Source organism: Gastrolobium bilobum, unplaced genomic scaffold, assembly GCF_033153095.1.
Source record: "Gastrolobium bilobum isolate Gb01-03AN ecotype WA unplaced genomic scaffold, APGP_CSIRO_Gbil_v1 utg714, whole genome shotgun sequence".
Taxonomy (NCBI): domain Eukaryota; kingdom Viridiplantae; phylum Streptophyta; class Magnoliopsida; order Fabales; family Fabaceae; genus Gastrolobium; species Gastrolobium bilobum.
The window spans coordinates 1-112,300 of NW_026899261.1; the positions used below are offsets into that span (position 1 = coordinate 1).

A 112,300-nucleotide genomic window follows, 5' to 3' on the forward strand; every position below is an offset into this window, starting at 1 on the left:
ATTGATAATATGGATGTTGAAGTGTTGTTTGATTCAGGAGCTACACACTCCTGTATGTCTGATTTTATGGCCGTTGGGCTAAATTTGCAAATGTATGACATTCGCCCTCCAATGAAAGTGGTTACTGCTACTGGAGAGGAGTGTTATACATCCGTGTTGTGTAAAGATGTTGAGTTCAAATATGAAGGCCGAGATTACGTGCTGGATTTTATTTGTTTACCTATGATCAGCCTTCAAGTTATCTTGGGTATGGACTGGTTGTCAAAGAACTGTGCTATGATAGACTGCTGCGGTAAAAGGATTGTGCTTGATGCTGATGATTCTGCTACTAGTTCTTCCCCATATCTATCTGTGTTGCAGGTTAGAAAGGCTTTGAGGGCCGGGGCATTGGGATATGTCTTTGTGGGGGGTTTAGTAGGCGGAAGTCATGAGGAGATTGGCACTATTTCCGTGGTGAGGGAGTTTGTGGATGTGTTTCCAGATGAAATTCCACAACTTCCGCCTCATAGAGAGATTGAGTTCACGATTGATCTATTGCCTGGTGTGGGGCCTATCTCTCTGGCTCCGTATAGGATGTCACCACCGGAATTAGCCGAGTTAAAGAAGCATATTGAAGAGCTTTCGGCTAAGCAGTTTATCCGGCCAAGTGTGTCCCCGTGGGGAGCACCAGTCATATTTGTTAAGAAGAAGGACGGTAGCATGAGATTGTGCACTGATTACCGTCAGTTGAATAAGGTTACCATTAAGAACAAGTATCCTCTCCCTCGCATAGATGATTTGCTTGATCAGTTGAGGGGTGCTTGTGTCTTCTCAAAGATTGATTTGAGGTCGGGTTATCATCAAATCCGAATTAGGCAGGAAGATATTCCGAAGACTGCCTTCCGATCTAGATATGGACATTATGAGTATCAAGTAATTCCATTTGGACTCACTAATGCTCCTGCGGTGTTTATGGATTACATGAATCGCATATTTAAGCCGTTTCTGGATCAATTCGTGATTGTGTTTATTGATGATATCCTGATATATTCCAAGAGTAAGGAAGAGCATGAAGGTCACTTGAGAACTGTGTTGCAAATTCTCAGAGAGAAACAGTTATATGCAAAGCCTTCTAAATGTGAGTTTTGGCTTTCTCAAGTGCAATTTCTGGGTCACGTTATCTCTGCTGAGGGAGTAGCGGTTGATCCTAGCAAGATAGAGGCAGTTGTTGATTGGGAGAGACCCAAGACAGTAACAGAAATAAGAAGTTTTCTGGGTTTGGCTGGTTATTACCGGAGATTCATTAAAGAATTTTCAGCCATGGTGTTGCCATTGACCCGTTTGACCCGGAAGGATACTCCATTTGTTTGGACACAAGAATGTGAAGAATGCTTTCAGAGCCTTAAGGAGAAACTGACGACCGCTCCGGTGTTAGTACTTCCCGACCCGGAAGGTGAATTTGAGCTATACAGTGATGCTTCCAAGAAGGGATTGGGATGTGTGCTGATGCAGGATAGGCGAGTGGTAGCTTATGCATCGAGGCAATTGAAACCGCATGAAGAAAATTATCCAACCCATGACCTTGAGCTTGCTGCAATTGTTTTTGGGTTGAAACAGTGGAGGCATTTCTTGTATGGAATGCAATTTGCAATATTCAGCGATCACAAGAGTTTGAAATACTTGTTTGATCAAAAGGAGCTGAATATGAGACAACGACGGTGGACCGAGTTCCTAAAAGACTATGATTTTGAATTGAAATATCATCCTGGCAAGGCTAATGTTGTAGCTGATGCACTGAGCCGTAAATCTGTGAGCATATCAAGCATGATGATTAGAGATTATGATGTGATAGAGAGGTTTAGAGATATTCAATTATCTAAAATCTTTCCATGTAAAATTTGTGGCTTTGAAATCACGAGCATTGAGAATGAACTGATGACCAGAATCAAAGAAGCCCAGCTGCAAAATGAAAGTGCTAGACGACTAAAAGGTCAGAGTGGTGTATCCTGCAATGATGAGGGTATACTATTATATCAGGGTCGTGTAGTTGTACCTAGGCAGTTGGCGGAAGAAGTGATGACAGAGGCTCATAAGGGTCATTTTACAGTTCATCCGGGAGCTACAAAGATGTATCAGGACCTAAAAATGAATTTTTGGTGGCCTGGTATGAAGAAAGACATTGCCGAATTTGTCTCTAAGTGTCTCATTTGTCAGAAGGTAAAGATTGAGCATCAAAAGCCTTCTGGTATGTTACAACCTCTGGATGTTCCTGAATGGAAATGGGAGAGTATCTCCATGGATTTCGTAGTGGGATTGCCGCGAACACAGACTAGTTATGATTCTATATGGGTGATTGTGGATAGATTGACAAAATCCGCACACTTTTTGCCAGTTCGGGTAGATTTCTCTGCGGAGAGATTGGCTAGGCTCTATGTGAAGGAGATTGTGAGGCTTCATGGGGTGCCTGAAAGCATTGTTAGCGATCGGGACCCGAAGTTCACTTCTCGCTTCTGGGGAGCATTGCAGGAGGCTCTTGGCACTCAGTTGAGACTGAGCACTGCTTATCACCCACAGACGGATGGTCAGACTGAGAGGACCATTCAGACGTTGGAGGATATGCTGAGGGCTTGCACCCTGGAGCAGGGTACTGCATGGGATCGATATCTCCCACTGGTTGAGTTTTCATATAATAATAGTTTCCATGCTAGTCTGGGTATGGCTCCCTACGAGGCCTTGTATGGTCGCAGGTGTAGGACACCTACTTGTTGGTCAGAGGTTGGAGACACAGAGCGGTTTGGATTGGATTTTGTTCAGGAGACTACTGAGCAGATCAAAATGATTAGGGATCGTCTGAAAAAGGCTCAAGATCGTCAGAAAAGTTACTATGATCTCAAGCACCGGCCTCTAGAGTTTGAGGAGGGAGATCATGTGTTCCTGAAGCTGTCACCGGTTACGGGTGTGGGACGAGCCCTTGGAGTGAGGAAGCTGAGTCCGAGATTTATTGGACCCTACCTGATTCTTCGTAGGGTGGGACCGGTTGCCTACCAGCTTGCCTTACCTCCGCAATTAGCAAATTTACATGATGTGTTTCATGTTTCTCAGCTGAGGAAATATGTAGCTGATCCTTCTCATGTGGTTCAACCTGATAATGTTGAAATCCGGGAGAATTTGAAGACTCCTATTGGACCACTGAAGATACTCGAAAGAGATGAGAAGAAGCTGAGAAATAAATCTATTCCTATGGTGAAAGTCCAATGGGAAGGAAGGACGCCTGAAGAGTCCACTTGGGAGCGGGAAGATGAGCTTCTCCGGCAATATCCTGAGTTTAAGGACAGGTACGTTCTTGATTTTGCGGACAAAATCGCTAAAAGGTGGGGTGACTATAATAGCCCATATTAATTAATTAGGAAATCAAGTGTAATTAATTAATTAAACATGTTTTAGTGAGTGAAATTAAGTATAAGGCTTAATTAAATGAATCTGAGTCACTTTGGAGTTAAAAAGTGTACTCAGTGAAAATTAAGGGGTATAAATGGGTACTGTCAAAAGTACCCAAAATATAAAAATAAAAATAGTAATATTCCTAGAATAATATTCCAGACTTTTGGGTAAAGTTTGGTAATTATTGGAGTTAAATAGATAGACGAACCAATACCCGCTTAGAGCCACTTAACCTATGTTAAGTGACTTAAGTCACCAAGTGACCCCCATTTCCCACCCAATTCCCGTCGCCAGAAAACAGAGAGAAGGAGAAGAAGAAGGAGAAAGGAGGGAGAAGGAAGGGAGGAAGAGAGAAAGAGAGGAAACCTTAACCGATTTGAGTGATTCAAAAGCCTAAATTGCTTAGAATCTTCCCCTCTTTCATAATCCTAGCTTTGTTTTGAGTGGGGAGCATTGTGGAGAGAGATATTACCTCTCAAAAATTCGGCCCTTTGGTGAAAATTGGGGTTTTGAGAGTTTCTACCTCCATTGAAGCTTGAGGAGCCATCAATCCTTGGTTGTGTGACCATTGGTGGTAAGATTCTAACCCTTGAACCTCATGATTCCTTGAAATTTTGCATGAGTTAGGGTTTATGAATAGTAAATTGGGATTTTGGTGAAATGTAGTTGAATTGACTATGTTCTAGGAAGATTTAAGCTTAGAGCATGTTGTGAAAAATGCTAGGAACGTCATTTAATCGGTGGAAATGAGCCTAGATAGTCATTTGGTAATTGTTCATAACATTGGAAAATTCATACTTGGATTGGTTGGTATTCTAGCATGTTGAACAATTAGTGAGATGAATGATTGATTGTGTCCTTGTGATGTCTAGGATTGAGACATTTGGACCAACCGTGAGTGAGCAACCATTGGAGCAAGCTATGGAGCTTGATTAGCTCCATTGGATAGGTGAGTTCATGCTTATGTTTGGTATGAAATGTATAGCTTGGTTGATAGCTATGAGATGTTATTGGATGCAATATGTGTTGATTGCATTACACCATGTGTAGGTGTATGTTTGTAAAAGTTGATTGCTGAAACTGTTGGTGAAGAACAAAGGTTGACTGAAGCATTGAGGTAAGCCTTCGGACCTTGGGTGTAATTCCCTTGACTGTTCTACCAAGCCCTGAAAGGGTAGAGGTTGTGATTGTGTATATAAATGCAATAAAATAGTGTAATGCTTTGTTATACGTATGTGTATGCATTTGGTGTGGCATAGGATGGTGTTTCCCTATGTGGGTATGTTGCATGACGATGCGTAAATCATACATGGTAGTTAGCTGGCCAGTAGGACTATTTGCATCTGAGTTTCCTTAGGACAGCTTGAGAGCTCGAGGGATTTCTCCTGGAGATGTAGTGCACTTTGCATAGATATGTATTTACTGCATTATTATTGTTATTGCTATTACACTGATATGGAACTGTGGGGTGGAGAGATGCTCCAAGGACCCCTGGTTTACTGGATATATTCGTATATCTCACCCCGTGTTGTGGGGACCCCCTTTCAGGTAAGGATGCTGCAGGAGCCTCTGGTGGCAAGTGGCCATATCTGGATTATGCATGAAATATGGCATTTCTTTGAGTTTATGCATGCCTTTTGTAGTTGACATGTATAGGATTTTATTTTGAAAGCCCATGGTCATTTGTATATCTTGATTCATTGGATGAACTTAGCCTATGCTCATGCCTTTGGTTACACCTTTTGTTGATGGGAGCCAAGGGAATGATCATAGTGTTTTGTAAGCTAAGTTCTATGATTTGTAAAGGATATGTAATGTAAATGATGCCTACTTGAAATTCAATATATGCATGCTTGTTATGTATTGAGTTGTTGAATTGGTTGGGCTGAAAATCAATTAGGTACCCTTTTGTTTAAACTGGTAAACGATGAGAAAACAAAGGTCATGCTGCCCAAATTCTAGCTAAATCTCATGAGGAGAGGTTGGATGAGTGCTAGGATTTAGTTTTGGGGCATGGACAATTGGGGTTTGTAATGGGGATGCATTTTCCCCTAGGCTTGGACTTGAGAAATGTGGGGATTGGAATTCCCTGGCAGCGCGCTTAAGCGCCCAGGAGCGCGCCCAAGCGCCCTGCTGCCCCTGCGAGTGCCAATGCATTCTGCCTCCTCGCGCTGGAGCGCCCAAGTGGGGGCTTAAGCGCCCAGGATTGCGCGCTGGAGCGCCCTGGCCCGCGCTTAAGCGCCCTTAGCCACTGTAGGAGGAAATGCTTCTGTCTCTGCGCGCTAAAACGTCCCAGTGGGAGCTTGAGCGCCCAGGATAGCGCGCCTGAGCGCCCTGTTGCGCGCTTAAGCGCCCATCCACACTGGAATGCCTGATGCTTACTGCCTCCGTGCGCTTAAGCGCCCAGATGGAGGCTTTAGCGCCCGATAGCGCGCGCTTGAGCGCCCGGTAGCGCGCTGAAGCGCGCGGGGCCTGTGACCAACACTCTCTTGTGTTGCTTCAAATTGTCCTAACTTGGACTACAGTGCTCCGATTTGAGCACGGTTTGAAGCCACGGGTAGCTAATGAAGAAACCTACAATATAGTAGAAGTATTGAACTAAACAAGAAGTAAATTAATGGTTTAAAAATGGGAAATGAACATGATGTTAAGCTTAATTTATCTGTTTCCGCAAGGTAATATGGTTATGATCACGAAATTGGGTATTATAAGTTCGGTACGTTTTAAAATGAAAAATTTATCCGGATTTTAATTGAACCCATGTGATTGTAACTGTGCTTAATATCATAATGCGATGTTAACAAACCGGTTCTAGAACGGGGTGTTACACTTTTGGCACAGACCCAAAAAAACTATTGTTTCCTAGCACAAGAGTACTCAGACTAGAACAATTTTGAAAGGCTGAAGACAAATCTGCCGAGAGATTATTGTTGCTCAAATCTAGGATGAAAAGTGAAGGCAGTGCTGAGCATATGGAAGTTGGAATTCCACCTGACAAACTGTTGTTGGATAGGTCAATGATTTGTAAACTCTGCATACCCATCCAAAACTTGGGGATTTCTCCTGTCAAATAATTGTTGGATAGATCAATATAACTCAAATTTTGTATCCTATTTATGGAGAGTGGAATGCTCCCACTGAGTTGGTTATTTGAGAGATCCAAGTACAACAATTGTGACATCTCTTCGCCAATATTGCCTGGTATTGTTCCGGACAATAAGTTGTTCCTTAGATAGAGAGCACTTATTCCAGACCAAAGTGGGACTGAGCCCCTCAACTGGTTGAAAGAAAGGTCCACCATAGGTGGATAAGAGGAAGAGAAGTTCATCTCTTTGGTAAGGTGACCACTTATTTTGTTGTAAGAAAGATCAAGCTGCCAAATTTGGGAGGACAAGTTGTAAAGCCAATGAGGTATCTCATCTAAAATTCCAGTATTTTGTAGGATTACCTCTACCAGAGATGTTTGGTTTCTGAGCCAATTAGGAAATGTTGGGCCAAGTTGACAATCACGAATTTCCACGTGATGCAGTCCCTTAAAAGGCACAACCCAGTCATGTGTCACTTTCAAAGCCAATGAGTTATTTTTAGATGATATAGAGAAACTGAGTAGATTTGTGAGGTTTTGGAAATGAATGTTGGTCATTGTACCTTCCCAAAAATTCTGGAGTAGATTTAAAAATTGCATCTGGGTTAGTTGACCAATGCTTTCAGGAATTGAACCCGAGAGTGAGTTATTTGACAAGTCAAGATAATGCAGACTGTTAAATTGCCCTAAAGAATGGGGCAATTTCCCAGTTAGTTGATTCGAACTCAAATATAGCCACTCCAGACTTTGGTTGCTACAGGATAACAAGGCCTCCAACATTTCTGTTATATCCCCAGTGAGATAATAATTACTTGATAGGTCTAGAAGCTGAAGCTTGCTAAGATTCCATCTCACCAGCATAGGAGGAATGAGACCTCTTAGAGAAGAAGAAAGATACAGTTGTGTGAGGGTACTCATATTAAACAGCCAAGAAGGTATAGAGGAATCAAAAGGATTTCCAGAGAGATCAAGCACAGAAAGTGATGTAATATTTTCAAATGGAAAAGAAGGGGGGAGAATACCAAGATTGCAAGCGGACAAATGTAACTCTAGCAGAGATGGAATCATATTTATAGCTCGAAACAACTCATGGGATGAGATGGTAATGTTAACAAAATCCATGTGAAGATATTGAAGTGAAGACAGAGCAGAGAGCCAGCTTACATCTCCCACCCCAATTGATGTGAATGGGTTAGAGATGTCAAGGTAATGCAAATTTGACAAATTGCCAAGTTGACTAGGGACCATACCAGAAAAATTTGCAAAGGAGAGGTCAAGGTAACGCAACATATTGAGAGAACCTATAAATTTTGGAATGGGTGTTCCTTCCAAGTTATTGAAACTTAGGTCCAAGAGAGTAAGATGTGTCAAGTAAGTCAATGAAGGATTTAACTCACCACTTAATGGTGTTGATGGCAATATATCTGTGGTGGAGCAGATATGTGCGAACTGGAGATCAAGCTTTAGAACGTGACCAGTTTGATTGTCACATTCTATACCCTTCCAATTACAGCAATCTTTCCCAACCCATGAAGAAAGGCAATTAGAAGGATCTTTAAGATCTTTTTTGATTTTAAGGAGGGCCACTCTCTCTTCCTTAATGCAAACAGTGCTTGCATTAAGGCTCGTTACTACGTTGGGAGTTGATACAAAAAGAAAGAGGAGAGGAATAACAAAATATCCTAAGAAGATTTTTATGCTTGCCATCATCTCACCAGAGGATACCATATGGTTTCAAATTTACCAGTATGAGCTTTTGATGAATAGATATATATAGAACAAAAGTGGCTAGGAATTTCTTGGTATATCCCTTTCTTTATTTTTGTTTCCAACATAGTCGCATTATCGATCTTTTTATATTGGCAAAAAAAATATTGTGAAACTATCGGTGGACGGGTACTATCCAGTGCAAAGTTCTCTCAGTCAATCTAGGATGCTGCTTCGTCAAAATACTAAGGTACTGTAAGTGATCGTGATACAAGATAATGCAATAAAAATCCTGATAATAATTTTCAGAACCAAAATGTTCATTTCGTAACATTAATTATTTGATGTAGGCCCTTGGTACACCTCAAAGTCTATAGGCATGCCCTTTTCTGAAAGACACATGGCATTTCTATAAAATAAATCAAGTCATAAATTATTTATGTTGAACTAGTATTTATTTTAAAATAAAGAGTCCTTCTTATCTTCCCACCGTTTTAAAATTTTTGTTGCACTGTTTTATTTGTATAAAATTCCGTCAGCATTTGCTCAGTAATGTCTGGGATGTGACATTGGTGCATACCTTGAGCTGAATTCCTTGCAAAGACCGCAACTCATGTTGATGGAATGTGTTGGCAATGAATTGTTTGTTGATTTATATTAGTTAAATAAAAACATTAATATTATATATAGTACAGAGTCTTCTACCGGAGTCGATTTCGTACGCTAAACTGAGTAAATATAATAAACCTTATCACGATGGAATGCGAGTGTAATAACTAATTTTATACACTGTTGAAGTATTCCGCTTTATTTCTTGGTGAAAGAAATGAACAAATTTTATGTACATTGTACTGTATTTTGCTAATTTATCATTTTTCTAAATCTTAAGATATATTTCCACACTATCTTCTATGGAACAAATTGAATTTTTTTTTTTAAATATTGTTATTTTAATAATTATTTATGAAAATACAATTATTTTGAAACTAAATATGAATCTATTGTATTCACTCACGTTCAATTTTGGACGTGACAACTCTGCCCAAAACATGCTCCGGATGAGGCGTGATCATAAAGAAGAGAAATATGCCCAACATAAAACATGAATGACTAGTGACACGCCCCAATATGGGATGACACAAAAACCTCTATTCCCATTAAGGCCATAAACTCAGTCAGCGAAGTTTACATTCTTTTAGCACGTGGTAAAATGTTTACAATATTGGGGTTGATGCCATTAACTCAGTCAACAAAACTGATGTCCTTGCATTACTTAAGAAAAAATATCCGCGAATCTACGGAGTACCGATACTTCAAAAATTCTGACACGTTGTATCCGACATTTCTCGACATTTATCGACACTCCAACACTTCCCGACACTTCAATACTCGTTGCAAAGACTCAAAAAAGGTTCAAAGATTACGTTGCGTTGCATTTTGAGTTCCAACTATTAGATTTGTTATATTACGATTACAATTTTATTGAATTTAATATAAATATTTGAAATATCTTATGTTTCTTTACAAAATTAATGGGTATTATAAGTTTAACTTTATTTTTTTGTTAAATTATTGAATACTAAACATAATATACACTACATAAATAGAAATATTATATAATATCAAAATGTGTTCTAACATGTCAAACTTTAATATTTTTTAAAATCAACGTGTCAGAGTGTCGTGTCCCGTGTCAGTGTCGTAGCAAAACCTTTGCCATTTTATATACCTATATATGAGCATATGAAAAATAGTTCTCTAATGAGAAAAAAGTCACTTTTGTTTATTAAAGAGTGACTTTTACCAATGAAATATATATTTTTTACCTATGAAAATATTTTTTATATATATATGAGAAAAATATTTCTCAAGTTCTTTGAGATATATTTATCTTCGATCAGTCCAAAACTACGTCGTTTTGTTTATTTATTTCCTTATATTAATTGAATTACCTTTGAATAATTATGATTCTCATTTTCTCTCTCTTCCTTTATCACCATCGATTCATCTGTGTACGATTATGATTTAGTGATCGGAGACAAAGTGTTCTTTAGCAACTTGAGAAATAATAAGCCCTATAAATAAATAAATAAATATATATATATATAATAAGATCTGTAACACCCCGTTCTAGAACCGGTTTGTTAACATCGCATTATGATATTAAGCGCAGTTACAATCACATGGGTTCAATTAAAATCCGATTAAATTTTTCATTTTAAAACGTACCGAACTTATAATACCCATTTTCGTGATCATAACCATATTACCTTGCGGAAACAGATAAATTAAGCTTAACATCATGTTCATTTTCCATTTTTAAACCATTAATTTACTTCTTATTTATTTCACAACTTCTACTATATTGTAGGTTTCTACATTAGCTATGCGTGGCTTCAAACCGCGCTCAAATCGGAGCACTGTAGCCCAAGTTAGGACAATTTGAAGCAACACAAGAGAGTGTTGGTCACAGGCCCCGCGCGCTTCAGCGCGCTACCGGGCGCTCAAGCGCGCGCTATCGGGCGCTAAAGCCTCCATCTGGGCGCTTAAGCGCACGGAGGCAGTAAGCATCAGGCATTCCAGTGTGGATGGGCGCTTAAGCGCGCATCAGGGCGCTCAAGCGCGCATCAGGGCGCTCAAGCGCGCTATCCTGGGCGCTTAAGCTCCCATTGGGACGTTTTAGCGCGCAGAGACAGAAGCATCTCCTCCTTCAGTGGCTAAGGGCGCTCAAGCGCGGACCAGGGCGCTCAAGCGCGCAACCCTGGGCGCTTAAGCCCCACCCTGGGCGCTAAAACACGAGGGGACAGTAAACATCCCAACTTTCTGCAGCAAAGGGCGCTTAAGCGCGGGCCAGGGCGCTCCAGCGCGCAATCCTGGGCGCTTAAGCCCCCACTTGGGCGCTCCAGCGCGAGGAGGCAGAATGCATTGGCACTCGCAGGGGCAGCAGGGCGCTTGGGCGCGCTCCTGGGCGCTTTAGCGCGCTGCCAGGGAATTCCAATTCCCACATTTCTCAAGTCCAAGCCTAGGGAAAGATGCATCCCCATTACAAACCCCAATTGTCCATGCCCCAAAACTAAATCCTAGCACTCATCCAACCTCTCCTCATGAGATTTAGCTAGAATTTGGGCAGCATGACCTTTGTTTTCTCATCGTTTACTAGTTTAAACAAAGGGGTACCTAATTGATTTTCAGCCCAACCAATTCAACAACTCAATACATAACAAGCATGCATATATTGAATTTCAAGTAGGCATCATTTACATTACATATCCTTTACAAATCATAGAACTTAGCTTACAAAACACTATGATCATTCCCTTGGCTCCCATTAACAAAAGGTGTAACCAAAGGCATGAGCATAGGCTAAGTTCATCCAATGAATCAAGATATACAAATGACCATGGGCTTTCAAAATAAAATCCTATACATGTCAACTACAAAAGGCATGCATAAACTCAAAAGGAATGCCACATTTCATGCATAATCCAGATATGGCCACTTGTCACCAGAGGCTCCTGCAGCATCCTTACCTGAAAGGGGGTCCCCACAACACGGGGTGAGATATACGAATATATCCAGTAAACCAGGGGTCCTTGGAGCATCTCTCCACCCCACAGTTCCATATCAGTGTAATAGCAATAACAATAATAATGCAGTAAATACATATCTATGCAAAGTGCAATACATCTCCATGAGAAATCCCTCGAGCTCTCAAGCTGTCCTAAGGAAACTCAGATGCAAATAGTCCTACTGGCCAGCTAACTACCAAGTATGATTTACGCATCGTCATGCAACATACCAACATAGGGAAACACCATCCTATGCCACACCAAATGCATACACATACGTATAACAAATCATTACACTATTTTATTGCATTTATATACACTATAATCACCACTACCCTTTCAGGGCTTGGTGGAACAATCAAGGGAATTACACCCAAGGTCCGAAGGCTTACCTCAATGCTTCAGTCGACCTTTGTTCTTCACCAATGTCAACAATACTCTACTCCAAAACCAACACCTACACATGGTGTAATGCAATCAACACATTGCATCCAAGAGTATTTCACAATCAACCATCAATTACTCAATTCAAAACACAACACAAGTACGAGCTTACCAATTCCAATGAGCTATTCAAGCTCCATAGCTTGCTCCAATGGTTGATCACTCACGGTTGGTCCAAATGTCTCAATCCTAGACATGACAAGGATCCAATCAATCATTCCACTCACTAATTGTTCAACATGCTAGAATACTAACCAATCCAAGCATGAATTTTCCAATATTATGAACAATTATCAAATGACTATCTAGGCTCATTTCCACCGATTAAATGTCGTTCCTAGCATTTTTCACAACATGCTCTAAACTCCATTCTTCCTAGAACATAGCTAATTCAACTACATTTCATAAAAATCCCAATTTACTATTCACAAACCCTAACTCATGCAAATTTCAAGGAATCATGAGGCTCAAGGGTGAGAATCTTACCACCAATGGTTGCACAACAATGATGTGAGTGCTCCTCAAGCTCCCATGGAGGTAGAAACTCTCCAAACCCCAATTTTCACCAAAGGGCCGAATTTTTGAGAGTCAATATCTCACCACACAAAGCTCCCCACTTAAAACTAAGCTTGGATTATGAAAGGGGGCGAGATTCTAAGCGATTTAGGCTTTTGAATCACCCAAAACGGTCAAGGTTTGATCTCTCTCTCTTCCTCCCTTCCTTCTCCCTCTTTTCTCCTTCTTCTTCTTCTTCTTTTCTCCTCTTCTGGCGTCGACGAAATGGGGTGGGAAATGGGGCTCTTTTGGCTTTTAGTCACTTAACATTGGTTAAGTGGCTTTAAGCGGGTATTGGTTCGTCTATCTATTCAACTCCAATAATTACCAAACTTTACCCAAAAGTCTGGAATATTATTCTAGGAATATTACTATTTTTATTTTTATATTTTGGGCACTTTCACCAGTACCCATTTATACCCCTCAACTTTCACTGAGTACACTTTTTAACTCCAAAGTGACTCAGATTCATTTAATTAAGCATTATACTTAATTTTACTCACTAAAACATGTTTAATTAATTAATTACACTTGATTTACTAATTAATTAAGATGGGCTATTATAAGATCAACTTATATCGGTATAAGAATAATAAGTCTTATACCTTCATAACAATTAATGTTAATACCTGTGCATCTGACGATTATAATTTATTAGGTATTTATAATTAATTATTGTATATCTCTTAATAAATTTCAACTGTTGCATGTAGTCATGTATGAAGATTATTGGTTATGATTTGGTGTAAGATTTATTATTCTTATACTGATGTATGATCATGTCAATATATATATATATATATATATATATATATATATATATGTGTGTGTATATGGGATAAAGTAATTAATTAATGGGCATAATTCAATAAAATTGATTACTACAAAGAAAATTTAAATTGTGAAAATTTATTTATGGGCTTGATGAGATAAATCCTAATCTGACCTATGCTTCCATGTAACAGAAAATTCAAATATACGTCGTTCTTTAAAAAATATTTTTGGTTGAGTTGATTGATTTTAATTTTGAAAATATAAATTTTGAAAATATTCTAATCGGTTCATCGCTTCGCAACTAATCCGATTTGGGGCGGGTCCAGGATTAAGGCTTTAAACCGCTCCCAAAGGCGATACTGGGAGAATTCGATCACATGCTCTCGCCCCACCTGCTCAGCTCCCATACGTCAACTGAGCTACCACCATTTGGTTTGAAAATATAAATTTAATAAACTCATTTGAATGCATTTAAAAGTTTTGGATCATCAAGTTTTTGTAGCCAAAATGACCTGAAATAATAACTACAAGATTATCAAATTGTATCAGCCCATCTAATCCTCTTAGTCAAAGTAAATTAATTTTGATACTATTTGATTTAGTTCATGTGATTAAGTTAAAAAGGATTACAATTACTCATTTAATTTATTTTTTTCTAAAAACAAATGGATCATTAGATTGTCATGACAAAAATGATCCTAAATGAAATTCAGGAGATTAGCAAGCCGTTATGACTCAGCTAATTTATTTTTTTTACTCAGCTAACCTGTTATTTGATATAAATCATGTTTTGATACTTTACTTTTGAAAATTCAATAAGTGAGAATATAATTGTTTTAATTAAATATTGGTTTTTTTTAAAAAATAAATAAATTTTATTGGATTAGAAAATTTTAGGTCATATACAAGACGCAAAGTTAACAAATCATCACAACTAAATTAACTCCAATTTAGTCTTCATCAAAATTTTATTAACAAAAGCAAAATTGTTTTCTTCCAACATTTTTTTTCTAATGCAAAGTTTGGTGGCTTGCTTTATAATGGTTTTTTTTATCTCCTCTCTCCTCGTATTCTCTCTGTCTCTCTTCTCCCATGACGAGAGCAGATTAAATTTGCTCCTACCATTGCTCTAAAGTGTTGGGATTGATTTTACTAAAAAAAAAAAAAATAGTTTTCTTATTTTATATGAAAATATTTTTTCATATTACACTCACAGTTAACAAGTGAAATCCATCTTGATTTTTTTGTTTTCTCACTTTTTTTGTAGACCCTTCTTATGTATTGTGCGTGCAACATAAAAAATATTTTCATGTAAAATGAAAAAACTAATCCAAAAAAAAATAAATGTTGGGATTCGATTGGCGACCACAGAATCAATGCTGCATCTGAAAGATTCTCTCATAAACTTTGTCGCCCTTATATTATTGATAAAAATTCTAATTAAGCGAAAAAAAACAAAGGTAAAGTAGCGCACTAAGAGAAACACTTTATATATATATATATATATATAGAGGGCAAAGATCATTTTACACCAGTGTAAGTTACACTCTCAATCTTGTGCGTTGATTCCATTTATATCTAAGGGCTCAATTTTTTTAGTAATGTGAGTCATTGGATACAAGTGGATCAATAATCAAGATTGAGTGTAAAACTTCTAACTCTTACACTGGTGTAAGAATATCTTGCCCCATAGATATATATATATATATATAGTGAGAAGTGAGAACTTATTGATACTATTACTAATTTGTAAAAAATTCCCATATATAATATAAATAAGGGTCGAATATTGTTAACAATTAATTAGGATTACTATCAATATTATTACGAATCAATTTTATCATTTGATCAATTATATTGATTCAACGACTATATTTATTTCTATTTTTATATAATTATGATTCCTCATATTTAATGTGAAGCATTAAATATGGAAAATCATAACCATATAAAGATAAAATAAATATAAAATATTAAATATGAGGAATCATAACCATACAAAGATGAGCATAATCAAATTAATGATAAAATTGATTGGTAATAATATTAACCCTAATTAATTTTTACAATATCCTAATCCATATAAATGTATGTTACCAAGCAAAATACTCAAAGAAAAAGCATCAGTTATTCCAAATCCAACAATTTGTTACAGACGTGTGCAATTGGAAAACCCAACCAAGCATATGACTACTTTGTCTACAGATAACACGCATGAATTCAGACAACATACAGAGAGTTCAAACAAAATACACAAGAAATAAATATGATAATTGCCTGTGGTTTGGTTTCAGCGTTTTTCCAGTCCAAACCTGCGTTTTGCACGCCCCATATTAACAGCGATCAAGACCACAAGCTTATCTCCCATGTCAAAAATAAACTTAAAATATGCATGTCTCCAAGACCTCTTTAACATCAAGCTGCCACACACAAACCAGAAGCCCGTAATGTACCCAACAACAATGCTTGCATATAACCACAACCTTTCGGTCTTGTCATCATCATCATCATCATCATCATCTTCATGTTTTCTTTCTTGTTCTCCATTTCCAGGCAATGATGGTGAGCGATTAGTTGGCCAAATATCTCCATGAAGTTCCGGGTTGCCTACATAAATTGATGGATCATTGAAGGTCCCAAACTGATTAGCTTCCGGAATTTGACCAGACAAGTTGTTGTATGACAAATTCAAATGGCTCAAGAAAGTCAAGGAAGTCATGCTTGGAGGGATTGGACCAGAAAGATGGTTGTGTGAAAGGTCAAGGCTTTCTAAATCTGTTAATGATCCAATGTTACTAGGTATGTTCCCAGTAAGCTGGTTCCATGACAAATTCAGGGCACCCAAGTGAAATAGCTCTGTTAGTTTCTCAGGTATCTCTCCAGAAAGATCATTATGAGAAAGATCAATGGAGGATTGCACCGGCATTTGGTTGAAGTATTCAGTTATTCTTCCTTTCAGGACCAACTCTATATGCCTCGTGTAAGATGCAATGCCAAGAAAGGGTATTGAATACATCAAATAGATAAAGTAAGTTTGCGGCAGTTTGAAACCATGCACATCACCCAAACATGTTGGTATTGATCCTGATAGGTTGTTTTCTGCAAGATCCAATATATGGAGAAAAGGTAGACTACACAGCTCTTCAGGAATGCTTCCGGAGAGTGTGTTGCCTCGTAACAGTAACTCTGAAAGTGAAGGAAGGTTTTTGGCTATTTCTTTTGGCACAGACCCAAAAAACCTATTGTTTCCTAGCACAAGAGTTTTCAGACCAGAACAATTTTGAAAGGCTGAAGACAAATCTGCATAGAGATTATTGTTGCTCAAATCCAGGATGACAAGTAAAGGCAGTGAGCATATGGAAGTTGGAATTCCACCTGACAAACTGTTGTTGGATAGGTCAATGATTTGTAAGGTCTGCATATCCATCCAAAACTTGGGGATTTCTCCTGTCAAATAATTGTTGGATAGATCAATATATCTCAAATTTTGTAACCTATTTATGGAGAGTGGAATGCTCCCATTGAGTTGGTTATTTGAGAGATCCAAGTACAACAATTGTGACATCTCTTCGCCAATATTGCCTGGTATTGTTCCGGACAGTGAGTTGTTCCTTAGATAGAGAGCACTTATTCCAGACCAAAGTGGGATTGAGCCCCTCAACTGGTTGAAAGAAAGGTCAACCGTAGGTGAATAAGTGGAAGAGAAGTTCATCTCTTTGGTAAGGTAACCACTTATTTTGTTGTGAGAAAGATCAAGCTCATTAATCTTGGGGGACATGTTGTAAAGCCAATGGGGTATCTCATCTAAAATTCCAGTATTTTCTAGGATTACCTCTCTCAGAAATGTTTGGTTTCCGAGCCAATTAGGAAATGTTGGGCCAACTTGACAATCACGAATTTCCACGTGATACAGTTCCTTAAAAGGCACAACCCAGTCATGTGTCACTTTCAAAGCCAATGAGTTATTTTTAGATGATATAGAGAAACTGAGTAGATTTGTGAGGTTTTGGAAATGAATGTTGGTCATTGTACCTTCCCAAAAATTCTGGAGTAGATTTAAAAATTGCATCTGGGTTAGTTGACCAATACTTTCAGGAATTGAACCCGAGAGTGAGTTATTTGACAAGTCAAGATAATGCAGACTGTTAAATTGCCCTAAAGAATGGGGCAATTTCCCAGTTAGTTGATTCGAACTCAAATATAGCCACTCCAGACTTTGGTTGCTACAGGATAACAAGGCCTCCAACATTTCTGTTATATCCCCAGTGAGATAATAATTACTTGATAGGTCTAGAAGCTGAAGCTTGCTAAGATTCCCTCTCACTAGCATAGGAAGAAGGAGACCTCTTAGAGAAGAATAAGAAAGGTGAAGTTCTGTGAGGGTACTCATATTAAACAGCCAAGAAGGTATAGAGGAATCAAAAGGATTTCCAGAGAGATCAAGCACAGAAAGTGATGTAATATTTTCAAATGGAAAAGATGGAGGGAGAAAACCAAGATTGGAAGTGGACAAATGTAACTCTAACAGAGATGGAATCATATTTATAGCTCGAAACAACTCATGGGATGAGATGGAAATGTTAACAAAATCCATGTGAAGATATTGAAGTGAAGACAGAGAAGAGAGCCAGCTTACATCTCCCACCCAAATTGATGTGAATGGGTCAGAGATGTCAAGGTAATGCAAATTTGACAAATTGCCAAGATGAGTAGGGACCATTCCAGAAAAATTAGCATAGGAGAGGTCAAGGTAACGCAACATATTGAGAGAACCTATAAATTTTGGAATGGGTGTTCCTTCCAAGTTATTGGAACTTAGGTCCAAGAGAGTAAGATGTGTCAAGTGAGTCAATGAAGGATTTAACTCACCGCTTAGCGGAGTCCATGACAATATATCTGTGGTGGAGCAGATATGTGACTGCCGGAGATCAAGCTTTAGAACGTGACCAGTTTCATTGTCACATTCTATACCCTTCCAATTACAGCAATCTTTCCCAACCCATGAAGAAAGGCAATTAGAAGGATCCTTAAAATCTTTTTTGATTTTAAGGAGGGCCACTCTCTCTTCATTAATGCAAAGAGTGCTTACATTAAGGCTCGTTACTACGTTGGGAGTTGATACAAAAAGAAAGAGGAGAGGAATAACAAAATATCCTAAGAAGATTTTTATGCTTGCCATCATCTCACCAGAGGATACCATATGGTTTCAAATTTATCAGTTTGAGCTTTTGATGAATAGAGATATATAGAACAAAAGTGGCTAGGAATTTGTTGGTATATCTCTCTCTCTCTTTCTTTCTTCTTAACATAATCGCAGTAAATTATCATTTTATATCGATAAACAAATATTGTGAAACTATCGGTGGATGTGTACCCATCTTCTGCGAAGTTCACTAAGTCAACAAATTAATTACCAGTATGAGCTTTTGATGATTAGTGTTATTTAGAACAAAGTGGCTAGGAATTTCTTGGTATATCCCTTTCTTTATTTTTTTCCAACATAGTCGTATTATCGATCTTTTTATATTGGCAAAAAAACAATTGTGAAACTATCGGTGGACGGGTACTATCCAGTGCAAAGTTCTCTCAGTCAATCTAGGATGCTGCTTCGCCAAAATACTAAAGTACTGTAAGTGATCGTGATACAAGATAATGCAATAAAAATCCTGATAATAATTTTCAGAACCAAAATGTTCATTTCGTAACATTAATTATTTGAAGTAGGCCCTTGGCACACCTCAAAGTCTATAGGCATGCCCTTTTCTGAAAGACTCATGGCAGTGCTATAAAATAAATCAAGTCATAAACTATTTATGTTGAACTAGTACTTATTTTAAAATAAAGTGTCCTTCTTATCTTCCCACCGTTATAAAAATTTTGTTGCACTGTTTTATTTGTATAAAATTCCGTCAGCATTTGCTCAGTAATGTCTGGGATGTGACATTGGTGCATACCTTGAGCTGAATTCCTTGCAAAGACCGCAACTCATGTTGATGGAATGTGTTGGCAATGAATTGTTTGTTGATTTATATTAGTTAAATAAAAACATTAATATTATATATAGTACAGAGTCTTCTACCGGAGTTGATTTCGTAAGCTAAACTGAGTAAATATAATAAACCTTATCACGATGGAATGCGAGTGTAATAACAAATTTTATACTCTGTTGAAGTATTCCGCTTTATTTCTTGGTGAAAGAAATGAACAAATTTTATGTACATTGTACATGTATTTTGCTAATTTATCATTTTTCTAAATCTTAGGAGATATTTCCACACTATCTTCTATGGAACAAATTGGCCAAAAAATTTAAATATTGCTATTTTAATAATTATTTACGAAAATACAACTATTTTTAAAATTAAATATGAATCTATTGTATTCACTCACACCCAAAACTTACTCTGCATGAGGCGTGATCAAAAAGAAAAGAAATATGTCCAGCGTAAAACATGAGTGACGATGGGCGTGTCACAAAAACCTCTATACCCACTAAGTGTTGGGTTTAAGTATGCTCTTTTCACTTAAGCCCAATAGCTTTAGTGAGAGTGAACCCAAAGACTAATTCTAACCCATGAAGCTTAGGGTTAGTTTTGGATTGTGCAGGTATATAAGCACATTTTTCTCCCTTTGCCTCCTAGGGTTACAGACATCAGAAACACACCTAAGAGGCAGACGTTCATCATGTGAACGGTTGCCCACACGACCACCTGATCCCCTTGAGTCATAGCCTGGAAGATCAACCGTAGAGCGGAACTGCGACCGTTCGTGGTGCATTGCTGCAGATCGTGAGGCTTGAGGAGGAGAACAAAACGTGAGAAATTGTCACGCTCGCTGCTTCATCTCAGGTAATCAAAGCGGTGTTCTTCATTCCTCATCACATCGGTACGATGCGCTTCCGGGTTTCTGATGATATACCTTCACTAAGGCCATAAACTCAGTCAGCGAAGTTTACATTCTTTTAGCACGTGGTAAAACGTTTACAATATTGGGGTTGATGCCATTAACTCCAGTCAACAAAACTGATGTCCTTGTATTACTTAACAAAATGTATCCCGCGAATCTACGAAGCATTGATACTTCAAAAATTTTGACGTGTCGCGTCCGACACTTTTCGACACTCATCGTGTAATGCCCGGTCCCTTCAAGAATCAATGACTATCCCCACATACTAACACGAGACTTTTCAGTGTGCTTTTTCCTCACTCGCACACTTCCCGAGAAAACTTCCCAAGAGGTCACCCATCCCAGAATTGTTTTAAGGCAAGCACGCTTTAATATGGAGTTCTTTCGTTCCGGGCAACCGAAAAGTAGATACATCTTGTCAGTATAGGTAGTACCAATTAATTCTTATAAGTCATCCCAAACTGTGCAGTCTCATACCTGCACAGACTTTGGAATCCTTCTCTTTCGGGTGTTGATCCTATTCATTCGTTCATATAACCCCACTATAGAAGCCTATTAGGAGCCGCTCCTTGTCCATGCCCTTTCGCACCAGTGATCACTCCCTATCATCGTCAGCGCTCGGGATGTTACACATCGACACCCTAACACTTTTCGACACTCCAATACTCGTTGCAAAGACTCAAGAAAGGTTCAAATGTTACATTGCGTTGCATTTTGAGTTCCAACTATTAAATTCGTTATATTACAATAAATATACACTACATAAATTAAAAATATTTTATAATATTAAAACGTGTCCTAACGTTAACATTTTTTAGAATTAACGTGTCAAAGTATCGTATCCCATGTCAGTCGTAGCAAAACCTTTGCCATTTTGGTAGTTACCCCTTTACACTTAAATGCAAAACTACTTGTTGTAATTTTTTTAAAGGATTTGCATTCATCATGTAACATGACACAAATTTTTTTTCTACACACACAACATTTTGTGAGACCCACATTTTTTAAAGCAAAATAAAATAAAAACTAAGACACAAAAACGAATTTATATAACATGAGAGAATCACTTTTTCTATGAAGTAACTCTTATAACACCCCTTTTTTTTTTTTTTTAATCTACAAAAGAAGAGCTGAGTCAGCTGACAATAGCAACTTTCAAACAAAGTCTGTGTTTTTTTACTTTTCAAAAAACAAAGTGTTATACCGGTCTACTTTCCATATTTCCCTGTTAAAAAATAATAAATAAATAATGTGATACATTTTAATTAAACATTCCTACATATGCTAAATCGGTAAGACTTGACTTATTTGTAACATACTGATGTAAAATGGGCCCATGCAGAACATATCTCTCTCCTGTGTTTTGGTAAATAATTATTAAAATAACAATATTTTAAAAAAAAATTTGCCCAAATTCTCGTTGAGAATATGTTGATGAATGGATTAAATTTAAAGCATGAATTAAAATGATTTGAAATCCGGAATGAAACTGACTACTTGATTATTGGGAATCCCATGTCTAGTGTGGATTAAAGTCTAATCAAGCTGAAAAGCATACATGTCACTATTTCAAGTACTTAAATATAACCTATTGACATATATATATAAGGCCACACGGCCATACATTTCAGATATTTTTATCCCCAAAATGTATAACTGCATGCATATAGTTGTGATTTATTCACTCAAGACCACACAAATTAACAGCTACGTACGTTCAAGGAAAAGGTGCCCTCAATTTCATTTCAGTCTCCTCAAAGTCAATAGCAAATCCATTGCCATGATGTTTCCAATAGTCTGCCATAGGGTTAATCATCTCTGGCTCAAGAATCTCCAACCTTGAGCTTGCCAAACTCTCTGAGGAAATATTGTACTTGGCATCCCTCTCATGCAGTAACTCTGGCCTCACCAGCCCAGGGCTCACTGCTTGCGGAGACATCATCAGGGCTGGTGCACCCATTGGAAGCCTATCCCCTGCATTTGCAATTTTAACAATTAACTTCCCACATTACAAATACAATGCATGCGAAGGTTAACCTTACTCAAATTCACCCTTAAAATAAAAATAAAATAAAATAAAATTAAGGCTACTCAAACAGTATCTAAGATCACAGCACAACCACATTGCATGGTTTTCAGATTCTCAATTTGAAGGGACGTTTTTTTAATAATGCCACGGGTTTACCTCTGAATATTGTGCTCTTTTAATAGCATTACTAATAAATTTTATTAAATTGAGTCACACTTAGTTCTAGATGCCTTTGACAGTTGTAACTCGAGATATTGTGCAAATACTAATCATTTTTTCTGTGAAAAATTGAAAACAGAAACAGATTTCTATACCTCTGTCAACCTGCCATGTACACCAGAATTTGCCATAAGTTTTGGCAAGGTTTTCAAGCTCTGGCATCCCAATCATCTCTGGAACTCTGGGATTCACCCAGAGACCTGATTTGATCTGCATATCCGAATTAGTCTTCAACAATCTTCTATGATCAAAATTAATTCAAAAAAAAATGCAAGCAACGAAACCAAGTAAGTTCTGGTGGCCCAAAAACCTCATAAGCATGAGAGTGCCAAAGCTTCTGCTCCTCCGGAGGCAGAGTTTCAAAGATTTTATCAGACACGATGTACTCCACACCTATCACACGCAGAACCAAATTAAAAAAAAAAAAAAAAGATTGAGTTTTTTTTGAAAGTTGGAACACAAAAAGAGAGACAAGAACATGGGAAGTGTATTACCGATGAGATGAGCATTGGAGTCATCGGAATCGTAGACAGCGCACTGGAGGAAATCTTGGTTGAGGCGGGTGCAGTAGTGATGAGTCTCAATCTGGCGAGACATGTCGTGGCTGTACATGGCGAAGGTGCACACGTGCTGCTTCATCTGCTTTATGGGTTTGAGAGACTGCATCATCATCACACTCTTGTCGATCACGTGCTGCCCAGTGCTCATGGGCTTGCCGGGAATTGGCTCCGGTCCCTTTGCTGGCGTGGGGCCCGGTGACTTGTCGGTGGAAGCCATTGTTGCAAAGTCTGAGTCTCCTGTGACTCTGAGTATGGATGGCACTTCGATCTCTTGGGCTTGGCTTATAAGATGAAGGGAAGACAACGTGGGCTGTGGTTTTGGTTCCACGTAGACATGCAGGATGCTTACGTGGCTGAGTTTAGTGGTACTATTGTGCCATTTGGTAAGAGTAGAAGAAGAGTTTTATTTTATTTTTATCTATCCGAGAATAGACGTGGATTTAAAAACAACGTGCCATTTGGTAAGACATTTATCCAGAAGTAGCTGATAAACAACTCGGCCTGTCGAAGTAAATAGATGTGGATTTATCTATATATCTTCATCAAAATTTTATTAACAAAAACAAAATAGCCAAGTTGGAATAATGTGGTGCCTGATTATATATTCACGTGTTTGGGAGTAATATTTGTGTTCTAATGCATAAACTTTAAGCTCTTCTATTTTATGTGGGAATAATAAAGTCGCATGATTCACTATAGAGGTGTAAATGGGTTAAGGGTACACTTACGAATCAAAAATAAAAGATATGGCTTAGATCTATATCAAGTTTTTATTATCTATCAAGAATCACCAAAAAATATATAAAATATTGTTTATTAATTAAAATTATTTAAATAATTATTTATTTAATTTTAATTAAAATAAATAACATGATACATACTAACTAACTTGTAGGTCAGACTTTATAGAAGTAGGCCTAAAACTTATTTTTTAAACAAATTTTTTTAAGATTCCAGCTTGTTCTATTTTATTAAATAAATTAGGTTAGATCAGATTTGATGTAAGTCAACTCACATGTCCCTAAGAGCCCAACTGATCCTTTTTTGTTTTTGTTTTTTGTTTTGGTAACGGGCAACTCACCCTTTTTTTTTTGGTAAAAGGCAACTCACCTATTTATATACCAATATATGAGCATATGAAAAGTAGTTCTCTAATAAGAAAAAAGTCACATTTGTTTATTAAAGAGTGACTTTTTTTTTTGGTAAGCTGGGTAAAACACACTACACCACAAATTAAATAACTGAAATACGACGAGTTCTACAAATAGAAGCTAAATCTGCATCAAACAGCAGACCAATTCCAAGGGGGGAAATTAAAAACACAAAAATCATCAGAATTAACATTCATAAAAAGAAAATTTGCCAGTCAATCCGCACAACAGTTTCCTTCTCTGAAAGTATGAACCAGATGAACTCTCCAAACCTTTTGAATCCATGTCTGTAATCGAGAAATCAGAGGATTCTCGCGGACTGCATCACCATCACTAGTGAGCAGAGCAATAGCTGATTTAGAGTCACTTTCTACAATAACATTTCTCCATCCATCTTCCCAAGCTAGTTGCAAACCCTTTAAAATACCCCAGAATTCTGCAGTAAGAGAGCATCACAACTACCAATTCTATAAGCATATCCTTTTAACCATTGACCAGCATCATTTCTAATAACACCACCACAAGCTGCTAATCTTTGATTACCCTTAATCGCTCCATCCGTATTAATCTTTATCCAATTGCTTCCAAGAGCCTTCCAACAAATCAAAGTATCCGAATGGGACATGTTATTTTGAGCTAAATTAACCTTATGAAAAGCATCTTGTATATCTCTCACCTTGGCTATCATTGACTGAATCTTGTATTGATAATCACGAACCTGATTTGGATTGTCATGACTCCTTTCATTCCTCCACTTCCATGCAAGCCAGCAAGCCGTAACAAACCATGTACACCAAGGGATATTATCCCTGAAAAAATAATCTGTGACATGTTTAGTTCTATCCAATCCCATAAATTGGCAGAAAAGAAAGAAACCTGCATATTTATTGGTACCAAATCAGACCACAAATTCTTCATATCATTACAATCTCTCAATAAGTGAATACAAGTTTCATTATGCTCCCAACAAATTGGGCAAGAAGCTGAACCCATATTAAACTGGCTAAGGAAATTTTTTTTAGAAATTTTATTGTGAAGCACTTTCCAAATAAACAGCCTAATAACCTGAGGTCCCTTCTAATTCCAAATTTTCTTCCAAATAAGGGCCAAATCCTGCTGCTCAACCGCACCAGATAAAGTGGCATAAATACCCTTAACAGAAACTTTGGTATCACCTTTTAAATTTCAAATCAAGTGGTCCATCCCATCATGAGGATTCGGGGGGAGCATACCTCGGATGTTAAGCAGAACATCATTTGGGAGCCACCTTGAAAGCTTGTTTAGATCCCAAACTCCATTACTGTCTATATAATCAGCCACCTTCATGCCCACTTCATTCCAAGGAATCGGACTTAAGGCTTTATCCATCAGCCTACCTGCATTTTTAACCCAATTATCCTTCCAAAAAAGAATATTATTACCATCACCAATTTCCCAAATCAAATGCTTCTCTAATTTATTCCACACCAAACAAATGAATTTCCACAGCCTTGAATTACTAACCCTGCTTTTAAAAATATATGTTCCCATTCTCTGACCTCCATATTTAGCATACAAAACCTGAATCCAGAGTTCACCATATTGGCTAAAAATAGCCCAGACAATTTTTCCAACAAAGGCCTCATTCATTAAATTAATCTTTTTTAATCTCAACTCACCACTCTCTTTTGGCTTTGTAAGGGTTTCCCAACCAACAAAATGCATCCTCTTTTTATCCTCTATATCCCCCCAAATAAATCTTCTCTGAATTTTTTCAAGCTCATGACATACTGCAACAGGAATCTTATCACATTGCATTTGGAAAAAAGGCATTGAAGCCAGTGTAGACTGAGTGAGAGTAGTTATCCCAGCTTGAGAGAGACACTTAGCCTGCCAACTATACATCTTAGATTGAGCTTTTTCCACAATGCTAGCATAAACCTCCTTAGTGACCCTCCTATGCTTCATCCACACACCAAGATGCTTACCTACATTTCTAACCCATTAAAGAGTAACTTTTACCAATGAAATATGTATCTTTTACCTATGAATTTTTTTATATATATATATGAGAAAAATATTTCTCAAGTTATTTGAGATATATTTATCTCCGATCAGTCCAAAACTACGTCGTTTTGTTTATTTATTTTCTTATATTAATTGAATTACCTTTGAATAATTATGATTCTCATTTCTATCTCTTCCTTTATCACCATCGACTCATCTGTGTACAGTTATGATTTAGTGGTTGGAGATAAAGTCATCTTTAGCAACTTGAGAAACAATAAGCCCTATATATATATATATATAATAATAATAATAATAATAATAAGATCAACTTATATCGGTATAAGAATAATAAGTCTTATACCTAATCATAACAGTTAGGGCTCGTTTGGTGGACATGATAGGATAAGAACGGATAGGATAAGAGAGTTAGATAAGGGTAAGATATGATATGGGGCTGATAAGCCTATATCATGTCCTGTGTTTGATGAACACCTGCTTAGCAATCTGATAAGATTATGTTATCCTATCATGTGTTTGAGGCGAACCAGATATCATCAGGATATAATACAAATAGACTAAAATACCCCTTTTAACATAATGTCATATAATTTATCAAAAACTAATTTTTTAAATTTTTAAATTTATTTATATAATTCTAACAATTATAATTTTAAAATAAATATTTTTAATTAACTTTTTCACTCTCTTCAAGCGAGTATTTCCCTTTCTTCTTCCTTCAGTTCTGTTCCTTTCTTAAGTTTCTTTCTTTTGTTTCTTTTTTAAGTTCCATTGGCCAAATTTAATCACAAGAGGTTGTTGAGAATTCGTTCTCTGCCGACCACCACTTGAAGACTTTTCTTCTTCTGCATTTTTTTCTCCCAAATCTAAGCCGTCATAAATCTGGATTTTTTTTTTCACCTGAATCGCTTAATGGTGAAAACGTTTGTTTCCACTAATCTTATGCGTTTACACGTTGATCCCAACCAATTTGAGAGAAAAAACAATCTCAAGTAAGATTCAGATCCTGTTAGGTAGCGTGGGGATATATTGAGTATTCAATATTGGTATCCTATCCTGTTGAATCCTAACTCTGCTCCCCCATAGGATAAGAAATCATGTATTTGATAGGATATAATGAGACAATAGGATAAGCTAATCATATCCTATTGACCTACCAAACAAGAGATAAAAGTAGGATATGATAAGTTATCTTATCTTATCTTCTTTATCAGGTGCTCCAAACAGGTCCTTAATGTTAATATCTATGCATCTGACGATTATAATTTATTAGATATTTATAATTAATTATTGTATATCTCTTAATAAATTTCAAGTGTTGCATGTAGTCATGTACGAAGATTATTGGTTATGATTGGGTGTAAGTCTTATTATTCTTATACTGATGTATGATCTGTCCAAATATATATAAGGGATAAGTAATTAATTAATGAGCATAATACAATAAAATTGATTACTACAAAGAAAATTTAAATTGTGAAAATTTATTTCTGGGCTTGATGGGATAAATCCTACTCTGACCTATCCTTCCATGTAATAGAAAATTCAAATATACATCGTTCTTTAAAAAATACTTATGGTTGAGTTGATTGACTTTAATTTTGAAAATATAAATTTAATAAGCTCATTTGAATGAATTTACAAGTTTTGTATGATCAAGTTTTTGTAGCCAAAGTGACCTGACATAATAACTACAAGATTATCAAATTGTCTCAGCCCATTTTTTTTTCTTTGGAGGTTACAAGGAATAGAACACAACACCCTACACTACACACACTCTAACACACACACCCCACACCACTAGGGTAACCCTAGTGGTGCATTGTCTCAGCCCATCTAATCCTCTTAGTCAAAGTAAATTAATTTTGATACTATTTGATTTAGTTCATGATTAAGTTAAAAAGGATTGCAATTGCTAATTTAATTTATTTTTTCTAAAAACAAATGGATCATTAGATTGTCATGACAAAAATGATCCTAAATGAAATTCAGGGGATTAGCAAACCGTTATGACTCAGCTAACTTTTTTTTTTACTCAGCTAACCTGTTATTTGATATAAATCATGTTTTGATACTTTACTTTTGAAAATTCAGTAATTGAGAATATAATTTTTATAATTAAATATTGGATTTTTAAAAAAAATTGAATTTTGTTGGATTAGAAAATTTTAGGTCATATATAAGACGCAAAGTTAACATATCATCCCAACTAAATTAACTCCAACTTAGTCTTCATCAAAATTTTATTAACAAAAGCAAAATATATAGTTTTCTTCCAACATTTTGATCTAATGCAAAGTTAGGTTGCTTGCTTTATAATGGTTTTTGTGATATTTTTATTGGTTATAATGGTATTTGATGAATACATTGGTTTAGATTATATTGAAAAATGCTAAGATACCAAATAATGGCAGCTAAATTGGCGCATAGGAGGTGAGTAGGTAGGGCCGTGGGGAGAGAGAACATGTGTTCAATCTTTCCCAATATCATCTTTGAGAGGGATTTAAAGCCTTAATCTTGGATCCACCCCGAATAAAATTGTCTCTCGTGAACGATACCTGTGATTTATCTAAAAAAAGAAAAACGCTAAGGATAAATTATATTTCTATTTGATTAAACTTCTTTCACAATATTTGACTTGGATTATATTCAGAATTATTTATAATCTTATGGTTGAATATTTAATAAGCAGTGCAATATTTGTGAACGGTTAGTTTTTTTTTTTTGATAACATTAAGGGGCGAAGCCCCAAACAAAAACAAACAAACAACCAGAAACAAAAAATAACTATCCAGGGTCTATATCCCTACAATAGGAGATTCCCTAAAGATCGTAATCAAATAACTGAGCAAGGTGAAACGACATAATTCTATGACTCCAGAATCCAGTATCTTTGTGAAGAGCAGACTTGGCTAACCAATCTGCACAGGAATTAGCTTCTCTTGGCTAACCAATCTTTGTGAACGGTTAGTTTTTTCTTATGTTATATGATAGAAGATTTTTCTCCTACATACCTATTGAAATTTTCACCCTTTTTTTTTTTTATAAATTTGGTGGGTCCCACAATGTGATGTTTGTGTATGAGAAAAATCTTCTTTCATGTAACATGAGAAAAGATTAACCCATTAGGAAATTGACTTACGAGACTGTAATATGCAGATGATTGGTTTTGAGAAAAGTATATATATAGTATATGGGTATAATTCAACAAAATTGATTACCACAAAGAAAATTTAAATTGTGAAAATTTATATATGGACTTGGTGGGATTGAGTTGATTGATTGATTTTGAAAAATACTTGTGGTTGAGTTGATTGATTTTAATTTTGAAAAATATAAATTTAAGAAACTCATTTGAATGAATTTGGAAGTTTTGGATCTTCAAGTTTTTGCAACTAAAATGACCTGAAATAATAACTAAAAGATTAAAAAATTGTCTCAGCCCAGCTAATCCTCTTTGTCAAAGTAAATTAATTTTGATACTATTTGATTTAGTCCATGATTAAGGAAAAAGAATTATAATTGCTAATTTAATTTAATTTTTTCTTAAAAAAACGGATCATTAGATTGTCATGACCAAAATGTTCCTAAATGAAATTCACAAGATTAGCAAGCCCCTACGACTCAACTAACCTGTTATTTGAAATAAATCTTTTTTTGATACTTTACTTTTGAAAAATTAATTTTATTGGATTTCAAAATTTTAGATCATCAACTGAAATAATCTAGGTATAAAACATGAAGTTAACATATCGTGGCAATATAGGTTGGTCGTTGGCTCACCCCGACCCGCCGTCAACCGGTCAAAAAGGGACGAGGCGGGTTGGCCCGTCTTTGAATATGAGTTGAAAAATGAACTCACTCTATTTTATGGTGTGTTGGCGGGTTAACCCACCTATATGCCAATTTAAATAAATAATTAAAATTTAAAAATATATATTTTATGAATTTATAGTATTATTTAATTTTATTTCACACTCCTCTTATTTTTTTCAATCTCAATCTTAAATGGTTGCTAATATTCAATTAAATATTCTTTAGAAACTCATTTATCTCCATATATATAGATAACATTTGTCATAAATAAAATTTTTATTCTTTATTTTTTCTAGGGAGTACTAAGATAAAATATTTTGGATATCACAAAAGCTTAGTGACAAATAGAATACTATTTAATTGTAAAAATTTAATGTTTAAACCTTAAACATATATTGGTTTGAAAACCTTAATCTTCAAACCTCACGGCGGGTTAAACCCGTTTTGATCCACTTTTAGGCGAGATGAGTTGAAAATCTTAACCCAATCAATCCAATTTTGGCGGTTTAACCCACTGGACTCAACTCATATTGCCACCTCTACTCATAACCAAATTAACTCCAACTTAGTCTTCATCAAATGTTATTAACAAAAGCAAAATAGTTTTCTTCCAAATTTTTGTTCTAATGCAAAGTTAGGTGGCTCGATTTGTATAATGGTTTTTATGATACTTTTATTGGTTATGATGATATTTAATGAATATATTTGTTAAGATGATATTTAATGAATATATTTGTTAAGATGATATTTAATAAATATACTGGTTAAGATGATATTGAAAAACGCTAAGAATAAATGATATTTCTATTTGATTAAACTTCTTTCATAATATTTGACTTTGATTTGATTATATTGAGAAATGCTGTGAAAAGATATTGTGAATTTGAGAATTACTTATAATTTTATGGTTGAATATTTAATAAGCACAATATTTGTGAATCGACTTGTAATGTGTGCAAAAGATTGGTTTTTTGAATATATATATATATATATATATATATATATATATATATATATATATATATATCAAAAAAACATTGTGAATATAATCAACCATAAAATTTTATATATTGTTATGGAATATTTCCATATCCTAACCACATATCCAAAAATTTCTTATAGGATAATTGCTCAATTATCCTAACAATATAAAACAGCAAGGCTGCTAAGGATAGAGTCATTATCCCAATAGAGAAGAAGTTGAATCCTACTACAACTGGGAGATCTACACAAGCCCAAGAGGTAACCCTTATAAACAAGAGGTTAAAGACCCCAGGTACACACACTTCTGACCTATTTACTATTGCTGCCAACACTGTGCACACACCCACGTCTTGGCTATAAGCCAATCTGGATACCTATCTCTAGGGTATCATATATATATTGGGAGAGGTTATAGTTACTACCTCTTATTGTTACTACTTGTTACTACTAAATCATAATCGTTGATTTCCGTCAATCTAATGATTATAATTTATTGGAACATACTTATTAATTAATTATTAATTTTCAATATATTATAACCGTTAGATTGACGAAAATCAACAGTTACGATTTAGTAGTAACAAGTAATAACAAAAACAAGTAGTAAGTATAACATTCCTCATATATATATTATGTTTTTAAAATTGGTTTTGAGAGATGGCTTTATTAGAACATTGAATGTTAACAATAGTAGGCATTAGCCTTAGTAGACAATGACTCGTGTATAGACAAAAATCCTATTATTGATTTATTAAGCCTGACATTGTTATAACTCTAATTTCATGAAGAGGGTCTAGCACTGTGATCATACTATATTTACAAGTGAGGAATTTGAGAATGATATGTTATAGTTATGTCTGAGCATACCCTACTTATTTAACTGCGTATATGATTTTAATATAGTGGGCTACATGATAACTTTGTATTATGCCTACTGTTTAGTGAGAGATGCACATCACAAGCACTTCGTGAAAAGAAGAGCATTTTTTATGCTCCGAGACCGCTATTAATTGTGATTCCTTTGTGAAAATGAGAGGATAAAAAGAAAAGAGAGAAAACAACATAAATAAAAGACAAAAAAATTGGTCTTGTGAGAGGGAACGTCGAGTTTTGGGTGCTCCTGAACCTTAAAAAATATTTACCGTGAAAAGATGTAAGGTATTATTGTTTAAATTTTTTTTGATTGTCAGTTTTTTCTATGTAAAGTGAAATGGAAACAACAATGTAATTAAAGAAGCATGTTTCTCATATCATAATAGATATGGTAAGCAATGCATGCGAAGATGAATGTAAAAATGGAAAAAAGGATGAGCCATGAAAAGAAATAAAAATAAAAATAAAGTACACCTAAAAACATTGGGAAGATAAATTACACATACATTCTGAATTTCTTTGAGACTACAACTTTCAAATTATGAAGAAAAGAAAAACATCTTTTATTTTTTCACACAAACCTAGATTAGAATAAGGGGAGGGATACGTTTCCAAATTTTTGCAAATTAGATGATGTACTCCAGGAACTACATAGTGTAACTTATTGTACTTCCAGAAGTATATAACGTAATTTGTAAAAATTTATAAATATTACTCTCCTCCCTTGAAATAATCCATTTTTTCTTCCCTACATTAATTAATCACCACCAGGGGTTGTAGGGCCCTGAGTCCTGTACTTGTATCTCTTTGCAATGAACAAATAGATACAGAAGTTGATCGAGCTTACAATAGCAAGGAACAAGAAGAACAGGTTTAGATGGTTTCTGTTAATATTGTTCCCTGCTAACCAACCCCCACTTTTAGTGATATGCTTGGTGGCACCATTCACGCTCTTTACCACTATGGTACTTAGAAAATACCCAAGTCCCATAGAGCCCCAAAGGAAGGAGGATGATGTAGATTTAAGCCCTTTTGGTAACTCTGAATAGAAAAACTGAAGCAGCCCCACATAGTTAAACATGTCAGCTATGCCAAACGTGAAGTACTGAAAAGCAAGCCAAAATATGCTTATGGGCAATGGATGAGATACTGGCGAAGCATCAAGCATGTTGTTGTCTCTAGCCACTCCTTTCCTTTTTACCTCTATAATTGAAGCCACAACCATGGACATAGAAGAGAGTACTAGACCAACACCTATGCGCTGCAAGTGGGTAACCCCAGTAGGGATACCAGTGATTTTACGCAGAACAGGCACAGCATAGCGATCATAGAGAGGAACAACAGTGATTAAGAACATAATTGGGATGATTGGGAGGGATGCAGGTGGGATGCTAAAATGCTTGTTGAAGCTTTGGTCCATGGTGTAGCCCTGTTGGATTGAAAAGGTTTGGAGCTGAGCTAGGCAAAGTGTCGATACAATTGAGCAGCAGAATATTGGGAAAATGTTAAGAATGATTTTGGCATTTTCTACTTGGGTAACCCGACAAAGTTTCCATGGGTTTGGAACCTCTTGTTTCTCAGATTGTTCATCAGATTTTATTTGGATGGCTGCTTTGTCCAAGAACCTGTGAAAAGGGAACTTCAGTTTAGAACCAATTAAGTATAAATTCGAATGTCAGCAGAGGTGAAACTTTTACTTAAGAAAGATCAAATTAAGACCTTTTACATTAACCTTGTATCACTTTTACTACTGAGTTATGAGTTATGACCAAGTGATATATATATATATATATATATATATATATTATGTGTGTTTTAGACACGAGTGGAATTGAACCTGAAAGTGTCTCTATGAGGTAGAAACTCTATTTCCATTGCAGTCTTCTTGTCGTGTTCAATCTCGTATAGTTCTACTGCATTTTCAGGGAGAGGAAGATGTCTGTTGCGAATTGCGGCCACGTACACCTGGAAATACATGTGCAAAAATTAAAACAGCTAGATCAATGCAATATTGTCCTAAAAAACCTCAACTATTTCAAACTTCATGACATTCAATTCATTTCAAATTCAAAGTGAATCCCTTCCTATTATTCAAGATTAAAAAATAAGGAATCTATGTACCAAAAAATAAAATAAAATAAGGAATCTACATAAGAGTTGTTCCATTATGAGTTCTATGCTTGCCCCATTTCTTTTGTTTTTCCCCTTTACTAAGTCCACGAGGCCTCCTATATAATTTAATAAAAGTTCTTTTCCCTATAAAATTAACAATAAGACATGTTGTGCCATGCCATATTGATAAAACTTGGATTGGTAATCGTCATTTGTATAAGCACTGGAATTTTATTTGAGTAAAAAACTCTACTACTATGTCAAAGATATAGAGCTTCCTATTGTTTTTTTCGGGATAAACCACAGGTATCCTTCACCGGAAACAATCCTGTTCGAGGCGGGTCTAGATTAAAGCTTTAAATTCCTCCTAAAAATAGTAGTGGGGTTTATCTGCAGAATAAACAACCGGGCTTTCAAAGGTGTAAATACCTGTATGATCTCAACATGAACACTTGCTCCTTGAGGAACATGAATTCTGTATAGTGGTAATCCAACAACTAAGATTATGACACCCAAAAATATAGATATGGCGCTTATCCCTAAGCCATAGTCCCATCCTTTGTGGTTCTCTATCCACACAATGATCGTTAAGCTGATTGCACGACCCATGGAAACAGCTACTAAGAGAATGTTAAAGAAACTGGACATTTTCGTTGCTTCTTTAGGGTCTGTTTCATCAAACTGATCAGCACCATGTGATGGTAGGGCAGCTTTGACTCCTGCACTGCCAAAGGCCAACGAGTATAGGCCAATGTAGAGAAAAGCTTCTTGGCCCCTAGTCGGTGTTTTACAATGAGCAGTTGTACCAAAGACGTTGCAAATGGGTGGCTTAAGGGTAGGATAATGTGCTTGTGCTGTAAGTAATGCAAGTCCCTGCAACAAAATTTTGACAACAACCTCATCAATTTGCATTCAATAAGTTCAAACTAGAAAATAAATTTAAGACAAAAGATCAAGGGATCCGATTTAAGTCCTTATTCGTCCAATCACGTGAGCTCAAGCAAAGGAACCCAAATGAACAATCAATGGGCTGACTCAAGAAATCATACCTTAATCAAATATATGACCCATTAAGCATGACCATATAATCAAAATAGTATCAATTCAAAGTCTACCAATTGCAACCAAAACCCCATCTAACTGAAGCAACAATTTTTTTTTTTTTTTTGTTGCTAAGGAACTGAAACAATAAATTTGATTATGATTTGTTGGACAAAATTGAAAAACAATAAACTTGACTCGTTTTGAGAAGTAAAGTTAATGATATGTTTTGAATTTGAAATTATTGGATAATAGTTTAATTGTAAATAATTATCTCTATTATTTTTTATTTTTTCTTGGTAGATATCAATTAGTGCCTGTAACCATAACGAACTTCATTAGTTTTGGGTTTTAGGCTCTACACCCTTTTCAAGAGTTGACTCTCAAGAATCAAACACACTATCTTTTGAGTAACTAAAATCCTAAAATCTTGTTGGAATGCCACTAGACCAATAATTTTTGAATTTTTTATTTTATTTTTAGAACATATGTTTACTTTTCTTATTTTTAAGATTTAAGATTTTAAATTAATTTAGCGCCTAGGCTTTCATCTTTTCTCATTTTGGCAAGAATCTAGTAATGGATTTGTCACTTTGCTGACAAGTTCTTCAGTCTTATATATTTGTTTCCTTTAACTAGGGTTCGATCGTATTTGGAATCCAATTGATCAATATGTTAGGCTTATTTGGGGGCATAGAAGAATAATGTTTACCAACCTTCCAATCAAATACTTAAATATCACAGTTTAACATTTTTAAACATATGTATGGGATGATACTCTAGAAATATTCAAATGTTAAACTCTTGAATTTCTTAGATTTTTATGATCAAATCAATTTTTTAATTGACATCTAAGTTTTCAACGCAAACTACTCGTTAAAATCAAAAGAAACACATGACATTGTACTTATATCCTTAAGTTAAAATTTAAATAATATGAAAGCTATGAAAGCTTATCTTATTTAAATGACGCAAAGGTCAATCCAACGCTCATTGGCGGTTGCATAACCACTATTAGGTTGACTTATTTTGATGTGGAAGACTTACTTTTATAGCTAAGGGGCATAAATCATAGGGAAATATTACTCTCCTTCCACATGAAATATCATCTCTCATTTCGATTTTCGTGCTCCACTTTTTTCTTTTTCTTTTTGTAATGGTGAGACCCACCTATTTTCTCTCCACAACATAAGATATCTATCTTATGTTGAATGAGACTAATAAAACCCTAAATCATAATGATCCCAAGAACTTTAAAATTGTTTTTGTTCTTTTGCATTTTTGTTTTTTAAATTCCAAGGTGTTTTTTTCTAGGCGGCTATGCGTGGGGGGCGCAACAACTCGCCCCGCCAACTTAGTTATATATTTAAATATATATATTTTTATTTTTATTACTTAAAAAAATTATGAGAAAAGTATTTTTCGAGTCACCGGAGATAAAATTATCGACAATGAGCTCAAAACGACGTCGTTTTGAGTTATAAGATTAAAAAATTATAATGATAAAGGCTAATATAATCCTGTAATATATTATAATTACAAAAATACATTGATTTCTCCTCCAAAACGACGTCGTTTGGGCTCACTTGGAGATAATTATCTCCGTTGACCGAAGAAATCTTTTACCCAATAATTAATGGTATAAAATAAGGCTTAAAAAAATATAAAAAGATTAATGGCTAATATTTTATAAAAATAATAAAATCTGAGGGAAAGATGGAATGCATCTTTTTCCATCCTTAGAAAATTCGAAATGTTTTTTTTTTCTCAAATTTTAACACGATTAATTTTTTGGCAAAAAAATTAAAATATTACACTTTTAATAATTAATTACGAATAAGTAGCAGTTTGGAAACTATATTCGAATTTATTGCAGTTATTCACGTTCAAATTAGGCGTGACTATTCACGCCTAAGTTAGGCGTGACTCACTAGGCATTCACGCCTAATTTAGGCGTGAATCATCTGGTGTTGACACGTGGCAAAAAAGTCAACTTACAAACCATAAAACTTTGAAAAGTCATAACTTTTGACTTGGGTATCCGAATGACGTAATTCTTTTTTTGATTCCTCAAAACTTTTTGAGATCTACGCAATGACATATCATTTGATATATTTTATCTCTCACAAACATAATTCAAATTTGCAATAATTGTATTATATAGTGTATTACCAAAAAAATTTAAAAAATTATTATTAATACGAAAAACAAAATAAAGATTTAATTTGTGATTCAAACTCAAAAATTAATTTGAAAAATCTGTATTAATAAAGAAAATAATTAAATAAATATTCTAAACACTTGCTTTTTTAATAAATAATTACGAATAAGTTGCCGTTTTGAACCTAATTACGAATATATTGCACTCATTTACGCCCAATAATGATATTATAGCATTAAATTTAAAATTCAAAATTCAAATAACCTCCAATAAGTTGATTGCATTTTGTATTTAATAGGAGTTGATTGTGTTTTGTATTTAATAGGAGCTGATTGCGTTGTAATTTATGAGTTGGTTACAGATTGTCGCCAATTCAAATAAATTTGCTAGTGGTTATTTGAATTTTGAATTTAATGTTATAGGAGTTGATTGTGTTTTGTATTTAATAGGAGCTGATTACGTTTTGTATTTAATAGAAAATTTGGTGTCGTCTTATTTATAGATAAGTTAATCCACTTTGGTGCCATCTTTATACTATCATTGTTGTAAATATGAATTGTGTTTGTGAGAGATAAAATATATCAAATGAGATGTCATTGCGTAGATCTCGAAAAGTTACGTGGAATCAAAAAAAGAATTACCTCATTCGGATACCCGAGTTAAAAGTTATGGCCTTATAAAGTTTTACGGTTAAACTATTAATTTTTTGTGCCACGTGTCAACACCAGACGAGTCACGCCTAATTTGGGCGTGAATGACTGCAATAAATTTGAATATAGTTTCCAAACTGCCTATTCGTAATTAATTATTAAAAGTGTAATATTTTAATTTTTTGCCCTTAATTTTTTTTTTACAAAAACAATCATACTCTTTTTTTTTTCTTTTTTTTTTCTTTTTTTGCTATGATCTTTGACTCTTGAGGATTAGTTGTTGACAAAAATAAAATAAAAAAGAACCATACGTGTTTGAATTTTATGTCGCACTAAACAAACTTATTTTACCAAAATTTTCTCTTATAAGCACTCACAAACATAACAAAAATGTCTTTTATTGTTTCACTTATGCAATATGGAAATTTACATCGGATCACAACTATGTTTGGTGTAACTCACAAACAAACATGCAGTTGTGGCAGATTTGAGTTTTAAAGTGTTCATCTTTAATAGCTCTAGTTTAATTTTACCAACTTCAAAATATGATATTATAGGAGGGAATTTTGAGAGGTTACCACAAACATGATGCACCCAGAAATTAAACCGGTTTTGTATCTGCCAATCCATGCGTCGGCAAGTACAGCTGCAAATATGGTGAGTAAATAGGTGGCACCCAAGTAATTGGTGAGCATGTTGGCTGCATCTGCTAGATCATAATGCATTATCCCATTGAAGTATGGCACCGAGTTCACAGCTAATGAGAAAGTTGCTAAGTTCTCAAAACCAATCATCGCTGCACCCAAACCCAAATAAAAGTCACCACATTATTGACTACGTACCAAACAATCTGCAAAGAGAATCTTAACCTAAAAAACATTTTGCACTTATGGTATACTAAACTGAACCCCAAAAGAAATATAAAAAAGAAAAGAGAAGTAAACATTTTTTTTTATACAATTCTTGCTTTTAGGTAGTAAAATGATATAATCTACCTTAACTTTGGTTCATCTTTCTTGTCATAGCTAACAAAGAAAATGTCGATAATCTTACTTGTTCAGAGTTATTATCAAAATTGTAAACAACCAACTCACTTAAAAGCTCAAGCTATTAATGAAGGTCCATAAATAGTTTTAAATATTTTATCTCTTTAATACAATCCCTTGTGAAGTTCTCATAAATAGTTTTATATATTTTATCTCTTTTTTTTTTTTGGTTACAATATATTTTATCTCTTTAATACAACCCTTTGTGAAGTTTTTTGGATTTGAAGTGTTGATATTGCATGCACCAATTTTTTTTTTAAATGGAGACAGTATCCAAGGCTCTTGTTAGAGATACATAAAATTATTAAAGATATTTTCACCAAATAGCTGAAGCTTTTGGATTGAATTGGTTCTCTATATGATATAAGAGCCTCAGTGACCAAGTGGCCACGAGTTCGATCATCACCGTCCCTCGCTTTTTCTTGTAAAATTTCTTAGCACTGGTAAGTGAGTCTGTGTAATGTCCACCGTTCAAACCTAGTGGGTTCTCATGTGAAGAAACATATTAGAAATATATAAAACCATTAAAGAGACCTTCACCTAGCACCTTAAGTTTTTGGGTTAAATTGATTCTCTACAACTCTGATCACATGTAAAAAACCATTTCAAATAAAAGCTTAGGCAGGTAAGTGAAAATCGATCAATAGTTCTGTATTATATCTCTCCAACAATTACCTAGTACTAGCCAAGAAGCTTTCATCCCCCCATATTTGTATTTCAGCGCGCTTCTTCCTTTCCAATCCACTTTATTTCCATCAACCAGCTGAAGCTCTGCTTCCACCTTGTTATCAACAACCTCAGAATTTTCCTGCATGGACAAAAATGAAAATAAAATAAAATAAGCAGCAAAGAAGTCTAAAGAAGTGAGGAAGATACATGGTTGTGTGAAAAACTGAGAAAAATAAAAGGACCATGGCTCTGCAGAGCACTTTTGAGTTGCCAATTCAAATGAGAGAACAGAAGTGGCGAAAATACAATAGCAGCAGGGAACAAAGATGTCTGTATATATATACACTCAATTCAGCTAATACAACGTTGATTAATGATGCTTGATATTATATTTTAGACAGGAACCTTCTTAATTTACAACGTAAAAAAATATCTTCTTCTGCATGAAAACAAAGGAATACTAATTAAATGATTTAATTACGCCATCCTTGTTTATACGTAGCCGAATGCAGCAAGGCGATGTGCCATTTGTTAGGCCGGGTAGCTAGCGGGTAGGAGTAGCAGCCGATAAACAATTAGGGTTTTGAAGTCAACAGATATAGATTTATCCATCTTCATATTTATCCACAAAAACGAAAACGCGATCTTAATTCTTAACCAATATTTTTTGTTCTGATGCGTAGACTTTAAGCTCTTCTGTTTTATGTGTGATTAATGCATGCATGCGAGCAAACTTTTAAAATAGAGTTCACCAGAGGATAAGAAAGTAAGATTTGTTTATTAAAGCGTCACGTTCATCGAGGAACTTTGTATTTTATTTTTTATTTTTTATTTTGTTTATAAATAATACTTGAATGGTGTAGGGATTTTTTTAAGGGAAAATAGTTTGTCCTTTTAAATGACATAAATTATATATTTTTATCCTCTTATAACTATGTATTCTTAGGGGTATAAATGGGCTAGACCGGTCTACAGAGGTCTAGGACCTAACCTATATTAGGTCAGACTTGACTTATTACAAATAGTCAAACAGAACAGACCTAGACTTTTAAAAAAATTATTTAGAAAGCAAGTCATAAGTTTTTTTATATATGCATGTCGGACCTATAAACATACAAGTCGACCTATATCATATTATTTATTTTAAATAAAATTATTATTTTAATCATTTTGAATAATAAAGTACTATTATTTTAGTTATTTTTTTAATTATTGAATGTTTAATAGGTTTAAACAGGCTAAAAGTCATATGCCAAAATTTTTATTTTTTAAATATAGGTCATACTAGACTTGTAATTTGGGCCTATACAAGCTAACAATTCATGTTAGGCCTAAGGTTTTTTACATAAACAGGTCTATTTAAGCCAAAGTCTAACCTAACTTAGACTATTTACACCTCTATATTCCGGGGAGTACATAGTTATATATTAAAGTTATATTTTTTCTTTCTCTTCAGCAATTGCCGGCTGACGTGGAAAGTGAAAAAAAGTACAACATTAATATTATAAGGGAAAAATGTTTCTGCAGTTAATGCAGATAAGTTATTTTTTTTTCCCAAAACGACGTCGTTTTGGTATTGAAATCTTAAAAAATTATGAATATAAAGACTATTATAACCCTGGAATAAATTAAAATTACAAAAATATCATGATTTCCGCCCCAAAACGACGTCGTATTGGCTTACTACAGATAAGTTATCTGCAGTAACTGCAGAAAAAACGAACCCATATTATAATTATGTATTCTCCGCCTCCCCGGAGTACATAATTATAAAAGAGGGTAAAATGATATAACTTAAGTCATTTAAAAGGACAAAACATTTTCCTTTTTTAAAAAAGAAAAAAATTGTGTATTATGGTTAATTGAAAATTGAGTTTTCCATTAAATATTTATTTAGAAATTGAGTGTATTAAACTAAGCTAATTATTGACGATTAAGTAATCTTTTATTTTAATTCAAGATATTTTGTTTAAAATTTTCATGATTGTGAGTTTTTCGATATAAAGTGTGAAATCGGAACAACAATATGTAATTAGTGTCTGATTGGGAGGTTTTGTTTTTTTTAGTTTTTCTTCTTCGTACAAGTTAAACCAAACATGTTTTTATAAAAAATTTTATAATAAAAAGAGCTTTTTAATAATAATAAAAAAAAGTCAAAAGCCAAAAGATTTTAGTAGGAATTTGTTTAAGTTTTATCAGTTTTTTTTTTTTGAAATATGTATTTTTTTTTAAATAAATAGCTTTTAAATAATTTTTAAAGTAAAAATTTTATTTTTATTTTAATAACTCTCTTTTTCAACTAAGTAACTCTTAACTTAAAAAAAAATGTCAAACAATCACTTAATCTCAAAGCACCCAAACATAATATCTTTCTCATATCATAATTGATATGGTGAGCAACGCCTACGAGGATGAATATAAAGATGAAAGAAGGGTGAATTTTAATTTTAAAATCAAAATTAAAATTACACATGAATTCTGAATTTCTTTGAGACAACAACCTCCAAATTATGAAGAAAAGAAATGACCATATCTCCAATTTGCCATACACAAGTCTACGTTAGAGCAATAATACCTTTTTTTCCTTTCCTATATTCACTCCTTTGACTTGCCATTAGGGACTACTCTAGGGCCCTTAGCCCGGTACTTGTACCTCTTTGAAACAAACAAATAGATACAAAAGTTAATCGAGCTCACAATGGAAAGGAACAAATAGAACAGGTTTAGATGGTTTCTGTTAATATTGTTCCCTGCTAACCAACCCCCACTTTTAGTAATATGCTTGGTGGCACCATTCACGCTCTTTACCATTATGGTACTTAGAAAATACCCAAGTCCCATAGAGCTCCAAAGGAAGGAGGTTGATGTAGATTTAAGCCCTTTGGGCAACTCTGAATAGAAAAACTGCAGCAGCCCCACATAGCTAAACATGTCAGCTATGCCAAACATGAAGTACTGAAAAGAAAGCCAAAATATGCTTATGGGCAATGGTTGAGATACTGGTGAAGCATCAAGCATGTTGTTTTCTCTAGCCACTCCTTTCCTTTTTACCTCTATAATTGAAGCCACAGCCATGGATATGGAAGTAAGTATTAGACCAACTCCTATGCGCTGCAAGTGGGTAACCCCAGTAGGGATACCAGTGATTTTTCGCAGAACAGGCACAAAATAGCGATCATAGAGAGGAACAACAATGATTAAGAACATAATTGGGATGATTGGGAGGGATGCAGGTGGGATCTTAAAATGCTTGTTGAAGCTTTGGTCCATGGTGTAGCCCTGTTGGATTGAAAAAGTTTGTAGCTGAGCTAGGCAAAGTGTTGATACAATTGAGCAGCAGAATATTGGGAAAATGTTAAGAATGATTTTGGCATTTTCAACTTGGGTAACCCTGCAAAGTTTCCATGGGTTTTGAACTTCTGGTTTATCAAATTGGTCATCAGATTTTATTCGGATGGCTGCTCTATCCAAGAACCTGCGAAAGAGAGCTTCAGTTTAGAACAAATTACCCTAGAATTTGGGAGATATTTTATAATGTTAGCAGAGGTGAAACTTTTACTTAAGAAACATCAATCTGAGACCTTTTACTTTAACCTTGTATCAGTTTTACTAATGAGTTATGAGTTATAACCAACTGAAATACGATTATGTGTGTGTTTTAGATACGAGTGAAATTGAACCTGAAAATGTCTCTATGAGGTAGAAACTCTGTTTCTACAGCAGCTTCCTTATCCTGTTCAATCTCATAAAGATCTATTGGATTTTCAGGAAGAGGATGATTTCTATTACGGATTGCAGCAACATAGACCTGGAAAATACATGAGAAAAAATTAAAACAAATAGCTTGATCAATGCTTCCTCAAAATCCTCAACTATTTCAAACTTCGTAAGATTCAATTCATTTCAAATTCAGAGTGAAACCCTTCATATTGTTCTTCAAGCTTAAAAAATATAAAACTACATAAAAGTTGTTTCCTTTATGTGTTCAATGCTTGCCCCATTCCTTTTCTTTTCCCCTTTTACCAAGTCCACGAGACCTCATATATAACTTTAAAAAAGTTATTTTCCCTATAAATAGGACATCATATATATGTCATGCCATAATGATAAGAATTGGATTGGTAACAATCACTTTTATAAGCACTAGAATTTAATTTGAGTCAAAATCTCTGCTACTTAGTTAAACATATGGAGTTTCCTAATATTTTTAGGGGAACGATCTGTTTACAGTTTTTTTTTATAAATTTTTGCAAATTATATTATGTAATCTCTGAAGTACATAGTGTAACTTAGTCTACTTTCGAGAGAGTACATAGTGTAATTTGTAAACAAAAAATTTGTAAATATAACCATTCCTATATTTTTATCTGTATAATAAATAACGAGGCTTTCAAAAGTGTAAATACCTGTATGATCTCAACGTAACCATTTGTTCCTTGAGCAACATGAATTCTGTATAGTGGTAATCCTGAGGCTAAGATTATTATACCTAAAAATATAGATACGGTGCCAATCCCAAAACCCCAATCCCATCCTTTGTTGTCTTGTATCCACACAATGAACGTTAAACTCACTGCACGACCCATGGAAACAGCTACTAAGAGACTGTTAAAGAAACTTGACATATTCATTGCTTCTTTAGGGTCTGTTTCATCAAACTGATCAGCACCATGTGATGGCAATGCAGTTTTGACTCCTGCACTACCAAAGGCCAACGAGTATAGGCCAATTAAGAGAAAAGCTTCCGGGCCTCCACTCAGTTTTTCACAATGAACAGTTATATCAAAGATGTTGCAAATGGGTGGCTTAAGGACACGAAAGTGTGCTTGTGCTGTAAGTAATGCAAGTCCCTGCAACACAATTAATTTGACAACAACCTCGTGAATTTGTATTCAATAAGTCACACTAGAAAATAAATTTAAGTTAGATTTCTTTAGAAAAAAATAATTTCTCTCCTATTTGATCTATATAATGATATAACGTCGAGGGATTCAATTCAAGTCCTAGTTAGTTTAGAGCTAGGACAAAGAAACTCAAGGAAACAACCAGTGAACTGATTTTATTTATTTTTTAACTTATATTTATCTTTAAGTATTTTTTTCATTTTAAAAGTTTTAAATTAGTTTAGAATTAACCTATAAAAAGATATTTGAAAATCTTAATATAGAAAAATTGAATATTTTATTATTTTGATGACTATAACTGAGAATGAGGTTTCTCTTAATTATCATTCCTAACTTTCCATTTATATCTTTTTTAGACGTTATCGACATCACTATTTCCATTGAGTTCCTCATTTTGAATTTGGATCAGCCCCGAATTTGCACGAGTTTAAGGCCTATTTTGGGCTTTCGTCGTTTCTAATTTGGGCAGGTCTTATATATATATTCCCTTTCAGTACTATAGGGTTCGTATTTATAATCCAATTGATCCATGTTATGTTTATTTGGGGGCAAACTTGAATGTTTACCAAGCTTCATATCAAATACTTAAATTTCACTGTTTAATATATATTTTTTTTTTTATAACAACTGTTTAATATTTTTAAACATATGTATGAGATGAAGCTCTAGAACATTAACTCTTTTGAGTTTCTTATATTTTTATGAAATCAATTATTTTTATAGACATCTAAGTTTCCAAGGTATACTACTTGTCAAAATCAAAACAAACACATGGCATTGTACTTATATCCTTATGTTAAAATTTAAATAATCTGAAAGCTTATATAATTTAAATGACGTAAGGATCAATCCTTATGTACAACCAACGATCATTGGCGAATATATAATTAAATATTAGGTTTTAGTTGAGGGGCGCAATGATCCCTAGAATTTTAAATGGTTGATGTTCTTTTGTTGTAAATTGCAAGGTGTTTTATTCTGTGCGGCTGTGTAAAACAACTCCATCGTATACAATAAGAAGTCTTAAAGATGTCAGATGCATGGCATCCTTCCTTCCTTAGAAAAATAAAAAAGGTTTGTTCTCAATTTTGAACACGGAATTGTTTTTTTTTTTTTACAAAAAAAAAAAAAAATACTCTTTTTTCTTTTTTGCTATGATCGATCTTTAACTCTTGTCCATTAATTGTTGGAAAAAAAATACCATACCTGTTTGGAATTTATGTTGCACACGAATAAGAGATAAGATGTTGTTATTATCAATTAGTGTTACTATCAATATCATTATCAATTTGTTTCAACATTATATCGATTATGTTTGTTGAGATATATAAAATCATTAATATAGCCTCATCCAACAGTTTAAGCTTTTGAGTTGAATTGGTTCTTTACATGGTATCAGAGCCTCGGTGTACCGGGTTGAATTGGGCTGTGCATTGTCATGTGAGGGAGCGTGTTGAGAAATATAAAACCATTAAACAACTTAAGCTTTTGGGTATATTTATTTTCACCTTTGTATGGTTATGATTCTTCATATTTAATGTGAAAAACATTAAATATGAGAAATTGAGGAATCATAACCATACATGAGTGAAAATAAATATAAAATATTAAATATAGGGAGAAGAAAAAAGGTTTTTAGAAAGTTAAATCAGAGCGTAAAAATAAATATAAAGTATTAAATATAGGGAGAAGAAAGAAGATTTTAAGAAAGTTAAGTCAGAGCCAAGATTTTTAAAAAGTTAAATCAGAGACGTTGGATCAATATAATCGATTTAACGGTGAAACAATATGTTAATGACATTAGTAGTAACAATATCCTATCTCCACAAATAATATGCAAATTTACATCTGATCACAACTATGTTCGGTGTAACTCACAAACACACACCCATGCAGTTGTGGCAGATTTGAGTTTTAAAGTGTAGTGTACTCTTTATTAATAGCACTAGTTTTACCAACTTCAATCTGATATTGGGAGGTAATTTTGGGAGCTTACCACGAACATGATGCACCCAGAAATTAAACCGGTTTTGTATCTGCCAATCCATGCGTCAGCAAGTACAGCAGCAAAAATGGAGAGTATGTAGGTGACACCCAAGTAGTTGGTGAGCATATTGGCTGCATCTGCTAGATCATAATGCATTATCCCATTGAAGTATGGCACCGAGTTCACAGCTAATGAGAAAGTTGCTAAGTTCTCAAAACCAATCATCGCTGCAACCAAACCCAAATAAAAGTCACCACATTATTGACTACCAAACAATCTGCACCGACAATTCTATTTTTCACTTATTATGGGATACTAAACTGATCCCCAAAAGAAAAATAGAAAAGAAGGAAGAAGTAAACATTTTTCTTGCTTTTGAGTAGTACAGGGTCGCTTTTTTTAGTATTTTTAGAAAAAAAGTTATACTCACAAAACTTCCGGAAATTATTTTTTCTAAAATATTAAAATTATTTTTTTTTCTTTTTTTTACGTCAACACAAAACTTCCGAAAAAAAAAAAAAAAGTTTTATGACTACGTACTCTTAGAAGTACATAATTTTTTTTCTACCAACATAAAAATATGATTTTCCACCTTAACTTTGGTTCATCTTTCTTGTCACTACTAACAAAGAAAAGGTCCATAATCTTATTCGTACTAAGTTAGTATTATTACTTAGTATGAGCCAAGAAGCTTTTGTCCCCCCATATTTGAATTTGAGAGCGCTTCTTCCTTTCCAATCCACTTTATTTCCATCAACCAGCTGAAGCTCTGCTTCCACCTTCTCATCAACAACCGCAGAATTTTCCTGCATGGACAAAAATTAAAAAAATAATAATAAATAAGCAGCAAGAAAGTCAAAAGGGGTTAGGAAGATACATGGTTGCGTGAAAAACAAAGAAAAATAAATACCATGGCTCTGCAGATCACTTTTGAGTTGCCAATTCAAATGAAAGAACAGAACCGGCCAAAATACAATAGCAGCAGGGAAGTGGAACACCGATGTCTTTCTATATATACATTTATTTCAACTTAAGACAAGACAAATGATGCATGGATGCGTGATAGACTGTTTTATTTGGACAGAATATATACGAGTTAAGGTGTGCAAATTTCGATTCGGGTTTTATACTAAATCAGAACCGGAAAATTGGTTCAGTGGGCAAACCGAATCATTTTAAAAAGTGGTTCAATTTGCTTTGATATTAGCCGGTTTCTGAGTGCTAGTGAATGGTTTTTGGTTTGTGTCTCTCCAACCTTCCCACAATTGCGAATTTTAGTATTCAAAACCACTACGGGGCAGGTCAATTTCCTAAGATATAGTTGGTCGCCAGGCCCGGCAAAACGGACGAGTTTTACAACCTACCTAACCTTTTTTTTTTTTTTTTTTTTTTTTTAGAAAAGTGTTTATCCTTTTAAGTGACATAACTTATACCCTTTCGCTCTCACGAAGGGGTGGGACTCACATCTTAATTTTTTTTGTCAACTTTTTCTCCTCCTTTATCCATATCTTTCTCTCTCTTAAAATGACACAACTCTATATCGTTTAAAATGACACACACTTTACTCCTTATTTTTTTAATGCAAGACAGGATTGCCCATAGGGTCAACCCGCCCGCTATCAAATAAGGCAGAGCGTGTACAGAACCTTGGAATACACACTAGTTGCCCACACAATCAATGTGGGACTATATATCTCAACACGCTCCCTCACGCAAGAGCCTTTTGAGCTAGAAGCGTGGAATTGCACAGGCCCAATTTTTGGTTTACCTTTTTGTGCTTTTTATTTTAATTCCATTTGAAAGTGGGGGGCCGTGAGAATCGAACTTGTGATCTTATATACCATGTTAAAGAACCACTTCAACCCAAAACCTTAAGGTGTTGGGTGAGGATCGAACTCGTGATCTCATGGTCACTGGAGCTCTGATACCATGCAAAGATCCTCACCCAACACCTTAAGGTTTTGGGTTGAAGTGGTTCTTTAACATGGTATCAGAGCTTGAGTGACTATAAGGTCACAAGTTCGATTCTAACGGCCCCCACTTTCAAGTGGAATTAAAATAAAAAACACAAAAAGGTAAACCAAAAAATTGGGCCTGTACAATATCCACGCTTCAAGCCCAATGTGCTCTCGTGTGAGGGGGCGTGTTGAGATATATAGTCCCACATTGATTGTGTGGACAACTAATGTGTCCTTTATAAGGCCTTGGACACTCTCACCTTTTGAGCTAGCTTTTGAGGTGGTATATCCCAAGGTCATTTAACATGGTATCAGAGCTTCAGTGACCATAAGGTCACGAGTTCGATCCTCGTCGTCTCCACTTGTGAAATTAAATAAAAAAGCACAAAAAATTGGGCCTATCCACACTTCAAACCCAAAAGACTCTTGTGTGAGGGGGTGTGTTAGAGAATATAATATAAATCATTAAAAAGATCATCACCCAACACCTTAAGGTTTTGGGTTGAAGTGGTTCTTTAACAAGGTAGATCAAATTTTTTAACCTACTTTCAAAAAGAGGGCCGAGCTGATTGATTTATTTTTTATAGGATTAATGGCAGAGTGAATTACCTACTTTGCCACTTCCAGAGAAAATGATTTGGATTTTAAATTTGTTCAGAAAAATATCTTGCGGTTCAATTTGGTTGATTTATTTTTTTTTCATACTTTTATGGTTCATTTTGATTTGGACGGCTGGTTGGGTTTCAAAAAAATAATTCAGTTTTTAAATTAATTTGAAAAAAATAATTAAATTCTTGAATAATAAAAATAGGGAAATCATGCTTTCATATTGTATGAGATTAATCTTTCATGTTATACTCACATAAGAAAATGTGTCTTTTCTTTTCTTTTCTTTTAAGAGGGGGGATATTTTTACTATCAAAAAATTTACCACCAACTCACTACTTCTATAATCACAATTGGATCAAAAAGAGAAAATATTGTAAAGTTTTTGAAAAGAAAAAAAATATTGATCTAATGATAATTATGAAAGTAGTGAGTTGGTAGTAAATTTTTTTGATAATAAGAATATATCTCATCTTTTTTTAAATTGATGAACTCACTTTATTTGTCTCTCAACATACTATATAAGAGAAGTAATCTCCACTAAAATAATTAATTCTTATAGTACAATTTTAACCGATTCACAGTTCACTCGAATTCGATTTATTTGATTTTTTCTTTTCACATCCTACGTTGTTGGTTGCTAGCAGACTGTATTCCATGCGACTTATTCAACTTTACACGGGAAGATTTCAAGGATGCAGTCTATCTGTCAAACAATAATCAATGCGGGTATCACTTGGCTATATCCAAAAGTTACATAATATTATCCTTAGTCAAATGTTCCATTAGAATTAAATTAAAACTGCCACAGCCTTAATCTGTATTAAATGTCATGACAGTTTTGTTTAGATGATATCTAAAAATTTGTCGCGGAAACAATATTCAACCTGGGGATATGCCCATGACTAAATGCCTAACCATAATATGGAATACGTATCTTCATTGTTGGCTCCGAACATTTGGCTGGCGTGGGGCCCGGTGACTTGTCGGTGGAAGTTATTGTTGCAAGTCCGTGTCTCCTCTGACTCTAGTGTGGCTCCTCTCTTACCTTATAAATGGAGGGAAGAGAACGTGGGTTGTGGTTTTGGTTCCACGTAGACATGCAGGGATGCTTACTTGGCTGTGTGCAGTGGGGTTATGTTGCCATTTGTTTTTTTTTTTTTTTTAAGTTAACTCAATCTTAATTATTTTTTTGAGGCGAGTTGGCTTTTTTTAATATTCGCACAAACTTCGATCTTTAAAGCAGCTATGAAACTTATTCGGAGTGCGGAATGGGATAGGGATGAAAATATTTAAACTCCTTCCAAAAGTAATATTTGAGAATTAAACCGTAGCCCTTTTCTTTCTACTTACAGAACTTCCTTATTACTACCAACAAAGCTATCACCATTTAATAGTATGTTGCATTTGTTAGGTTGTAGGAGTAGGAGCTGATAAACAATTAGTAATGTTCGAGTCAAAATTTTATTTTTTGATAAATTGATCGGTTGATAAATTATTCCGTTACTGTTACTCCGATTTGAGTAAGGGTGTTCGCGGTCTGGATTGGATCTGTTTTTGAAGTAAAAATCATCTAATTCAATCCCTTCGATTTAATCATGTAATCATCCATTCGGTTTGATTTGTTTTTCAAATCTGATCCAATCCAATTTTATTTGGTTTGGATTGGATCGATTTTCGGTTTTTTGAAAAGCCTAAGATTTGTATGATAACTATTGTGCAAATAACATATCTTTTGGTTTACCAAAAAAAAAACATATCTTTTGTATGTATCGACTTTGTAAAGTTTGTATGATGATTTTTGTGCAATCTAGAAGCATTGTACAACAAAAAATTAAATTATCATCTTTTACTTCCAATAAATTTTTTTTGATATGGTTGCCTGAGATACGAAGTAAGCCAAATTTTCATCCTATAGAGGAGTTGTTGTACAACAAGAACCTATATAACAAAAATATATTATGTATCTTACACACAAAAAAAGCATTACATAGATCAAGCACAACCTACTTTCTCCAACATGATGGGTTAATGGGTCTTGGATTTAGAATTTTGCTATATGATTTTTGGGCTATGATCGGGAAAATGTCCAAATAGGTAGATGGTAAGGTTGGGGACTCGTTGGATCGATTTGGATTGGATCAGTTTTCAGTTAATTCGGTTTTTTTTATTTTCGATTCAATCACCGCAGTTTGGATCGTGATAGAGACCCACTACCCGAAGAAGGAAACACAGACAGCCATAGTAGAAGAGAAGGAGAGACAGAGGAGATAGATGCGCATCAGATGATACAAGTGCCTGTTAGGAGGAGTGGTCGAGTTAAGGTCCCATCCAAATGGACCAACGATTACGTGCTTGAGACACGTGGATGACGAGTGGCAACAGGAGGCTGATTGCATACCACATGTGTCGGTTAAACATTGCTGAGGCTTTATTGTAACTGGGCCAGTACCTTAGCCCATTTAGTATAATTCCGTTTAGTTAATAGGGCCAAGCCATTTGGTCCAATTGTCATTTCTCTTTATCGTATAATAGGAAGTAGAAGTGTGAGAAGGAGGGTATTGAAAATCTGTAACAAACTTGTCTTCTCTCTCAACTTGCTATCTAGAGTAATCAGCAAACTCGAATTGCTGAGTTGTAATCGCAAATTTAATTCAGAATTTCTGTTACTTGTGAATCATTAGCTTGAGGCTAACAATTTGGTGCTTTCATTGAGAGGCAACTTCTGATCATCACTATGGCAGAGGGAACTCGCAGCTCTGTTAAGCAAACAGCCATTGACGAGTGCTTGAACCGATTAGCACATCATGACGATCAGTTCAATTCTCTTGGTAATCTGTTGAAGGAGATAAACGTGAAGTTAGCCTTAGTAGAGGCAAAGCTGGATCAGAACCAGAAAGGGAAAATCAAAGGAGAAAGTGCATCGCACGGAGGTTTGGGAGATCTCTTTGGAGCAAATGCATTCAAGTCAGTCAAGCTTACCATGCCACGATTTTTTGGAGGCAATCCGGAGCCATGGATCCACAAGATCCAGCAATTCTATGGGTTCCATACCCTCATTGACGTTGAGAAATTCACGCTCACTTCATTCCACATGGATGGATCTGCGGAGGAATGGTACCACTGGATGGATCGCAATGGGAGGTTGCGAACATGGGAACACTTCTTGGTAGCTATACGTGCCAGATTTGGACCTTCACGCTACCGTGATCTGAGGGGCGAGCTGGGACGTCTGACTCAGGGAGCAACAATGGCTGAGTATCAAACTCAGTTTGAACAATTGGCTAACCAGGTGATTGGAATCGACGATATCAGCCTTCAAAGCTACTTCGAATCTGGTCTCAGACCGGAAATACGCAAGGAGGTCCGTATGCATTTACCTGCAACGTTAGAACAAACCATTGACTTAGCCAAATTAATAGAAGACAAACTGAATGATAAAAGTACAGTGTGATCGTATTATAACAGAAACAACCTTGGTTCCAATCATGTTAATCAAACCGGAATATTACCCACGCCTCAAAAGGGTGCTGCTCTAGGACCAGTGCAAAAAAAAGAGAGTATACCTATCAAGCGGCTGTCATCAGCATAAATGGCTGACAGGAGGGAGAAGGGATTATGTTTTTACTGTGATGAGAAATACAACCGGAACCATATTTGTAAAGGGAAGATGTTCATTCTAGTGGTGCAGGATGAAGAGGGAGACACAGTAGAGATGGATGCGCATGAATTAGAACTGGAGCATGAGGTTTGCAATGAGAAAATAGGTGGAGATGATACTGTGAAGCCTGAGATCAGCTTGCATGCCATGGCTGGCCAACACTCCACTAGCACATTACGTGTGAAGGGCAGAATCAACAATGTTGCAGTACAAATATTAGTGGATGGAGGTTCGACCCATAACTTTATACAGGAGCGGTTGGTAAATTTTTTGGGCTTGGAAACCAAACCAACCCAGAAATTTCAAGTACTGGTAGGCAATGGAGAAGTTATGAACTGCTTATGGGTATGTGCAAAGATCCTTCTAGAAATACAAGGCCATGAGTTTTATCCTGACTTGTATGTGCTACCAATTCAAGGTGCTGAAGTTGTGTTGGGAGTACAGTGGCTATCGGTGTGGGGAGATGTAACTATCAACTATAAGCAACTAGTGATGAAGTTTGAGAAGGATGGCAGTGAAGTGGTAATTCAGGGAGAATCCAATTTGAGTTTGGAAGCAATTCAACTCAACCAATTACGTCGACTGACATCGTCCCATTCAGTTGCTTTCTTATATCAGCTCCAAACTATAGAGCACATCAGAGACGAATCCCACCCAGACCAACAAGAATTGGATGTACGGGTGCAACATGTCCTGCACGAGTTTTCTGCAATTTTTGAAAAGCCTTCAAGCTTGCCCCCTTTTCGAGAAGAGGACCATCGAATACACCTGGAACCTGCAACCACAGCAGTTAATGTCAGGCCATATCGGTACCCACATTTTCAAAAATCAGAGATAGAGAAAATGGTTAAAGAAATGTTAGAAACAGGGGTGATTCGTCACAGCCTTAGTCCATTTTCATCCCCGGTCCTATTAGTCAAGAAGAAGGACGGGACTTGGAGATTCTGTGTTGATTACAGGGCTCTCAATCAAGTAACTATTGCCAACCGGTTCCCCATTCCAATAGTAGATGAGATGCTCGATAAATTGGCAGGTGCCACCATCTTTTCCAAGATAGACTTACGCTCCGGTTACCACCAGATCCACATGGCTGAAAATGATATTTTCAAAACGGCTTTCCGGACCCATGAAGGCCACTATGAGTTCGTGTTCATGCCCTTCGGTCTCACCAATGCTCCGGCTACATTCCAAGGGATCATGAATTCGGTACTTAAGCCCTTCTTGAGAAAATTTGTAATTGTTTTTTTTAACGATATTTTAGTGTACAGCAGGACACTACTCGAACATTTGGAGCATCTCTAGACAGTGCTCAATTGCTTACAACAAAATCAGCTTTATGCTAAGAGGGAGAAGTGCTCATTTGCTCAATCCGAAGTAGAGTACTTGGGGCATGTGGTAGGAGCCATGGGAGTACGGCCAGATGCCAATAAGATCCAAGCAATTATGGATTGGAAGACACCAACAACAATAAAGCAGCTGCGAGGCTTCCTAGGGCTAGCTGGGTATTATCAGAAATTTGTCAAAGGATTTTCCCAACTGGCAGCTCCATTGACCACACTCCTCCAGAAAGATGGGTTTCAGTGGAGTCCAACTGCTACACAAGCCATGAACAAACTCAAAGAAGTTCTTTCGAATCCACCAGTGTTGGCTTTACCAAATTTTAGTGAACCATTTGTGCTGACAACTGATGCTTCCGGGATTGGAATTGGAGCTGTACTCAGCCAACGAAACCAGCCCATTGCTTACTTCAGTCGAAAGTTGTCCAACAAATTGCAGCAGTCATCCACCTATGTCCGCGAGCTGTTTGCCATCACGGAGAGTGTTGCAAAATTTCTCCAATACTTGTTGGGTAGCAAATTTCTCATACGGACAGACCAGCACAACATCAAAGAGTTGATGGCTCAGGTAATTCAAACCCCGGAGCAACAACGTTTTCTGGTGAAGTTGTTGGGATTTGATTATACTATTGAGTATTATCCCGGGGCTGTCAACAAAGTAGCAGACGCATTATCTAGAGTGCACGAGGGTAGTAGGAGTGAAGAACCTGCTCACAGTGCCTTATTCACCTTGTCCACATTGATTAACCCACTGTTAGATTCCATTAAAGCTGAGACCAACAGTAAATCAGAATTAGTGAAAATAGGCAAAGCAATTGAAGAACAGCGAGATGGTTACGAACATTACTCACTTAAGGATGGCTTGATTTTTTTTAAGGGGCGGATTGTGCTGGCCAGTTCTTCTGAGTTGAAGACCACCCTGCTGCATGCATTCCATTCTACCGTCATTGGAGGTCATGGAGGTACTCGCAAGACACTGCACAGGATATCAACACATTATTACTGGCCCAATATGAAAAATGATGTGCAAGAATTTGTCAGGACTTGTCTTGTTTGTCAAGTTACCAAGTATCAGCCCTTGTCTCCCGCAGGCTTACTCCAGCCTCTGGCTATTCCTCACGCTGTGTGGGAAGAGTTGTCGATGGACTTCATTATAGGACTTCCACAATCAGAGGGAAAAACTGCCATCATGGTCGTCGTAGATAGGCTCTCTAAATACGCCCACTTCTCAGCCTTGACTAGCAATTTCACTGCTTCTAAAGTAGCTTCAGTATTTGTTTCAGACATCTGCAAGCTTCATGGCGTTCCTAAATCAATTGTTTCCGATCGCGATCGTATCTTCATCAGCCGCTTCTGGCAAGAGCTTTCTCGTTTAAGTGGTACACGTCTTCAGTTTAGCACAGCCAATCATCCTGAAAGTGACGGGCAGACAGAGGTTACAAATCGAGGACTGGAGCAATACCTTCGTTGCTATACAATGGAAAACCCCCAAAGTTGGGTTCAGTACTTACCGTGGGCGGAGTTTTCGTACAACTCCTCCTACCATTCGTTCATTGGTTCCACTCCGTTCCAGATCCTTTATGGCCATCTACCACTAGCTTTACAACCTTATGAAGGAGCAGCTTCCCCTATTGAAGCCGTGGATACCCTACTCACACAGAGGGATGTCATTATCAGACAACTCCGGGAGAACCTCCACCGCACCCGTCAGCGCATGAAAAATCAGGCTGACAAACACCGCCGTGACATCCAGTTCGCCGTAGGTGACCAAGTGTTGGTCAAACTCCAACCTTATCGGCAGAAATCGGTTAGTAACCAGTCCTTCTCTAAGCTCCGTCGCCGATATTATGGCCTTTTTCCTGTCACAGCGCGCCTCGGAGCTGTCGCTTACCGTTTGGAACTCCCCGATGGGTCACGGATCCACCCTGTCTTCCACGTCTCGTTGCTTAAAGCCTTTCGCCAAAATCTGGCTTTCCACCCACAACCACTACCAGCGGTGACTTAGGATGGCCACCCGGTGACAGATCCACTAGCCATCCTGCGTTCTCGGACCATTTCTGGGGGTAAAGGTTCGGACTTGCAAGTCCTGGTGCAGTGGAGAGGGCTGCCTTTGGAGGACGCTTCCTGGATTTCGGCCTCTGAGTTTTGCACGGCTTTCCCACAGTTTGATCTTGAGGACAAGATCGAGTCTTTAAGGGCGGAGGGATTTGATAGAGACCTACTACCCGAAGAAGGAAACACAGACAGCCATAGTAGAAGAGAAGGAGAGATAGAGGAGATAGATGCGCATCAGAGGATACAAGTGCCTGTTAGGAGGAGTGGTCGAGTTAAGGTCCCATCCAAATGGACCAACGATTACGTGGTTGAGACACGTGGATGACGAGTGGCAACAGGAGGCTGATTGCATACCACTTGTGTCGGTTAAACATTGCTGAGGCTTTATTGTAACTGGGCCAGTACCTTAGCCCATTTAGTATAATTCCGTTTAGTTAATAGGGCCAAGCCATTTGGTCCAATTGTCATTTCTCTTTATCGTATAATAGGAAGTAGAAGTGTGAGAATGAGGGTATTGAAAATCTGTAACAAACTTGTCTTCTCTCTCAACTTGCTATCTGGAGTAATCAGCAAACTCGAATTGCTGTGTTGTAATCGCAAATTTCATTCAGAATTTCTGTTACTTGTGAATCATTAGCTTGAGGCTAACAGATCGGTTGATGAACACCCCTAAATTTGAGTATGGTGAGATTCTTTATAGGTGACCCTCCCAAAATCATTTTCTTCCTTCCTAATGTAAACTTTAAGCTCTTCTTTTTCACGTGTGATTAATGCAGTCATATGAGCATATCAAAAAGTGTTCTCTAAAGGAATAAAAACATAGATTTGTTTATTAAAGAGTGACTTTTCTTGAGTACCTTCATATGTATTTTTTTATAATTAAAAAAATATTTGATTAGGAGTGAGGTCTTCTTAAAAAAAAACATAAACTGGGTATTAAGGTAAATAAAATTGAATTTTGATTATAGACGATAATAGTTTATTTTAATTCATGCAAATATGCAAGGTATTTTAGTTTAATTATTTTATTATCGAATGCTTTTTTATTTAAACGTGAAATGGGAACAACAATGCGATTGGACTGAAATGAAGGGGAAAAAAGAAGAAAGAAACGTCTTTATCATATCATATTTATGGTGAGTAAATATAATGCATTAAGCCATGGGGAAGATCATATAATACGTACATTACAGCTGTAGCCTCCAAATTATGAAGAAAAGAAACAACCAGATCTCTATTTTATCACACAACCCTACATTAGGGCTATAGCATTTTTCCTTCCCAACATTCACTCCTTTGATTTGCCATCGGAGACTGTAGGGACTTGAGGCCTGTACTTATACCTCTTTGAAACGAACAAATAGATACAGAAGTTGATCAAGCTCACTATGGAAAGGAACAAGTAGAACAAGTTTAGATGATTTCTATTAATGTTGTTCCCCGCTAACCAACCCCCACTTTTAGTGATATGTTTGGTGGCACCATTCACGCTCTTTACCACTATGGTACTTAGAAAATACCCAAGTGCCATAGAGCTCCAAAGGAAGCAGGTTGATGTAGATTTAAGCCCTTTTGGTGCCTCTGAATAGAAAAATTGAAGCAGACCCACATAGGTAAACATATCAGCTATGCCAAATATGAAGTACTGAAAAGAAAGCCAAAATGTACTTATGGGCAATGGGTTATATACTGGCACAGCATCGAGCATGTTGTTGTCTCTAGCCACTCCTTTCCTTTTTACCTCTATAATTGAAGCCACAGCCATGGATATGGAAGAGAGTATTAGGCCAACTCCTATACGTTGCAAGTGGGTAACTCCAGTGGGTATACCGGTTATTTTACGTAGAACAGGCACAAAAATGCGATCATAGATAGGAACAACAATGATTAAGAACATAATTGGGATGATTGGGAGGGATGCAGGTGGGATGTGAAAATGCTTCGTGAAGCTGGTGTCCATGGTGTAGCCTTGTTGGATTGAAAAGGTTTGGAGCTGAGCTAGGCAAAGAGTCATTATAATTGTGCAGCAAAATATTGGGAACATACTAAGAATGATTTTGGCATTTTCAACTTGGGTAACCCTGCAAAGTTTCCATGGGTTTGGGGGATCTGGTTTTTCAGATTGCTCATCAGATTTTATTTGGATGGCTGCTCTGTCCAAGAACCTGTGAGAAGGGAACTTCAGTTTAGAACCAAGTACAATGAAGTTTGAATGATATTTTATAATTTTAGCAAAGGAATATTTTTTATGCGATAGAATATTATGCCTATCATTTTTCATGTCTACTCTATCTACTCATCTCCAATACAGTTAGATTAAAATCTCAACGAACTTTCACCCTTTTTTTTTCCTCTTAAAGATTTTGATATGATGGTATTGGAAAAGAATAGGCAAAGTAGTCCCATTTTTTATTTAGGAAAGATTGATCTAGGATCTTTTACTTTAACCTTGTATCACTTTTACTATTGAGTTATGAGTTATGAGTTATGACCAAGTGACATACAATTATGTGTGTTTTAGATAAGAGTGGAATTGAACCTGAAGATGTCTCTATGAGATAGAAACTCCATTTCCATAGCAGCTTCCTTATCCTGTTCAATCTCGTATAGTTCTACTGGATCTTCAGGAAGAGGAAGATTTCTGTTGCGGATTGCGGCAACATAGACCTAAAAAATACATGATCAGAAAATAAAATAAACAGCTTGATCAATGCAATATTGTCCTAAAAACCTTCACTATTTCAAACTTCATGTTATTCAATTCATTTTAAATTCAAAGTGAAATCCTTCCAATTGTTCTTTAAGATTAAAAAAAATATTAAACCTATTCAAAAGTTGTTTCCAATACTTGCCCCATTCCTTTTATTTATCCCCTTTATTAAGTCTAGGGGCCTCCTTTATACTTGAAAAAATTAAGCTGTTTTCGTTATGGATGTAACAGCAGCGCATCATGTGCAATGCCATAGTAACGAGAATTGGATTTGGTGACAGTCATTTGTATTAGCACTAAAATTTAATTTGAGTCAAAATCCCTACTACTTAGTCAAAGATATAGATCAATATTAGAAAAAACCTGTATAGCGACGGAATTATTATGGAATTTTCGTCGTTAATTTCATCATTGCAACTATTTTCTGTTGCAAATTCCCTCGCAGACGAGGTTTGCAACAAAATTTGTTAGAGAAATCGAATTAGCCACGACTTTTGAGAGAAAATTTTTATTGAAATTCCATGGCTACTCAGATTTTTTCTAGTAGTAGAGCTTCCAACTGTTTTTATGAATCACCTGTATGATCTCAATGAAACCGCTTGTTCCTTCAGCAACCTGAATTCTGTATAGTGGCAATCCAGCGGCAAAGACAATGATACCCAAAAATATTGCTATGGTACCGATCCCAAAGCCCCAATCCCATCCTTTGTTGACTTGTATCCACACAATGAACGTTAAGCTGACTGCACCACCCATGCAAACTGCTAGTAAGAGAGTGTTGAAGAAAGTTGACATATTCATTGTTTCTTTAGGGTCTGTTTCATCAAACTGATCAGCACCATGTGATGGCAAAGCAGCTTTAACTCCTGCACTGCCAAAGGCCAACAAGTATAGGCCAATGAAGAGAAAAGCTTCTTGGCCCCCACTTAATGTTTCACAGTGAGCACGTGGATCAAAGACGTTGCAAGGGGGTGGCTTAAGGGTAGGATAATGTGCTTGTGCTGTAAGTAATGCAAGTCCCTGCAACACAATTAATTTGATAGCAATCTCATGAATTTGTATTCATTAAGTTTCACACTTGAAATTAAATTTATGTTGGATTTCATTAGCAGAAAATAGAGGCCCCTATTCCCATTGAATTCGACGTTGTACGAGTTTAGGGCCTATTCCGTAGTTTCTTGTTTGGACGAGTTTTTGGTAATGGATTTTGGCACTTCACTGACAAGGTTTTGGGCCAAATATATATGTTCCATTTCACTCGGGTTCCTATTTGGAATCCAATTGATCCATGCTAGGTTAATTTGGAGGCAAAGTTGAATTTTTACCAACCTTGATATCAAAGACTAAACATGACAATTTAATATTTTTAAACATAAGTATGGGATGATGCACTGGAATATTCAAATGTTAAACTCTTGAATTTCCTTGGATTTTTATGAAACCAATTCTTCTTTTATAGGTATCTAAGTTACCAAGGTAAACTACTTGTCAAAATAAAAACAAGCAAATGACATTGTACAAATTTAAATTTAAATAATATGAAAGCTTATATTATTTAAAGGGTTTTAATTTTCTCATGCGGTAGGAGAAAATTTTCTCATACTATATACATATTTTATGTGGGGCCCACATCTATTAAAAAAAAATATTGCGCAAAAATCAAATGATCACTCCTGGAAGATGAGAAAATGTTGATGTAAAGATCACGAATCTTTTTTACTAGACAACACTCATTGGAGATTATATACTTATTAGGTTGATTTATTTGATGCGTTAGTTTTACTAATAGGGGTTAACAACTTCAATAGGCTATTAGGAAGGGGTTTTTGAAGCTTACCACAAATTCGATGAACCCAGAAATCACAACGGATTTGTATCTGCCAATCCATGTGTCAGCAAGGACAGCCACAAAAATGGAGAGTATGTAACTGACACCCAAATAGTTGGTGAGCATGTTAGCTGCATCTGCTAGATCATAATGCATGATCCCACTAAAGTATGGCACCGAGTTCACAGCTAGCGAGAAAGTTGCCAAGTTCTCCAAACCAAGCATTGCTGCACCCAAACACAAATAGAAGTCACTGCATCATTGACCACCAAAAATTCTACAAAGTAGAACCCTAAACCAAAAGACACAAGTACAGTAAAGAATGATACTTTCTGTTTCTGTATATATATGGTCAGAGGTTATCAGCAAAAGCTTGTTATTTTCCTTCATTTGTTACCTTTTCTTGGAAACTTCAAAAGGCATGGTATACCTGGATTAGTTTCTATGAATAAACTAACCCCTCAACTTTTCACTTATGGTATACCAAACTGAACCCCAAAAGAAATATAAAAGAGAAAGGAGAAATAAACATTTTTCTTGTTTTTGGGTTGAACAATGATATAATCCACCTTAACTTAGGTTCATCTTTCTTGTCACTACAGATAGGAAAAGGTCCATAATCTTACTCGTACTAAGTTAGTATCATTACCTAGTATGAGCAAAGCAGCTTTCATCCCCCCATATTTGTATTTTAGAGCGCTTCTTCCTTTCCAATCCACTTTATTTCCATCAACCAGCTGAAACTCTGCTTCCACCTTCCCATCAACAACCTCATACTTTTCCTACACGGACAAAATTGGAAAAAATAATAATAATAATAAGCAGCAAGAAAGTCATAAGGGGTGAGGAAGGTACATTGTTACGTAAAAAACAAAATAAAATAAAATAAAATAAAATAAACACCATGACTCTGCAGAGCACTATTGAGTAGCCAATTCAAATGAAAGAGTAGAACTGGAGAAAATACAATAGCAGCAGGGAAGACCAATGTCTGTCTATATATACATTCGATTCAGCTAATACAATGTTTTTTAGACAAGTTACGTGGTTCTTGGTTGATAGCAAAATGCATAGATGCGATTAGCCGACTTTACAATATACGATTAATTCCAACGTTGCTGTCTTTTTGTCAAACAATAATCAATGGCGGGTATCACATTGCTATATCCGAAAGTAAACCAATATCGTATTCTTAGTTAAATTCTCCGCCAGAGTTAAATTAAAGCTGCGACAGCTAAATAATATTTAATGTTACGACAGTTGTTTAGATGATCTCTAAAAATTGGTCTTGGAAAAAATATGTAACCTCTTTTAGCTAAGTGCCAATCCATGTATCAGTCACACCGTCTCAAACTGTGTTCTTTCTTTCTCTTCCTTTTTCTCTACAAGGTCAAACTGAGAGATGGATGTTGGGAGGAGAATATTTGATAAAAGTAAAGGTTATAGAAAGATACGGAAGAAGACAATACTTTTATTACTACACAATTCTTTTTCTTTTTTAGTTCGTTGGCTTGTTACAAAATGATGGAGGACACACCTATTTATATTAGTAGCACCTTCTTAACCAATGGCTAGGATTGTGCCAACACAATTCTCATCTAAGGGCTACAAATTATTCTCTAGAATTTTCTATAATCTCCTAGCTTAGATATTTATGATGGTGGTTTCTAGATATAACTATTCTCTAGATATTTTGATGGAGACATCTAGAGTTGATTATTCTAGAATTTGGGTTAGATAACTCTTGGATATTTCTTGACGTTGGGCTAAATGTATACTAAGCCCGATGGACCAAAAACTAAATCAAATTTATTTATTCAACACCTCCTTTAAACTTGATTTTGTAACTCCAAGCAATTTTCTCATCTTGACAAAGTCTTCAATCTTGAGTGGCGTAGATTCATCTTGTAAATGGCAGAAGTCTCTCTCTCTCTCTTTTTATCAAATCTTGTAGATTCTTCTGGTAGTAGCTTCCACATACTTTCAAATAATTATTAATGATAGTTGCAAAGTGTGATTTGAATTCTAACACTCCCCCACAAATCAGACTTTGCATGCCAAACATATTTTTTTGAACACATTTGTCTGGTGGCTTCGGGATTGGTGGAAGATAAACAATCTTTATCGATGTTTGTGGCGTCTCCGATACATGCATGATCTCTGCTAAATTTGACCAAATAATCTTTGGTTTTTCACTTTGCTCATTCTCCATAATGTCTTCTTTCTCTTACTTTTCTGACACATCAACAAGTGTTTGTTTTTCTTTTACTAGAATTATTTCTCCTTTGTTTGTCTTCTTTATTGGTACTCCCCCTGACTTGTTGTTACTGCTCCTTGGCTTCACTTTTTGTTCAAAATCACTGGATGCTTCCTCTTCCTCAGCAGTGCCTAAATAGCAAACAAGATACCATGTTCCCAAATCCTCTTCTTCCTCACGCTCCTCATCATTATCATCGACGCCGTCAGGATCACCACTACGCTCGCTGTCACCTTCTTCTCCTCTTTTTTCTTCATGTTCTTTCATCAAAGCGGATTTATTCATCCACTCAGTAGCTTCTGTGTTTTCTTCCATATCATCAATATTATCATCTTCAGCTTCAGATTCTTGTTCTTCTTCCTCTTTCGTAATCTCTGATTTTTCTGACTCCAATTCATTTTGGATATCGAACTCTGATTCTGGATTGCTTGATTCTGCGTCATCATCAATAAGACAAACTTAGGTAGATATTTTTCTTTAAACGACTTCTCAAAGTCCTTCCAGCTTGCATCATCATTGGACCATATCCATCCTTGATACCATTCTTGATACCAACTAAACGCGCTTCCTCTCAGTCTTCTCACAGCTTCCATCAACTTTTCATCTTCATTGATTTTCTCTGCCTGAAAATATTCTTTCAAATGAATTAACCATCTTGAGGCTTCATCATCTCCTTCATTTCCGTAAAATTTTGGAATCTCCATTTTTTCTTTCTCGAACAGATACCTGCTACTAGAACGAGGCTCTAAAACTCTTCTTTTTCTTTCACAATGCTTCAGCACTTCTCTTTACCAAAGCTCCCAGATTGAGGTCTCTGATACCACTTTGTTGGGAGGAGGAGGATATTTGATAAAAGTAAATGTTATAGAAAGATATGGAGGAAGAGAACACTTTTATATTACTACACAACTCTTTTTCTTTTTTGGCTTGTTACAAAATGATGGAGGACACACCTATTTATACTAGTAGCACCTCCTTAACCAATGGCTAAGATTGTGCCAACACAATTCTCATCTAAGGGCTACAAATTATTCTCTAGAATTTTCTATAATCTCCTAGCCTAGATATTTATGATAGTGGTTTCTAGATATAACTATTCTTTAGATATTTTGATGGAGACATCTAGAGTTGATTATTCTAGAATTTGGGCTAGATAACTCTTGGATATTTCTAGATGTTGGGCTAAATGTATACTAAGCCCAATGGACCAAAAACTAAATCAAGTTTATTTATTCAACAATGGATGCAGAAGGTCCAAGGGAAAGTGTTCTGGAAAGTATTTGCATTTGAACAATTCTTTCCACACTTAAAAAACCAAAGAACTCTTCCAGAAAACCTAGGGAGTGGGGATGATCCATCATCGATGACCATGACCAACACGAGTAGGACTATTGAATAGTTGGCTTGACACAAATTCCACTTCAAGGGCTAAATATTATTCAAATTGTTTTTTGTTTCATGTTATATATATATTCATAAATATTAACAATTAATTTAACATTTTTTATAAAGATATAATTTTTTATTTTGTAAAACTTTATAAGTTTATTTTATGAATTTTAATATATTTTATTTAAAAACATGAATTTTAGAATTTAAAAATAAAATAAAATAAAAAGGTGGATAAATTATTTTAACAAGCTTTTTAATAGAAATAGCAACAAAAGTGAGATGGAGGACACATATAATGATCTAAACAGACAGTTTGTGCGATTAAGATGAAATTAAAGAAGATGAAAACTAGTAATGTTTTGGAACCTGATGATGTCCATATTGAAGTGTGGAGATGCCTAAGGGATATAGCAATAAGTTGGTTGACAATCTTCTTAATAGAATTCTCCAAAATCAAAAGATGTATGATATGTGGAGGAAAATTATACTTGTGCCTACTTGTGAAAACAAAGGGGATATCCAAAATTGTTCAAACAAAAAAAGGTATTAAGCTTATGAACCGAACTATGAAGTTGTGGGAGAGAGTTATTGAACATTAATTTAGAATAGAGACCAAAGCCTCTGTAAATCAATTCAAATTTATGCTGGGAAGATATATTATGGAGGTTGTTTTCTTGATATGATAGTTGATGGAAAGATATCATAAAGAATAAGGACCTAAATATGGTGTTTATTGATCTTGATAAAGTGTATGATGGGGTTTTAAGAAAGGTTATATGATGGATTCTTGAAAAGGAAAAAGTATCATCAAGGTATGTAGAGGCAATCAATTAGGATATGTATGATGGAGCTACTACATATTTGCAGGCTTATAATGAAACATCAGGTTATTTTCCTATCACGGTAGGTGTACACCACCAATGTTTTGCTTTGAGTCCTTATCTTTTTGTTCTAGTTATGGATGAAATAACAAAAGATGTCCAAGACGAAGTGTCGTGGTGTATGCTATATGCAGATGATATTGTACTTATTGATGAAACTAAATCTAGTATTAAAAAAATAAACTAGAATAGTCTTATGTAAGTCCAAGTAAAACTAAATATATGAAGTGTGAGTTTGTTTCGGCAAGAGATAAAGTTTAAGATTTTATGCAGTTGCATGGACAGAAAGTACTGAAGTAAGATGTCTTTCGATATTTGGGATATATTTTTCAAAAGGGTAGAGAGATTGATGATGTAAACAATAGAATCAAAGCATGTTGGATGGAATTGCATAGTGCATCAAGGTTTTTCTGTTATCACAAAATTCCTTTGAAGCTAAAAGAAAAATTTTATGAACATCAAAGCAATGCAATGTTATATAGAGCTAGATGTTGACTAACACATTGGCAACATAAGCGTAAAATGGAAGTAGGAGAAATGAGGATATTAAGGTGAATATGTGGTCATACAAGGATGGATAAAATAATAAATAAAGATATTTGACTAAAGGTAAGTGTAGCACCAGCGATTGGAAAGAAAAGAGAATATAAACTAAGATGGTTTGATATATATTACGAAGACACCTAGATACGTATGTGAGAACATAAGTTTGTTATCGGAAACTTGACACAAAAAGGGAAACAGGTCGGTCGAAACTTATTTGGAGAAAAGTTATGCATTGTGAAGATTGACCTTTCTATGTTCCAAATGGTCATGTTTACTCATTTCTTCTAATATTTCCCTTCATTTGTTTATTTATTTATTTCAACTCTAATTTATTTTTTACTTTTTATAGATTTTTTTTCTTTTTCCTTTTTTTTCTCATTTAACTATCTTTATTTTCACTTTATTTTTATTCTATTATTTGTATATTTCTTTTTAAAAAATTTAATTTTTAATTTTTGTTTATTATTTATTCCTATTCTCTTTCCTCAATTTTTTTATTTAAGTTCATCGACTATTGAACCTAATTAGTTTAGGATAAAAGTATTAATTGATATTGAAGAACTAATCTATAAATAAATAAAAATAAAAAAATAATTGTTTAAAAATTAGTTTTAAAAAAATTATATAAAACTATATTATAAAGGATATTTATCCTAATATTATCTAATTCAGCTCAAATATAAGATAACATTTGCTTAATTTGCATAAAACATAAGATATCATCAGACTTTATCATTTCCTGGGTTCATCGATCCATCCCTTTTCATCTTATGCATCTAATGTTATATCCTATGTAGCACCGATACGACACGCGACACGTGACACGACACGACACGACACTCCGACACGTCAATCCTGAAAAATTATAGATTTCGACACGTTGGGACACGGTTTAATATTAAATAATATTTTTAATTTATATAGTGTATATTTCATTTAATATTTAATAATTTAACAAAAAAATGAAACTAAATTAATAATACCTATCAACACGTTATAAAGATGGAAGCTTTAATAAAAAAATAAGAACTGGGATGAGAGAGATATATAATATCAAATAGAGAGATCAAATCATATTAGAGAGATCAGAGAGAAGATACAACAAGAGCGTGATAGGAATTGACAACAATGATGTTAAGATGATCTCTTATCTACTTAAGGGAAAAAAAGACAAAAAGATAAAATTGATATGATCAGGTGGAAGCTTTATTAATATATTTTACCTTTTAAAAAAAATAAATTTTTTTAAAAAAAAATTAAAAAAAAAATTTAAAAAAATTTACGAAAATGTCATTTGACCGTGTCGGACACGGTCAAATTCGCGTGTCGGAATGGTCAACGTGTCGGAAAAAGTCAACCGCGTGTCCGACACCGTGTCGGAGCGTGTCGCCGTGTCGGAGCGTATCGGACCCGACTCTTCCTGTTTTTGCAAGTGTCCGTGCTTCCTTGGTTATATCATATCCACCGTACAAGGCTCAAGTATCACTTAAAAGAGCATTTTGTTGTTACGTATCCCATAAAATCTAAAAGATGCCAACTGAAATAGGCATGTCAAGGGTTCACAACATACTATAGAATGTAAATTCAAATGATGCATCATTGATGATTTACTCTTCCCATTTTCACAATGACGCTGTGTGTGTTACATAAAACGATACACGAGTTCTTTTCTGATTATTGTTACCATGCCATTATAGTCAATAACAACTGCCAAGCACATATCTTCAACTGATTGTATTGCAGTGAAAACTGAAGCTTCAATATACTCACCAGAAATATTTTGGGAGAAAACATTTGCCTAGTTATTTTATCCTCTCAATCAACAAAATAATGAGGACGAAAAGGTATACTAAAACAAAAGGCCATTATCAGTCTCTCTACAATGTCATGTCACTACTCACTATGTCCATTGTCCAGTAAATAAACAAAATTGAATTCAAAATTATAGAAATAATAATCGATGATTGCTAGACCATCAATTAAAATAACTACTAAGCAAAATCTACTCACAAAAGAACTCAAAGATTCCCTGTGCAAAGAATGCTTGACTATTGTTTCTTTCTAGTTAGGAGGAAAAAATAAAAAATAACATATTAAAAAAATAAAAATCAAGAACAAGAACATCAATCAATAATTAAGCAGAGAGTACTTTATCCGCAGTAAAATTTTTCCTTTTTCCACTCCAAGCTTCGCCCCTGTAACTAACCAATGACCAGGAATATCTTGGGGCCCTTTAGACATCTCTGTCATGTCCACAATTTTTGCTAGTTTTCCAATTTGGATTGAACTATCTTCCTTTTTATCTTCAGAAGTTTTCTTCGTCAATGATGATGAAGCGCCATCAGGTCTCTGTGTAGCAGCAGGAGTGGAGGGGTTATGATCCCACACTGACCGTCTTATTGTACATCCTGGTACCTTGGAGAAAAGGAGCTTGAGGTGTAACACATTTTTGGCACCAAAGTCCCAAACACCAAGCTGAGCACCCGTGACAATGTGAACACCAGAGAGGTCACCAATGCTAGTTTCAGTGAACTCAATTGGTGCAGTACTTACATGGGAGAAGTTCTTCCATTTGATTGGCTCGAACCAACGGCTGTCTTGCTCCTCTGGACCTTGCCACTTGGGTGCCCCTATGGCCATGTGTGCATCCCAATGAGGCTGAAGGTTTTTCGGGAGGGAGACTAAATGCTGCAAATGAATTGCAAGTCGGTTTTGTTTGTTTCCTTCTAGGCTAAGCCTTAACCCAGTAACAGGCTTGCGTCCAACTGTTACCTGCAAAAAACACCAAGTCATGGTGTTACTTGGCTACGGAAGAAATATCAAACATGCTTGTAGAGTTAACTACATACATATGGAAAGTACATGATGTATTTTTCACAACCCAAGCAAGCAACAAATGTGATAACTATAGAATTCTGAACTCAACTGTACAATTTTTATATGTTAAAATTAAGTTATAACACATTAAGGTTAATGCTGAAATCTACTTGGACGGACACAAATTAGGCAGTTAGCAAACCAAAAACATATGTGTTATCAAGGAGTCCAACTTTTGGTTTCTTACTGCAATTTAAAATTCATTAAGATTCGACAAAGTTTTACGTTGGCTGCAACTGCCTTAAACTATCCTCCTCTTTCATGATTTTCAACAATAATGACATAGGCAGATTTCTTATTACATTACGAATAAACCTTGTGATTTCTCACGTTTACAGGCTACCTTGTGTCATTTTACTCTCTCAGCTTTATAGTAAATTGACTGAGAAACTATCAGAAAAATCTTGATAGCTAGTTTCAATTCAATAAAATAGGGAGAATGACAGTTTCAACACTTTTTCTATGTTCTGTGTTGTGAATAGTCCTTTTTTGACATAATTTGATAGCCATGTTCAATCAAGTAGGATTTAGTAAGCAATACCTGATCTGGACTGACATAAAGCTTAGGTCCCATTAAGCTGAACTGAAGAGACTGGCAAACAGGCTCCTTTCGTTGTAGATTGTTCTGCTCTGGCGCCCAAACTCGAGTTATTTGGAAATCCAAGAAATACTGTAGGTCTTCGATAGGTGGTTTGTCTGGTTAATATAGCAGAGAGGTGAATTATATACACTAAATAAAACTCTGGTAGAAATTGTCATGCTATACTTGTCCGGAAATCATCATGTTTGGTCTTAATATCGCAGTTTTCAAGCTCAATATCTGGTAATTTCTCAGCTAGTTTTCAGGCTCACTGAACCGAAAAAAATTTCTTCAAATTCATAAGATAACTGGGGCACAAGCATCTAAACACTCAAAAAAAGTAAACTATTATAAGAAAATAAAAGCAATTATTCAAATTTCCAAAAATCCCAGGGACTTCAGCAAATGTATACAGGCAGAAGAAGAAACCACCAAAAAGTTATCTTGGTGACAAGCTCTCCTAGCAGATAATGAAATTCAATTTAGTACGAGAAAATTTGTTAGGAAAATAAGTATGAAAATTAAGATTGCATAACAATTCATGGGTGTTAATAGAAACAGTTTTGAAATTAGCTACCTACACTCCTCACATGTATCCAATAAATCATATCAATTCTTACAACTTCCACGAGATCCTTTTCGTGAAAATCAGCCTGTTCCATCTGAATATCAGAAAATTGCCACCTCGATCCTGTACTGATTTGGGTAAAAGAATTTTGCAAGAAAGACAGATTTGAATGACTTCAATGTAATATTTGTCAAGCTTTCCAAAAAAAAAGTTCTATTTATTCATCTTATTTATTATCTCTTTACTTTTCTATTTTGATTGAGTATTGAAGTTTATATATTTATTTAGCTTATGCAACTAACATTAATTGCTAAAACAGCCTCATTGTAAATCCACATAGACTGAAAGCAGTTATCAAAACCATCTTGATTGATATTGCAATTTATATTCCGAGAATGTTTGTTATACTAACTGCTCCTGGGACTCATTAAGTTCATTACCCTTAAAGAGTTATCATAAGCAATAATAAAAATAACACTACAGCATTAATAATTGGATTAGAACTTACACTCCAGATATAGATCAATAGCACGGGCCAAATGCTTTACACCAGGCACTCCTTCAAGAAGAGAAACAATGGGTGTAAAGTTCATGTTAATGATATCTGGTGCCAATTTTACAGTTTCCACCCATTTAGTATGACTTTGTTCAAGATCATCCCCACCTCTCCTCCTAAAAATGACAGTAACATCCTGCAGCAACAAAATGAAAGGTCACTTCACTGAGATTCCCTTGGTCTATGTATTGAATCACTGACTGAATCATTTTCAATGAGGTAGAGTTCAATAGCAAGAAACAAATGCAAAAGGCTAAGCCAGAATGTATTTTCATAACATAAAGGAAGTTGCTAAATAATCAGAAGCACAAAAAGTTATCTGTTTACTAAGAAATAGCGGGTGAAAGGCATTCCTCAATACTAACCTTCTCCTTGTACTTTAAAGGACCAGGACCTGAAACGTTTTTCACATCAAGAAACCTATCATCTCCAATGTCCTTTACATAGTTCTCAATATCCGGGGCAGACAAAGAAGATGATTGGTGCTGCCTGATATATACTACATCTCTTCCACCAACTGTTGCAGATGTAACAATATGGGTACCAAAATTCTCAATAAAACTGAGAAAAAGAAAGGGCAGAAGTTTCTGATTAGAACTTGACCCTGTGCATCCCATCTAGCTAATGTAATATATAATTCTTTCTTTTGGGAGGGGAAAGGGGATAAGTTTTTGGAACAACCAACTTAAGTCAAATTACAAAATGATCTTAAATGTCATAGTACTGCAACAAAGATAAATTTCATTGTCTTCTGCATAAAATAATGGGGCAAAGGCATCACATTTGGCACATAGAATTGAAATTGATGATGAAAAGTTGGAAACTATTAAATTGAATCTTGGTGTCCAATGTGGGAGTATGCAGTTGTCATTTTACATCACTGCAACTCCATCTGGCATTTGGAATTGGAACTAGTAATTTAAGATCATATGTGAGACAAGTCATCAGGAGATATATTATATTCTCAAATCACCGATCAAATTTTAGCTTCACAAGACCCTCAAAGATCACATGAATAAGAACACATAAATATGGCACATCCCCCATCAAGAGAGTGTGCAACAAAAAAACACTTTCACCTGCGAATTAGTTCATCATTGTCATATCAAGTCCAGAGTTCACAGTTACTTAGCTAAATTGACTTTTGAATTTAATCAGAACTGAGTGTAAAAAATATAGGATAATAAGGGGTTTCAGTTCATGTTTTCTTTAGTGGCTTTCTTTAATGAATTAACAAAAGAATTGGAGAGCTCTGTCGAGAAGAATTTTTTTTCCTTTTCACTTCTTTTTCCTGTTGGTTTTATAATTGTTCTAGGAGCATTCCTTCATTGTCATTCTTTATACTTCTTTATTTTCTCTTAATAGATTATTCAAAAAAGGATTAAGAATCTGGAAAATACAACGCAAAATTTCTTTAATAAGCTAACCAAATGAAACTGATGTATAACAAGTGAGACAGACAGAAATATGCCTCAGCTAGGATTTTTTATGTTGTCTTCGAAATACAAATCTTCACCTGAACAATACAAAGTTATGGTCTGTGAATAATTATTTGGAGTTTCAAAAACTATTTTTTGGTCCATTTCCTAAATAAGAAGGCTGATTGGAATAGGCAAATATGTCCCAAGACTCTAGTTATGATTATTAAAGTAATGACTTGAATTTAAGTATACAAATGTGTGTTCAATTAGTTAATCAACATAAAGGTTGTTGTAAATTTTAGCTTTTTGTTATGCAAAAATATATTAGTAATAGAAAATTTTCAAAACAAGCTAAAATCAACCTCTTCTAATCCAGAAACTTGTAAATAGATATTTATTAATCCCTCCCAGAACATTAACTGCTACAAATAAATATTACTAAATACTGAAATTACTTTACTCCTGGCAACAAAATTTTGTTTTTCTTCTCTTTAATGTCATAATTAAAGCCCGGGATATCATATCTTAGGTATGTGTCTATTTAGAAGTAGATTCGGTATGTATAGCATAAAATCTAACAAGTACGAAATTTCTTCATGTTCAGACATATCAAGCCAAAACCATTTTCTGCAGAAAGAGCTGACTAGATATTATTTACAGAAAACAGTAAAGGCATAGTTTACCTTGCCAAGGATGCTGGATCCCAAGAGTAAGGAACAGCGCGCCTGACTTCATCATTCAAGACCAAATTTAGTTTGGTTAATTTAACTTCAACTAGTGGAATGAAATATCCAACCATGGCAAGAGATTTGGTAGCTGCGGCATCAACCATCCAGGAGCCAGTAAAATTGAACATGGAATTGAAACTTCCAAGTGGAATCTGTCCTGTTATGCCTGACCTCTCATTGAAATATTTTGCCATCTGAAAAATTCAGTCATCAAATAAGGTCACCAAAACTGTTTAACTGATTGTGTACGGTGGTCACAGGAATAAGCCTGTCTCTTTCATGTATAAGCAAAAGCAAAGTAAGCTAAAAGAAATAATGCATATCCTGTACAATAAAAACAATCAAGCATTACTCCCATTAAGTGGAATTGGCTACAAGGATTCTAACACGCAATTATGCTCGAGCATGTATCATAGTCTCCCATCCATGTCTTTGTCAGCCTCTACCCTTTTTAAATGGCATCATCTTTGGTTTCACATGTTACCATGGCCTGGAGAGGTCATTGTCTTACATGTCCAGACCATTATGAACGATTTTCCATCATTTTCTCTTCTATAGGGGCAACTTCAACTTTCTTCTAAATGATTGAAATATCATACCATCCACTCTTCTTGTCTTTCCTGATTGAACTTAAATTCCATATATTCTGTCTTCGATCTACTGAAACAAAATCCCTAGCCCTCCTAAGGATTTCTCATCATGCATCCCTTATATTGAACTAAAATATTATTATATCAAGAAACACACAATAGAAAGACTGTGGAAATAAGGCTCAAAGTTTATAAAGGAATGTTATTAGCAAAATCATGAAGAGTCCGATAAAATAATATAAGGTTCTCAACACATCAAGGAAGCTTTTAGATTATCCATCTATCTTCCCTCAAATGAGATCAGTGACAGATAGCAAAATAAAGAGGTTATTGAGAACAAGAAATTCCTCCTACTGTCCATTTGTTTGAACTTTGAAGAAAAAATAAATTGAGAAGATTGCACTATTCCCTCCAAAATCTTTTTTACAAATCCAAATTTCATGTTAACACAGCCACTATAACCATAGCTGAATAATATATATAGTAGTAAGCATCAATTCCATCACAAGTTCAGAAGTGGACTAGGCTGCTCAAAGGAAAATTATTCTGAGAGAACTTAAAATTGCAATAATGCTCAAAAAACCTGACCTGAAGTAGCTTCTACGAGATATGGTCAAAATCCCAATCTCCCACTTCTCAACTACTTTATCATTCCCACATTTTCGAAGAAATTGCTGCATCCCCTTCAGCTTATTAGCTATTTAAAAAAAATCCAAGTTTTTTAGCCTTTAAAAAGAATTTGATTCTAACGTTGAATAATCTCAAGAAGCATCTCTACATCCTATTCCTATAGGGCTGAGATACTGGTTTGAAAAGAATAGTACCAATAACAGAACCATAGTCAATAGAAATTCTGTTGGACATTTGCATAGGTTGCAAGATAAAATAAAGCCTCGTTGGAAATAGAGAGAGCATACAATTATATCTGATATGCATTCAGAAATTGAGCTAAATGGTTCATAACTGATAAGTACCAATGCAGGGTCTAGTTCATACTAACTGCGGTTTTAGCAAACTCCTTGATAATATTCTGCTTGATGAAAACAAAATTGTGCCTTTACAATGACATGGTTCGATGCATGCACTTCACATTGCTACTGGCCCATCATTTGCCAAAATAAAATGCCGCTCGGGAAGTGCCATAAAAGAGTTAATTGGAATTTTCCAATTCCTATTTCAGGAAACTAGGGACCCAAAGGAATTAATCTGCTAAATAAAGCAAGGAACCGATGTGCTCATTTATTGAGTTAGGCAATGCATTCAGAAAATACAATCCAACCCACAAAAAAAAAAATTCCCAACATGAACACCTCATACAAAAATAAAATAAAAATTAAAAAGTGCAAAATTCTCCTGCCCCCCAGTTGCCTTTTCATTCATTCTCTTCCCTCTGAGATATTCCCAACAAAAAGAAATCAAAATCTAGAAACAAAAAGGGATGAATGAAAAGAATTACCTCGTGAAAAGTACACACAGGGATCTTCTCTATACTACTCTTCCCAGGGGAGCAATCAATGTCAACAGAGACATCGGGAACAACAACACCATGGGAGAGAACAAGATCCCTGGTATCGTCCTCATCAAGGTGAACAAGCCTTGACCCAGGAGCCCCCTTACAGTAAAGAAACCTAATATCTGATGTGACATCAAAGCCACGACCCAAAGCTTGGATTGAGTTGCGAAGAGTAGCAGAGAGAGAATCAGAGGTCTTCGTTGAAGTTGGGTTTTCCATGGTCAGTGAAGAAGAGAAGGAGAAGATGAAATGGTTGGAACTGGGTTGATGAAGATGAATAGCATTTGTTATATGTACAAGTACAGGAGGAACATTGAAAGTTCAGTTTTTTTCTGGAGAGAGAGAATAGGGGCGTTGAATAGGGGATGATAGTACTACAGAGAAGCTTGGACCTTGTAGTTGTTGGTGACCTTGGACGTTGTTCTTTTTTCTCTTGTTCCAAAAGGTAGTAAAACTATTTGAGTTTGACTGTAATAACAATAATAATAATGTATTGTCTGAAAACGCGTTTTTTTGGTATCTGTAGGGACCATAGTCCATACACACACATGGTTGATAGCAGGCTTCTCTTTTCTTTTCCATTTCTGTTTTTTTTTTTTTCTATTTTCCTATGAGATTCTGAGTTGACTGGTCTTGTTTTCGCTCTGTTGGTGCTTATGCTATGTGATGTGCTATTTTTATTTTGGGAAATATATTCCTTTTAGTTTTGATATGATTTTTAGTGATTGTTTTGATATTATAATAACGTAATAGCATCATTTACTATATAACGCAATAACATCTTTTGTTGTGATTATATTTTTATAACAAAAGTATTAATTTGACCGCTGGATTTGAAAACATAGATAAATACAACATCAAGGTGAAATGCAATCCTCGTATTGGCATCAATCAATAATACTGTGTCTAAGCTGTACAAAAACTAAATGGAATAAAATATACCTTAGCGATAGTATATGAGTTCTGAGAGGACCCTTGTTCTGGATGGGATGCCAAGACCTGTCTTGGACCAGCCAATAAGGATAATTTTTATGGGTCCATTCCAGGCAGGTCCAAATACAATTGAATTAACATGTTTTTCGTATGCTTATACTGCACACATCCCTCATTCCCGTCACTAGAACTAATTTTTATGAGCCCATTATAGGCCCAAATACTATTGAACTAATCTCTCATTTCCTTGCACGTGTACGGTGTACCCCATGTCTTCCTTAGAGTATATGGCCCTTACGTCAGATAAGACCCATCAGACATGACAATTGGTAGAGAATTATAAGCATTTAATGCTCTTAGATAGTGGTTATAAGCATATAATGTAGGAATGGGTATTGGTCGACTCGAATCGGATTTTTTAAAAAATCAAACCGAACCGGTTTAAATTGGTTCGATTCTTTGAACTGGAATATTTTTAAAAAATGGAATTGATTCGGTTCGGTTTAAAACTGATTTGAACCGGTTCAACCCGAATCGTTTATGAACCGGTTTCGAACTAGAACCATTTCCGAACTGATTTCGAATTAGAACCATTATTGAACTGGGTTTCGAACCATTTTCGAATCGGTTTTAAGGAAGATTTTTTTTTCTTTTCCTTTTTATTCTTGGCAATGTTATTTTTTTGTTCTGAACCGGTTTTATTCTTAAGCAGCTAGTGCTGATATAAACTCAGCCACATTTGGCTCTTTAGCCTTTTGACCCTGAAGAAAAGAACCAAAATAATCAAATAACAAATACTGTTATGTAAAAATTTTGAAGATAAGAGAGATTCAAGAAACTGAGTAGAATTTTTTTGAGATATGTTAGAGACTTAAGAAAAGAACTGATGCCATTGAAGTAAGATCTAACTCTATGACATCAACTTTAGCTTTGGGAATCTCCTTAAGTATTGCTTTCTTGACATCTTTTCCAGCAACCACATTTCTAACCCCCATAATCACATGGACTCCACGCAAAGCATTTGGCTAATCAAATAACCAAAATAACCATTCACATGATAGTCATCAAATAACTACTATAGATCAACCTGAATCCAGAGATAGTCTTTGAAAAATAGTATATATAGTATTTTTGGAGATTCCCAACTTCAGGACAGCACACAACCCAATATCGACGTCTGAAATCAAATGCAAATTAACACCTTCCCCAGTTGGAAGGCCATAATTTGTCAAACATCTCTTTTTCAAATATTGCGTATTTCATCCTTCCACTTTTGCATACAATCCATCTCAGATGACCGCTCCTGGAAGTTATTTTACAGAAGAATTTATTGAAAATGAGATTAATAAACCTCACTAGATTGAAAAGAAACTAACAGAAAAGAAACCAATCTAACCTTTTGTAAAGCTTCCATCTCACCCTCTTTATAAGGAAGAGACTCCAATCCCATTTTAACATTTTCCACATCTTTTTGTCGAGTGTTGAGTTCATTTTCTACAGCAATAGCTTCCTCACGTTTTGACCTTAATTATTTTGTTTTCTCTTGCAGAGACTCCAAGCCCGCCTTTTGTGGAGAATGGTCTTCATTACTCCCATTGGATACCACCTGCTCTGTTGTTGTAGGTTGAACTTGCTCCTTGACATGACCATTTTCTACTGCAGTTTCTGGAATCATTCACAGAAATTATGGCACAGGAATAAAGCTATAAAAACTATAAAATGCATAATTTTTTTGGCAGGTTTCTTTGCATCATCTATGTATACAATCACCTCACTATGTGGGAGGGTATCCATGATTTTAAAATTTGTTTAAACATGGTGGCTTAATAATACGTGCATTACCATCCACGGCAACCAGGGATGTCATTGCAACTAAAGGAGCACGTAATGTATTTGAGCCCATGTTCTGAAAACTGGTCACAGTAATTGAGAGTAAGTGCTTGAAGATTTGAACAATCCTTCAGGAGACGTAATCCATTATCTGTCACATGAGAATCAGAAATATCAACTGAAAGTAAAGACGACCCTTGTGAAGCGATGACATCCATCCAACGATCATGCATTCCAGGATATTCACCCAAGTAAACATCCTGCCATCGAAAAACACAGGACCATCATCTTTGTAACTGAAATTCTTAACTACTTAAAACCTAATCAACAAACTTTCAGTTCAACCAAGTCAACTCGTATAGTACCTGAAGAGCACAATCTCGAAAAGCATCAAGAGATGCTTCCGTGAGGCAATGAGAATCCACCAATTCATTGAAGATTTGCTGGCTTATGGTTCAATTGATTCTAATGCTCTTAGATAGTGGTTATTTACATGGGACGGAGAAGAAGGTACAACTTCTTTTTCTTCCTTCGTTTGGCTTCTTATATAAATAATACGAGGAATATATTTATCATATTATATGCTATATTTTATCTCATACTATGCAAAAAAAAATGAATAAAATTTATTTAAAAAAAACGAGACAAAAAATAGGTCTCAATCATTTTTTACATATTATATGAGATAAAATTATTTCATGCTAACACAAAAAACATATTTTCCAAATAATATTTCCATGGATTTCTCCAAACTTCGTAATACCTCGTCTCTTACTTTTCCTTAATTTCTATATCTCCAAACACACTTTTTTATTATCAATTTTAAGAATATTAAAGATGGTGAATGTTTAACAATGATCCAATGAAGTTAAGGCATGAGGAAACCATAACCTCATTTGGGCAAGACATATTTTTTTCCAATCACGAAAATTACTCAAATCACAAAGAAACAAATAAAAAGAAGATGAAAGGTTAGGAACGATTAGGAAACAGATAAATATACTCTACCTACTGTCAGTATAAAAGAAAATAAAATATCAATTATCATGCACCACGCTAGGCACTAAGTGCATCTCTTCAGACACCAAGTTAAGCATAAGGTACACCTCGTTAGGCACCAGGTGCACATCATCAAGCACAATGTAACACCCCGTGTATACTCGGAATATTAACATTACATCGTATTAAGCGGTGCTTAATAAAAAAATTTGCGGAATATTCTTTTTCTTTTCAATTATGACGTCATTATCAATTACCAACTTGATTACTTAATCAATTTCATAAAATATCGCCTGTATGTAAATTGCAATAAGACATCTACTGAAATACCTCAATATATAGATAAAGTGTGTATCTAAATCACGGCATTACATCAAGTAATCCGGACAATATCCTGATACATTATTACAACTCCAAAAGACTCAAGACATAATCAAGACATAACAATACTATGTGTCATGGACAATCCCCATGCTCACCAAATAAACATAGAAAGCAACCAGTCTCAACGTAAAACTCCATAAACATAACTGAAGCTATAAGCATAAACAGCATGCAAATCCAGCATCCAATCATGGCAGCATAATATAACAGCAATCTAACTCAGCTCCGGCCTCCTGCCGCCTAAGGTCTAAACATTACCTGACCCTGAAATAAGCATTCCCCAAACGTGGGGTGAGATCTCTAAACTAGAAATCTCAGTAAGACAAGGGGTCCTCAAGGATCTTCCACCCCAAGCTCACTTACATGTGCAATATAAGTTCAAAAAGCATTTATATCATTATCAGTTCCAAAACTATGTAGTGCAACAGATATCTATGGCATGTGTGTAATCACTATCTACTGGCCAGAGAAATGTAGGAATACGTTTATTCCCTACATGTAGTACAAGGAACACCGCTTGCACCTCACCCACAGCCTCACCCTATTGTATGTTCTACATACTCAGGCTTACCGTATAGGTGGAACACCTCCATGCATATCAACAAGGCACTAACATACAATAGCTCAACAACATTTCCAAAACATCAAAAGCATGTAACACAACATGCATATACCATATCCCCATGGGACATGGTGGAACCACAACATGGCTAAACCGAGGACACGAAAGCTTACCTGTACCTGTATGCCCCTCCGACTCGAACTCGGTATCACAAGGGTCCACACCACAAATAGAATCAAATGCACTCACAGATCTGGTTCAATGACCATCATAGTATCAATATACACATTCTAAAATTCCAAGGCAATCGGATATTATTTTCTTTTTTTTTTAATTCAAACCGGAGATCCTTTCTAAGATATATCATTTAACTTAATTAATTTTAGATAATTCTTATCTTATATATATATATATATATATATATATATATATATATATAGCCACAAAATATAATTATTTATTATATATAAATATATAACGTTCCGTTTTCGAAGACCATACCAAGTAAGCATGTTTCCTTTTTACTACTTTGTCTCCCTGTGCATTATTTTCTAAAATGAAGCTTAATAATATATTATATAATATATAAAAGTTTGACCTCCTGGATACAAATTTATATAGATAAGCCTTAAGCCTTCCTTTCTAATGATAACCTCCAGGGTACAAAACTTATATGTATCACGTAGAAACAAACAAGGACTTCCTGATTCTTATTTATATATATATAATATATATCAATTTGGAACATCATGAATCAAAGATTTCATTTTGAAATCACGCATATCGAAACCAAGGTAATAACTTGGACCAACGTGGATCAGAGATTTCATTTTGAAATCACCCGTACAAAAACCGGAACATAAAAAAATGACAACACAACGGCCAAGTAAGGTGTAACATCCCCGTCTCGAGCCGGTTCAATTAACATACATATGATACAAACAGAAACAGCGGAAGACTTAACTTACGAAAATACGAACTAACTTTTTCTTTTCCTTTAATCTTTTTTCACATGACATATCACATTGCATACTTCTTCTAATTTAATTCTTATTTTACGGAGACGAAAATCGGACAGAGTAACCTCTGTAAATCGGACAACTGGGGATTTTCCAATCCCACACTCAAGAGTTCCTGATAGACAGTTTAAACAATATATATTTCTAGAAGTACCAGTCATGCAAATATACTCAGATACCCATCTATGGGCGCATGCTGAACTTGGCTCCGTGCCACAAATCTAATAGCATGCAATCCAATACATAACATAACTGAATACTACATAGTCATATCATCATGCCTGAATACATAAATGTACATGTATCGAATATGAACACTATGCAACAATACATCTTTTCCAAAAATACGTCTAAAACAAATAGTAGCATCCGACCACCCAGAACTCCACATCCTCATACTAGTACCTCTAGCCACGGTTAGTGTCCTTGTCCCATGAGGCTCTTCAATTAACTGTGTTCCTGAAATCATATCCCCAAACGGGGTTAGAGACGAATCTCTAGTAAACTCCAGGTTTATGGAAAACCCTCCATACCCTGGGCTCACTTCCTGCATGACAGTCAGATACATAATATACAAAGCATCATATAAGCAATTATCATAACTGAACAAAGCATATATACATATCTTATCAAAGACAAACGCAGTCATTCCCAAGGGATGACCCCAAGCGAAAATCAACACACGTAACAAATATCTTTTACAAAAATCATCACAATACTCACATCAGAACAAAACGTGTTATATCAAAGATGTACGCAATCGTTCCCAAGGGATGACCCCAAGCGGAAATCAACGTACGTAACAAATATCATTTACAAAATCATCATACATATCCCATAAAACATGTCATAAAATCAAATATCATAACTAAACAAAACATATACACATATCTTATCAGAAACGTACGCAGATATTCCCAAGGAAGGACCCCAAGCGGAAATCAACGCACGTGTTCCCAAGGGAGGACCCCAAGCGGAACCAGAACATATCAGAGGCGTACGCAGTCATTCCCAAGGGAGGACCCCAAGCGGAAATCAACGCACGTGTTCCCGAGGGAGGACCCCAAAGCGGAACCAGAACATATCAGAGGCGTACGCAGTCATTCCCAAGGGAGGACCCCAAGCGGAAATCAACGCACGTGTTCCCGAGGGAGGACCCCAAAGCGGAACCAGAACATATCAGAGGCGTACGTAGTCATTCCCAAGGGAGGACCCCAGGCAGAAATCAACGCACGTGTTCCCGAGGGAGGACCCCAAAGCGGAACCAGAACATATCAGAGGCGTACACCATCAGTCCCGAGGGAGGACCCCAAAGCGAACATCCGGGTACTATACAATCAATGGCCAGATATTGTTACAGAAATCATATTACAGAAGTCATATCATAACAAAACATATCATATTAACACATATCAAAGTAAATACATCAAAACAAAACATATCATATTATCATATAGCTCTATATGAATGCATCTATATCATATATCTCATACATATCATACAACCTGACCACAGTCCGTACACTATGGCGGAACACAAAGTAGGAGCGAACCCCATAAACATAGAGCTTACCTCTTTGAGCTTTACAATCTGCTTACTTGAAGAACAAGCTACTTATCATACTCCACGAGAATCCAAACGTTCACAGTCCCTAGGTACACCTAGAGAAGGAATTCAACATAAAACTCAATAAAATGATATAATGCCATGTAAATATACAAGACACACACTTTATTGTTTATTTTCTTTTTACTTAATCATATTAAGTCATGAGTGGGTGGTTCTTTGTTCAACAAATCCCCACAAAATTCCATATATTCACTTAGTCTTAGGATAGTCCCAAAAGGCCTTTAGAACACTCATTACTCCTCTTAGCACCTAAAAGCCTATTTTTCCCAATTTAAGGCCGAATGCCCATTACAAAGGAGCTATAAGATTTCTCTTTGTCTAGTGCCTAAACCCAAGCTTAGCCACCTATATAAATTATTTTACGCATATAAGTGTCCTCACTTTGCGAAACAATATCTCCGAACATATACCTCATTTGAAAATGGCCAAAACTCATTTTAAGGCCATACAAAGGAGCTACCTTATTTTCTTTTTTATTTCACCAAAGCGAAGGTCCATACACCTTAGAATATCATTCCACGCATAAAAGTATGCTCGCTTTGTAAAACAGTAACTCATAGCACATACTTCCTTTGAAAATGGCTAAGAGGCACATAAAGGAAATCATGCCAACTTCATGATTTCAATGCTTTACTCCATCAAATTCAAGCTTATCACACACCTCTAATCCAAGATTCGTTAATTGATATATACGACACTGTTCATCTCTACAATACTATTCATGTATGCGTCACTATTCACGTATACGACACTATTCAAAAATACGGTATTTTTAATTTTCCAAAATACATTTTCACCGTTAAAATTCTCATCTAAACACTTTTCTCAACATGAGCTAAACCTGAATTAAGCTCTAACATGCTCAATCAATCCAAATTTTTAAAATGAAAACCTATATTCAATCTTTCTCAAAACTCAAAGAAAACAAAGATTTCTTAACATGAACTTACCTAGAATGAAGGGAGAAGCTTGCTTCAAGCTCCCATGGCTTCAAGCTCCATCAAAACCCATATTTTCCATGAAATTCGAATTCTTTGGGGGAGAAGATCTCTCTCTACAGTGAACCCCACTCAGAAATACTGGTACCAATAGATTCCTCTCGAAATTTCTCACAGGTTTGGCTTTGGAACGGAGTGATTTGGAGGTCTCTAGCTCAAGTTATGAATTTTGGAAGAATTTTAATCAAAATCTCCATTTTCATTTTCTTTCCTTCGTTCTCTCTGTCTCGCGTCCGTAAAGAGAAGGGAACAGTGACTCCCTTGAGTCACTTATATAAATTCATTATACTAGCGGGTATAAGCTCATCTATCTACACACCTCCATTCATTACCAAACTTTAACCAATAGACTAGAATATTTTTCTAGTCACGTTTCTATTTTTACTTTCACTTTTAGATAACTTTATTTACCCGCATTTTTTACCTCTTAACTGTCATTTTAACTCATTTTTCACCAAAAGTGACTTTATTTCTTTTTCTTTGTAATTATCCTTCAATATTAAATCCATAATAAATGTGAGGGTCATTATATTCACCCCACCTTTTAAGGATTTTGCCCCCAAAATCACACATATAACATAACACATACCTGACGTCAAACTCAGGATAACGCTGGAGAATATCATTCTCTCGCTCTCAAGTAGCATCCTCAGAAGTCAAACTTTCCCATTGTATCTTAACCCATTGTATCTTAACCATAAGAATAACCATGTTCCTCAATACTTTCTCATCGCGAACCAGAACTTTCAGTGGTCCCACAACAAACTTCAAATCTTACTTTACCTCATTATCGTCGTGTTGAACAATGTGGGACACATCAGATACATCTCTACAAAGTTGACTGATGCGAAAAACATCATGCAAATTAGACAAATGTGGAGGTAAGGCAAGCTGATACGCCACAGGTCCGACCCTCTTTATTATCTGGTGGGGCCTTATGAACCTAGGACTTAACTTCCTCACACCTAGAGCACGCCTAAACCTGTAGTCGGAGACAAACTAATAAACACATGATTCCCTTCATAAAATTCAAAGGGTTTATGTTTCTCAATCTCTTTTACATATAATCGAGCCAACTGCTCAATAGAGCAACTCATCTTGACTGGAATGAAATATGCATACTTAATCAATCTGCCTACCACAACTCACATAAAATCAAAACCAGCCTAAGTTCTCGGCAATGCTACTACAAAATCCATAGAAATACTAACCCACTTCTATTCCAGAATATTCAAGGGCTGCAGTAATCCATAGGGCTTCTCATTCTCAAATTTATATTCGTCATTTTATTTCTCTGAGCTCATTTAAGTTCACTTTTATTCCCTAAGGAACAGTAATAACAATTCACAGTTGGGTTTCTGCACTGTTTTTAACGAAGTGCCCTGTGAATTACAAACTGTGCACTGTTTGCACGCAAAATCGTAAAATTTCTAAACTTATCATTTTTGGTCTAAACATGACTTGTTTAGCATATAATGGACTTACTTATTACATCCATCTTCTTACTGAAAATATAATTCCACTAAAACATCAATGTATCAGTCTTTCTACTGATAATATAATTTACAATTTATTGTACATCAGTCCTTGCACTGATAATACAATTTACAATTTCATTGTACACCAGTCCTTACACTGATAATACAATTTACAAATTTTAATGACCAGGGAAACTGCACTCTATGAATTACACAAGGAATATCCTTGATACATGCTAAATGCAAAGCATCACATCATAACTAATACTCTGGTTAACTATTCAAGGGCTCTCCCCAAGAATAGCTAACTGACATGTCTCACATGTCTAGTGTGACTCCCAGGGTCAAGCCATAGGCAATCAACACAAACTGTACACAAACTGTAGTATGAAAATAACTCCCAGGGTCAAAGCCATAGGCAGTCAACATACCAAGGTCACTGACAAGGATTCTCATAACATATATCATCATTACATCAAAAATCATATAATATTTATATGAACGTGAATGAATGCACATATACAACATATCAAACACTTATTCATAAACTGAACAATATCTTTCTTCATACCAGACCACCAGAAATTTTGGTTTCATGGCCTGATACATCTTGGTAGCAATAGGATGGATAATGTACTTACCCATATGGCCCTCAGCCAATACCTCATCTACCATTTGACCCTTCGGAACAATGATCCGATCTTTGTAAAATTTAAGACCGAACCTATCAGTGGACACAAAGTCCTGTTCTTTCATGGACTGAATCTCTTCATCAAGCAATTGAGCTTCTTTGATCCGCTCAACTAATGAGTTCTGGACTACCGTAGTAGTCAATAAATGCAGACTATCCTCGGTATTCACAGGAATGCAGAGATCCCTGAATTTCTCAATCAAATTATACTCAGAAATCATCAAATTGGCCATACCAAGCGTCTTTCTGCTTAAAGCATCTGCTACTACATTAGCCTTACCGGGGTGATATTGCAATTCAAAATCATAATCCTTCAGGAATTCCACCCATCGGCGTTGCCTCATATTCAGCTCTTTCTGATCAAACAGATACTTCAAACTTTTGTGGTCATTGTAGACAATGAAATCGGCCCCCGTATAGAAAGTGTCGCCAGATTCTCAATGCGAACACTACGGCTGCCAACTCAAGATCGTGTGTCGGATAGTTCTTCTCATGCGGCTTTAACTGCCGAGAAGCATAAGCAACCACCTGACGAAACTGCATTAAAACACAGCCTAACCCAAACTTAGAAGCATCACAATACACCACAAATTTACTGGTAGGATCCGGCAATATCAATACCGGAGCTGTAGTCAACTTCCTTTTTAACTCCTGAAAACTCACTTCACATTCTTGGGTCCACACAAATGGGTTCCCCTTACGGGTTAACCGTGTCAAAGGTAGTACCATCCGTGAGAATCCCTCAATAAAACACCTGTAATACCCAGTCAAACCAAGAAAACTCCTGATTTCTGTAATATTTTTAGGACGCTCCCAATCTAACACTGCTTCAATCTTACTCGGGTCCATTGCCACTCCTTCAGATGAAATGACATGGCCCAGAAATTGTATCTCAGAAAGCCAGAAATCACACTTTAACGGTTTAGCATACAACTGATGCTCTTTCAGAATCTGCAAAACAATCTTTAAATGCTCAGAATGCTCTTCTTTGCACCTTGAATATATCAGTATGTCATCAATAAAGACAACCACAAATTGATCCAGATAGGCTTTAAAGATCCGATTCATATAACTCATAAAAACGGCTGGTGCATTCGTAAGCCCAAAAGGAATAACCAGGTACTCGTAGTGCCCATATCAGGACCTGAAAGCTGTCTTCGGAACATCATCCGACTTTATCCGGATTTGATGATACCCGGACCGAAGATCAATCTTAGAAAATATAGTCGCACCACGCAACTGATCCAACAAATCGTCTATACGCGGCAAAGGATACTTATTCTTGACAGTAACCTTGTTCCACTGCCGGTAATCTGTACACAATCTTATAGACTCGTCCTTCTTCTTAACAAAGATCACCGGGACTCTCCACGGAGATACACTCCGTCTGATAAAATTCTTACTAGACAAGTCTTCGATCTGCTTCTTCAATTCAGATAATTCCAGAGGTGACATCCGGTATGGGGCAAGAGAGATAGGCCCCACGCCAGGTAACAAGTCGATTGTAAATTCAATTTCCTTCTCTGACGAAAATTCGAAATTTCATCCTTATCACAGTCAAATCGAATGCTTCATTATTAATTCAAGCTCTTTCTGCCTAGTTGCAGTCCAAGTCTGCTGTAGTGCAGCCAAAATCGCTACAACATGATCCGGTGGTGGATCATGATTATTAAATGTTCTACGAGTTCTCCTTGGAGGAACCATATCTCTGCATATATTACACTAAGGAATGAGTTAGCTACGCTCACACTCAGTGATCACACATGCATTATACAGCACTGCAAGAAAACACTCAAGAACTTCCAACTTCAAATATATTATGCTATATATCATGTAACTCCCTAGAGCAACTGCTCTGATACCATAAATGTAACATCCCCGTCTCGAGCCGGTTCAATTAACATACATATGATACAAACAGAAACAGCGGAAGACTTAACTTACGAAAATACGAACTAACTTTTTCTTTTTCTTTAATCCTTTTTCACATGACATATCACATTGCATACTTCTTCTAATTTAATTCTTATTTTACGGAGACGAAAATCGGACAGAGTAACCTCTGTAAATCGGACAACTGGGGATTTTCCAATCCCACACTCAAGAGTTCCTGATAGACAGTTTAAACAATATATATTTCCAGAAGTACCAGTCATGCAAATATACTCAGATACCCATCTATGGGCGCATGCTGAACTTGGCTCCGTGCCACAAATCTAATAGCATGCAATCCAATACATAACATAACTGAATACTACATAGTCATATCATCATGCCTGAATACATAAATGTACATGTATCGAATATGAACACTATGCAACAATACATCTTTTCCAAAAATACGTCTAAAACAAATAGTAGCATCCGACCACCCAGAACTCCACATCCTCATACTAGTACCTCTAGCCACGGTTAGTGTCCTTGTCCCATGAGGCTCTTCAATTAACTGTGTTCCTGAAATCATATCCCCAAACGGGGTTAGAGACGAATCTCTAGTAAACTCCAGGTTTATGGAAAACCCTCCATACCCTGGGCTCACTTCCCGCATGACAGTCAGATACATAATATACAAAACATCATATAAGCAATTATCATAACTGAACAAAGCATATATACATATCTTATCAAAGACAAACGCAGTCATTCCCAAGGGATGACCCCAAGCGAAAATCAACACACGTAACAAATATCTTTTACAAAAATCATCACAATACTCACATCAGAACAAAACGTGTTATATCAAAGATGTACGCAATCGTTCCCAAGGGATGACCCCAAGCGGAAATCAACGTACGTAACAAATATCATTTACAAAATCATCATACATATCCCATAAAACATGTCATAAAATCAAATATCATAACTAAACAAAACATATACACATATCTTATCAGAAACGTACGCAGATATTCCCAAGGAAGGACCCCAAGCGGAAATCAACGCACGTGTTCCCAAGGGAGGACCCCAAGCGGAACCAGAACATATCAGAGGCGTACGCAGTCATTCCCAAGGGAGGACCCCAAGCGGAAATCAACGCACGTGTTCCCGAGGGAGGACCCCAAAGCGGAACCAGAACATATCAGAGGCGTACGCAGTCATTCCCAAGGGAGGACCCCAAGCGGAAATCAACGCACGTGTTCCCGAGGGAGGACCCCAAAGCGGAACCAGAACATATCAGAGGCGTACGCAGTCATTCCCAAGGGAGGACCCCAAGCGGAAATCAACGCACGTGTTCCCGAGGGAGGACCCCAAAGCGGAACCAGAACATATCAGAGGCGTACACCATCAGTCCCGAGGGAGGACCCCAAAGCGAACATCCGGGTACTATACAATCAATGGCCAGATATTGTTACAGAAATCATATTACAGAAGTCATATCATAACAAAACATATCATATTAACACATATCAAAGTAAATACATCAAAACAAAACATATCATATTATCATATAGCTCTATATGAATGCATCTATATCATATATCTCATACATATCATACAACCTGACCACAGTCCGTACACTATGGCGGAACACAAAGTAGGAGCGAACCCCATAAACATAGAGCTTACCTCTTTGAGCTTTACAATCTGCTTACTTGAAGAACAAGCTACTTATCATACTCCACGAGAATCCAAACGTTCACAGTCCCTAGGTACACCTAGAGAAGGAATTCAACATAAAACTCAATAAAATGATATAATGCCATGTAAATATACAAGACACACACTTTATTGTTTATTTTCTTTTTACTTAATCATATTAAGTCATGAGTGGGTGGTTCTTTGTTCAACAAATCCCCACAAAATTCCATATATTCACTTAGTCTTAGGATAGTCCCAAAAGGCCTTTAGAACACTCATTACTCCTCTTAGCACCTAAAAGCCTATTTTTCCCAATTTAAGGCCGAATGCCCATTACAAAGGAGCTATAAGATTTCTCTTTGTCTAGTGCCTAAACCCAAGCTTAGCCACCTATATAAATTATTTTACGCATATAAGTATCCTCACTTTGCGAAACAATATCTCCGAACATATACCTCATTTGAAAATGGCCAAAACTCATTTTAAGGCCATACAAAGGAGCTACCTTATTTTCTTTTTTATTTCACCAAAGCGAAGGTCCATACACCTTAGAATATCATTCCACGCATAAAAGTATGCTCGCTTTGTAAAACAGTAACTCATAGCACATACTTCCTTTGAAAATGGCTAAGAGGCACATAAAGGAAATCATGCCAACTTCATGATTTCAATGCTTTACTCCATCAAATTCAAGCTTATCACACACCTCTAATCCAAGATTCGTTAATTGATATATACGACACTGTTCATCTCTACAATACTATTCATGTATGCGTTACTATTCACGTATACGACACTATTCAAAAATACGGTATTTTTAATTTTCCAAAATACATTTTCACCGTTAAAATTCTCATCTAAACACTTTTCTCAACATGAGCTAAACCTGAATTAAGCTCTAACATGCTCAATCAATCCAAATTTTTAAAATGAAAACCTATATTCAATCTTTCTCAAAACTCAAAGAAAACAAAGATTTCTTAACATGAACTTACCTAGAATGAAGGGAGAAGCTTGCTTCAAGCTCCCATGGCTTCAAGCTCCATCAAAACCCATATTTTCCATGAAATTCGAATTCTTTGGGGGAGAAGATCTCTCTCTACAGTGAACCCCACTCAGAAATACTGGTACCAATAGATTCCTCTCGAAATTTTTTACAGGTTTGGCTTTGGAACGGAGTGATTTGGAGGTCTCTAGCTCAAGTTATGAATTTTGGAAGAATTTTAATCAAAATCTCCATTTTCATTTTCTTTCCTTCGTTCTCTCTGTCTCGCGTCCGTAAAGAGAAGGGAACAGTGACTCCCTTGAGTCACTTATATAAATTCATTATACTAGCGGGTATAAGCTCATCTATCTACACACCTCCATTCATTACCAAACTTTAACCAATAGACTAGAATATTTTTCTAGTCGCGTTTCTATTTTTACTTTCACTTTTAGATAACTTTATTTATCCGCATTTTTTACCTCTTAACTGTCATTTTAACTCATTTTTCACCAAAAATGACTTTATTTCTTTTTCTTTGTAATTATCCTTCAATATTAAATCCATAATAAATGTGAGGGTCATTATATAAGGAAACCGCGCACAGTAATTTCACGAATAATATTTCAACAGAATACATAACAATAATTTACAGAGGGAATAGTTAAATTTACCTAGGATTCTTTTGAGAACAGAAAAATGAAAGCTTGAGAGGTTTAGAAAGCACCCAAATCTTCAACAATGGGTTCTCCTTCAACACCCTAAAGCTTTAATGGATGGGTGGTGTTTTAATGGAAGAGAGGAAGAAGAAAAAAAATGAAAACTTTAGAGAAGAAGGCTAGGACTCCAAGAAACTCTAAAGAGAAGCCACACTCAGCCGCTGAGTTTCTTTCAAAAAACACACCTAGGGTTTTGTGCCCAACTATTGTATTTATAGGGCACTTAAGGGTTAAAACACACAGTATTAGCTTTAATTGCTACGCTTAGCATTTTAATCCCAAACTTTGGATTATGAAACTACATAATTTTCTGAGATTTATCATATTTTTCTTATAATTTTCTGAGCAACTTTCCGGTACGCGCTTTTAAGAGCCAGTACCGATTTCTAGCACCAGTTCTCATTATTTGGACTTGAAACTCGTTTTATAAGTCCTACATATTATTCTAGTAATTATCATGCACTTACATTAATTTTCTGGGATACTTTTTTGGCACGCATTTATACCGACTAGCAGAACCAGTATCTGCACTTTTCTTCCGAAAAGCGACTTTCAGCATTCTTAATCACTTATTATGATTATTAAGCCTCATAATTAATTATTAGGGTCAATTATGGAATCATTTCCTATTTTTGCATAATTAATTAATTAAATATCTTAATTAACGGTGCGGGTTCTTACACACAAAGTCATGCACTAGGTGCTGGACTTGGTGGTGCATGACGTGGTACATTAGGTGCCTGACGTAGTGCACCTAATGCTTGACTTGGTGCCTGGCGTGGTGCACCTGCTGCTTGAATTAATGTTTGACGAGGTGCATGTGATGCTTGACTTGGTGCCTGACGAGGTGCATGTGGTGCATCACGAGGTGCACACGGTGCCTGGCTAAGTGCACCTGGTGCAGGACGTGATGCACATGGTGCCTAACAAGGTGCACCCAGTGCCTGGTTTGGTGCACCTGGTGCTTGACGATGGTCACCTAATGGTTAACTTGGTGCCCGACGAGGTGCACCCAGTGCCTGGCGTGGTGCACCTGGTGCTTGACTATTGATCGTCAGGTCGTCCTCCTTCAACTCACCAACTTTCAAGTCAATCAGAGCAACTTAAATTGATGCAAAATTTACGATTTTGCCATTCTGCAACAGTAAAACAGCAAAAAGGGTTAGCAAACGATTGAATTTGACAAAAGTAGGGGCAAATTCACCCTTTTTAAAGAATGAGTTTTTCTCATTAGGTCGAATTCCACTGGGATTAGAACTTTTGAGAGTGATTTCGGCAAGACAGAGTTTTTCCCAATCACAAAAGTTGCCCAAATCAAAAAGAAACAAATAAAAAAATGAAGAAGAAAGAAAATGAAAGGTTAGGAAAGTTAATTTGAAGAATTTAATTTTATTTTCAAAAAGATATATTTTAGAAAGTTTTCTTAAAAATCATGATGCAATATCTAGTGCATAAATCTAGAGATTTTTCCTTAGGATTTGATTTTCAGAAAAAGTCTAAAATACTATACCTTGAGTCATTATTCATAGCTCTTCAAGAATTAAGGAGAGAAAAATGTTGAAACACTTAGAACCCAAAAATCATACTCATCTAGGCTTATTTTGCATACTTTGAGAGAGCTCAACATCTTTTCTTTTCTTCATCTTTTTTTTGTGATAACTTTTAATTCTAGACGTAGGGAGGTTGCTCTACAGGTTCTAAACGATTTGGTTTGCTGTGTTTTTATTTTTAGTACAGGTGGAGTAATACTTAAGGTGGTCGGGTTGAGCGTGGTCTAGGGAGATCACAGGTCTTATAAAATTTCTCTTGTGATTGGTTTTGAGACAAGTGGAGTGATCCTAGGGTTTAGGTTAAGGGTGATCAAATGGTTTATCATAGTCTTGTAAATTTCCTCTTGTAAAATGGTTTCTTTAAGCACCGATTGGAAGTTTGATGATAGTGGAACAATCGATAACAGTCTGGATGTAGCTCTCAAGTGGTAGAGAGTGAATAAGGATAAATCCCAGTGTTATCTTCTCTTCCCTTACCTTTTTACTTTCTGGTGCATATAACTCTTTTGATTTAGTGTTCTTGATGATATGAATTTTTTTATAAAGTTTGAGAATTTTTGTTAATAGTTTAAAATCTCTCTTGCATGCTTTCTTGAAAAGAGATTTTTGATTTTCTTTGTTTAAAACGAAAAAATTTGAAAACCCAATTCACCCCACCTTGTGTTGTTATTTAGCCATTCTTTCTTTTCAGTTTGTGTTTTACCTCGAAATTATTTTTATGCATTCTTGAATGACTCGATCATTTATATAGGGATTTGAGAGTTAGGGTTCACAATAGGCATATTGAGATTTTAATCTTGACAGGGGTAAACACTAGTTCTTGCATGATTTAGATATAGGCTTGTAGGAATTGCAAACTTTCATAATTCATTGCGCTTAAAGCTTAATCTGAAAGAAATTACTAAGACATTATGATTCTAATTAGGTCAAAGGGTCGAAGTCACTAAGAAATTATGATTTAACCAACCAATTATTAGAAGATAAATTATTTGAAACAATTGGGATAAATTATTATTGAAATCAATTTAAACTACTCAAAGGGGATCGGAGGTGAAGTATACCCTAACTACAGTCTCATTATTGATTTCTTTAATTCTGTTTTAATTCTCTGCATTCTTGTCTGAGTTTTATTTTAATTGCAATTGTCTTTATTTTTAATTTTATTCAAAATTACTCTTCCAATTATTTTGATCCGTCCAGATTAAGGGAAATAGTGAGAATAGTGCTTGGTTCAATTAATTCTGGTGAGAACGATATATTTCTCAGCACTTTATTACTTTTACGACCGGTATACTTGCCGTGATTGCAACAAATTCCATGAAATAAAATAATACTACTAGGTAAGGGTATTCTTGGATTTTCAACTTGTGGAAATATTTTACATAATTTATAGGACATAAATAACTCTGCTTTAATATTTTTATGACTAAAATACCCTATCTTGTTAAAGACCTAGTCGTTTGAGGTTGTTCTAATTTGAGAACGAAATTGGTTTGATAATGGTCAAATTCATTTGGAAAATTTGAGTTTGATCTCCAACGCAGCTTTTTGACCCTTTTATGACATATTAGAATTTTTTAAAAAAATCATTAAATATTAATTTTATAAAATCAACACATATTCCCATGAATCATTAACAATCAACCAAATATAGAATCAAGAAATTTGAGCCAATATTTCTAAAAATATTTTATTCTACCAAATAATTTTTTGATAATATTTATGAAAAAATCACTTTCCCAATATACTTTCAAGAATCATAATTCTCAAGCCCCGGGGCATAAGCTTAGTGGAAAGGGTCGAAACCTAGGGTCTTGTGGCAGAAATGCACCAAAGCACCGGGTTCGATTCCTGCCTCGACATGCACATCCGGCGATTTATATCCTCCCAAGGTTCCCAAGGGCGTGGGCTTGAGGGGCGGCAGTGATGGGCCGTAATCCAAAAAAAAAAATCATAATTCTCAAAAATAAAAATATTTATCTTCTACTAAATGCTTTTAAAGATTTGAAATAATTCATGAGATAGATGGGTTTTTTTTTCGGGTTTAATTAGATAGAGGTTTTAGAAACTCCAAGAGTGGAGAAACAGGTGCGTCACATTGGTAACGTTGGCATGTGTCTACAAATTTATCTTTGTCATATGTTTTTTTATTTTTAGTTTTTATGATTTTCAATTGTTGTTTGTGTGTTGATACTGTGTTTGAAAATGTGAAAAAGAAGATAAGGATCTGACACAAAATGTGAAAGGAAGAAGACAAGGATGTGACAACCCACGACACCGTGTGTACGAAAATATTTTTGATACTCCTACTAGATTCAATTAATATTCGATGTATCAAGGGAAAATGATTCTCTCATTTTATATTAAATAACTATCTCATGTTTTTTTACATAAAAAATTGTGTCATTATTTTTCTTTTCTTTTTTAATAAATAATGGACCCCATCATATTATGTGTTTATGATAAGAGATATTTATCTCCAACAACATGAGAAAAATAAAACATTTTATTAAATATGACAAAAGATAATATTTTTATATTATTCTTAGAGAAAATTTATATTTACAATTTTTTTTACTTATAAACAACACTATATGACCGGTAAGATACTCTTGAGTGAAGTTTGACCGATCAGACATAGTATAATTTATAAATTTATAAAAAAAAAAAATTCAATGTAACCCTTCTCTTATTTTTATGGATAATAGTTTTTTTTCTTCCATAAAGTAAGAAATAACTATTGTATCCCATGGTCTCATTTATGCAGGTGAGATCTACTTTTAAGGGAAGAGAGAGAGAAAAAATAGAGTGAGATCTATTTTGAATTTGCATGTGTAAAAGATAATTTCTTTTTTATCTAACATAAGAATAATAAATTCCTATTTTTATTTTAATAATTATTTTTATTTGTATCTCATATATTTATTTTTTGAATAAAGAAATTGGTACTCTCAATGTACCCAAAATAAGCTTCGTTTGTAGATAAATGGCTCAAAATCTATATGTACTATATAGCATATTAAGAGAAAAAAAACTTTATAAATATCTCTGATTTTTTTAAATAAAAAATACTCTAATTTTTTTAATTAATAATACCCTTAACATTTAAATATTCTTATCCGTCTTTTAATTTAAATAAAACTGTTAAATTTGGTTTAAAAAAACTGTTAAATTTTATTATATCATAATTATTTTGTTCCCCAATTATTTATCCGTAAGTTCTAAATCAATTATTAAAAGCTTGAGTTGCCTACCCAAAAAAAAGAGCTTGAGCTGCTAGAGCATTATTAATTAAAAAGAAGTTAATTAGTGATATTTTTTATTTTTTTACAAAAAGTAGGATCATTTATAAAATTATCCCAATTTATAACTTAACTATCTATCTTTGAAATTTACGTATTTTATTTAAGTTTTGTTTCATTACAACTAATCACTTGTCAAGCTATAGTCAATTTCAAGATGTTAACATGACCAAAATATCACACTGGAACTGGATTAAGTTAAAGTTAACCTAGTAATACTTTACTTTAAATGGAATAATTTTTTTATTAACAGAATGATTTTTTTCTCAGCTTAAAGAAAAAAAATTACAAGCCCATAATGCATAATCCCTTTTTTTATAGTCCCCTCCCTTTATATACAAGGTGGGATCCATTTTATTAGACCACCTCTTATCAAAGCGATAAGATTATCTTAGCCCAACTTCTTCACTTGAAATATGTTCCTTTCTTTTAAAAAACATACCTTAAAATGTCAGCTCAAAAACAACATATATTAGGAAAAATATTTTCCCTAAAGTAAATTTATTTTTATAAGTGTAAATAAAGATATATTCTTTTAAAATTTTAATAAATTAGAAAAATTCATGGCTCCTGCAAGGTCGGAAAAGACTATTAACTTTATTTTACTATATAATATTTTAAAAACGGACTCCTTAGCAAAGAAGGATAAACTTACTTAAAATAATTTTTTTTTTTTTTTTTTTGTAACTATAAAACAAAACACCCAATCAAATGGACTCCTTAGCAAAGAAGGTGTCATACTGGACCCAGTACCAATAATAGAGCCCTTCCTATTTATGAGAGAGTGGAAGTCTTTGTCTAATTATTACTTGCTGTTTTTAATAATCTCTTTGGTAAAGCAAAGCATCCGATAATAGTTAAAATAAGAGTGCTTTTAATAATTTTGTATCTAATCTTGTTTTAACCATATGAATTAGGAAAGATTATATTTACTATCTCTTTCTTTTACTATCTTTTATTATTAAATTTTAATTGTTAATTTTCATCAATTTAATGGTTGTAATTTATTAAAAATTAAAAATTAACTAATAAATATAACCCAATCAATTACAATCATTAGATTGATAAGAGGTAGTAAGAAAAAGATGTAATAATTATAACCTTCCCCTTTTAACAATAAATAAAATTAGATGTTTTATAGTATTATTTTTAAAAATAGCTTCATTCTTTAACATTAATTTTTTTTGGAGGAAGGTTATACTTACAACCTTTTTTCTTTACAACCTCTTACAATCATATTTTAACATGGTTGATTTCCGCCAATCAACGGTTATTATTTATTGTGAATTATTAATAAATTAATGAATTTAATTTGCGAAAATGATAACCGTTGATTGACAGAAATCAATGGTGTTAAAATATGGTTGTAAGAGATTGTAAAGAAAAAAGGTTGTAAGTATAACCTTGTTCTTTTTTTTTTATGTAATTTTTAAAATTCTTAATATTGATTGATTTAAAACCAATTAAAATAAATATAAATTAATTATTTAAAGATCTAAATATATATTCCCTTTGTTTTGGGATAAGAATAATTCCCACTTTATTGAGGGCCAGTCTTTGGAAATTACCAAACCTTCCATTTCCCAATCCTTCAAACATTGCCCCAATATTCTTCATGGTTATTTCCAAGAAGATGCATCACAAACTTTCGATATAAATTGTTATTCAGATACTATCAGTTTATTTTCCATGCCTATAAATACATAAAGAGTGTCTTGCATCTTGTTCATTAATCACATCCACATTTTCATTTTCATAACCCAAAATACCATTTTCTTTCTTTGTTAAAAGTGTCCAACTCTCAAGTTGTTAAGCTCTGCCATGGCAACAAGGAAAGGCAAAGCCATAGGCATTGACCTTGGCACAACCTACAGCTGCATCGCAGTGTGGCAACGCAACCGTGTTGAGGTCATTCCAAATGACCAAGGAAACCGCACAACACCTTCTTACGTTGCCTTCACTGATTCTGAAAGGTTATTGGGCGATGCTGCCAGGAACCAGGTAGCCATTAATCCACACAACACCGTTTTCGACGCCAAACGTTTGATTGGTCGGCGATTCTCCGACCCATTAGTTCAACAAGACATGAAGGTATGGCCTTTCAAGGTTGTCCCTGGCACCAGAGACAAGCCCATGATTGTGGTCACATATAAAGGGGAAGAGAAACATCTTGCAGCTGAAGAAATATCTTCCATGGTGTTGTCCAAGATGAAGGAAGTTGCTGAGGCGTATCTGGGTCATGCAGTGAAGCATGCTGTGATCACTGTCCCTGCTTACTTCAACAACTCACAGAGACAGGCCACTAAGGATGCAGGGGAAATCGCAGGTTTCAACGTGATGAGGATCATCAACGAACCTACTGCAGCTGCTATTGCTTACGGGTTGGACAAGAAGGAGTGGAGAAAAGGTGAGAAGAACGTGCTCGTGTTTGATCTTGGTGGTGGTACTTTTGATGTTTCCTTGGTGACCATCGATGAAGGGATGTTCAAAGTTAAGGCCACAGTGGGAGATACCCATTTGGGTGGTGTGGATTTTGATAACAATATGGTGAATTATCTTGTGGATGTGTTTAAGAGGAAGTACAAGAAGGACATTAGTGAGAATGCTAAAGCTCTTGGGAGGTTAAGGTCGGCGTGTGAGAAAGCTAAGAGGTTATTGTCTTCAACTTCCCAGACCACTATTGAGCTTGATTCTTTATGTGGAGGGGTTGATCTATATGCCACTGTTACAAGGGCGTTGTTCGAGGAATTGAACAAGGACTTGTTCATAAAGTGTATGGAGACGGTGGAGAAGTGCCTCGTTGAGGCAAAGATTGGTAAATTTCAAGTCCATGAGTTTGTTCTTGTAGGTGGGTCTACTAGAATTCCAAAAGTTCAGCAACTATTGAAGGACATGTTTAGTGTCAATGGCAAAGTCAAAGAGCTATGCAAAAGCATTAACCCTGATGAAGCCGTGGCATATGGTGCAGCAGTTCAGGCTGCGATCTTGAGTGGTGAAGGAGATAAGAAAGTGGAGGAATTGTTGTTGCTTGATGTCATGCCGCTTAGTCTTGGTGTTGAGACTGATGGTGGTGTCATGTCTGTGTTGATTCCAAAGAATACAATGATCCCCACCAAGAAGGAAAGTGTTTTCTCAACCACACAAGATAATCAAACTAATGTTTTGGTCAAAGTATATGAGGGAGAGCGAGCTAAGACACAGGATAACTTCCTTCTCGGGAAGTTTGAGCTCTCTGGGTTCCCTCCAGCACAAAGAGGAGACCCAAAGATTACTGTTAGCTTTGATATAAATGTTGATGGTATTCTCGAGGTCGCTGCTGAAGATAAAGCCACGAGGGTGAAGAAGAAGATAACAATCAGCAACAAGAAGGGAAGGTTAAGCCCGGAAGAGATCAGGAGAATGGTGAGAGATGCAGAGAGGTATAAGGCAGAGGATGAGGAGGTGAGAAAGAAGGTGAAGGCTAAGAACTCGCTTGAGAATCTTGCTTATGAATTGAGGGATAGAGTGAAGAAGCTTGAGAAGGCAGTGGAAGACACCATAGAATGGCTTGACAGAAACCAATTGGCTGAAACTGATGAGTTTGAGTACAAGAAGATGGAGTTGAAAAGGGATATGCAATTTCTGTCAGTGTAAAATGGTTCACTGTTGACTTACCGAGTCTGAAGCAATGTAAAATAGTTCAAGCTTTGTTAATCAGTCAAGTATTTTGAGTGTGTTTATGAGTTTATCTGATCTAGTTTCTGGTTTTTGTCCACCGTGTGAATGTACTTTTGGTAATATGCATTCAAGGAATATTATATTGAGTTTATTACCTTTCTTAGTGTAATTTTTCTAACTATAATCCAACACAAAGAAGAAAACCTAAATATACTCTTATTCCACCCATAAAGAAAGTCCTAATAGATCGGTTTAAATTTTTATTATCTGTTTATAATTATGAATTCTTATAAAATCCTTATTATAACATTTGTAATGCTCCAAGTCCAAGCACAGATAGGCCAAGAAAATTAGGTCGAATTGCGGACCAAACTTTCAACTTTCAAGTTAATCAATTTATTGACGACCGAAAATCTCGGTCAGATAATGTGGAATATTCCAGACTTACTAACTCCCCAAACACAATTGGCTCAGGCTCAGGCAACTGATATGCAAAAGCATACTATCCAATCAAATAACCTATTTTTTTAAAATTAGTTTAATGAGAGTGTGATTTCCATTGTATGAAGTATGAACAACAGAGAAAGCATGGTGTGTGGTGACGGTTTCCACCGTCCACACAAATAAGATACTTTCTTTGTTTCTTTTTTTCATATCTTAAAAATTTAATAAATTTCAATATTTTTCTAAATTTATGTTTAATATTAATAATTAAGAAAAAAAAATGAATAAAAGCACATTTTCAATATTTTAAAGAACCAATTAAATTTATTTTATTTGTAATAAAAATTTCTTAATTTTTGTATAACAAAGTTGAAGTAGAATCGATGAAGCAGAATCGGATCAACCCAGGTCTCAGTGGGGGGGGGGGGGGGAATTTAATATGCTCCAGATTCACTATTTATTTAGTGGTCCCTTCTCTATAAATGAAAAATTTTCTTTCATTTCTACCTTTCTCTTTTTGATTTTTTTCCTCTCCATCCTTATTTTTTTTTTTTTTTTTGGGAAAGGACCATCATGATCCAGGCTCACAGAATACCTTCTCCAGTTAGGGGCATCAATTCGAGTAATTATTTAGATTGGCCGTGCACTTGACTCGGTTTTAATCTGTTGACCCTTTTTAGTTGTTGTTGAAAAATTGACCTTTTTTTTTTTAAGTTTGCTTCTTGTTCAAACAAAAGAAGAGGAGAAAAAATCTTAAGCAAACTGGACCTATATCATAAGCTGGAATTGGAAACTAAAGAAAAATCCTAAAAATAATTTGATTTTTCAACTTAAAAAAATAAAAAGAAACAAAGCTCTAGTTGGAACCATGTATAATAGCCATCATTTTATCCCTCCTGGTGTGCATTCTTTTATTAATATATTATTATAGAAAGTTTATATTTTATGAAAACATTTGAACAATCAGTATTGTTGTTTTCATCGATTATGTTTTTATATTTATAAAGAAATATTCATAATGCAGTAACTTTTTATCTGACATTTGCTATTGTATCGTCTCAAAGTGTATAAAATTTTGAAGATGATAATTTTATTCTATTTCACTTTTTTACCGACGTTGATTCACGAGACCCATTTTTAATATTAATTCACCAATTTTTTATACCTCCCTTAAAGGAGTTGCACTCATAAAAAAAGATGAATCGTGGCAATTTAATATAATTTAGTTAATATTATTCTTTTACTTTTATACAAACAGTTATCTTTACGAAGATTTGATTAAAAAATTATAAATTATATAAACTATTAATAAACAATGGCCGCCACTTTCTTCGTAGAAATAATATTTTTCTTTCGGCTTTTTTACTCTTATAACCTTTAATTAATAATTAATTATTAATTTGACCTTCATTTGAAACTAATTCGAAAATTTAACCCCTTCAGAAAACATAACACCAATCTGCCCCTGTTTGACCGTTGACCATGAAGTCTACCCGGGTACACCCCTCCCTACCCTGGTATTTTTTGAAATTTTTTATCTACCCGGGTAGAGAGGGGTGTACCCGGGTAGAGTTCTTGAATCTGAAAAAATGCTTGAATTAGTTACCCGGGTAAGAAGGGTTGTACCCGGGTAAACATCCAGAGTAGCGTTTTTATATAACCGAGATGCTAAAAAGTTTCTTTTTCCAATTCATATTCTCCTAGGATTTATATTTCTATCAGGTTAATGAAAACGCAAAAAATTGAAGCACCTTCTGATTACAGAAAACAAAATGAAATTAGTAAAAAATTAATACAACATTACCATGTAATTGTATCCCCTAGTTTCTCTAATCTTCCTCAACATCATTTGGATTCAGCTTCCAGTATAAGAGTCTCAATTATGCAAAACTCACCATTTTTCTGCAACATCACAACTAAGTAAAACTATAGATAGATAGAGAGAGTAATGACCTGCTAATTGGTTGATGGAAACAAATTCATTAGGGCTGCCATGGCGAGGAAGCCTTGGATCTTCGTTGCTATCGTCCATAAACCATGCCTGTCACAGTTTTTTTCATTTATATAAAAACGCTACTCTGGATGTTTACCCGGGTACAACCCTTCTTACCCGGGTAACGAATTCAACCATTTTTCCAGATTCAAGAACTCTACCCGGGTACACCCCTCTCTACCCGGGTAGATAAAAAATTTCAAAAAATACCAGGGTAGGGAGGGGTGTACCCGGGTAGGCTTCGTGGTCAACGGTCAAACAGAGGCAGATTGGTGTTATGTTTGTTGGGGAGGGTAAATTTTTGAAATAGTTTTAAATGAAGGGCAATTTGGTAATTAATTATTAATTAAGGGTCATAAGGGTCAAAAAGCCTTTTTCTTTCACTTATAACACTTATTACCATTCATTTTTTTCATATTATTATAATTAATATGTTTATAGGTAAAATCATATACGTGAAGCAATAATAAATATATAGTTATAATTTCTCAGCTTTTACTTTTTATGGTTATAATTTCACTTGTTAAATGCTTTAACTATATACTTTATCTAATACTTTCACCATTATCTAATACTTAGATAATTCCCCGAATCTAATACTTTCATCTTTGTTGTACGGAGCCATGTGGTGACTACGAAAAGAAATTGTTCTTGTTCCTTTGTTTCGGAGTTCAGTTCCAACTTCAACCTTACCTTCAACTACAATCCTCACTGAAACCAACTCAAATTTCAAATCCAGAACAGAATCTGAATTGAAATTAGAGATTCGACATGGAGAGGCTTCAGCGAATGTTCGCAGGTGCAGGAGGAGCGCTAGGGCATCCACCCCCAGATTCCCCAACTCTCGATTCCTCCGAGCAGGTCTACATTTCCTCGCTCGCTCTCCTCAAGATGCTTAAGCACGGTAAAGTTCCCGTTTTTAACCCAATCAAATCATGGGGGTGCCCAATTTCAAAATTAGGGTTTTCTTGAATTCGTGGTTTTTTCAATGATAGGAAGGGCTGGGGTTCCCATGGAGGTGATGGGTTTAATGCTGGGCGAATTCGTGGACGAGTATACCGTCCGTGTTGTTGATGTCTTTGCAATGCCTCAGAGTGGCACTGGTGTTAGTGTTGAAGCCGTTGATCATGTCTTTCAGACTAATATGCTTGATATGCTCAAACAAACTGGAAGGTATTTTTATTTTATTTTTTTTAAATCTTTGTGTTTGCTTTGATTCATGAATTTATTGATGATTGTTACTTGTGTTGCAGACCAGAGATGGTTGTTGGCTGGTACCATTCACATCCTGGATTTGGCTGTTGGCTGTCTGGTGTTGACATCAATACACAGCAGGTTCAGCTTTTTTTATTCTTATTTTTTCTTCTTCTTCTTCTTTTGGTGATCCTTGTGTTTTTATATCTTGTTTATGTATCTACTACCCTAATCCAAGGGAAATTTATGTGGCAGGTGATCCCATTTAGTTTTTATTTTAATGATTTTTTAAGTTTTAAACACTGAATTAGAATTTGAAGCACTTCTATCATTGACAGGTTTATATATGTATAACTTGTTCTTATTAGTATGGTGCTGTTGATTAGTATGTATAACTTGTTCTTGTATATTCTGCCATGCAGAGTTTTGAGGCTTTGAATCAGCGTGCAGTGGCTGTGGTTGTAGATCCAATACAAAGTGTTAAAGGCAAAGTGGTTATTGATGCTTTTCGATTGATCAATCCACAGACGATGATGCTTGGCCAAGAACCAAGGCAGACAACATCCAATCTGGGGCATCTGAATAAACCTTCCATTCAAGTGAGCTACTCAAAGCCCTTTATCTTTTTTGGCATCAGTACCATTGTTTTTTTTTTGGGAAGCAGTTACATTGCACTTATATATTTTTTTTACTGCTTCTGATCTATATTTGTTGGCCCTCTTTAGGCACTGATCCATGGGTTGAACCGGCATTACTATTCCATAGCCATTAATTACAGGAAGAATGAACTTGAGGAGAAAATGTTGCTTAATCTTCACAAGAAGAAGTGGACTGATGGTTTGACACTTCAGCATTTTGATACGCATTCCAAAACTAATGAACAGATTGTTCAGGTAATTTAAGGATTCAGTGTATAAGGTAGATCGGTGCCTGTCTGATTACTCAAATAAACTCGCTGCATAATTTTTTTGTTTATTTATGCTGGTTTTAAGATTTGAAAACTGGCCTAATATATTTCATAGACTAGATACTCGTAGGTCTCAATTAATTTGATAATGCAGGAAATGTTGAACTTAGCTATCAAATACAACAAGGCAGTCCAAGAGGAAGATGAGCTGCCCCCTGAAAAGCTTGCAATAGCAAATGTGGGAAGACAGGATGCCAAGAAACATCTTGAAGAGCATGTTTCCAATTTGATGTCTTCCAACATTGTTCAAACTCTTGGAATGATGCTTGATACTGTTGTCTTCTAGAGTTGTCATTTTGGACCTTCTGGTTTCTCTAGCGTGATAAGGAGGCAAGTTGATTTTTTATAATTCTGTTTCCCAATTTATCTCAAACTATATTTGAAGGCAGTTGTATTCTTTGGACGAGCTGAAAAGGTCAAGAAAGTAAAACTTAGCATCGTAGTTTGTGTGGTGTCTCCCTCAGTATCAGTGGGTATCTTTTAATGTTATCTTATTGCATGATTATATCTTTTATAAAACTGTCTTTGATGAGGTACCACTCAGTCCAAAAAGAGTTTCAACAATCAAACAGTTGCTAAACAAACCAACAGTAGGCAAATACTCAAGAAAACAGGGGAAATAAGTCTGAATTCCCATTAACAACTGCAAAGGAATTATAGACAACCTGAATCGTAAGTCAGGTGTTTAAGGAAAGCTAAAGGCACCTGCACTTCCAATGGAAGCACCGGCAGTCAAAACATCAACTTTATTGTTCAGAATTACCCAAATTATTCTCTGACCCTTAATTATTCTCTCTTCTAACGGTTTCTCCCTTGCTCTTCAACTTATCCATGTCTGAATAGCCATCAGAAGCTACCACATTCTTCCTCACGTCCACTCACGACCTTCTCATTCACATGTACTTGAGGAATTAACCCTCTGTATTCTCTCACTCTTCCTTGTGTACACTCTTTGATTAGGGGCTATCAGTCTTTATCCACCCAAAAAAATGTCAGTTATGTTTTGAAATACTGTAAGAAACATTTTATATTGCATATAGAAATACTGTAATACACACACTAGGTCTGTAGTCTCTTATGAAATAACAAATACAACAAGGTCTAAATTAAGCAACATTTACTAAAAACATGGTCTTGAAACTAGGATGTGGGATTATGTTACAGGAGTGCTATTAGTAACAAATGCATAGTAATTGAAGCTACTAGAATGCTGGTCTACTCGTACTTACAACTAAAGTAGTGTGGTTTTGTACCTACGCTGTGGTACTTTCTTAAAAGTAGCCCATATAAGATCCAAGTATAGTGGAAATTGAGCCAAGGCAAAAAGTGTCACTGGCAGGCATGTCACGGCATATACAGGATATGCAGCGGATCTAAATTTGTCCTTGAGCACAAAGAAAAAAGCACCGCAGAAAGAAACCAGCATGGAGGTAATGGACATGAACAACGATGTCAAACCAAATATAATCTTCCTAGGAAGACTTTTACCGAAATCATTCTCTTGGTACCGAGATGTGAGTATTGACAGGAACAACACCACCGAGGTGACCGAACAGCAAAGTGCAATGAGTGATGAGATGGCAAAGATGTCAAATGCTGGCTTGTCTTCGAGGATTGGGAGACCGGTTGTGTCATGAAAACCACCTGGGACAGTGGTGGATGTGGTGAAGGCCACAGTGGCAACCAGTGCTGCCACCACGGAGCAAGATTCAGAGGTTTTGATCAGCCAATCCCCGCCGCTTTTGACGAGTTCCCTGTGAGTTTCGGTGAAGATCTCTCTTGGAGTCTTGTTGTCCTTGTTGTATCGACCAAAGAAACGTGGTGGCATCGATTCCTTAACATACTGCATCCATTCATCAGTAAAGGTAATTGGGTGAGTATATTTATACTTGGAGGTGTTATATTTATAATAGTAGGTAATTCCAATGAATGGTAATAATGAAAAATAGTATGTGATTTTGTAGGGATAATTGATTTCAGATTGACATCCAAGTGGTTTAATCTATTTTTGTATATAATTGATTCTTAAACGTTATGGTGGATACAAGTTTTAAGCATTTTTGTTTGAAAACAAGTTAATGTTGCTTATGTTTTTCACATGTTTTCAAACGGTGCTTTTATTATTTATTTTTCTTCATTCAAACAAGCGTTTTTAATTTATCTCAACTCAGTCATATATACACTTACCAAGTACCACTTGATTTCCCCGTGCATTTGCAGCGCTGCGCCAGGAATGCGCCAAGGTTTAAGGTCTCCATACTTGGCTGCCAAGTGCAATGCACTGTTCCCCTCGTTATCCACTTTCTTGAATATACTTTCCTTTCGGTTTTTCCATTTGAGCAAGAACTCATATAAGTGGGATTGCCTGTTCTCTACTGCCAACAGCACTATGTTTTTCTTCTTAGCATCCATGTCATGAATAGCTACCGGAAACAATTCCAGGATTTTCTCTACCAATTCTGTCACACCATTCTTTGCTGCTATTAATATCGGTGTCTCCAGCATCTCCCCCTTTATATGTTTCTCATCTATTGCACATTAAAAGAAAGATAAATAGTAATTACAAAAATTACAAAAGCTGAAGCACTAATCAATATTAATCCAGAAACGTTCTAGTGATTAATGTTTTACCATTATTTTGTTGCCTGGCCTCTCCTTTGGTGGTGGAAGATTGCTGCTTCTCGGTAATAGTGGCCAAAGTATCATCCCACCCTTCAAAACTAGATGGAGCTATCTCTCGAGCTTTACCCCGTAAGTTTTCGTGTGGATCACGGCCATTGTCATCGTACTCATACATGCGACCTCGTTGTAGAAGTACGTACACTAGTTGAGCACACCACACGTGTTTCTCCTTCTTCCGTCGTATTTTCCTTATTTTGGTTGACCCTTCGTAGTTTCATTAATAAAAAAATACTACATTGTTATGGGTTATATTATGTCATTTTTATACTTGAAAAGGGACCCCAACAAAAGACAGCAACGAAAACAAATGATGATTGATGAGGCGTAAGATGCCTTTCAAAAGAAAATCAAAATCAAAATTCGTGTACTTTTTTTTTTTTTGAAAATAAACCAATCCAAAGATACACGAATTTGGAAATTATTTATTTTCAAATTCATGTATCTTTGGATTGGTTTATTTAGTCGCGAAATTAATCTTTTCAGTTAAAAGTTAAAAAAAGAATGCTCATCCAAATGCCTCCAGTTAAATTGTAAACTCTATTATGAGTTTAGTTAAAATTCAAAATTGCAAAAATGGTATGCAAATTTTATGGAAGAAGCACGGTGTGCATATTAAATATACAAAATACATGACTCTACCATTAAATATGTTCATGGTGACGTACCTTTTCCAAGAATTACCAACGTTAGCTTATATGCAAACTTGAATAAATCCACACAGCATTTGTAATTGGCAGGAAATAACGGACTCGACGAATCCCTTGTTTCTGATCCTGAAGAAATGATACCAAAGGGTACTGAGATTACTAAACACCAAAGGGTAGTGAGATTACTAAACACCTATCTAAATTCTGTTTTCAAAAATAATTTTTTAATTTTCAGAAAAAAAAATAAAAAATATGTTTAATAAGGTTTGTTTTATAAAAATAGTTCTAAAAAAAATTATATTTCTTTTTTGTTTTGTTTTTACAATTAAATTTAGAGAACATATTTGATTAGTTTTTGGGGAGAGATTATTCTTATTGCTGAAAAGTTTTACAAATCTTACTACTAAATTAATCACCATTGATTTCCGTCAATTTAACGGTTATAATTTATTGAAAATTATTATTGTGTTTTGATTTTTAACTTTTGAAATAAAACAAAACACAGAAAACACATATTCCATTAAGTATTCTATAAAATAATTTTAAAAACAAAAAAAATCAAAATACAATCAAAAGAGACCCGCTTAAAGTTGTTCTCTTGATTTATGATTCCTCGATTCACTTATAAATAGAAGTAGGGATTTTCACCCAAACGGAGAAAAAAATTTGTATCGTTCAGGACCATACAAAATTCTGGTAGTACCTTTAACAAAAATAATTTTTTCTTTTTCATTTTATCCACTTTTTTTCATTTTCCTTTTTACTCTCTCTATCTGTGAGAAGGGAACACTTAATTTTGATGCTCCCTGCACATAGAAAATTCACTCCCAAATGAGGGTGTGAGAAACACGTGCTTAAAGAGTAGACAAAGCTAGATGAGTCTCCTTCCATAAGATGAAGCCCATCCTACTTTTTTTTCATCTAGGATGAGCTTCTTTTATGAAAGTTTTAAAATCTATCGTAACGTATGAGTTGTACCAAAATTATTCCTCACCTGAACATTTTGTCTCGGCTCCATTTGTAGCCATCTCTTTCGATGCTTCAACGTCTCCTTGAGTTCCAGTTTGATCTTTTCGTGGCAACTTATTTTTCAAAAATCGTGTCAAAGGGTCGGTCACTGGATATGTGGAAAATGAATCAAATTGCGGTTACAATAATTTTCTCTAAAATTCAGGAACAAATCATAGTGAGAGTATTGTGGCTTTCTTCTACTTTATCTATATATTATTCAGAAAAGAAATTACATCTGAAAAAAGAAATGATTTTATATGTTATTGAAAAAAAAAAACAACAACAACAAATAATAGATTCGTTTTACTTACGAACTAAGACAGATCTTTTTATCACCCTCAAAAGCTCCACACATGTCTGGTAATTTTTGGGATGACTATTTTTGTCTTTGCTTGTTGTTGGACATAGCTCCTCACAATTGGGTGCTGCTTCGAGCTTCTTAATGAATATTCCTTTCAAATAAATAACACACATATATTGTAATTTTGAACAACGAGGTTAAAAAAAATAAAATAATAACATTTCTTTAAATTTTTATAGTGTAAACTAATTCAGAAAAACATGTATTAAAAAGAGAGAGTCTAATTAGTTGATTTGTGGTGGAATGGAGACCCTCATATAAATGCTTAAAAAAACTGCTAAATGCCTTATCGTAATAGACAAGTTACAATAACTTTTCCGAAACTTACCGTAATAAACAATTGCTTCGAACCGTCGAAGGCGGCTACCACTTCTGAAAGCGGAAGGCTTACTCGCCAGGATATGAAGAGGAGAGGACCCTCTCTCGTTAACCCAGTTTGCAAGATCTTCGTATAAGTGAATTATTTGGAATGCCAAATCTGTCACACAAATTATATAAATAACTTAAAAGGGTTTCATTTAGAAAATAGATATCTCATGCTATATACATCACATCTATTAAACAAATAAAAGAAAATACTCCACGAAAATTGAATGATCACTATTAAAAGAAAACAACTATCCTATAACATGAGTTGTTTTTCCCTATGATGCACGGACACTGACACGAAACACGACACGACACGCCGACACGATAATTTTAAAAAATGACATTTTGTTATAAAAAAAAAATGACATTTTTCGACACGTTGGGACATGTTTTGATATTAAATAATATTTTCAATATATATAATATAATTTATATTTAATTTAATACATATAACAGTCCATAATGAGTCATATAACCAATCAAATATTCAAATTTTATAACATAAAATATAAAAAAAAAAATTCGTACATTGTTAATTTTTCATGTCAAATTTCATAACAGAAAAAAATATATTTATAAATGATTTTTTTAATTTTAGTTATTAAAAAAAACGTGTCCGAGCGTTGATCACGTGTCGAAAAAAAGTTGACTGCGTGTCAGAAAAACGTGTCGAAGAGTTGACTACGTGTCCCAAAATGTTGATAACGTGTCAGACTTCTTACTTAATGCTTATATTTTCTGTTTCGTCGAGCCCCGAGCTTGTGGTCCTTCTTTGAGGGTGGGTTCCATTGGATGAATCTCTCAAGTCAAGGTTCACGTACATAGCAGCAAGAATGGTCGCCTCGCTCGGGAGCCAAAACGAACACGCCTGCTACCTACTGTACTGGACCTTCGACCAGGCATTCTACCCTTGTCGAATCGGAACCAACGCGTGTTGAAACATTGACACGCACATTTAAAAAAAAAAACTCGTGTCCGGTGTAAGAGGTTTTCCCTATAACTTAATTATATATAATAACTTGATTTTCTTTATATAATAACTTAATCATTCCCTAGGGAGCTAAAGAGAATTAGCGTGTGTTGGTGTGTCTATACTCGCACATTAAAAGATGAATATATCACAAAATATAAATTTCTTCATCATCATTTTTTTATACAAAAATTCGCATATAAGATGTTTTTGAAACAATGAAAATATCTACAAATGAAAGTATCTATGCTCTTACCAAAATAATCTCCGGCAATTGCACAATGAAGAATGGTGTCACCGTCATTTCTTCTACATATTGAATAGTTGGGAGTCTTTGGATTGGCGTGGCAATGATAATGAAGGGAAAGGAAAGCTTCTTTTCTGCCATGGAGAGCAGCCAAAAAGAGAGGGGTCTCACCATCAACGTTGCGAATACTCAACAATGAAGGTGCTTTGGAAGCAATGCAGTGACACATTTTCACACTCCCCAGTGAAGCCGCATAGTGCAACGCCGTGTTCCCTCTCTTATTCCCAATTCGCAAAGCTTTTCGATGCTCATCTTGCTCGCAACAAATCAGTTTCACTAGTTCTTCGACCACGTTCTCTTGCCCATCAGAAACCGCTACGTGCAATGCAGTGTCCCCTGATCTCGTTATTCTGGCTTCGTGAGCCTTCTTATTCTTCTTGTAGATATCAACTACCTCATTCCATTCCCCTTCCATGCAAATTTTGAACAGTAACTTGTTAGTGTTTTCAACGTCTTCCCTACTCATCACTCTTATCTCTAGTTTCTATTACAGATACTGTTGGTCGGTTGCAGGTTGCCAAATATAGATAAGTTTTACTTATGATCTTAGTGTCAAATCTAACAAATGTTTCCCTCTTTGTTATAAAATTATATGTCGGACACGGTCAAATTCGCGTGTCGGAATGGTCAACGTGTCGGAAAAAATTGACCGCGTGTCTGACACCGTGTCGGAGAGTGTCGCCGTGTCGGAGCGTGTTGGACACGACTCTCCCTGTTTTTACAAGTGCCCGTGCTTCCTTAGCTACGGGTGTTAACGTGCTGAGTTGAGCCGAATTTTATCTTAAAAAAATTAAGTTTGTGTTTCAATGTGTTAGTCTGATTTAATTTGTGTCATATTATGAATATAATTATCGGCTTGTGGACTGACTTATTTACAAAAAAATAAAAGCCTAATTTGGCATGTTAAAAAAAATATAAAACAATAAAAATTTATCCAAACAGAATATACAATCAATAACGCTACTAATTCCATAAAGAATTCTCCACACAAAAAAATAATTTTACAAAGATTCATAATTTCAATGTATATCCAAACAACATAATATAGAACAAAATCATTCAAAAAGTCTATTTAACCAATAAAATCGGGTGAAATGGTTTGAGGAGAGAGAGGGTTATTATGAGTAGTATAAAAAATAAAATCAAAATAAAAAGTTCGTATACTAGACCAGCCTGAGAGGTTCTAAAGTCGGGCTTTTGAATTGGAGTTTGATGCTTTTTTATTAAACGAGTTTTTATACAAGTTCAAACATGATTCCAACAATAAATTTTGGATATGTAAACCCAGACCTTCACGAGCTGAACCACAGGCCCTTGTTCGTTTAACACCCCCTACTTAGAGCTATTGAGCCTAGACCTTGTTTAGTGGTTGAAGTTTTATTTTCTTAGTTTTGAGCATTTCTTGTGGATAAGTTGTATTGAACATGTTATATTTATAAATTTTTTTATTTACAAACTCTTACAAATTACACTATGTACTACGGGTAATACATATTACTTGAGTATGTACTACCCATTGTACATAGTGTAGTTTGTAAACAAAATTTGTAAATATAACTTACCTCAGTTATATTTACAAACTTGTATAAATTATAATATATACTCGAAAAGTATATTTCTAAATAAGTGTATAATGTAGTTTGTAAATATTTTTTTTTTAAATATAACTCTCTTTTTTAACGTATGAGAGCCGTTAATGCAGAGTTTATTATTCAGATAATGGATTGGGTTGTTAAACTTGTTAAATTTGGTGGGCTTGGACTTTCTTAAGTTTTGATGAAACAATATTCTATTGGTGAATTTGGGCTTCCTTATATAAGACAATGACTAGATTCTATGGTTAGTTGGTTCCACTTTGGTTTCTTTTGTTTGTTTATTGGTAGGATTGTAAATAAACGTAAAAACGAATAAGTAAATGGAATACTTTAATAAATAGGGTTAGTCATCATATCATATGTAAAGAGTACAAAACAATAAAATGATATAAAACAAAAAATCAAAATAAAAGACTTTGAATTTTTGTTGGAATAATTAGAGTTTGATTGATTGATTTATTTTCTTGTTCATTTGATTACTTTAGTTTGTTTCTCTTGATTAATTGAGTTTATTAGCAAGTCACTTTGTTTAACCTAATCTCTTAAGAAAAATCTTTCTTGCATCCGTTATTCCATTTCAAAATCAAAATAAAATAAATTAATCAACTCACAAATATTTTTTTAGAAAAATTACGTGAATTTACTAAAACACTATTATTCACCGGTAAGTTCTTTCATTTCATCTTAAAAAGCAATAATCTCATCAAAAACT

The 112,300-nt window shown here is 35.3% G+C and overlaps 10 protein-coding genes and 2 long non-coding RNA genes across 15 annotated transcripts; 2 read left to right on the forward strand and 10 right to left on the reverse strand.

The window, feature by feature from the left end:
• Nucleotides 1-6,244: 6,244 nt before the first annotated feature.
• LOC133288923 (receptor-like protein EIX1) lies at nt 6,245-8,212 on the reverse strand. Its single transcript, XM_061486765.1, has one exon. The coding sequence runs from the start codon at nt 8,210-8,212 to the stop codon at nt 6,245-6,247; it is 1,968 nt and encodes a 655-aa protein (XP_061342749.1).
• A 7,632-nt stretch (nt 8,213-15,844) lies between these two features.
• On the reverse strand, nt 15,845-18,733 carry LOC133288868 (receptor-like protein EIX2). The gene has a single exon (XM_061486690.1). The coding sequence runs from the start codon at nt 18,731-18,733 to the stop codon at nt 15,845-15,847; it is 2,889 nt and encodes a 962-aa protein (XP_061342674.1).
• A 3,444-nt stretch (nt 18,734-22,177) lies between these two features.
• LOC133288939 (oil body-associated protein 2A-like) lies at nt 22,178-23,485 on the reverse strand. The gene is made up of 4 exons (XM_061486781.1): nt 23,203-23,485; nt 23,019-23,101; nt 22,804-22,918; nt 22,178-22,434 (listed from the first exon to the last, which is right to left on the reverse strand). The coding sequence occupies exons 1-4, from the start codon at nt 23,483-23,485 to the stop codon at nt 22,178-22,180; spliced, it is 738 nt and encodes a 245-aa protein (XP_061342765.1).
• Nucleotides 23,486-32,856: 9,371 nt separating this feature from the next.
• On the reverse strand, nt 32,857-40,306 carry LOC133288869 (protein NRT1/ PTR FAMILY 4.5-like). The gene is made up of 6 exons (XM_061486691.1): nt 40,277-40,306; nt 39,785-39,917; nt 38,642-38,859; nt 34,641-35,084; nt 33,937-34,064; nt 32,857-33,724 (listed from the first exon to the last, which is right to left on the reverse strand). The coding sequence occupies exons 1-6, from the start codon at nt 40,304-40,306 to the stop codon at nt 32,857-32,859; spliced, it is 1,821 nt and encodes a 606-aa protein (XP_061342675.1).
• Nucleotides 40,307-42,373: 2,067 nt separating this feature from the next.
• On the reverse strand, nt 42,374-51,748 carry LOC133288870 (protein NRT1/ PTR FAMILY 4.5-like). The gene is made up of 6 exons (XM_061486692.1): nt 51,686-51,748; nt 47,343-47,475; nt 46,679-46,896; nt 44,185-44,628; nt 43,459-43,586; nt 42,374-43,253 (listed from the first exon to the last, which is right to left on the reverse strand). The coding sequence occupies exons 1-6, from the start codon at nt 51,746-51,748 to the stop codon at nt 42,374-42,376; spliced, it is 1,866 nt and encodes a 621-aa protein (XP_061342676.1).
• A 5,826-nt stretch (nt 51,749-57,574) lies between these two features.
• Nucleotides 57,575-63,785, reverse strand: LOC133288871 (protein NRT1/ PTR FAMILY 4.5-like). The gene is made up of 7 exons (XM_061486693.1): nt 63,638-63,785; nt 63,094-63,515; nt 61,474-61,606; nt 60,834-61,051; nt 59,573-60,016; nt 58,826-58,953; nt 57,575-58,451 (listed from the first exon to the last, which is right to left on the reverse strand). The coding sequence occupies exons 1-7, from the start codon at nt 63,783-63,785 to the stop codon at nt 57,575-57,577; spliced, it is 2,370 nt and encodes a 789-aa protein (XP_061342677.1).
• A 3,923-nt stretch (nt 63,786-67,708) lies between these two features.
• LOC133288913 (MACPF domain-containing protein CAD1) lies at nt 67,709-75,147 on the reverse strand. The gene is made up of 6 exons (XM_061486752.1): nt 74,677-75,147; nt 72,586-72,824; nt 70,847-71,042; nt 70,434-70,617; nt 69,319-69,473; nt 67,709-68,672 (listed from the first exon to the last, which is right to left on the reverse strand). Exons 1-6 carry the CDS (start codon nt 74,950-74,952, stop codon nt 68,028-68,030), a joined length of 1,695 nt encoding a protein of 564 aa, XP_061342736.1. The 5' UTR covers nt 74,953-75,147; the 3' UTR covers nt 67,709-68,027.
• Nucleotides 75,148-80,622: 5,475 nt separating this feature from the next.
• On the reverse strand, nt 80,623-83,314 carry LOC133288931 (uncharacterized). Its single transcript, XR_009748422.1, has 3 exons — nt 83,040-83,314; nt 82,033-82,121; nt 80,623-80,919 (listed from the first exon to the last, which is right to left on the reverse strand). It is a non-coding gene; the product is annotated as an uncharacterized LOC133288931 (long non-coding RNA).
• Nucleotides 83,315-87,399: 4,085 nt separating this feature from the next.
• On the reverse strand, nt 87,400-90,103 carry LOC133288937 (uncharacterized). The gene is made up of 3 exons (XR_009748423.1): nt 89,831-90,103; nt 88,824-88,912; nt 87,400-87,710 (listed from the first exon to the last, which is right to left on the reverse strand). It is a non-coding gene; the product is annotated as an uncharacterized LOC133288937 (long non-coding RNA).
• A 6,850-nt stretch (nt 90,104-96,953) lies between these two features.
• LOC133288861 (heat shock 70 kDa protein-like) lies at nt 96,954-99,228 on the forward strand. 3 transcript variants are annotated; one of them, XM_061486682.1, is made up of 2 exons: nt 96,954-98,682; nt 98,842-99,228. In XM_061486682.1, the coding sequence occupies exons 1-2, from the start codon at nt 97,213-97,215 to the stop codon at nt 99,022-99,024; spliced, it is 1,653 nt and encodes a 550-aa protein (XP_061342666.1). In that variant the 5' UTR covers nt 96,954-97,212; the 3' UTR covers nt 99,025-99,228. The 3 variants fall into 3 exon arrangements, with proteins under 3 accessions (XP_061342666.1, XP_061342667.1, XP_061342665.1); XM_061486683.1 differs by having other exon boundaries at nt 96,954-98,400; nt 98,782-99,227; XM_061486681.1 differs by having other exon boundaries at nt 96,955-99,222.
• A 2,849-nt stretch (nt 99,229-102,077) lies between these two features.
• Nucleotides 102,078-104,141, forward strand: LOC133288927 (26S proteasome non-ATPase regulatory subunit 14 homolog). Of its 2 annotated transcripts, none has more exons than XM_061486769.1 (6): nt 102,078-102,389; nt 102,481-102,658; nt 102,739-102,820; nt 103,102-103,278; nt 103,405-103,572; nt 103,741-104,141. In XM_061486769.1, exons 1-6 carry the CDS (start codon nt 102,257-102,259, stop codon nt 103,930-103,932), a joined length of 930 nt encoding a protein of 309 aa, XP_061342753.1. In that variant the 5' UTR covers nt 102,078-102,256; the 3' UTR covers nt 103,933-104,141. The 2 variants fall into 2 exon arrangements, with proteins under 2 accessions (XP_061342753.1, XP_061342754.1); XM_061486770.1 differs by having other exon boundaries at nt 102,258-102,389; nt 102,485-102,658.
• Nucleotides 104,142-104,440: 299 nt separating this feature from the next.
• Nucleotides 104,441-110,459, reverse strand: LOC133288872 (uncharacterized). Its single transcript, XM_061486694.1, has 7 exons — nt 109,943-110,459; nt 108,676-108,825; nt 107,970-108,092; nt 106,994-107,101; nt 106,278-106,448; nt 105,834-106,174; nt 104,441-105,489 (listed from the first exon to the last, which is right to left on the reverse strand). Exons 1-7 carry the CDS (start codon nt 110,457-110,459, stop codon nt 104,878-104,880), a joined length of 2,022 nt encoding a protein of 673 aa, XP_061342678.1. The 3' UTR covers nt 104,441-104,877.
• Between the last annotated feature and the right edge of the window lie 1,841 nt (nt 110,460-112,300).

What these genes read in the sequence shown, in the direction of transcription:
- LOC133288923 (XM_061486765.1), bottom strand. Translation starts at nt 8,212, where the DNA reads ATGGCAAGCATAAAAATCTTCTTAGGATATTTTGTTATTCCTCTCCTC.
- LOC133288868 (XM_061486690.1), bottom strand. Translation starts at nt 18,733, where the DNA reads ATGGCAAGCATAAAAATCTTCTTAGGATATTTTGTTATTCCTCTCCTC.
- LOC133288939 (XM_061486781.1), bottom strand. Translation starts at nt 23,485, where the DNA reads ATGGCTTCCACCGACAAGTCACCGGGCCCCACGCCAGCAAAGGGACCG. An exon ending in CTCCAATGCTCATCTCATCG is followed by an intron (nt 23,102 to 23,202) that starts GTAATACACTTC and finishes TGCGTGTGATAG; the next exon opens with GTGTGGAGTACATCGTGTCT. An exon ending in GGCACTCTCATGCTTATGAG is followed by an intron (nt 22,919 to 23,018) that starts GTTTTTGGGCCA and finishes TCGGATATGCAG; the next exon opens with ATCAAATCAGGTCTCTGGGT.
- LOC133288869 (XM_061486691.1), bottom strand. Translation starts at nt 40,306, where the DNA reads ATGGCACATCGCCTTGCTGCATTCGGCTAC. An exon ending in GCCTTGCTGCATTCGGCTAC is followed by an intron (nt 39,918 to 40,276) that starts GTATAAACAAGG and finishes TTGTCCATGCAG; the next exon opens with GAAAATTCTGAGGTTGTTGA. An exon ending in AGCTTCTTGGCTAGTACTAG is followed by an intron (nt 38,860 to 39,784) that starts GTAATTGTTGGA and finishes GTTTGGGTGCAG; the next exon opens with CGATGATTGGTTTTGAGAAC.
- LOC133288870 (XM_061486692.1), bottom strand. Translation starts at nt 51,748, where the DNA reads ATGACAATTGGACCAAATGGCTTGGCCCTATTAACTAAACGGAATTAT. An exon ending in AGCTTCTTGGCTCATACTAA is followed by an intron (nt 46,897 to 47,342) that starts GTAATAATACTA and finishes GTTTGGTTGCAG; the next exon opens with CGATGATTGGTTTTGAGAAC. An exon ending in CTGGGTGCATCATGTTCGTG is followed by an intron (nt 44,629 to 46,678) that starts GTAAGCTCCCAA and finishes ATTGTGTTGCAG; the next exon opens with GGACTTGCATTACTTACAGC.
- LOC133288871 (XM_061486693.1), bottom strand. Translation starts at nt 63,785, where the DNA reads ATGGAGATTCCAAAATTTTACGGAAATGAAGGAGATGATGAAGCCTCA. An exon ending in ACTGAGAGGAAGCGCGTTTA is followed by an intron (nt 63,516 to 63,637) that starts GTTGGTATCAAG and finishes ATGATGACGCAG; the next exon opens with AATCAAGCAATCCAGAATCA. An exon ending in GTTTCATTGAGATCATACAG is followed by an intron (nt 58,954 to 59,572) that starts GTGATTCATAAA and finishes TGTATTTTTTAG; the next exon opens with GTCTATGTTGCCGCAATCCG.
- LOC133288913 (XM_061486752.1), bottom strand. Translation starts at nt 74,952, where the DNA reads ATGGAAAACCCAACTTCAACGAAGACCTCTGATTCTCTCTCTGCTACT. An exon ending in CTGTGTGTACTTTTCACGAG is followed by an intron (nt 72,825 to 74,676) that starts GTAATTCTTTTC and finishes TGAATTTTTCAG; the next exon opens with ATGGCAAAATATTTCAATGA. An exon ending in TATTGATCTATATCTGGAGT is followed by an intron (nt 69,474 to 70,433) that starts GTAAGTTCTAAT and finishes TATATTAACCAG; the next exon opens with ACAAACCACCTATCGAAGAC.
- LOC133288861 (XM_061486681.1), top strand. Translation starts at nt 97,213, where the DNA reads ATGGCAACAAGGAAAGGCAAAGCCATAGGCATTGACCTTGGCACAACC.
- LOC133288927 (XM_061486769.1), top strand. Translation starts at nt 102,257, where the DNA reads ATGGAGAGGCTTCAGCGAATGTTCGCAGGTGCAGGAGGAGCGCTAGGG. An exon ending in CCTCAAGATGCTTAAGCACG is followed by an intron (nt 102,390 to 102,480) that starts GTAAAGTTCCCG and finishes TTTCAATGATAG; the next exon opens with GAAGGGCTGGGGTTCCCATG. An exon ending in TGAATAAACCTTCCATTCAA is followed by an intron (nt 103,279 to 103,404) that starts GTGAGCTACTCA and finishes GGCCCTCTTTAG; the next exon opens with GCACTGATCCATGGGTTGAA.
- LOC133288872 (XM_061486694.1), bottom strand. Translation starts at nt 110,459, where the DNA reads ATGAGTAGGGAAGACGTTGAAAACACTAACAAGTTACTGTTCAAAATT. An exon ending in CGAAGCAATTGTTTATTACG is followed by an intron (nt 108,093 to 108,675) that starts GTAAGTTTCGGA and finishes CCACATATCCAG; the next exon opens with TGACCGACCCTTTGACACGA. An exon ending in GGCCAGGCAACAAAATAATG is followed by an intron (nt 106,175 to 106,277) that starts GTAAAACATTAA and finishes AATGTGCAATAG; the next exon opens with ATGAGAAACATATAAAGGGG.